This window comes from Sus scrofa, chromosome 4 (assembly GCF_054392235.1).
Source record: "Sus scrofa isolate SSC_HxYL_T2T_F1_AM1 chromosome 4, Sscrofa_HxYL_maternal_Yorkshire_Landrace_v2.0, whole genome shotgun sequence".
In the NCBI taxonomy this organism is placed as follows: domain Eukaryota; kingdom Metazoa; phylum Chordata; class Mammalia; order Artiodactyla; family Suidae; genus Sus; species Sus scrofa.
In genome coordinates this window covers 79,935,758-80,064,788 of record NC_139386.1, presented here as the reverse complement: position 1 = coordinate 80,064,788, position 129,031 = coordinate 79,935,758, and the positions used below count along the sequence as shown (strand labels likewise).

The window sequence follows — 129,031 nt, the reverse complement described above, 5'->3', positions numbered from 1 at the left end:
GCCCACCCATGCTATGGAGGATAATCTATTTTATTAAAAGCCTATCAACTTAAATGTTAACCTCATTAAAAAAAAAAAAAAACCTCACAAAAACATTGAGAATAATGTTTGACCAAGTAGCTGGACATGATGGCCCAGCCAAACTGATGTGTAAAATTAATTTTCACAACTCTTAACTAAGTTGAATCTAAAACTGCCAAAATACACATCATATTCGTGTCTATTAATCAAGGCAAGCTATAAAACAAGTTTTAGTAAATTTAAAAGGAATAATATCAAATACAGTACATTCTCACATCACAGTGAAGTTAAATTAAAAATCAATTTTTCAAAAGATATCTAGAGGAGACCTAAATATTTAGAAATTAAACAAAATAATTCTAAATAATCCATGGGTCCAAAAAAATCATGAGGGAAATTATAGAATAATTTTAATGGAATGAAAATGAAAACTCTATAAAAAATTTTGCTATGCAGCTAGTGCAGTGCTTTGAGGAAAAGTTATTGCCTTAAAGTGTTTATATTAGAAAAAAATGAAAGGTCTAAAATTAATGATTTAAACTTGCATTTCATAAACTAGATATAGAAGGAAATAATATCTTCTAGTAGAAGATTGTAGATCAATAAAACAGAAAACAGGAGTTCCTGTTTTGGTGCAGTGGAGATGAATCTGACTAGGAATCATGAGGTTGTGGGTTTGATCCCTGGCCTCTCTCAGTGGGTTAAGGATCCAGCGTTGCCATAAGCTGTGGTGTAGATCACAAACACAGCTCGGATCTGGCATTGCTGTGTCTGTGGCATAGGCCAGCAGCTACAGCTCCAATTCGACCCCTAGCTTGGGAACCTCCATATACTGCAGGTGGGGCCCTAAAAAGACAAAAAACAATAAATAAATAAATAAATAAAACAGAAAAAAAAACCACAGGAAAAAAAATCAGTGAAACCAAAAGCTGTTTTATTTTAAAAATCCAGTAAAATTGATAAACCTCAAGCTACTGATCAAGAGAAATAAAGAGTGGAAACAAATTACCAGTATTGGGAGTGAAAAACAGCATATCACTATGTTCTCTAAAGACTTAAAAAGATTTTACAGAAAGAATATGAACACCTTATGCTAATAGAGCTGGCAATTTAAGTAAAATGAACACATTCCTTTAGAAAAAATTATCAAAAATGACTCAAGAAAAAATACAAAACTTGAATAACCCTATATTTATTTATTTGTATTTGTAATTAAAGATCTTCTAAAGAAAACTCTAGGATCATATGGCTTCATTCATGAATTGATTCAAATACAATTGGAGGGGAAAAAGATATTTGCAATGAATATGGCTGATATTTGTCTGGCTCTGAGAGATGAGTGTCTTTTTTTATTCTTCCCAGGAGGCCTTCTTGCCTTCAACTTAGTATTCAGTTGCTGATTAAGCACTCCAGGCTCTTTATCTTTCCTCAAGGAATCCACTGCATTTAGCAGTTGTCATCCAATTCGCCTACTCATAGTCACTATTCAGAGTATTTTTCTGAAGGATGCCTGGCAGTATACACCCTACCATCCCATCCCAGTCCATCACAGGGGAAAGTTTTAACAATTGCAATGCTACCTTATGCAAGAGCTCATCTCTTTCTCTCTCTTGCCAGGTCTACCTCGTCACATGTAGGGGTGGTCCTGTGCCAGTAGACCACTACTCAGCTGCAGCAGATGGGGTTCCCTGGGAGATAGTCAGACACAGAGGTTGTGATGCATGGTGTTCTTTGTGGAGTGTTCTTGGGACCAGGGGAGCAGGATTGATCAGAGAGATAAGTTGGGCTGTAAGGCAGTCACACGAGTTTGCTCCGGAGCTGGGAGGGTCCTTCAGAAGTGTCCCAGGTTGAGGTAAGAGGGCTGGGGCTTGGTACACATACCCTGACCAGCTATTGCATAAGGCCTGCCCCTGTGGAAGGGTCTGTGATGGCCGGCAAGGGGAGGTTTTTCCACGGAGGCAGTTCTGAAGGAAGGCAGAGCCAGGTAACAGTGGAGGGCTCTCTAGTGCAAGTCCTAAAAAGAGCTGCTGGCGGTGCCTCACGGTGTCTGCTAGACACCATGCAGGACAGAGTCACTCTGTGGAAGGTGTGTTCTTCCAGCTGGGTAGTCAGATCATCCCACCAAGTCTTGTGGTAGTGAAGAGATTCCTGAAGACTGACCACGGCATTTGAGTGGTTCTGTTCATTCATTCCAAGTCTCTTGGGCTTCAGAGAGTCCATAATTTGGCACATATCTTGAAGACATCACTTTCACCAAGACTTCTTTTCTTGTGTTCCTTCACCTTTGGATGTATGTTTCCATCATGATCTTGATGTGCTAATTTTCTAACTCTTGCATGTGAATTCCTAGTTAGGGTACTCCAAATTCTAATTATCCCTATGGATAGAGTTGGTATTTTTCTCTGTGCTGTACCTGTCTGTCTAGATAGGAAACACACAGTGCACGCATTAGTAGTTTAGAGAGAATTCTCCCACAGCAGTGTGATTGCAGCTCTACGGGCCTTCAGTTAGAGTTGGGGAGATTCTTTCATGCCACCCTTACCCACAATGAGAACTGATTGGATGGAATTCTCAGGACTCTGTAGGGTTCCACCTGTAACTGTTTAGCTGAAGCAGGGGACAAGTCCCTGGGCCTTACACTTTAGAAGGATAGAGCCATGATGAACAAGGAGGAGTAGCACAGGTGCGCAAGAGCTGTGTGTTCTCTTGGAGCTGGCAACATAGGCTTCAGTGGGTTGGTTAGGCAGATGTCCATTCACAGTGGTTGCTGGTTACTCCATGGAGGTGGCTGGGAAAACAGAGGAAACTCAGTGGTTATAGAGAGAGTTCTTAAGAGCCCAGTGTTCATTTTACAAGAAGCATCTCAGCATCTCTCATTATAGAGCTTGGAAGTGTTGGGTCTCAGTGGCTTAACTGCAGGATTAGGTGCTTAGATTGGAATTTCCCAAAGGGATAATATGGATCAGTGAGGAGATAATTCCACAATTGCTCATCCAGCTGAAGAGGCAGTTGAACAGTGCTGGCACCAACTGGAACAATTTTCAACCTTTTGATAGTGGTAGCTTAATAATGTGGCCAGCAGGCAGAGCCAAATATCTGACCAGCCACCCTCTTCTTGTTCTGAAAGCAAATGCCTATGGGATGTTAGAGGCTGAGCAGAAGGCCAAATCCAAGAACTCTGACTTTAGAAAGTCTCTGTTCTTAGGAGTAGAAGGAAACTGTAAATGAAACTCTTGAGCCAGCCGGATTGTCTGCTCAGTGATGAATAGAATGCCCGTTTCTCCATGTGGCTCAACAGTTATTTGACTTGAATTTCTGTAGACCTCTTGAGAGGTCTAGGAAAGACCGTCAGGTCTAGGACTCATGGAATTTCATTAAAGAGTGATCAGTTGATGATATGACACGTAAGACGTAGAGACTCTATCCATTCCCCTTGCTCTGCACTGTGGTGGTAAAGAAGCATCAGGAAAATGATGCCTGGGTGTAGACCCCTGCACTCAGAAGAGGAGCCTAAAACAGATGAATGCGTTGTACCTATTTGTTAGTTCTTAGCATTGGACCTGATGAGTAGGTATTAACTTACACAAAGGGCTGAGTCAGGCAAAGCCAGAGCTGACTTCATGTGTCTTCTGTGGTTTAACTTTTTTCATTCAGGCAAAGTCCAGGAGAGTCTCAGAAGTAGCTGTCCTTCTTCTAAAATGGCTCAATATTATGGCATTTTAAACAAATTGAATTTAGTTGATTTGCAATGTCATATTTTCAAGTGCAGAGCATTGTGACTCGGTATTTTTATAGATTATACTCCATTAAAAGTTTTCAAGGGATAATGGCTAAAATACCCTGTGCTATAAAATATATCCTTGTTGCTTATCTGTCTTATATATAGTAGTTTGTATGTCTTAATCCCATACCCCTAATTTGCACCTCTCCCCTCTAGGTTGTTTTCTATGTCTGCAAGTCTGTTTCTGTTTTGCGTATACATAAATTTATTTTATTTTTTAGAGTTCCACTTTTATGGAATGATCAAAGATATGATACAGTATCTGTCTTTCTCTTTCCGACATCTTATCAGCGTAATATTCTCTAGGTCTTCTATGTTGCTGCAAGTGGTAGAATTTAGTTCTTTTTTATGGCTAAAGAACTAAATATATACACACACACACATACACACATATACACACACACACATATATATAGGTTTTAAATTTTGAATGCCCATCCCAAGATATTTCTGGGGCATCTGCCAAACTTTAGAAGTTAATGGAAATGTAATTGGGGCTATTCATTATCTCAAGTTGTTGGTTTGGCACAAGAAGCACCAAGATTGCGGGTGGGTGCCGCGATACAGCAGTCCCAAGACAAACACTGACTCTGTCACACATCTCTATGATGCATGAGGTGTTAGTGCTACTTGGACTGACCCTGAAAAAATGCCACCATTACCAAATGGTCATTACATCTATTAATTACAGGAAATTTATGATTTAATAGCAATTATAAAGGGTTTAAAAAGGCTTATTCTCCAACTTTTAAACCACTTAAAACTCCCCTGGGATTCCTCCCACGAAGGGGTGACACCACAGACACAGCAGTGCACACTCTTGAGAGTCACCTGTGCTCATGGACAGGATGGGGGTGAGAAGATGGGAGGAGCACCACACAGGACACTCAGAGTGCCGTCTTGTTGAGTAAATCCTGAATTTAGCCTCCCTGACTCTCGTATGGATATCAGCACTGAGGGGCCTAAGATGAGGATGGAGAAGGAAGAAAAATCGCATTCACCTGGTCAGAATTGTGCGACTCCCCCATTAGAGTTCCCATCCCTTGGAGGATGTGACCTGCCGGTTCCCAGGTGTGTGAGGTCATGTACCAGCCTGGGATGCTTTCTGTTGCAGGTAACAGAATAGCTATCTAGCAGTGGTTTAAATAATGAAGGCGATGATTTCACATAACTCGAAATGCAGAAGGAGCTGGTCCAAGGTGTCAGAAGACTTCATCTCCTGGTAGCAGCAGCGGCAGGCATCCATCTGCATGTGGGGAGAGCGTTGAATGGGCTGGGAAGAGCCAGCGTGTCTGTCCATTTCATTAGGAAAGCAAGAGCTTTCCCAGTGGAGCCCAGCATTTGTCTTCACCTCCCTCTCATTTGCCACAATGGCCTGATCCCACTAACTGCAGGAAAATACCTGCCCCTAAAACAAACAAACCAACAAATAACTCCAGACCAAAAACGGATCCATAGCTCTTTTTCGCCTCTGCTCCAGGGCGTAGAGTTTTTATTTGTTCAATAAAAAACAACTCCTTTGCAGAGCAAAAAAATTTAGTGAGAAGAGTGGCATTGGTTAACATTTTTGCAAGTACCTTTATCTGAAGGTCAGCATTAACAGAAGATAATCAGATTCTCATATCTGCTTCCACATTCAATCTGTTGTAATATGTTGTTTTGGGTGAAATCTCTGAAGAAAACTAGTCTCACAGAAATATGCACAGTTGCATTTTTTTTATTAGTGTTTTCAAATAATTGTGGATATTCTACTTTGATACTCTAGCCAAACTTGGCAAGTGGTAGTTTTTTAAATGTCAGTTGCCATGCGGAATTTGAAACTGTAACAATGGACTTTTTGTGCTTCATTGCATGAAAATCCAATGGTCTTTCTTGAACACTGAATGGATCTTTTACCCCGGAATGAATTTGTAACATTGGTCATTTGAAAAAATATTAGTTCATTGAGTTATGCAAACCTTCCGAATGTTGACACACTTCATTACCCAATACAAAAAAAAAAAAAATCACATTAGTTAATATCACCACTAATTTTATCAGAAAGTGCTGGGGAACCAATAAATTAAGGTGGTGGATAAAAGTTCCCCAAATTTAACTTTTCTCTTGAAAGCAAATTTTATCAGAAGCAATGAATGCTGTCAGTTGTTTTTCTAGAAGTGACAAGTTTGCATCATTCAGTTTTTGAGAAAATGTCTGCCAAATACCCAGTTGTGAATAACCATAGATTGTCTGTTTTTCCAGTAAAATGGTGTTGCCTGAAAAGAGACTTGGTCAGCTTGCAGCTTTAACAACTGCATAGGTGCTTTTTCCGTAGGACAGCAAGCATACATTGGGGTACAGCAGAAGTGCTTTGAGCTGGCAGCCTGTTTGAGAACATAGATTTTAAAATGCTATGTATTCAAGGGTTGAGATTTCATTAAAGTATTAGAGGCATTCATCAGTGAAAACTGCTTTTTTTTTTTTTTTTTTTTAAAGTGTGGATGTGAGTTGATGAAGAAAACAAGATCGACCAGTAGAGTTTGTGCCACTGCCTTGAGTCTGGTTAAGGCGCCAGCAGTTCCACCGTCCTTTGCTTTTGTCTCATAAACGCACATACCGGCGAGTGGAAAGGAGCAAACGCAGTGCTAATCTCATGGAGTTCCTGAGCAGGACTCTCAGCCCGCAGGGGTTCGTGCATCACCCTTTGCGAGGTGTTGGTGAGGACTAAGGAGAAGGGGTCAGAGCCTTGGGTATTTCCATCTTCAGAGCCCAGGCTGGGGAGGAGGAGCCAACCAGGAGAGTGAGGGGCTGCCAGTGAGTAGAAAGAGACCAGGAGGCGGGCGGGGGGGGGGGAGAGAGAGAGAAGGCCTGCTTCCAATTGCAGTGGGTTCAGAACAGGCGAGGGAAGAGGGAAGCTTGTAATAACCAGATCTTCTGTGTTCTCTGTTCCGATGCTTTAACGTCTGGGGTCTTGCTGATCCTGGAGGGTCTGCACCTTCTTCTTGCCTCTTGGGAAGTGTGAGTACTAAAATTATGTTATTATTTTTTTTTTTCCTTTTATGGCTGCACCTGAGGCATATGAAAGTTCCTGGATGAGAGGTTGAATTGGAGCTGCAGCTGCCAGCCTATACCACCGCCACAGCAACTTGGGATCCGAGCTGCATCTATGACCTACGTGGCAGCTTGAGGCAATGCTGGATCCTTAACCCACTGAGAGAGGCCAGGGGTCGAACCTGCATCCTCACGGACGCTCTTGGGTCCTTAACCCACCGAGCCACGATAGGAACTCTGTAAGCTGTCTTCAGTGGCAGTCTTTTCCTGATCTGTTGGCCTTACCATAGGTCCGATTTTCTATTAATGCACTACATTTTAAAACAATGGTGATAGTAAATATAAACAACTCTTTTGGGGCATTTGCTCTAAAGAGGAATAGAAAAATGGGAGGAACGTGGAGGGGAATACGGGATCAAGCCATCATGGTATGTTTGTACGCTGATGGTAGTGATCATACGAAAAGGGAAAAAGTAATGATGTGGGGAGATGGGATCCAGCGGGAAATGGAGGAGCTGGTTGGAGACAGGGGTGTGAACGGTTCACTTATTTTAACAGGAAGGAAAGCAGAGTGCAGATGCAGGTAGACGGTTAGATCTGGGGATTGAAAGACATGGGAATTCTCCTCTGTTTGTTTTCATTTTCTTGGTAAAATAAGAAGCAAAACCACCAGCTGGGAAAGGGCTGGGCCGGAGCATGGAGGAGATGTGGGGAGACAGGACGTGAGGAACAGTGACGTAGAAGGTCTGCAGGACGATACCAAGGGGCCACTGCAGGTCTGGGGTCATATGTTTTAGGTGGGATGAATTAGCCTGACGGTGTGGTTTCACAAGGAAGAGATGTAAACAGAGAGTTTAAAATAGATTTTTAAATTTTAAGGCAGTTTTAGACTTACAGTAAAATTGTACAACAGTAGAGCGAATTCCCACATAACTCATACCCAGTTTCACTTATTCCTAACAGCTTCCGTTAGCCCAGCACTTCTAATGAGCAGCAAGCATACATTAGTAACAAGAGTCCACGCTTCATTGAGATGTCCTGAGTTTTTACCTGACCTCCTCCTTCTGTTTCAGGAAACAATGCATGTCAACTCTTGCTCTTGGCAGTGTCTTGGGCTCCCCTTGTTGTTGTTGTTGTTGTTTTTCAATTTTTTTTGGCCACCCTGTGGCATATAGAGTTCCCGGGCCAGGGATCATATCTGAGCTGCGGTCGCAACCTAAGCCACAGCTGCCGAAACAACGGATCCTTAACCCACTGTGCTCGTCTGAGGATTGAACTTGCGTCCCAGCACTCCCAAGATGTGACCGATCCCGTTGCGCCACAGCAGGAACTCTGGGCTTCCCTTGTTTTTGAAGGACAGCATTGAGGAGGACTGGTTAAGTGTTTTCTAAAATGTCTTCCATTTGGGATTTGTCTGGTGTCTTTCTCATGATTAGGCTGGGATTTGGGGTTTCCGGAAGGAAGACCAAGGAAGTCAAGTGTCATTTTCCCCATCTCATCTCCAGCGTGCATCATATCAGCATGACTGGTCCATGTTGGTCTGGATCTTGATCATCAGGCTGAGGTTGTGCTTGTCAGATTTCTCTGCTATCAGGTCACTGTTTTTAACCCCCTTTCCACACTGCACTCATTAGAAAGAAGTTTCTATGTGCAGCTCTTACTTTACGGGCAGGGAATTATGTGGTTGTGTGTATACATAAATCATTTGAATTTTTCTGGCCAAGAGATATGTCTCTTCCCCTTTATTTATTTATTCTCTCACTTATTTATATCAGTATGCAGTCATGGCTATTTACTTTAGACTGCGGGTCATAATCCAATACTGTTTGATCATGTTGCTAAGACTGTTCTAGCTTTGGCCACTTTTGGAAACTCCTTCAACTGGTTACTGTTTCCCTTTGACACACTCCCATCCTTATGGGGTTTTTCGGTCTATTTTTGAGCACTTCTTGACTTTCTGACACTAAAAGATGCTCTAGCCTCATTTTGTCTATTTCCTGCTCCAGTCTGAGAACCAGCCATTTATCCAGTGCAATTTTTTAAAACTTCAAAAAAATCCTTTTAACTTTAAACGATCTGAAAAAAATAAATACACAGCTCAGCAAATTATTATACGGAGCACACCCTTCCAGGGCTGTGCTGGAGCTGCCTCACACAGTCTCCTAAGAGCTGTTTGTGCAACCTCTTCCCATCTCCACATACAGTGACATCATGTGGGTAGCTTGAAATTGGCCATGGTGGTCGTATTTCCATGATGGAAATCAGGAACTGCTACAAGTCAGGGCTTTCTTTTCCCCTTGGAGAGTCACTTGTTAAATACCAGCACACCACTGCTTGTAACCACCACCCAAGTAAAGAAGTACAACCACGAGCTAATAAATAAAACTTTGCCAGCCACCCCGTCACCCCTCTGTGTTTCCCATCACAGCCCTCTCTCCACAAGTAACCACTACCCTAACTTTATAGTAATCATTTCTGTGTGTGTGTGAATGCTTTTTATTACCTGTTTGTCCATCCTAGACACTATTGTTAATATCATACCTTATTTTTACAGGGATGTATTTTTAAGTTCTTTACTCTGTAGACTGCCTCTCCATCCCTTTCTTTACTTTCCAACTTATCTATTGAAGCATGTGGGCCATTTTATCTGTAGACCTTCCCCCATCTGGATTTTACTGATTACATGCTCACGGGTATCATTCAATATGTTTCTTTGTACTCCACTATTTATCATATCAAATAGACATTGCTAGAATGTTCCACCTAACATGTTCTCCTCAAGTGTCCGTGAAATATATCAGGAAGACCACATCCGTAAACAAACGTCAATACACGTCAAAGAATTGAAACCACAGTGTGTTCTCTGATCCCAATGGAATTAAACTAGAAAGGAATAACAGAAAGATAACAGGAAAATCTCCAAACACTTGGCAACTAAATTTCATACTTCAAAATAATCCATGTGTCAAATGGGAAACCTCAAAGAAAACTGAAAAACACAACAGCATCGAACTGATATGCATATAGCATATCAAAGTTTGTGGGACAGTGGTAAGAAGGAAATTTTGAAACCAAATGCTCACATTAGGAAAGAAGAAAAGCCTCAGACCAATAGTCTACACTCTCTACTCCAAAACTTAGAAAAGAAAGGCAAAATAAATCCAAAAGAAGGAAATAATAGAGATCAGAAAGCAGTGAAATTGTAAGCAGAAAAGCAATGCAGAAAAGCAGTGGAACAAAATATAGCTCTTTGAAAAGATCAGTGAAATTGACAAACCTCTAGTAAGACTGTCATGTAAAAGAGAGGGCCCAAATTACCAAAATTAAGGTTTAAACAGGGAGTATTACTGCGGACTCTGCAAACAAAACAAAACAAAAAAATGAGATACTACAAACAACTCCACGTATATAAATTTAGCAAATTAGATGAAATGGACCAATTCCTCCAAAAAATGCAAACTATCATAATTCACTCAATATGAAATGCATAACTTGAATCGCTCTAAAGTATTAAGGATATTGAATTCTAAGTTTTAAAACTCTGCCTAAAGAAATCTTGAGGCCTAAATGGTTTCACTGGGAATTTCCACATAGGTTTCAAGAAAAATTAGCATCCCCTCCAAATTAGCACCAGTTCTACAAAATCTATTCCAGAGAATAGACAAAGAGAGAACACTTCCCAATTCATGTTATGAAGCCTGTATTACTTTGATACAAAAACCAAAGTCATTACAAGAAAAACAAACCATAGGACAAATATTCCTCATGAGTGTTGTGGCAGATATCCTCAACAAAATATTAACAGGCAGAATTCAGCAACATACAAAAAAGTTGTACATCATGACCAAGTGATGTTTATTCAAGGGATGAAATATTTGAATATCTAACAATGTAATCCACCACATTAAGCTGAATAAGAAGTCACATTGGAGTTCCCGTTGTGGCTCAGTGGTTAACGAATCCGACTAGGAACCATGAGGTTGCGGGTTCGGTCCCTGCCCTTGCTCAGTGGGTTAACGATCCAGCGTTGCCGTGAGCTGTGGTGTAGGTCGCAGACGCGGCTCGGATACCGCATTGCTGTGGCTCTGGCGTAGGCTGGCTGCCACAGCTCCGATTAGACCCCTAGCCTGGGAGCCTCCATATGCCACGAGAGTGGCCCAAGAAAATGGCAAAAAGATAAAAAAAAAAAAAAAAAAGTCACATATCAATTGGTGCAGAATAAAGATTTAAAAAATTCAACACTCATTCATGATAAAACTCTTTACAAATTAGGAATAGAGGGGCATGTTTCAACTTAATAAAAGCATTTATGAAAACCTACAGTACTTAATAGTATACCTAATGGTGAAGGGCTGAATGTACTTTCCCTAAGATTGGAAATAAGGCAAGGAGCTCTGCTTTCACCACTCTCATTCAGCACAGAGCTAGTGTAATAAGGCAAGAAAAGAAAAGGACAAGTCAGAGGCGGGAAAGGAAGCAGTCACCTTGTTACCATTTGTCAATGACATGCTTACTGTCTATGCAGAAAATCCCTAATCATCTCTTTTAAAAAAGCAATCCTAGAATTAACAAGTGAGTTCAGCAAGGTCAAAGTACAGAAGATAAACAGTGTTTCTATATACTGGCAATGAACACAGGCACATCAACACTCAAAACACAATTTTACAATCTCTCAAAAAAAAAAAAAAGGAAATACTTGTACATAAAGTAAATTTAAAAAAATATGTATAGGACATATTTATTGAAAACTACAAAACATTGATGAAAGAAATCAAAGATGACTTAAAGAAAGGAAGGGATTTACTATGTTGATGGATTAGAAAACAACGTAGTAAAGATCTCAATTCTCTCCAATTAATGCTTAGGATTAACACAGTCCCTATCGACTTCCCAGCAAGATCTTTTTTGTAGATATAGTGTTCCAGAATTTGAATGAAAATGCAAAGAAACCAGAAGAGCTAAAACAATTTTGAAAAAGAAGTATGAAATGGAAGGAATTAGCCTACTCTCTTCCAGGATCGTTGAATAGCTATTGTACTTAAGACTAGGTGGTGTTGGTGAAGGGATAAACACACAGACCAGTGGAACAGAACAGAAAATGCAGAACTAGATCTATACAAATACGCCAAGTTGTTTTCTGACAAAGATTCAAAATCAGTTCAAAAGAGGAAAGATATTCTTTACAATAAATGATTGCTGGGGCAATTGAACTTTTATGAGCAAAAATCAAAACCAAGCAAATTTTTAAAAAAGCTCTCTTCCTAAGTTTTGCCATTTCTACAAAAATTAAAATGGATCAATGATTTACATGTCCTTGGTTTAAGATAAGACATATAAGAAAAGACATATAAGAAATCTTCAAAATCTAAGGTTATGCCAAAAATTCTTAGACTGGGACACCAAAAGCATGATCCGTAAAAAGAAAAAAAAAATGACAAATTAGACTTCGTAATTTTGCTTTACAAGAGGCTCTGCCAAGAAGGTGAAGGTATGAGCTATAGACAGTAGAAAACTTTTGCAAAGCACATAGCCGACAAAGGACTAGTATCTGGAATACATCAAGAACTCTCAAAATGCAACAGCTAAAAAGCCAAACAATCTAATTTAAACATGAGCAAAAGGCAAGAAGAAATATTTCATCTAAAAGGATATGCAGATAACAAACAATCACATGTGAAAACGTGCGTTAGGGAAACTCACTATCAATAGAAATCATCACTTTTCCTCCAGCAGCTGGCATCACAACATGCAACTTGGTTTATTTGTAGGTTTATTCATTGTCTGTCTCCTTGGAGTCACATGTAATCTCCATGTGGGTGTCCTTGGAGTCACATGTAATCTCCATGTGGGTGTGGCCAATGTTGCGTTCACTGCTTTTCGCTCTGCCCAGAATTGTGCCTGGCAGGTGCTAAGCCCTCAGTAAATATTTACAGAATGAATGAATACATGCTTTTGCAGGTTTAGATTCAGCTTCGGGTTTTATCCATGGGATGCCGCTCTTTTCAAATAATAGTTTTAATCACTTTTCTATTCTTTATATGGTATTTGACTTAGTCCAGTTTTCTGCTTTTTCTTGGGTCTTGGTAACTAATGCTTTGTTAGAAAACCATCCATTTCCTCGGATTTTCAAGAAAATTTCATTCGAATTCTTACAATTATTTTACTTTGTTCTTTATCTCTTTTTTCCTTTAGCAAGAATCACTAAGGGTTTATCTACTTTATTGATATTTTTGTTGCTGTTGCAAGGCAGTATTTTTGTGTTTATTTTTTCCCTAATTTTTACCTCAGTGAATTCACCTTTAACCTATTTTATCTATTTACTTTCTTCTGATGTATTTTATTGTCCGTTTCCCCCATTTCTTAAGCTGATATATTCATAGGATGAAGGCTAAATTGCTGTAGCCAGGGAATCCTACACATCTTTGTTATTTCTCTTTCACAGAACAGACCTGGGTAGCTAAGTGGTCTGTTTCCATAAAGTTATTCAAGAACACAAGCAAGAGAGAAAACTCTGCCATCCTTCAGAGCGGGGTCAGCATACTACAACATGAGAGACAGTTCCGCCTGTTGCCCGCTGTTGTAAATAAGCTTTAATTGCAACCCAACCATGCAGACTGGCTTACATTTGGCCAATGGCTGCTTTTGAGTTGCAGCAGTTACAGTGAGTAGTTATAAAGAGATCAGATGGCACATAAAACTGAAATTGTTTTCTCTGATCTTTTTCAGAAAGTTTGTCAACATCGATTCAAAGCCATGTCCTACATGCGTAATCCAGACTGGCTCACCACCCTGCCCTCATTCCATCTGGTGGAGAGGGGAAGGAGAAGGTCAGAGGTCAAGGCTCCTGGAGCTAGATGTGACACTTACTGCTGTCACTTGTATTTGATTGGTGAGACCTTGGTCCCACAGCCACATCTAGCTGCATGGAGTCTTGGGGATGCAGGACACCTGGGCACCAGCTAGATATGCCAGGCGCCCCCCTGCCCCTTTACTGTGGCAGGAGAGGATGGATTCTGGAAGCTAGCTACCATTTGAGTTTCCCCCATAGATACACATGAACTTCCTTTCTTTTCCTTTTTTCTTTCTCGGTCGTACCCATGGCACATGAAAGTTTCCGGTCAGGGGTTGAATCCGAGCTGCAGCTGTGGCAGTACTGGATCCTTAACCCATGGCGCCAGGCCAGGGATCCAACCCACACCACCTCGGAGACCACACCCAATTTTGAACCCACTGCAGCACGGTAGGAATTCCGGACTTCCTTCTGTCTTTCTCTTTCAATAATAGAGATTTTCAGGTGATAATTTTTTTTCCCAGCACAACTTAAACCTTGACTCAGGGGTTTTGATATGACACATTCTTCTTTTCAATATTTTTTTTTGGGGGGGGAGGTAGTTTGTAATTTCAGTCTGGATTTCTTTGTTAGTCCAAGGAATACTTAGGATGATGTTTCTTAGTTTTCAAGTAGTTATTATTATTATTATTTTTATTTTTATGGCTGCACTTGTGGCATACAGATGTTCCCAGACTAGGGTTGCGAAATGGCCTGCAGCTGCCGACCTACACCTCAGCCATAGCAACACCAGATCCTCCACCCACTGAGCAAGTCAGGATTGGTCCACATCCTCATGGATACTATGTCTGGTTCTTAACCTGCTGAGCCACAACAGGAGCTCTTCAGGTAGTTACATATTTTTAAAGTCATATTCTTATTATTTATTTCTAATTTTATTAATAGAATGTGGCCTTAATATTTATACTTTTAAAAATGTGTTTACATTTTGTTTATGATCACATGCCTAAAAGATTTTGTAATACCTGGACATATATATGAGTGTGTATGTATTCCTTTTACAAATGACAAAGTTTTATTTGACATATGCATCAAATTTGATAATATTATTTGATTTTATGTCCTTTCCTATTTTTCTTTTGTATTTCATTCTGAAAGAATTATTAATCTCTCTCATTCTAATAGAATTTTTGAAGTTCTTGCATTTGAAATAGTTTCCATTTACATATTTAGCTGCCGTAATTTTTGGTGCAACCGTTTATAGCTAATATATCTTCCTTTTAAAACTGTGCATTTAATATTTGTGCTCTTCTTTTTCTTTTTTGATTGTTTTAATCTTAAAGCTGTGGGTTCTGATATTAACAATGCCACTTGTGATGGTTTTTTTGCTTATATTTATTTAGTATCTATTTCTCATGTTGTTTTTTTTTCCCTAAGAGTTACTTCTCTATTCTGTAAAATGAAGATTCAAAAAAAATGCTCTGCCTTTTGGGAAGAGGAAAGAAGATAATGGCTGTGGGAGTGTTTGTAAACCATAAAGAATACATAGGAGTAGTATTCTTCCTGCTGCAGGGTCTAATAATCTACCTGCATTGCTGGGAGGGTCAGATCCCCTCTATCTGTCTATCTATCTATCCACATATCTATCTCTCTCTGTGTCTACCTACCTATCAGTATTTTTTATCTTTCTATCTTTCCATCCTGATTATCATTCTAACCAATTTAATGATTAACTAGTGGACTGCTCCAACATATATAGATAACTGTATCATGTACCTGCCAATTTTCATTACTAACACCAGGGAGAATATACCATTTACTCTTTTGGAACCCATAATCTGTTGAGCAAAAAATAGTTTCACTTACTTATTGGCTTTCCTGCTTATGTTGTCTTAGAACATATACAGAGTTTTAAGATAGCCAGCCACTGTGAAATGTCAAATTAAAAATACTCAGATAGGGGTTAAATGTAGGAAGCCAGGATTTTAAAATTGTTCTTAAATCACAATAAAGAAAAAAAAATATAAGTTGGAGTTGAAAAAATTTGAAAACTTTTGTCCTTTGAATGGCACATTTAAAACAACTAAAAGACAAGTTACAGACTAGAGAATATATGCAAATCATATATCTGATAAATAATTCATATCTAAAATATGTAAAGAACTCTCAAAATTCAACAATAAGAAAACAATCAATCTAATAGAAAATAAAATGCCTAATTAACAAATGGGTAAAAATCTGAACAGATATTTTATTAGAGATGACATACAGTTGGCAAATAAGCATATTAAAAATTTATCAACATCGCTGTCATTGGAAAAAGCGAATTAAAACAACAATGATATACCAGCTAAAATCCTCAAATCCTCCATTATCAAAATATCAGGAGCATGTGGGTTAACAGGTTACTTCTTGGTCATTAGTTGTGGAAATGAAAAATACGGTAGAGCCAGTTAGAAGACAGTGTATAAGTTTGTTATAAGGTTAACTATAGACTTATCATATGGTCTAATCACACAGAATCTTTGCTATATAGACAGATTACACAGAAAAAAAAAAAAAATCCTCCCTTCATTTTGTAGGCAAAAGGCCGTGAAGAGTAAACCAAGGGAGCACAACCATAAAAAATTAAACCTTTCCTAAGATTTAACAGATTCCATAGCTCTTTCAGATGCAGGTATTATAAACCAAAGCAAATAAAATTCACGTTCCAAGTTTATGACACTTCCAAGGGCAACTAAAACTCAGATAAAACTGTGCAGTCCTGTTGACTTGAAGAAGCAGATGCAGAGTTTGAAGGGAAACCTGCTGGAAAGAGAAGGGGGAGGAGCCCAGAAGAGAACCCTCAAGCAGAACCACATTCCAGGTCTACACCGTCCCCAGATTTCTAACCCCTGAAATACCCCTGTGTTGGGCAGACTCCAAGCAGCCCAATTTGAGCTAAAAGAATCTCTGTATGAGCTGCAGCCCACCATGGGGGACAAAGCTCAAATAAACAAACTCTGTACTCTTTTTTTTTTAATTCTGAAATTTTATTTTTATTTTTTACAGAATAAAATACATTTAATCACAATTACATTCACACAGATTACTATATCATGGATCTTAAGAAACAGATTAAGTGACTCCTCTGGAGAAGTAGAATGGAAAATATGCTGAGACAAATAAGAAATTTATTCTATACTTTTTCCCATTTTGTATGGCTTTCATCCTTACTATTTAGTATTATCTATTACATTTCAATTTTTCTTTAAAAATTAGCCTTATATTAAAATTTTTATATTATGGAAACAAAATTTGTAAAGAAAGCCTTATATACCATTAAATATTTTATATGTCATAATAAAAAGAATAACAACTGATAAGAATAACAAAAATAATATACCCTCTGAAAATAAGTAAAATATAAAATGCATAAATTGGTTAAAAAACAGTGTAACTATATAAATATGTCCTCACAATTTGTTACATCTTATTGATTCTTCAATATAGGCATTACACCATTCTAGGTGATGTGATAAACAAGACATTATAGACCTTACATTGTACCATGGAGAGAAATGGTTATTAATAATACAATTGTAGAACAGTATTATTTAACTGTACAGTTGCATTATTTAATTATAATTATCATAAATTCTTTGATGGAGAAGAAATCAGATGTAAGAAGATTTCAGCATTCCAAGAATGAAGTCAAATGACCCCCTTTATGGTGGATTATGCACTTATTTACTATGAGATATATTTCTTCTCCAGAGATTCCTTGTTTGTGTATCAATTGTATTTTTGGTTTGCAGTTATTCTGAAGTTTTGATATGAGTCTATATGTATATGAGATTGTTTTAACAACAACTCTTAATTGCAAGTTCATCTCCAGTGTCCTGCATTAATACCCCCTCTTCTCATGATTTCTGATTTTGGTGGTATAATTGTGCATGGATGATTTCATATCTTTACTGTATATATACCTTTACTGGTGAGCCTTGTCATTTGTGGAATTTTTTTTTTTTTTTTTTGTCTTTTGTCTTTTTGTTGTTGTTGTTTTGTTGTTGTTGTTGTTGCTATTTCTTGGGCCGCTCTCGCGGCATATGGAAGTTCCCAGGCTAGGGGTTGAATCGGAGCTGTAGCCACCGGCCTACGCCAGAGCCACAGCAATGCGGTATCCGAGCCGCGTCTGCAACCTACACCACAGCTCACGGCAACGCCGGATCGTTAACCCACTGAGCAAGGGCAGGGACCGAACCCGCAACCTCATGGTTCCTAGTCGGATTCGTTAACCACTGCGCCACGACTGGAACTCCCATTTGTGGAATTTTTGTTTCCTGTTGCTGTCTTCTCTTTTCTGCCTAGAGAAGTTCCTTTAGTATTTGTTGTAAGGCTGGTTTAGTGTTGCTGAATTCTCTCAACCTTTGCTTATCTGTGAAGGTTTTGATTTCTCCTTCAAATCTGAATGAGAGCTTTGCTGGGTAGAGTAATCTTGGTTGGAGGTTTTTTCCTTTCTCATGTTAAGTATATCATGCCACTCCCTTCTGGCCTGCAGAGTTTCTGCTGAGAAATCTGCTGATAACCTTATTGGGGTTCCCTTGTATGTTATTTGTTTCTTTTCCCTAGCTGCTTTCAAGATTTTCTCTTTGCCTTTAATTTTGGTTAGTTTGATTAATATATGTCTCGGTGTATTCTTCCTTGGGTTTATTTTATATGGTACTTGTTGTGCTTCCTGGATTTGAGTGAGTGGTTTCTTTCCCATGTGAGGGAAGTTTTTGGCTCTTATCTCTTGGAATATTTTTTCTGTCCCCTTCTCTCTTTCTTGTCCTTCTGGCGCCCCTATAATACGGATATTGGTGCATTTCACGTTGTCCCAGAGTTCCCTGAGACTCTCTTCAATTGTTTTCAATCTTTTTTCTATTTTCTGTTCTGCATCCGTAATTTCCATTAATCTGTCCTCCACCTCACTTATTTGTTCTTCTGCCTCCTGTATTCTGCTGTTAGCTGCTTCTAGTGAGTTTTTTTATTTCAATTATTGTATTTTGCATCTCTTCTTGTTTAAGTTTTATATCTTGTATCTCTTTGCTCAGTGTTTCCTGTAAGTTATCCATCTTTGCCTCCAGTTTATTTCCAATGTCTTGCATCATCCTCAGCATCAACAATCTAAAGTCTTTTTCCTGGAGGCTAAGAATCTCCTCATTGCTTAGCTGTTTTTCTGGGGTTTTTCCTTTCTCCCTCATCTGAGTTATAGTTCTCTGTCTTTTCAGTTTTATAGGTTTTTGGTGTGGTGACCTTTTTATAGATAATAGAGTTGTAGCCTCTTATACTTCTGGTGTCTGCCCCCCTTGTGGCTGAAGTCAGTATGGGGGCTTGCTGTAGGCTTCCTGATGGGAGGGGCTGATGCCTGCTCCCTGGTAGGTGGAGCCGATTCTAATCCCTCTGGTGGGTGGGGCTTAGTCTCTGGATAGGAAAAGAGGCAGCTGTGTGCCTGAGGGGACTTTAGGTAGCATGTTTACTGAGGGGTGGGGCTGTGATCCCACCTGGATTGTTGTTTGCCCTGGGGCTTCTTAGGCTGACTGACAGGTGGAGCCAGATTTTCCCAAAATGGCCACCTCCAGAGAAAGGCAGCAGCTGAATATTCCTGAGAGCTTTGCCTTCAATGTCCTTCCCTCGCAACAAGCCACATTCACCCCTGTTTTCTCAGGATGTCCTCCAAGAACTGCAGTCAGGTTTGACCCAGATTCCTATGGAGACCTCGCCCTGCCCTGGGACCCAGTGCACGTGAAAGTCCTTGTGCGCCTTTTAAGAATGGGGTCTCTGTTTCCCCCAGTCCTGTGGAGTTCCTGCGCACAAGCCCCACTGACCTTCAGTGCCAGATGCTCCAGGGGCTCTTTCTCCCAGTGCCAGATCCCCGCACATGAGGGTTTGATGTGGGGCTCAGAACTCTCACTCCTGTAGGTGAGTCTCTGTGAACCAGTTAGTTTTCAGTCTGTGGAGCTTCCCACCCTGGAGGTATGTGGTTGTTTATATCACGAAATCGCCCCATCTACCTCTTGATTATGGCTGCCTCTTTTTCTTCTGGAGTAGGGTGTCTTTTTTAAGGTTTCCAGTCCATTTGGGTGGAGATTGCTCAGTCTTTAGTTATGAATTTTGTTGTTTTAAGGAGAGAAGTTGAGCTCCAGTCCTTCTATTCCCCCATCTTAGTCCTGTCTTCCAAACTCTGTACTCTTTAGAGAAACATATCAAAATCACAAAATTACTGGACATACAAAGAAACAGGAGCATGTGAACCATAGAAAAGAGAAAAAGAAACTGATGGAGGCTCCCTGGCAAGGAACTGTGGCTAGAATCAGCAGAGAAGCAACCAAAAAGGATGGTCAAAGAAATAAAAGTAAATACGCCTGCTCAATGAACACACAGGAAATCTCAGCAGAGAATGAGAAATTATTAAAAAAAAAAAAAAAAAAAAAGAACCACGTGAAAATTCTAGAACTTAAAAATACACTATTGGAATGAAACAGTTCACCAGATGGTCATACAGAGTTATAAAAAAATGACAAGACAAATGCTAAACTATACTTGCAAACTACTGGAGTTGTCTGGGAGGAGTGGTGGGTGATGTATAGATGGCAGATGCTTTTGCAGAAAAAAAGGGTAGAGGAGGAGAGCAGGCAAGAGCTGGTGTGCTGGGGGGAGTGCTCTGTAGGAAAATCGCTGGTATTTTGTCCACACGTAAATGGATCGTTAAAACAGAATAGTAGTGATTAATGGGATGAAAACATACAAAGGAACATGGAAGTTAACCAGGGGAAGAAATGGAATTAACAGCACCTCTATTAAACTCATCAAAATAAGGTAAAAGAAAAGGCCAAATAGTCCTTAAAGTGAAAATATAGAGTTAGATGGAATAAAATCAAATATAACCATCTAAATATGAAAGAACTGAATCAACCTGTTGAATGACAAAGTTAGATTGGGTGAAAAATTAAAAGCCAGTGATAGGCTGTCAGCACGCGCACACACACACACACACACACACACACACACACACACACACAATTAAAGCAAGCAAAGAAAAGTTGAAAATATCACAAATGGACTGTGATGGGTTTGGTGGGTCACCGTGGTGAGGCCAGATGAAAAGGATGGAAGTGAGGGCCACAGACTGAAGGGACCTTCAGTGGAGATAAAAAGCATCATAAGAGAACCACGCCATGCAAATTCTATGGCAGAAAATGTGAAAATCTACAGAAAATGGGTGGTTTCCCGGCAATTCCAATGACCGAAACTCATCCAAGAATGACCAAAGTATATGAAGCGAGCAGTTGCCACAGTGAAGATGGGAAGGTCAGTAGAAACTGATGGAGAAACATCTGGAATTCCCCCAAACTACTATAAAACATTTAAAATATCAAAACACTAAGGCCACTCCACCTAACAGCAGGCTTGAGAAAGCAATGCCTATCACATCATTCAATATTTTCTTGGAGATTTCAGTAAACGTAATAAAACAAGAACATGAAATGACTGGCATGGACATTAGAAAAAACGGGACGGTATTTTTTGGTTGAAAACATGAATGTATGCTTTAGTAAATACAAGAGAATAGTGGGGAAAAAAAACCCAACCAATTAGAATAATTGTACAAATTTGGTCAAGTAGGTAAGAAATAAATGTTAAGATAAATCAGCTTTTTTTTTTTTTTTTTTTTTTTTGGTCTTTTTGCTATTTCTTGGGCCGCTCTTGCGGCATATGGAGGTTCCCAGGCTAGGGGTCTAATCGGAGCTGTGGCCGCCAGCCTACGCCAGAGCCACAGCAACTGGGGATCCGAGCTGCGTCTGCAACCTACACCACAGCTCACGGCAACGCCGGATCGTTAACCCACTGAGCAAGGGCAGGGACGGAACCCGCAACCTCATGGTTCCTAGTCGGATTCGCCAACCACTGCGCCACGACGGGAACTCCCAGCTTTTTTCTTATGTTCGAGCAATGAAAAATCTAGATGTGAAATGGGAAGACAAATTTTAAATAAAATAGGAAAAGAAACATTTGTTTTGGCCACACCCTCAGCATGCAGAAGTTACTGGGCCAGGTATCAAACCCGCACCACAGCTGCAACCCGAGCCACAGAGGTGACAACACTGGACTCTTAACCCACTATGCCACCAGTGAACTCTTTTCACAGGAAACATTTTAATAAGAAAGGTAGAGGGCCAATATTAACAAGAAAGACAGGGAATTCCCATCGTGGCTCAGCGGAAACAATGGTTCCGACTAGGAACCATGAGGTGGAGGGTTCGATCCCTGGCCTTGCTTAGTGGTTAAGGATCCGGCATTGCCGTGAGCTGTGGTGTAGGTCACAGACCCGGCTCGGATCTGTGGCTCTCACGTAAGCCTGCGGCTATAGCTTTGATCAGACCCCTAGCCTGGGAAACTCCTATAAAAACAAACACAAGTTTAAATCTAAAAATTAAAACAACAAACGTCTTAAAAAATCTGGCAAGTAAGGGCGACCCAGATACACTTGAACCCATTAATTCCATTCCTGAGAATCTCTCCCATGTAATAAAGCCTGGAAATCTAGAGCCACCCAAGAAAATTAAGTCATGTGTGACTGTATAAAGTTTAATACTTTAAAAATGGCATTTTTTGGAGTTTTTGCTATGGCACAAGGGGATCAGTAGCATTTCTGGAGCGCTGGGACGCAGGTTCGATCCCCGTTCCAGCCCTCTTTGATCCTTGGCCCGACACGGTGGGTTATGGATCCTGCGTTGCCACAGTGGCCCAGGTGCAGGTCGCAACTGTGGCTAGGATCTGATGGCTCACCAGGGAATTCCATATGCCAAGGGGCAGCCAAAAAAAAAAAAGGGTATCTTTTGATCTCTTGATCTCTGGTATCTTTTGATACCAAAGGCAAGAAAAAATGATATAGCTGGGAAAAAAATGATGCAAATGACAAGTGATTCATGTATCTATTAGACAAAATTTACATACTCACCAAGAAACAAATATCTCATGAAATAAGCAAAGGGTATATCCGTAGGCAAGTCACAGAAGAGAAAATCCAAATGGTCATTAAATAAATGAAAAGATGTTCCAACTTAGTAGTAAGTCAAAGAAATGCAAACTAAGGTAACAATTGAAATATCACTTTACTCCCATCAGATAGGCAAAACTAAACAAAAAATGTAATGCCTGTTACTTACAGGTTCCAGGGTTGGGGAGAGTGTTTCTACGTATTGCTATAGGAATGGGTAGTGTTCTAAAGAGCCTATGTAAGGCTCTTGGACAGCAATCTGGAAACATCCCTTAAAATGAAAATGCCAAATCCCCTTCAACCCAGGGAGAATCAGTCCCAGATATCATTTACCAGGAGGCATGCTCAGGGTACTTACTAAGGCATAGCTCACGGTGGTCAGGATCTCCAGTTCACCGGCATTCTTCTTCAATGTTTAAGCAAATTCATTTAAATATGTCTGCAATCCATGAATAATGTTAATGTATTAGACAATTAATACGTTTTGATGAGTTGTGTTAATAGTGTTTGTTTGCAATTTTTGCTTCAGCCTGTCCCCACCCCAGGGGGAGAGGGGACGGTCTATGGGAAAGGACTGGCTCCTTGGTGACAGCTTACTTCTCAGGGTGGGAAATGGAAGGACGGCTGCTGCTGCTTTTGCTCCCTCCTTCCTCCTGAGAGGCGATGCCCAAGAGAGAGTGGGCAATTCTTGAGTCTGAGATGCAGTCCCAGCTCTGCCGTTACTAATCGTGTGATTGGACAAACTACCTATCCTTTCTGAGCCTCGTGTTCCTCATCTGAGAAAAATGAGGATGATACCTACCTCACAGGGGTGGTGTGAGGATGAAATGGAGCATTTTCAATGAAAACTCCTTGCACAAGCCAGATGTACACAGTAGGCACTCAATAAATGTTAGTTTAGTTTCAAAAATAAGATAAAATAAAATTTTTACTTCAAACACTTATAAATTATACATTTAGCTGAGAACTTGCACCAATAGTAATATGATTCCTCTTAGGCCCCCTGAATTCCTGGGCTATTTCAAGATTCTAATAATGGAGAATGTGATGATATGATAGTAACATCCATCTGGAACAGTAAACACATACAAATAGCAACGTAGAGAAGAACAAAAACATAAGAGAATGCTTACCTTCCCCAACAGTTAGAAAAAAAACTAGACATATGAAAATTAGCGCTATTATTTGGGAGGGCGATCTGACAATGTTTATCAGAATTTAAGAGGTTTGGGGAATTCAAAATTCTGTTGTTCTCTTTGAATTAACCTCCTATTTGTGGGGGGAGGGATTTATTGTTTGTTTTTCGTGGCTCAATCCATGATCAATTTTGATGTCTTGTGAAAGTTTCAAAAATACACATTGGACACTCACGGGTTCCCAGTTTCCAGCCCTGCGGCGTGCTAGGCCCTGACTTCCTCTGGGTGCTCTGCGGCTGCCTTGCACTCAGCTGTCTCGGGGCTGCCCCCAAGTCCACATCCTGAGCCACACGGGGCCCTGTTACTTGTCCCTCTCAAGGTTACACTTGCACCACACAGGTTTGGAGTTTGGAAGCTGGAACCCCATCAAGATCCCTGGCTTGGGGTTCAGCGGGCACGAGGGATAGAGGGCATGGAGCAGGGGTGGGGAGTCCCCTCCAGTGCATCCCTGGTTGTCATCAACCACGGCGGCCCCGTTTCGCCCATTCAAACTGGGTCTGTATGCTCTGGAGGTGGCGCTGGTGACACAGCTGTCCACGTGTGAGACCCAGGCCCCCACACTGGAAGCAAGGAGGAGGTGTCCTTTCTTGACAGGATCCTGAGTATATCTGGGGACGTTCCTTTTTTTTTTTTGCCCCCCTCTCTTTTTAGGGCCATACCTGCGGCCTACGAAGGTTCCCAGGCTAGGGGTGGAATCGGAGATGCAGCCGCCAGCCTACACCACAGCCACAGCAATGCAGGATCTGAGTGTGTCTGTGACCTACACCACAGCTCACAGCAACGCTGGATCCTTAACCCACTGAGTGAGTCAAGGGACTGAACCTGCGCCCTCATGGATGCTAGTGGGATTTGTTTTCTGCCTTGATGCAGCAGGAACTCCTGGGGAACGTTCTGACCAGGAGCAGAGAACCCACTTTTCTTCCTGCAGGAGAACGGAGGCTCCATGGGAGTGGGAACTTGGTCTGGTTCAGTCCCGAGTTCCCAGCAGGTAGAGGAATGGCTGGTACAGAGCAGGAGCCCCATGAGTGTTTGTAGAATGAACAGACCCTGCTGGTCAGGGAGCCATCCTTGGGCAGAGGTGCTGAGTCATACTTACAGCAAACCCAGAGCCCCAAATCGGAATTGCTGTGTCTGGTTCCCACCCTGCAATTTATGTAATCTTGATGCCTGAAGGGTAGCCATTATCACCCCCGCCTCCAGACAGTGAGTATTTGGGGGCTCTTTAGGTGTCTTTAAAAAGTTGGGTTTCTCCAGTATTATTTCTGCTCTCAAGTCCCAATCAAACTGGACTTTCCAAGTCTCACTCTAGAGCACCTGTTTTTTGGTTTTTGGTTTTTTTTTCCTCACCTGCTGTATATGGAAGTTCCTGGGCCAGGGATTGAATCTGAGCTGCAGCCGTGGCAATGCCAGATCCTTTAACTCACTGCACCAGGCAGGAGATCCAACCAACACTTCCATAGCAACTCAAGCCACTGCAGTCAGATTCTTAACCCACTGCACCACAGCGGGAGCTTCTAGGGCACCTTGCTAAGTGGCTTCATGTAGGTGTCACCAAAGTCATTTTCCGCCTCTTGCCGTGAGTGCTTGTGTGTGATCAGCCCTTATGCGTATGCCCCAGCCCCTTTTCTGATTACCTGGTACCCACTGCAGACATCCACATTCTATGAGGATTTATCTCTTTCAAAAATTCACTAGCAAGTGAGCAATACTTTACATTGAACCGAGAGGTATTAGCCTTCATGTTCAGTAATTCCATATTTAGCTTCTATGTTCCTGAGATGTCCATGTTGACTCCATTTTTGCTTCTCTGGGTTATTTGTAACTTTTCAAAGAAAAATACATCCTTTACTTTCTAAATCCTCACATGTCAGACCTCATATTTTTCTTGAATATGTTTGACAGTTTGGTTGTAGCTATGGCTCCACTGACTGCAGTTACTCAGGGTTTCAGGTAGATCTAAGGTCAGTTCTGATTCTTATTCAAATTGTAGGTACCACAACTTATCTGTCTGTTTGTCTGTCTGTCTATCTATCTATCCACATCTATCTTCCTAATTCCCCACATTTTCTTAACCAAGATAGTGGCTTAACCAAATTCTCTAAGTATGTCTAGGATATTGTTCCATGTATTTTGCTGCTAGGTTGTTTGTATGAAAATATTTGTTGTATTTTCCTTGTCTTGGAAAAGACCTTTTGGTAGCCGGTCTGCAGTGTGGACAGACTTGTGACCTCAGGTCTGGGCTCCTTCTTCAGCTCGGGGCGTGCCTTCTCTGACCTCTCATTCTCTGCTTTCCTCTCTCCTGTGGGTGCTGGGGTCCTGGCTCCCCTGAAACTTGGTGATACAGGGCACAGGCCCTGGAGTCAGATAACCTGCTTCAAGTCCCCTTATTTCCTAGCGAGTCCAAATCTCTCTGAGCCTTAGTTTCTTCCTCTGGAAAGTGAGGATAGCAATAGAACTGACAATGGAGGCAAAGGCACTTGATTCTCAAGGTCTTCCCAGAATTTGAAATTTTAAGGTCAAGCACAGGGCTTTTAGGAAACTCCTTCTTGCAGGCTTGCACATTAAATCCTGCCTTACCTTCCAACAGCGCCGGCTCCAGTGGGAAAGCTTCAGACACCTAAAAGCAGAGGCAGACCAGGGCTGTGTCAGGAGGCCTGGTCTTAGTTGTGTGGCCCTGGACTAGACTCATCTGGAAGGGGTGGGAGGCAACCTCAAAGGTCTGCTTTGGTTTTGATTTTTTTTTTTTTTAAAGAACAAATTGATTTACACTGTCTGTGTAGAATAAGCAAACACACAGTTCCCCTTCAGTGGTTTTTTTTTTTTTTACTCACCCACCTAATTGCTAAGGAGAAAAGGCAAATTTAAATGAGATCTAAAAAGATTTCAAAATGGTAATTTCTTCCTTTTTTTTGGTCTTTTTAGGGCTGCACCTGTGGCATAAGGAGGTTCCCAGGCTAGGGGTCGAATTAGAACTGTGGCCTCTGGCCTACACCACATCCACAGCACTGCAGGATCCGAGCTGGGTCCTTAACCCACTGAGCGAGGCCAGGGATTGAAATTGCATCCTCACAGATGCTAGTTGGGTTTGTTTCCACTGATCCACGACCAGAACTCTGATTATTTCTTTTCTTTTCTTTTTTCTTTTTGGCTGAGCCCGTAGTATGTGGATGTTCCCAGGCCAGGGGTCAAACTCAGGCCACTGCAGCGACCATGGTCACTATGTTACAATGCCAGATCCTTAACTTGCTTATGCCACAAGGGAACTGACAATTTCTTTTTTTAAAAAATAATTGTTGAAGTATAGTTGATTTAAATATTGCATGAATTTCTTCTATATAGCACAGTGATTCAGTTATACATGTACACATTCTTATGCATATTCTTTTCCATTATGGTTTGTTACAGGATATTGACTATAACTTCCTGTACTATATGGTGGGACCTTGTTGTTCATCCATCCTATGTATAATAGTTTGCATCTGCTAATCCTAAATTCCCAGTCCTTCCCTCCCCTATCACCCCTCCTTGCCAACCACAAGTCTGTTCCTTATGTCTGTGAGCCTGTTTTTGTTTCGTAGATATGTTAATTTGTTTCATATTTTAGACTCTACATATAGTGATATCATATGGTAGTTGTCTTTCTCTTTCTGACTTACTTTACTTAATATGATAACCTCTAGGTCCATCCATGTTGCTGCAAATGACATTATTCCATTCTTTTTGATGGCTGAGTAATATTCCATTGTATATGTATATATACCACATCCTCTCTATCAAAATGATAATTTCTGTTATGAGAATTTATTATAGTATTTGCTGAAATAAAATCTTAAGACCACGGCCTTTTGATGCCTGTATCTAAATAGTCACTCAACTTCCAGAAAGTTTAAACAGAGCTTAAGACCCCATGGTTAGAGCTTTTGAAATGCAAAGGTACAAGAATTAGAATTCTCAAAGGTTCTCTAGTTTTGGTCCATTGCGGTGAGAGCATGTAGAGTGGTTTACTTCTGAGGAAAGAGTATCTACTATAGAATTTGCTCATTTTGATACAGGAGGGCAGAACAAAATGTGAGTTTTAAGTGTGATCGCACAATCTTTAGTGTATCAAATTTTTCTATAGACTAAAGAAAACCCAAGTGTTAAAGAATCATCATATATGTATTTTTCTAGGTTCACATTTTAAAAGGATATTTCTTTTGAATAATGTGCCCTAATTATTAAGATGGTTGATATTTGCAATAAAGACCAAATCTAATATATCTGGGAGGGAAAAAAGGTAGTTGAGAAAGGTACGAGCTGTCCTTGCTCTCCAGGCAACAAATACGTGTTGATTATCTGCCATGGATAGGGCGCTACATGGACAAGGCTTTCCCTCAAGGGCTTAGAAGAATTAAAAAATACGCACATCCCTGAGAAGACGTAATAAACGTGTGTAGGGAAAAAAAATAAGATACGTTTCAGTGGGTGCGGCAGAGAATGTACTGTGAATGGAGGAGCTAGTAGCATCAAGAAAGGGCTGCTGGATGGTGAGACTTTGGCAGAAGTAGAGAAAGCAGACGTTTCAGGGATGGAGAAGAGGACAAAGCGGCGGATAAACACAAGAAACAGTGAGCGATTTCACATGGACATGACAGGAAGGGGAAAAGATGCCAACGGGCAGACACTGTCAGGAACGGATGAGCATTTTCAGGGTCCTTCAAATCACTTACTGGTACTACCCTGAAATCTTCCAGCAAATGTACAATTTAGGAATAACCATGAGAATATCACATGAAAGAATTTAGGCCAGAGGATGCCGTAGTAAGTATATTTTACTCCTGCGAAAGATAATGTAACTTGGAAAACTGGGGACAAGCTGAACTTGTCTGCCTGAGGTCTGTAACCAAAATGATCTTTGAGATGCTTGTAAGGGTGTTACAGTGGCTGTTACAGCCACTGATCACCACTCATTCTGAGGTGGGAAAGCTGACATATCTTAAAATCTCAAATAGGGCATGGCTTAGGCTATTAACCTACTTACACAATGAACATTCCTAGGGCATGAAAATCTGGTTACAGGAGCCTTCTTAGAAATGTCATCAGGGGTGTGTGGATATGAATAGCAGACCGAATATGTGTTTTTAGAAACAGCAGTTTACCAACATCATACCAATAAGACTATGGACCACACAGACATTTTGAAAGGGGCCCCGAGAAGTTTAAGGTTCTCTAATCCAGATTGAAAAAATCAAAAGTTACACTTTCACAAAGGTTCTGCTACCATAAAACAGGAAACTTCCACAGCTTATGTGAGGAGCCAGTGCACTTCTGACTCTCATCTCCTCCAGAATCTCAAAACCTTGACGGAGGTATTACTAGAAATGGACCGTATTTTCAAAAAAAAAAAAAAAGATTGAATTTACAAATGTTTCCCCTTGTGCATTTTGAATCAATGTTGGTTGACCTGTCAAGGATGCCTCTAGCAAGTAAAGCAAGATTAGCCTGTTGACACTTTTTTAAAAAGGAAACTTGTTTATTAGGAGAAAACCGTTTTTACCTACAACAGTGGCCACCACAGTAACAGGAGGAAGGAGCATCTGGGAACTCTTTTCTTGGTACAATCTCCACCAGGCACTAGGTTCTTTTTCTGCTTCTTTTCTCAAGCAGTTAGGACCTGGGGATTTATCTCCTTTGCCCTAACAGTCTTTATCAGAAGGAAAGATGTTTCCATTTCCTTCAAGGGAAAACCAGCACCTTTGCAGAGCAGCAGTTGAAACTGGCTGTGTTAGTGTTTTCCGGAGAAACTGAAGCCATGGGTCACACATATAACAGAGCTAAGAGATTTAAGACTGTGGCTCACGTGATTGTGGAGCTCTACAAGTCTGAAATCTGCAGGGCAGGCCGGCTGGAGTCTGGAGGCTGTCAGGAGGCGGACTTCCCTTTGGGCAGTGGGAACTCAGTGTTTTCTCTTAAGGCCTCCCACGGATTGGGTGAGGCTCACCCACGTTCTGGAGGGCAGTCTGTTTTATGTAGTGTCAACGGATTATAAATGTTGGGGACATCCGAAAAATACCTCCACAGCAATGTCTAGACTGGCGTTTGACTAGCCTAGGCATCTACTCCGGGCAGCAAGGCCTAGCCACCCTGACACCTAAAATGCACCATCCCACTAGCCACGAGTCAAACATCCTCAGTGTGGAACGTTTTATTATTGACCTTGGTGTTGAAGAGCATGCAGGTGAAGTCAAGACCTTCTGCATTTTAGTTACTGTTTTAGGCTGAAACTGCCAGCATCTGACCGTTTTTGATCTATAAAAAAGGGTAATGGGGTATATCACTCAAGGCAGTATTTGCACTTCTTTTCCCACAACGGCCACAGTGCTGCCGTCTTCACTCTGATGCTTGGTCAGGAAACAACTTCTTTTTAGAAAGCTGACTTCTTTGGAAGGGTCCTAGGACTGAGCACGAAGCAAGGCCTTTTGCTTGAGAAATGCTCAGTTAAGGAAAAGTGGTAGCAAAACTCAAGCTGTCTCCAGCCAGACTGGACTCCTTCCTCCCCTTTGTGGTAAACCGTCAGGACTAAGTTTTCATTTAACAATAACATAGACGAAAGAGTCTCAGCCCTGCTGGGTCTACGGTGCAATAACCAAACTGCATTTCCAATTACCTTCGTACAAGGGAGACTACACCATACAGGAATTAATCCCTGACATTCCTTTTCAAAGTATTCTAACTATAAAAAGCAATAGCATTTTCCTTCTCTTTCCAGTCCTTGAAATATTTCATATGCATGAATTTAAATAAAAATTATGCATTGTTAATGCTAAGAATGAAAAAAGCAATGCTTTTAAATTTGCTGGAATTAAGTGTGTGAGAAGAGGGACGAGAAGAGAGACGTGCCCAGTCTGGAGTCATCGGCATTTTCTTCCCCTCTCTGAAGGGAGACAACCTTAAACAGGGAATCAGGGTCGCCAAAGGTAAAGAAGGGATTTTTCCTACTGTCCTGAAAGACGGGTTGTGAGATACAAAAGAACGGGTTTCTGCAGCTGCTTTCTGGACAGATTCTTTTTTTTTTTTTTTTGCTTTTTAGGGCCACACCTACGGCATATGGAAGTTCTCAGGCTAGGGGTCGAATCAGAGCTGGAGCCGCTGATCTACACCACAGCCACAGCAACATGGGATCCTCAACCCACTGAGGGAGGCCAGGGACTGAACCCACAACCTCATGGTTACTAGTTGGTTCTGCTGCACCATGACGGGAACTCCCTGGACAGATTCTTAATTGAATTATCAGAATGAATCTCTCTCTTTGGAAGTTGCATTCCTGACTGTTTAACTGATGAGTTTTAGATGAAATGATACGTGTTTATCATTTAGGTCCGGATGAATTGTCAAGGGAGGATTTGCAGCAAAATTTTAGACAGACAGCCCAAAGGGAACTTCTAAAAAAGATAATTTACAGGACTGACAGACAGTGCTAAAGGCAGGCTTAATGCCAATTTTAACTCACGTGAACAAGAAACATTATCAATTTACGCATTCGAATAGCCTGTTGGGATGCTTTTTTGAATTCTCCCCTGGATTAAAGTTTTGATGCATGATGTTTTGACTTTTTTATTTACAATTTCTATCCTTCCTTTAAAAGGTACAAGAGTTTTCAAACAAAACCAAAGAAACCAACCCTAGAACTTTACATTTCAACCACAAAGTATTGTCCTGGAGCCAGCTATTCGAACTTTGTATTTACCAGATGAGAAAATATGTAAAACTCAAAGGGAAGAAAAAAAAAAGTTATCCCAAATAGAAATGGATCATCTATTAAAATTTCAGGAAGAGCTGCATTATCTAAAGCCATTCTATAATTTTATTCATATATTTTGTGGAATTCACATATCTTTTTTTCTTACAGCAAACATAACACTGTAGGCCACAAGAAGCTGCAGTACTATTGTTTAATTAGCAGCAAATTAATATTTTATATCTGGGTAAGTGGACAATAAATAGCCTGCTTCTTTGGATGTGGATGTTTAAAAGGTCGTATCACTGCAGCTTCATAACGTGATTGCTATTTTACAGAGCTTATCCACACACAAAAATACCATCTTTGTCTATATTTTATACAAATACAACAGTAGTTTGTGAATACATTTTAAGTACATGATATACATGATAAGCCACTTAATTTCTCAATATCACAGAAGAGCGATTTTAAATGCACTAAAAATATACAAAGTTCAGCCTGGAATGCAGAGTTTTTCTATTTTGACTCAAAACTTTTATCATTAGAACATTCTTCGAGGACTAGTCCAAACACTTTTTTGTCAGCTAAAAATACCATCTCAGCAGTCCAGCTTATGGTCAGGCCTGATGCGATCCATTTCCGAATGGATTCCCAGTTTTTGTTAAACGCAAAGGGCTGTTAGTCACACACAGCATGATCTTCACTCCACACCCTATCACAGAGCCCGCGGGGTGTTCTGAAGTACAGTCACCTTGTGGACAGAAGCTGGGTTTGTTCTGGTGACATTTGCACATCCGAGATCTCCTTTTGCAAGTGCACGTGAATACGTCGTGGTGGGTGGTGTGAAAGTCTGTTAAGGACACGTGAAGTCACAGTATAAAAATATATTGTACACCTTTACCCCTAATGGAGTCCTTTTTTTCCTATGGATAAAAAAAAATATGACTGAACGAGACAGAGGAGTCTGTAGCACCATGGAGAGTTGTGTCCCAAGTTACATTAGCAGCATGACCCAACAGAATATTGAAGGAGGGTTTCTGAGAAGATACACATTCATTCTGGTTCATCGGTACCACTGAAGCTTATACAACGAAGGGTGTTACACATTAGCAATAGTTCTGTCATTTCTAAGCTAGATAACTCATCAAAAGACACTGCCTTCCATCCTCAGGGGGATGAAAACCTTGTAGAAGGATCAGGGGGTGACCTAAGCGTGCCTTTACCGCCATGGGTACTGTGATGTTGCTTTATATGATAGCACAGGAGCTCTGTGTGGGGTTTTAGCACAGAAGTACATAGCGCAACCTCTGCGGATCTATGGAATTGCAACAGATGCCCTATGTTGTGGCTGCAACGCTGATGCCATGTGAGAAAAATAAGACGAGGTCAACGTAGGCGCTCGTTTCTCAGAGATAACAGTCTGCCATTGCTAATGAAGAAGACTCAATATTGAAAAGATCTCCGTCACGTGGATCTCAGTAGGCTAGAAGCAACTTGGGTGAACTGGTTTTTTTTTTTTTAATTTACATACTGGGAAGACAGTGTGTTTTGAGACACGTAAACCTTGTAAAAAAATAAACCATTGTAAAACCTTATGAAAAGACACACACTGATCCTGTGCAATATAGCAAATTGATAAGAAAACACTGTAAAAATGTACCTGTTTAAAATACCATCTACCATTTTCAAACACAAAGCATTATATATCAAAGGCCTACATATATATCATCTAATGGCACTTGAAACAAATTATAATAAGTCTTAAAATAAAAGGCATAACCTATAAGAAAGTTTCTGTAAAGGTTTAGATTCGTTTTGAAAGTGCTATATCTTGTAATATGTGTAGTATAGAGGTTGACCAAGCTCTATTTTTTTAAAAAAATATTGGCCTATATATGTGTATTGCTTACTAGATGAATGATCCTGAAAATATGTACTCTTTTAACATTCATTATTAGCTTAATAAAGCAATTAGCTCTGGCTCATGTTTCAGTCAGTATATGGTTTTTAAAAACCGCTACTGTCCAAATTAACACAATATATCACTCTATTCCACAAGTGACTAAGAATAATAAAGCACAAGCAACAAAGAGGCAAAAACACATAGCGTGGAGGAAACCCTAAGTGAAATGGAGAAGCTGCACAGAGTGGTTGGTGCATGATCAGCCAGGACAACTGAAGCTTTAGAAAGCAGAACCTTGTGAAGAGGAGTTTAAAATGCAAATTGGTAACAGTGACCAATAACTGTAACGATGGTATCTGCCTTACGTCAAAGCAGAGTATTGCTTATGGTGCCAAGATCCTTCCACGTTCGTGCTTCCGTGTCCGGTGATCTAACTGGTACAACCATGTGGAAGGTCAAACTGAATGAGGTTCAATATCTTGTCTGAGGTCCGAATTCTAAACTGAAATATCTTTACTTAATGATAATCCCTTTTTTTTTTTTTTTTTTTTTTTTTAAACCAAGCAAAGGCACTACTAGAAATTTCAAGGATGATGATTCTGGCCACTGGAGAATGAAAACAGCATTGGCAATAATTATTTTTAACCACATCCAGTTGACATAAAAATAAGCATCAACTGTTTTTCTAGGAGGGGAAAAAAAAAAAAAAAAAAGCCGGTTTGGTGTTACAGCCTTGTCAGACCATTGTGCAATTAAGATAAATGAGTCTGCCTCATGTTTAACAGAGATTCTCTCAAAAAGGGTTTAGTGACCACTGCGGTCAATTTAAAAAATGTCTTAGCTGACTTTCCTCTTCCTTGGAAGTGTTATTTCGAGTCTGTGCGCAGCAACAGGCAAGGGGGTGTGTACATATGCAAGTGAAGAGTCCACGATTTCAGCACTGGTGCCCTGGAAGACGTGTTTTCGTGTATCTGAAATCCACACAGGGTGAGAATGAGGCTCAAAGTAGATATACCTGCATGGCGCCATTCCCCGTTTCCAAAATGCTTTAGTTAATAAATCCTGGTACTCCCTTTTAAATGTTTTATTAGCAGTGAAATACAGCCTACTAAGGCCAATGTCTCAGTTCATTAATTGGACTTCTCTTTAAGCAAATTTTAGACAAAATAAAGTAGGGCTTCCACACTCGTATTTGTGATTTCTATTTAAAAAATAGGTTTTTCTATTTATTTGTGCTCTGTCACCACTTTTCTTTTTCCTCTCCCCCCCCCATGGTGATTAAAGCAATACTGAACACTAATCATTCAACTAATGATTTAAGTAAGCAATCTGTTTCATAGAAACTAAAGGAAGCAGTAATAAAGCAGTGCTAGAAGCCTACTTTCAGAGCAAAGAGTCTCCTAATCAAAAGCTTAGGAGCAGTTTGAAAAAATTTTAAATGTATTTCCTTATTAACATATATAATTTTAATGCCTTTGGAACACATTTTTTTTAATAAAATGTAACTTTTAATAATAAAATTTAAATACATACGTACAAAAAACTACTGCTCCCAGGATTAAAAAAAAGATAGGAGCATGATAAAAGATCAGGAGCCAACGCTCCTTAAGAGAGCAACTCTGATTCTATGAAGTGCGATACGTGTGTGTATAATATATTCATATATATAGTGAAACCCCATTTACATTATTACAATTTACATTTCTCCACAAATTATACTACTTCCCCAATATTTTAAATAATGCATTATATTCAGTAATCTGCACTCATTTTTAGAAATTCTTGGTAAACATCAAATCTGCAGTGAAAACTGACCCTATAAAAGCTTCCATCTAGGGCTAATGAGTGCTCAGAAATAGTTTTCTCTCTCTCTCTTTTTTTTTAAGAGATATATATTCTTCTATAACCCCCCCCCTTACACCCACCCCAACAGACAGGGTCCCCAAATAAGGTGTTAACAAGTGCTTAGCAGATATGTTTCATGGTTGATACCACAACCGATTATTAGAAAAAACAAAAAGAATACTAATCTGACCTTTGAGAAGAGAGGCTTGTTGTCTAACAGGAGGAAAGCGCGCAATAACTGCTGCATTCGCTGAACACTGTGTTCTCAATTGTTGTTTTCACATTAACTAAGATGGTGCTTGTTCTGCTTTACTCCCCCCTCCCCCCACAAATTCAACATTTTTTTGCAAAGTTTCTTTGCAACGTTCCTCCTGTTTCCCAGAGACGTGTAAAAGTGGGGTTTTACTGTATATATTTTTAGTCGCTTGAAACTTTGTGGTCATTCCTCAAATAGTTTTCAAATGCATTTAACTTTAAAGTCTCCGTCTGAAACTAGCAAGGAAAGGGGATGGATTAACACTGAATAAGAGGAATAGTGTGGGAGCAGGACTGTTGTGTTTTCTGCTTTAAGCTCTGAGGGTGAGAAAACTGTATTGAATTCAGCAAGCGATATGCTTTCCCCCGACCCCTAAGCAGTCTTGTGTCCACTCTGGTGACAGGCGACGTGACCCCAGGACAAGTTCCAGGCAGGGCCGCAGGCCTCACACCCATCTCTGGGTTGGGGTCTCTCACCCTAGAGGTGGAGACAGCCCCCCCACCGCCACCCCCAGCCCCCAACCCCCAGGACAAACACACCTACACTCCCCAAGGGCTCTGGATCCTGGACCAACTGTGGGCTGACAATCCCAGGGGAACTGCTGGCTGCGCTGGACCCACCCTCTGGCCTTGAAAGACGGACAAGACGAAGAGCTCTAACTACAGACTGCCTGAAGACTCGGGGGCCGTGCATCATTGGTATTTTCAAGCGGAAAGAGAGCAAAGAGTCTAAAACGTGACAAAATATCCTGCATACTAATCTCAGACCAAGTACTGGGTAACATGGAATGCCGTGTCACCGTACTTAGTTTCTTTTTGCCAGAAATACTGACGCTTTGTGTTTAGGTTTTGTTCTCCTTATATGTGCATGAGAGACGGCAGATGTGTGAGCCGGACAATAGTAAGTCTTCAAAATATACTGACCCGAAATTAGGATGTAGCTAAGAAACATAGGTTATGTCCCCAGACCGGATTCTTAATGCATTTGAAGCATCTGATTATTAAAAATTGAAGAACTCTTAGGTTATTCACACACATTTTAGAAAATTCACATTCTACTGCCAAATTTTGTGATGAGCCGAAGGTCAAAAGGTAGAGCCATTGTTCTCGGACAAAAATGAAACTTTTGAGATCTACAAGGAAGCTGAACACCGACTCTGTAAGACTTTACTACTCTTGATGGCTTTCCTAGGAGAGAAATCATCTTCAGAGCTGACAATTGGCAGTGAATCAGGACAAAATACCCAGGTAAACATAACTGAACACGAACGGTTCCAAAGCTCATTTAAAAAGCTAGTTTCTCTTTTATACTGGCTTAATGGAAGTTGGTACTATACTGAAGCAGACATTTGTATACCGTCTTAAAGTAGGCACTAAAATGAAAACGGTCACCTAAGGCAGGGGTGGACATACATTTCTGTCGCAGATCCACGTCTTGGGATCCTACTGAAACGCTTGATGGAAACGTGGCAGGGTGGTGCTTGTGCTCAGACTACTGGTGAAAGCCGCCGACAGCGAGTGTAGAGAGCTGAGCCCTATGGGGTTGGCAGGATCCTGGAGGTCCTGCGCAGGCGCGGGGAGCTGAGACACGGAAGAATGCGCTTCCTCCTGGGCGTAGCTCATGCCCAGGCTCCCCACCGACAGCGGGTTATAGGGAGGGCCGTTTAGCGGGATGAAATTAAACAACTGGGAGAAGTCCAAGGCCGGGGTGTTCAGGGGGTCGCTGATAGAAATGGAGCTTTTGGACAGGGCGAGGTCCCCCGCGCCGTCATCCAGGGCCCCCAGCGGGGGCTCCAGCCCGAGCTTAGACGACGACGCTGGAGAGTCCTGCGAGGACGAGGGCGCGCCGCCCTGCAGCTCCATCAGATAGCTCTCGATCTCCCCCTTCAGCGGCTGTTCTTTCTCGGGAATAGAGATGGCGTATGAGGTAGAACCGAACGGGTATTTGAAGGACAGGTGGTGGGAGGGGTGGACAGCGTCCATGTCCAGCGGGCACGTCATGCCCAGCGGCAGAGTGGTGATCATCTGGTGCGCCGACCCCGAGCTCTGCATGGGCTGGAACGGAGTGTTGTAGAGGTTCAGCTGCAGCGTGTTGGGGAAGGGCTTGGACAGCAGTTCGCTGGAGGGCAGGGACATGACCGGGAGGAGCTCGTCTTTGATGGGCACGGAGACGTTGCAGGTGAAGGGGTCCAGGAAGTCCACGGGCTCCGTCTTGACCTTCAGGAGCTCCTGATTGTGACTCTTCTTCATGTGCCGCGTCAGGTGGTCCTTGCGCCCAAACCTCTGCGCGCAGTACTGGCACAGGAAGTCCTTGCGGCCCGTGTGCACCACCATGTGCCTGCGCACGTCCTTGCGGGTGTAGAAGCGCCGGTCGCAGTGCTCGCACTGGTGCTTCTTCTCCTTGACGCCGCTCGACGACTTGCCCGCGTGGGACTTCAGGTGCTCCAGCAGCACACCCGTGCTCTCGAACGTCTGCAGGCAGACCTTGCAGGTGAGGTCGCCGCTCGTGGCCGCGTGCAGGGCCAGGTGCCGCTTGAAGCCGAGCTTGGTGTTGTAGTTCTTGCCGCACTCTTCGCACTTGAACGTCTCTTTGTTGGGGTCGTGTGTGTGCAGGTGGTTCTTCAGGTGATCCTTCCGGTGAAACATCTTCTCGCAATAATTACACTTGTGGGTTTTCTCAGGAGAGTGGGTAGCCATGTGCCTTGAACACAGACAGATTCTGTAAGCCTCGGGACAAAAGTGGCCTGCGCTCACCGTTCACACGGAAGCTAAGCTGCTAGCTAACACAGAACTTCCCTCCTCTGCTACCAGGACAGTTAACACACCTCAACACTGCACAGCTGGAGCCATCTAAGTCGCCACTCTAGGTTTCGCTGGTTTTTAGCGATTACAGATGCAACTGAGCAAGACTGAATGTACTCACGTTAACGTCCACACCCTTTTCTTGCAACCTCTTTGTACAAATGAAAAGTCTACTCCCATTAAGCATTGCATTTAAGAAGACTCTAAAAACACTAGCCCATAAAAGCCTGTGACTTAGAATGCTCAGACTAGCCAACGTCTAATCTACTTAACATTTCTCTCTGCAAATCAGCGGAAAGATGTGCAGACAAAGAGGTAACGTTTACAGTGGCTTCAAACGGCCAACAAAATAGAAAATAGAATCTGAAAGACAAATAGAGTTTAATACCTTTGTAATTTGTACTTAGAAACAAAGGCTTTCGTGCAGTCTTGTTGTATGCACTTGTAGGGCCTCTCTCCTGTGTGAGAGTAGGAGTGAACCTTTAATTTCTCAACACTGTTAAAGGCCTTGTCACACAGTTGGCAAGGAAAGTTTTTTCTTGGTTTGGTTTCACCACGCTTACGTTTCCCTGAAGGGACTTTCTGGGTATCTCTTACTTCTGACAAATCACCAGGAATGACAGTGGCCATCGCAGCCTAAACCAGGCCTTCTTGTTGGACACTTGGGAACTGCCCAACTCCACTAAGTGATTTAGCTTTAGGTGGCTTCTCAAGTTTCATGTGGTCGTAAAAGAAAGCAAAAGGGGACTGGAAAAAAAAATAAGAAACAACTAGTTTGTAACTAGATTTAATGTTTTAAAGTTTTATTTGCTACGTGATGCTTTTGAATTAAAAAAAAAAAAAAAGAAACCATAAAATGGATTCAGCTGGTCTGATGTAATATCTGTAGGCGTCTTTATATTTGTCAAACACATTTTAATGCATTGCTCAGAATGGACAGTTCACAGGTCCCCTGAAATCCCACTGGATAAGCGTCGCACTTGGGGAAAGCAGTGGCGATTTCGGGAGCTCTCGGGAAGCATCAACATAGGACGGTCAACGTGGCATTATTAAAGCTTCGCGTTTTTACAAGGCACTAGAGAATATATATCTAAGAATGCAAAAATGTTTCTGCACATATCTTAACGTCTAAAAATCATTTTAACTTGTGCAAGCCGGCGCTAGTCACGCTCTCTGTTATAGGAAGATATAAGCAACTGAAAACTCTTTTAGGCACCTTGTGAGCCAGTTAGTCCAAGGAAGGAACACTCAATGCAGACACCAGAGGCCTGAAAGAGTTGAACGCGTCACCCGAGGTGAAGAGTGACTCTTGATATCAGTATCATCACATGCACAGGGATTTCTGGGTCCAGGGAAGAAGAGAATTGTCTTCATAAAAACAGGCACTCCTGAAATGGGTAAAACCTTTTGGTGCTCTGACAGGTGAGGATTGTGGCCTTTTGTCTCTTGGGGGAAAGAAATGATTTGGCTGAAGTAATTTTCCCCACCTTTTTTCAAATCACAGAAAGTGGTGCTTGCATTGGGCAGCCCAGTCCGAGCAGGGGGAGCAGTGTCCGACACACCTGTGACCCAAGGGGCAGTGAGCACACCAGTGGGTCTGGTGGCTTAGAGCACAGTACCTGTGCAGACATGCCTCAGTGCAGAGGTGTGTCAGAGTGCTGTGAGAGATGGAATGTATGGCCAAGAGTAAGTCTACTTAAACCAAAACTTCTAAATGGATTGAAACCTTTGCAAATTCGTGGATAAGTGATCATAAATGTCAGCAATTGTATTTCTCAGAGGAAGAAACCAATTTCCTGCAGATCCAATTGATATAAGAGTTAAATGATTCCTCACAATTCATGAATGCTAGTTTAGCAAGTTATTTTTAGGAGACAAAGAAATTTTAATACTGGTAACCTCTTTCAAAAAGATATGATTCTTAAATTGAAAACTGGAATGTGGCTAAGTGACTGTTATCAGCTACTGATGGACTGGATATTTCATCCTATTATATATTCAGAAAATGATGAAAACCAATTTCTTCATATGACTTGTGTTTCAGTGGACACTTGCCCTAAAGAGCAGATTTCAGTTTTACTTTTGCAGGGGCTCCAAATGTAACCTATTTTTTTTTTTTTTTTTTTTTTTTTTTTGTCTTTTTAGGGCTGCACTCTTGGCATATGAAGGTTCCCAGGCTAGGGGGTGAATCAGAGTTGTAGCTGCTGGCCTACACCACAGCCACAGTAATGCTGGATCTGAGCCATGTCTGTGACCTACACCACAGCTCACGGCAACGCCAAATCCTTAACCCACTGAGCAAGGCCAGGGATTGAACCTGCATCCTCTTGGATGCTAGTCAAATTTGTTTCTGCTGAGCCATGAGGAGAACTCCTAACTGACATTTTTGCAAAATTAAGTGAAAATTACAATCGATCCTATTATATTTTAATGTAGAAGCTGTCACTAAACAGGCAAAATATAGCAATTATCCACTCATCTGATTAAAGTGTAAAGTGTGTGGGTAAGTTAATTGGTGTCTGGTTCACATAGCCTTTCTTCTTCAGTAGTCAGACGCAGGCAAGGTGTTCAAATTCATGCTTCATGCTGTTCAAATTGCCTGAGTCTCCTTTGTGGTTTAAACATGACAATAACACAGTTAAGGCAACTGACGTCACAAACGCTAATACAGTATGTTTCCTCTGGTTCCAGATGTGCTGAGACTCAAGGACTAGCTCTTTTCCTGTTATGCTTTTGTTCAAGAGACAGCTTCTCTGCCTCTCTCAGAAATATTCTGCTGTAACCAGTAATGACACTGTAATTGGTATAAAGCATTCTGCCAAAGGAGGAAAAGAGGGTAATTCTGACGGTCTGATTTTCTAAGGTGATGCCTTTGTGCACCTATTTAAAACACTGTGGGAAAGAAGCGGATCAATTTTCCAGCTGTAAAATCAACACGGAATGCACAGTGGCTAAATCCCTGTCTACTGCAAACAACTGAAAATACTTCAAAGACTGGTCATATTTTGCCATTCCTGGGTTATGAGACCCAATCATAATGGGGCAGAGAATTCTAGCTGAGGACAATGCCAACTTCTAAGTTACTGAAAAAAAAAATGTACTGCAAGTGTACCACGAAACAACCCATGCTTGATCTTATTAAAATTGGTGATATTCAACAGGAAGGAATGGAAGAATTCTGTTATCTCTGGATGTACAGACTGAGCAATGAAGAAGTGCAGATTTCAAATATTACACTGTTCTGAGACCAGCTGAAATTTTTTCATGGCTAACAATATCTTTGTATCTTGATACATTACAAAACTCAATTTAAAACCACAGGATAAATATAAGGTTGTGAGTTCAACATTGAATAAAGATCTGAAGTCATGATATGCTTATCCATCAAATACTTTAAAGATACATGCAGAGAATGGTAGTGTTTTTTGTGCAGTGCATACCTGATGACAGATGGAAAAGCCTCACACCTTGATCTTAGCCAGTCCCATTGACTCTTCGTGGAAGAGAGCGGAATCCGGTCCTTCCCATTGTGGCCAATCTACGGAACAAAAAATAAGAATGGACTACACTCTAAATGGAACCAGTCCATAAATGATGGAAAATAAAGGGTCAAAGAATGGCAATTTCAGGATACATGCTTTCATTCCATACTCTGCTGAAGAGTCATGCATTAAGTTTCACCAATGGCGAATCTTTATTAGTTCTAAGCACATGTACATGATCAAACGAAGGCAGAAACAAAAAGTCAAACAGTATTACCTAGATAAATGGCATTTGGTGATGCTGAATGACACCCCACTTTTTTTCCCAAGTTCAAGGTAATTTTTTAAAATCTAACTTGCCCACCAAGAGAAATGGATACGAGGGTTACCGTTTGTAGACCAAACGGAGCAAATTCTCATGAAGCTAGGTAATATTCCGGGAGAGGCAGGCTCAGGTCTCTGCCGGGGAGAGCACACCTGTGGCCTTTGCCACGGAGCAGCAGGCTCCCGGGGAGTGGGCCTCCTGGGCTCACACTGCACGCGCTTGTGCAACACAGGTTTCTCTGAGCCACATTTGTGTTACCTGCGATACCTGCCAATTTATTTCCTCAGAATGCTGCAAGCGCTGCTGAAATGTGGCAATAACTCTTAGATTTCAAAAGCATGCAAGGGAAGTTAAATATAGGTTTGCTTCAGGAGAAGGGGTGTCAGGAAGAAAGCATCATTTGGTTTTAAGAGCTCGTGGTTGAAAAAGCTTAAAGCGTCTTAAAACACCTCTTAGGAGGAGGAGCCTCAGTAAACTAAGTGCACGTATAGAAAAATAATCTGTCAATACTTCTTGACTGTACAAGTAAATGTGAAAGGAGTAATAGTCCCAAAGCAGGAAAAGATGGAATGATCTATTATAGAGCATGCAGGGCACAGAGAGATTAGCCAGCCCTGAATATTTGAAAGATGATCATTTAAAAATCGTGATTATGAGAAGTTGAGAAGGAAAATATAAAACAGTTAAAAAAGAATAGCATTCACCAAAGACAAGTTAAGTGAAAACCATTTTACTTAATGTTCTAAACACAAATCTAATTATTCTCCCCTGAAATCGAATTTTCCCTTACTTTAAGAATTGGATGATGTGTAAATAAAATATTTAAGAGAGGGCATTCAAGCATCATTACAAAAGTACTAAGGGTATATTTGAAAGCAGCGTTTTTCTTGTAGTTTAAAAGACAAGAAAAATAAAAATTTAGACTAATAAAGGATGTTTAAAAAGTTCAAGCAAAAGCTCCATTTCTTGGTAAAGCACAGGACATGCATAAATGGAAGAACTGAATTCTGCACATCAAAACTGCAAAATAATGAAATTAGCTTTGTAAATACTTACTTGCCCAGGGCACACACTGAGTTTTTTGGTAGGGTAATTAGGAATATGAAAGCCTATTTTGTGTACTGTGCTATTTTGATAATATAAATACTTTACAGGTGGAGAGTGTTTTCAGTTCTATCACCTCCCTGGAATGTAATGGACCTGCGGAGTGGATGCTTTTATCACCAGATCCATTTTAGGTGAGAGGCCCAGAGAAGCCTTACAGCATATACATGGTCGAGAAGGGGCTGGTGCCTTAAGCTACTTCGCTCTTATTCTACTGCTTTCTAGGAGAAGAGCAGGCTGAACCGATTTGCAAGTGGATAAAGCCTGTCATTACACTTAAAAGGCAAGAGTAGGGGATAGTGCCTATTTTCTCTATCCCAGCTGCCCAAATGATCCTCAAATGGAAACACATTTAAGATGTAAAAAGCTTCTTTGCAATAAAGACAGTTTGTAAATTTTAAGTAATTTAAATAGCAGTTAAAATGATAACTAACATATCTGTCTGAGTGGGTAGCATTCTGGGTAGAAAAAAAAAATCTAAAACCAAAGCTGACTAGTGAACAATAAACTTATATTTTTTTCTCTTTCTCCCACCAATATAGATTCTACTGCATCTGAAATGCATCCATAACAATTTTATTGATGCTTACTGTTCAATGGCATCTATAATAAAAATCCTTTAGAGTCAAAATATTTCAGTACAGTTTAAAATTACATGTTATCTTGATTTGAAATGTTATAATAGTCTACAAATTATCCTGGTTACATATTTTACAGCCTGAAATAAAATAACAGACATCATTTTCATTTATTCTATCACAAAACATAATTCCAAAGTCATGGTTAATTGCCCTAAATTCAGCCTCATCATTTTGGTCAAATAATTTCTAAGGACTGCTAATTATTTCCTCAATCAAAGGAAACCAGAAGCTGTTTAAGAGTTCATTATTCTTTGGGTTGGTATCATAAACATAAGTTTATTCAGTTTCCATTCGTTGTCACCCAAACTAAAAATGTCACCTAACATTACCCGTGTATTCTCTTTGATACTGTGTTGAGAGAAACTTTAAAAAAGCATTGGAACTGCTTTTCTGAAAAGTCTGCCACAAAATGTGTACTCTGGTTTTTCTTTTTTAATAAAGATTGGTTACTCCGCTTTTCAGATGATTAAAGTTCTTCTTTGTCTTGATCTAGAGAATTGTGGAGCGAGGTAGAAAATGTACATACACCCATTTCAATCTGCCCTACGATGAAATGTCACCCTCAGAATACCCGCCCAGTTTTTGCTGGTACCAGAACAGACTTTTTTCCTAGGGCAACTTGGCATACACAAAAACAATAATTAAAGGGAATATTGTGTGCGTGCACACAGGTGCATTATCTCCCTGTGTTTTACATTCTAAAAGCGTGACTCACACAGAAAAATAACAAGCAAAATGAATCAGACATCAGAGGGTCTACTAAGACGAATTTCTACGAGGTTGACAGCAAAAGAACAGGCCTATTTGAAAATTGTTTCTCTACTTTAAATTCCACAGTTTTGAGAGTCATTTCTCTAAAAGCTGTGAATTTGTACAATACTTACCTGCATCAATAATTCTTTTACATAGGACAGACTGTACATATCAATATTGAAGTAAAAAATGATACAATATGGATACAATTTGGTCCAGCAAATGAAATAAGCCACTGGAAAGGTACTTTTGAAACTCTGAACTGTTATTTGTAAAGTTGTAAATTAAAACTATAGTAATGAGCATCCTCCCGCTAGGGAATCAATTAGCACAAGTGAAAAGTCAAACATATACTTTGCTAATGAAGGGCAAATCTCGTCATAATCAAAGCTTTATTCTCCTTTATGCTAATTATCAAACACCATTCATAAATAATTCAGAAAATGTCAACATTTGCCTAAAACAGGCAAACAGGTGGGTTGCAAAAGGAAACTTATCAGTAGTTACTACATTAATTTACACATGTATAAAAACACAATAAAGCTCTGAATAATGTGAAAGAAATTATTAACAAGATAACATAATGGAAGTCGATTGTGAAGTGAGGGTAACAGCCTACTTAGAACACTTTCTTTGATCCTGTATGATAATGTGGAAATTTTTACAGTGTTCCATTTTTGTAGGTCTATAAAATCACTTATTAATAAAAGAAAAAATACCTTGCAAGTATAAACATCTAAGGCAGAATCAAAAATAGACAATAGGCAACATTGGGGCAGGAGTTGTGTTAGTTTATTCACTGGTATTTCCCACAAAAGGAAGTACAATTTTTGTTGAATGAATGAAAATAATAAAAGCAGGACAAATGTTTTCCAGCAAGGAAACTATAGGCTCAATCACCATAATAGACATAGGACAGACTGTACATATCAATATTGAAGTAAAAAATGATACAATATGGATACAATTTGGTCCAGCAAATGAAATAAGCCACTGGAAAGGTACTTTTGAAACTCTGAACTGCTATTTGTAAAGTTGTAAATTAAAACTATAGTAATGAGCATCCTCTAACGGATCCTCCCGCTAGGGAATCAATTAGCACAAGTGTGTATCATATCAATTTGGTCCCCATCCCTAATAAAAACGTTGAAAGTGAAAACATGCCTGGCACCTGCATCCACGCCTGACATGGAGCAGGAAGGATGGCTGGGCGGTTAGAAGGTTAGAGGGGCTGCGGATGCCGCGAGAGGACAGGATGGAGCAGGCAGCGTAAAGAACAGGGTTGCGCCTGACCTGACCAAGTCGTCGGTAGGCACCCAAATAACCCATTTACACTAGGAACACCAAAACTTACAGAACTGATTTTCCTATAGCAGATGTCATAGTTAACTAGTATCAATCCACCAGAAGGATGCCTTCTTTGAATGACTGAATGCGATGTTTTCAACTTCTGAGCAATCCTTTAAATTGCAGTTCTAGGACAATCCTTTTGAAATTTACCAAACAATTTAGCCTTACTGCTATTTAGACAGGCTTATATTTAATATAAAAATCATAAAAGCCAATGAAGAAATGAAAGGAAATAGACCTATTTGTTTTTAAGAACCAGGAAGAAAAAGTCAACGAATTCCAAAGTGGAACCAACAGGTTCCAAGGTCAGCTCTTTTGCGTCCACAATGAAGGTGTTTCTTTTTGGGCCACCTTGAACTTGGAGTGGCTACTTATTTCATTGACTAGAGTTCCCATAGAGAATGCACAGATGATCTGAAGATGGAATATTCAAATACATTGTTTTGTTTTGTTTTTTTTAGGGCCTCACCCAAGGCATATGAAAATTCCCAGGCAAGGGGTCCAATCAGAGCTGTAGCTACTGGCCTACACCACAGCCACAGCAATGCCAGATCTGAGCTGCATCTGTGACCTACACCACAGCTACAGCAATCCAAGATCCAAGTCGCGTCCTTAACCCACTGAGTGAGGCCAGGGATTGAACCTGCATCCTCATGGATACTAGTTGTGTTCGTTACTGCTGAGCCACAATAGGAACTCCTCAGACACACTGTATCTTTCAATTCAGAAATATTTTCCTTGGTTAATTATTTTGTGGAGCAAAAATGTCATGTTAGGTTAACACATTTTTTTTTCTCTTTTAAAAGCTCTTTTTTAATGATTCATGACTTAGAAGTTATCTTTTCGTTTTAACTCTTATGTGGAAAATTTCCCTATGATTGTATATTCATATCAAAATGAAAAAAAAAAAACCCTAAAAACTATAGGTAGGTGGTATACTCGGGTATTTTCACTCTCTTCACGTGGGACATCAGTATTTACAAACAGGAAATGAGAGGAGAACTGTGCAAAAGGGAAGCAGTGATGTCTGCAGGAGGGAGCGAGAACAAAGAATTCCAGTGAAATCTGAATACAAAGCAAAATTGCTTAAGAAAAGTCTATTTTTAGAGGTTTTTCTTTTTTTTTTTTTAAATAGCAGTTCCAAAATGCTGGTGCTCAGGTGAGGATTATCAAGTAAATAATTCACAAGTTGGCTCAATCTGAAAACTGCCTAAATCCCAAACTGTGATGAGCTGTTTTTATGTTTTTACTACCCCTGACCCCTTAAATTCCTGATGCTACAAGACAAATGCTTAACACCCACTATAAAAATGTTCACATGGAAGGACCCCAAATGTTTGGAGGGCATGCCTCCATTCACTGCCAGTTAATGCTATTTATTTATTTATTTTTGCTTTTTAGGGCCACACCCAAGGCATATGGAGGTTCCCAGGCTAGGGGTCAAATCAGAGCTACAGCTACAGGCCTATGCCACAGCCACAGCAATGCCAGATCCCAGCTGTGTCTGTGACCTACACCACAGCTCAGGGCAACGCCAGATCCTTAACCCACTGAGCCAGGCCAGGGATCGAACTCATGTCCTCATGGATGCTAGTAGGATTCGTTTCTGCTAAGCCATGAGGGGAACTCCCTGATGGTTAATGCTATTAAAATGATAAATATAGCGTAATCCAAGCTTCAAGTCTGACCTCCCCAAGCAAGCAAACTGCATCTGTCAATTCAGATGAGAGGCAGCAACAGTACACAAAAGGGATGAAGAAAAGAAAGTTCCACTTCGTTACAAAAGCCCATGCGGAGAATTAGTTTTAAGCCATTTCAAAGTAAAGTGCACTTTAAAAGTAGGCTTGTGCCTAATGCTAGGGGTGTGTGTGTGTGTGCGCGCGCAAAATCTTCAGGCATACAAGCAACGGCCCCACACCTGCTCCCTGAGCTGTGCCTGTGGGGCTGTCCAGACAAAACCACTTCTCCGTCCCCACAGAGCTGAAGGCCAATAGGATCAGTTCTAGGTCAGGTGGTCAAGTCCGAGGTGGCTGCTCACCACCACCTGCAGGGGACCGGGCCCTCCCCCAGCTGTCACAACTAGAAGAGACTTGATAATTATATTCCTTGACCTATTACACTCGAGTGAGAGTGAACTCTTCTCAGAGGGAAGCTTTTCAGCCTTCTGCCTCCCTGAGTGTTTCACCCTTAATGCGGCCTGGGGAGCTCCTGCTGAAATCACCTGCCTCTCCCCCCGGGATGGGAAACTCAGCCACAAGGAGACCACTGTCACTCTCCCATCCTGGCAGCTGGTCAGTGCCCTGGCACGTGGCAGCCACTGGAGGAATATTTGTGGAACATACTATGGTCCTTTTAAGGAACCTCAGGAATCAAAACAAGCAGGTAAGCATGTTTTGGGGTTGCTGAAATTTCAGTGAGTTTAAAAGCAAGCTGAGAAGATATGCCCTGGAGAGCTAAAGGGTTAGTTCTGAGGAGGGGAAAACCTAGGGGAGCACGGCAGCCACCAGGAACCCATGCTGTCTCTGCCCGGGAGTGTCCAAAGCTAGGGAGATAGGGCACCTGCTGCTCAAGGCCTGAAGGTGCCCTGACAGGAAGGGAGAGGCCCCTGGGTGGCCCACAGGTGGCCTGGATGTTCAGAACACTGCTGCCACCCAATGTTCTGCTCTGTAGCCCAGGAAGCACTCATAACCAGTATTCATTATGATTTATGGTTTGGAAATGAATGCCGTTTTATGGAAAAGAAAAAGGAACAGCGTAAAATTTTAAAGCTTTCAAGAAGATGTTCTTATGTGATATTAAAACGGGGGGATGATGTCGAAAATGTCAGAGAAAATGTTTGACTGATTACAGATACAAGAGGAAGGAAAAAGGAGAGAATCTGCATAAATGGAGGAGGCCAAGTAGTGACCATTTTTTTCCTTCTCCTAACTGCCAAAATAAAGCTTCATTCAAAACAAGTGTAAGGACTACAATGAAACAGAACATGAAAAAAAATTATAACCCATTACACTAAAAAGCCACGGACATCTTCTTCGACATGTAAGAACATTTATAATATTTATAATATGGCAAGTTTATTCTGACTTGATTCTCACACTTAGTCTTCAAAGCATGCTGTGACCAGACAATTGCAGCAGATTAGTTTCTGGGCCCTTTATCTGATCATAGCTCTGTTCACGAGCACGTGAGACCCTGCCTGGCTCTCAGCCTCCAGCCCAGCCTCCTCCCCCAGGCGTGGCCCCACCTGCCACTGGTGGTTTAGGGCCCTGAGCCCATCTCTGGCACTGGGCACAGCCAGCTTTGTTCTCCCTGTCCAAGGGCTGAGGGTCCTGGCCCCTAAACCTCAGTCCTGTACTGAAGGTCCTGCTGACACTTACCTGGTGCCAAATCCACGTGTGCCTGGGTTTCCAAGTATGGCTACACCTCGATTCTGTGCCACTGGGCTGCACCTGCAGGCTGGGAGAGCTAGGTGCCCCAGGGTGTCCTCTTCCCCACAAGGCTAGCAAACTGCTTCCGTGCCACTGACTTCATTCTAGCACCTGCCCCATCCCAGCAAGCAGAGCTTACCCACCTGCCCCCTTGCCCGAGTCAACCAGGTCCCTCCTCGTAGACAGAAAGACATGTACTGATAACAGGGGACAGGCGGCCACGCTGGGCAAGACTGGAGAAGGAAGAGCTTAAGAGTTTATCTGATGGGCTATTTGAGGAACATGAACAAATAAGCTTTGACAGCAGCTCCACGTTTTATGCACAAAGTAAGGGAAAAATACTCCTTGCAAGGATTCCAATCCTTCCCCGTGCCCAGCACTATTCACGAAGTCCTACTGGACACAACACAGTTTGATGCATCTTAAAATGAGTAAGTGGCATGCTTATTATGTGGCAGGCTTTTCAAAGTTTTATCATCATGTATTATTTAGAAACTAGAAAAAACCGATCACTTTGAAAGCCATGCCATATAATGATAAAAGCCACCTACCTGGGGCCCTGCTCCAAACTCTAGCAAGGTAACCTTATTAATAGACCATCAGAGAATGAAGCATTCTGGGTGCCAAATACGGCCAATGCAGCACCAAGAGGCAACCTAAAAAGAAAAGAAGAGTTAGTTTGAAATTCCAAAAGTCAGCCCCAGTTTGGTTAACGCATATGAACCAAACTGTTTTTTATTCATTATCACGTATTCATATTCTTTACACTTTATTGGAAAAAATCTACCTCAAATTCTGCTAGGAACAATAGTGAGACAAACAAAATATTTGCAGCACATTGGAAAATGAAAAGGAAACAACCAACCAAAACCTAGATGTATCTATTCTCCCCCTGAATTGAAGGGAAATCATCTAGATTGTTTTTATTTTTATTTGGTAAAATATTGTTCCAAGATTACTGCCATTTCTGAAAATTGTTGCTTATTTTCTTCATTTATATTCTAAACACACCCACAGTTTTCCGTGGAACCCAGTTTTCAGAGGAACCTTTTGCGGCGTCTATCTTGTTCTGAAAATGGCCACGGGAGAAATCCTGCCGGTCGAGTGCCTCCCTCTGGCCGTGTGTTCACAGGGAGGGGTGTAGCCCTGGGCGCCCCAAAGCTGAGGCAGAGCACGGAAGTGGATGGTGGCCCAGGTGCTGAGCTGGTCTTCATGATAAGGCTATTCCTGGTTTTGAAAGTGACTTTGCAGGTGGCAAGTCCACACTCAACTGCACACAAAGGAAAACCTAAGTCCCAATGTGTGGCTTGTCCTCACCTTGGCTGTGCTGTGCAGGTGACGAAGCATTAGAGACACTGAAGGAGAGAAAGCGGGCGCCCAAGCTCTGGGCAGAACACCTGCTTCACTTCCCTGGTCCAGAGGAAGTGACACGGGACCATCACTCTATGAAGACAAAGAACGCACGCTGATGTAATAAATGCTCCCAGCGCCTATCACACAGGGAGCCAACCTGCATCGCTGTGGATGCTAATGCACTGGCCCTGTTTTCCAGGTGCTTGAGCTGCAGCTGCAGGAAAGACACCTCATGTCAAGGTAAGCAATGTGACGATGAAATAAAAGCTGCCGTAAGGTGGAATTACAGTGACAAACCAACAGTAAAAACAATACTCTATGGGATAAACTAGTAGGTTCAGAAAAGGAAAGGAGTACTATGGACTTCTGCCCGGAAAGGTGTAAGGAGAGAAGGGGGAAGCAGTGTGGGGGCAGGCCAGTTAGCTGGAAGGAGGTTCCCAGGTGATGCTCTGGCTGGAGTGAACCCTTACAGATGCTGTGAGGGTTCAGATGAGAAAAGCGAGGAGCCCGATGGCTGGGACCCGAACACTCCTGCACTAGTGATGAGAAGCAGCGTCCACAGCACTGAGAACAAGCACTGGGGTGGGGGCGAGGGGGCGGGGACATGAACCAGGCCAGAGGAGCTCCAAGCAGAGAGCTGAAAACCAGCAAAGACAAGCCCTAGAGAGAGGCCACCTGTGTGCCTGATAATATTAAGAAAGGAGAGGGCAGGAAGGTGGACAAGGATGGCTGAGCAGCGTGTGCGGGTTCAGGCAGAGCTAAACCGAGCTATCGGTTGGCTGGCGGTGGCGCCTACAGACCATCGACCCTCGTGAGAGGAAGCCAGGCCATCGGGAGGAGGAGGGGCACTGGCAGCTTCAAGAAGGAAGGAAAAGGTGGCAGAACCCACAGGAAGACGGAGCTGCTGAGAGTCCTGAACACCCACAGTCCCTGCGTAGAGGTCATCGCTTAGGAATGAAGACACCACACTTCAGCAAGAAGACGTGGGGTGGGGCAGGGTGGGGGCAAGGAGGCCGATGCCTCAGTGGGCACTGCCAGGTGAGCGGCAGGGAAAGGACCCCCAGTGAGGAGAGGAGACACTTCCTTTTGAAGAGCTCTGCACCAGAAGAAAAACGGTAGGGCTGTGGTGAAGGGGAAGTTGAGGTGCCCAGTGGGAGAAAGTTGGGGTGCTGAGGATAAAGAGGCAGGGGCAAAGGGAGCACTCTAGGAGACAAGGCGGGAGTTCCCGGGTGACTCCGTGGATTCGAGATCCCGTGTTGTCTCCACTGTGGTGCGGGTTTGATCCCTGGCCTGGGAACTTGCACATGCTATGGGCACAACCCTCCCCCTCCAAAAAAAGGGGACAAGGCCAAACCATGTCTGAAAAAAGGGAGAGGCTTTCTGTCTTAATTACAGACCTAAGAGGGATCCTGGCAGGTTTCTTGGTACAAGGAGCAAAGGATGCAAGGAGTTGGTCTAACCTTCTCAGGGTCAACAGAGCCAGGCAGAAGGGTGACAGTCTGGTAAGGACGCAGGAAGAGAAGGTGCTGGGCCTGGGGACAGCTGCCAGGGTTAGATGCTGAGAGGACAAGAGAGGGCTAGTCCGGGGCATCTTTCAGGGTTTTCCCCAAACAAGCAAAACTTGGTGTAAAAAATTAAATTTTTTAAATAAGACACAAGGATGTAATTCACAGCACGGGGACTGTAACCAACAGTGACTTTGTGATGACTTCATTTTATAATGACTTTTATAACGGATTATAATGACTTCAAATGGATCATAATCTATAAAAACAGGGAATCACTATGTTGTCCACCTGAAACTAATATAACATTGTAAATTAACTATATATACTTCAAAAATAATTTAAAAATTAATTTAAAAAATTAAATTTCTTAGTTATTGCTGTTGGGAGTGTATACTGTTGAAACTTTCCTGGAATGCGTTGTGGAAATAATATACAAAGCCTTTTAAGTGTACATGCATGCTGACCTGACCAGTTATTTCTAAAAACTGAGAGAGATTTAAGTTTAAGCACATTTAAAGCATATTTTAAGAAGATTGATAATGTCTCATAAAAGGGGTAAGGTATGATATGTCTATATAATAGAATAACTATGCAGCCATTAAAAACCATACATTTAGGATATATGCAGATGTAAGACGGATTCACTTTGCTGTACACCTGAAGCTAACACAACTTTGTAAGTCAATTATGCTTCAATACAATTTGAAAAAATAAAAAATAAAAACATAGGGAGTTCCCGCTCTGGTGCAGTCAATTAAAAGGTCTGGCATTGCTGCAGTTGTGGCACAGGTTGCAGCTGTGGCTCGGATTTGATCCCTGGCCCTGGAAATTCCATTTGCCACATGTGCGGGAAAAAAATATAAAAATAAATTAAAAAATAAAAACCACACATTTAGAATACTAAATCATATGATTAAATGCTGCTGTAATGCCAAAAATTTTAAAAGCAGGATACAGAATATACTATGATTCAGGTTTTGTAAAATACACACTTAGAACTATCGCCTATTCCCCCTACAATACCCTTAAATGTGCCTAGGTAAGTTCAAAAAATTAGCAGGATAGAGGCTTTATATTTGTCTGTGTTTTACAAATGTCTTACTTTTATAATCAGAAACAAATCTTTTAAAAAATGTTTTTTCAAATAATGATGCTGGAAAAAAAAGAACTTGAATCCATACTTCACTTGATATACAAACTTAATTCTAAATGGATCATGGACACAAATGTACTACCTAAAACTATAAAAATTCTAGAAGGAAACATAGATAAAAATCTTGTGACATTCAGTTAGTCAAAAATACGTTGGCTACAACACTAAAAGCACAACTCATAAAAGAACAAATCGATAAATTATATTTCATCAATCTTTAAAGCTGCCCTTTGAAAGACAATGTTAAGAGAATGACAAGATAAGCCACTAGAAAACTAGAAGAAAAACTTTGTGAAGCCTATATTTGATAAAGAACTTGAATTCTGGATATATAAAGAACTTCCAAAACTCAACAACAACAAAACAACCCAGTTAAAAAATGGGCAAAGCATCCGCATCAACATTTCACTAGTAAAGATATACAGATAACAAATAAGCACATTAAAAGATGCTCAGCTTCACTGATCATTAGGGAAATGCAAATTATTCCACAAGCAAATACAGCTGTCTACCCACCAGAAGGACTATAATTTAAAAAAAACCTGACTCAATTAAGTGCTGGTGAGGATGGGAGACAAACGGAACTCACACCACTGGCAAGAAGGTAAAAATGGTACAGTCACGTTTTAAGATTTTGGCAGTTTCTTAAAAAGTTACATATGTGCCTAGCAAGTGACACAGCCACTTCACATCTAAGTATTAACCCAAGAGACGTGAAGCCATGTCTATACAAAGATGTCGACAGGGATATTCACAGCAGTTTTAGTTGTAATAGTAAAAAATGAGGTACAACCTAAATGCCCGTCCGTGTGTGCATGGACAAACAAGCTGCAGTGGGTTCACCCCGGGGACCACTAAGCAGCAATGAGAAGGAACACACGACTGATAACGGTGACGTGGATGAGCCTCAGGACAACTATGCTGAATGCAAGAAGTCGGGCAGAAAAAGGAAGACATACCATCCGATTCCATTTATATACCATTCTAGGAAATACGGGCTAATCTGCAGTGACCGGAACTAGCTCAGTGGTTATCCGGGGACGGGCTGGGGTCAGCAGACATCACTCACAAAGGGCTAGGAGCGCACTTTCGGGAACAATGGCACGCTCCCTATGTTGGCTGTGGTGGTGGCTTCAAGGATGCAGCTGGAGGTCACACCCCGACAAACTACATTTGAAACACGTGCAGTTTATCAGCTATCAATTATGCTTCAATAAAGCTATTAAAAAGGCCATGTTTTCATCTTGGGAAAAGCCTAATGACTGAAGGTGAGAAAACAAATCTTCGTGTGAATTTACCGGAGTCTGCACAGAAACCCACTTTCTGTGAAATGATAAACTCAGGAACTAAATCCTTGATAAAGGCTCTGATTCAAAAGGACAAAAATCTCTCTTTCCCATTCAGAGGGGGGAAAAGAAGAGAGGAGAGGCATGCTGGCTTAAACCTAAGAGTCACATTCTAGCCTTACTAGAAAGGAAGATGTTCCAGGCAGTTTTCAGAGCCACATTCTCAGCTGTCGTCCTTGGAGGAAGCCAGCACTGTTCACCTGTTCCCACACACTCACACATGGCCTTGCATGACTTAAAGGCTCCAGGAATACACTCTAACTGGGACTGAGGCCTTCAAATTAGAGAGAGTTCTGGGGCAAGTTCCACTTATCACATACCAGAGGAAGTACCTAGTGAAGAGTTTCCATTCAGCCTGTGTACAGATCTTTCAACTATGTGAATGAGAGGTAGCCTTAAAAAGAAAGAAGGGTCATGCTGACTGGTAGGGCTGCCTTCGATTAATTAAAAAAATAAAGTAACAGTTGAACCAAGACAACAAGATTGAGGGTAAGTATGAGCCAAACCTCGGCAGGTTTGGGGGTGTATCGAGTCAGAAACTGTATGGTGGGTTTGGGTAACTTGAGGCAACTTGTTAGTTCTGGAGCCAAGAGTGAGACAGAACCGAGCCCTGAGGCTGGAAATGCTGGAGCAGCCGGGTATGACTCGTGTTACCAAGGCCTGAACATTTAAGATATCCTGATCAGCTACAAATTATCCTAAATGTAGGTGCCTGTACAATTCGCTCCCCCCACTCCCAACCCCAGCCATGTTTTTAGTTTTCAGCAAATCACAAACCTTTGTGTGCTTTTGTTGCTTTCTGAAATGGAATTTAGCAGTGATTTTCCTATCCTTTTTTGTTTTAGGTTAGCATTTTTTTTCAGAGGAAATTTGACCTTCCTTAATTATAAACTCACACCTTTGCAATGTTTGTTGACAGGTAATTAACAAAAGGGGGTTTAACCCCATCAGTGCGAGGCTTCAGGGTCCTTTCCTGAAGCCTCAGCCAGGACCTGGAGCCCCCGACCACCGCCCATTTGCAAGCCCCCACTTTGATGAGGGGTGTGTGGTACAGGGCACATGTGCCTCCATCATTGTGACCAGAGGGGCCTGACTGCCATCTCCGACTGCTCCTTTAGAACTTGGCCTTGGAGGGGACCTCAAAACTCAAATCCTTACAGGGAATCAGAGCTTAGAGGGTGGGGGACAGTGGCACAGAGGCATGGGACTTGCTTTTTCGTGAACCAGAAGCGGGTTTGAACCTGGGCAGACCCTTACCTACGTGTAACTCTAGACAGTCTGGTCTCCACAGCACCTCCTTCTGCACGATGGGAACTAAGGCCTCATGCCACTATGGGAAGTCACCGAGGTGACGTGTGTGTTGTGCGGGAGGTCTCAGGGGTTGGTTCTGAGGGCTCAAAGTGCCAAACTACTGGATTCAGTGGGTGACTCAGAAATAAGAATAAATGCTGCCCCCGAATGGCCAGATGTGCACCTAAAAATAAGGCTGTTTGTTTTTTCTTTTTTGGGGGCACAGGCTCCTACCTAGAATCACCAGAGGCAGAATCTCTGAAGGACAGACAAGGGCAGGACTTCCTGTGAAGACAGTGCCCTCACGAGGGATGTGAGTCACATTAAACCTGACTGTTGATGACACAGTCTACTTCGGATCTTCTTGTCTCCCCGAGGGAGGTGGGGCGTAGCTTCAATTTCATGGTGGCCAGGGTGACACAATCCCAAATCACAGGGAAAATGAAACCCGTCCCGTGGAGCCAGCAGTCACTTTGGGTGCTGAGTCAAGTGGTGATCTGGGGCACAGGTGACTGCTGAGCATCTGGAGACGGACTGACCCCTGCCTGGGGCTTAACTGTGGCCAAAGATTATAATGCACCTGGGAAAATAGTAAGATGATGAAAATCAGAGGGAACAAGCTTCATGTTTTTCCTAAAACTGAACTTTACCGAAGTGCCTCGCAAACCAGGTTTCCGCACTGTGTATTACACAACATGGGATGTCTCTGTTCACACAGCATCTCAAATTAATCCCCCACTGCCATCCTCCTGAAACCGAAGCAGGGGTTGGCATGGGTTTATGGAACTGAATGCCGTCTTGCAGCGCCAGGCTGATGGAGGGATTAGGGGTCAGGGGGAGACGGCGGTCCCATGTGTACTCAACGAGGCCTTAGGCCATAAGGGGGGGCCGCTGTCAGAGACAGTAACTTCTCCTTGTTTCCAAACAAGCAACGTGTGATTTTTGAGATCTCTAAGTGATCATACTTTATGGTTCTCATACTCTCACTTGCCCCTTGCAGATGAAATGTTTCTAAACACTAAATGTAATTTTAACGAAATAAATTTAGGTTAGGCCTACCTTGTGACACAGTTACCTCCAGCAACAAAGCAGGGTTTGTGGAATTTATCTACAGGCACCTGCCACAATCTTGGACTTGTTTTGTTTTTTTTAAACTGTACTGGCATTGATCTTGATCATAATGGAATGACGATACAGAGACATGATGGAATGATGTATATTTCTGCATGTATTAACCTGTGTAATAGTAACATGCTTTGTGGCCTTCCTGAAACTTAATATCTTTAACTGTAAATAGAACACACCCAATTATTGATTAAGTGGGAATATCAGAGCAGTAAGGCCACAAAAAATCCTGGCTGAAACAAAAGCAATTACAGCAGCACACTGCCTGGTGGGCCTTTTGCTTTATTTTTTGTCTTTTTAGGGCCATACCCACGGCTTATGGAGGTTCCCAGGCTAGGGGTCAAATTGGAGCCTTAGCCGCTGGCCTACCCCACAGCCACAGCAACACCAGATCCGAGCTGTACCTGTGACTGACACCACAGCTCACAGCAACACCAGATCCTTAACCCATTGAGCAAGGCCAGGGATCGAATCTGCATCCTCATGGATACTAGTCAGATTCGTTTCAGCTGAGCCATGATGGGAACTCCCCTTTTGCTTTTTAAACTGAAACCCAACTGGATGACATAAAACATAGGGGTCAATCTGTGCTGGGGGCGAAGGAAAGAGTGACTTCAGGGGAACAGAGGAGAGCAAAGACTTTTGGGTCCGTCTCCAAGACCTTCAGCTGGGTCTCAGCAGAGGCTGCAGAGTGAGCACCATCAGAGCCAAGATCTTGCCTTTCACTGTGCATATCTGGACCCCTACTACCTAGAACGCAAGAGGCACAGAACGTGCACACACATCTGCTGAGCAACTCAGGGAGGAAGAGACAGCGGTAAGGGGGATGCCTCCCGTCCTGTTGGCCAGACTGATCTGTGGAAGACAGTGGCCCAGCAGACCGGATCACCTCTGTGAATGATCAGGAATGGCTGGATGGTTCTATTCGACAGCTTGGACTCCCTTGGTGTCCAGCACTCATGAGCACCTTGTTCCCTCTCTCGGCTTGGCCCACCCTCAACAGACACCGGGATGCTGCAGTGCAGCCACTGTGCCATCTGCTGGTCATGCCTAGAAAGTTCGTCCTCTCAAGACAGGCCTGTGGTCCCCGCACCTGCACTGAGGGGCCTGGAAAGGGGTTCTGAACAAAATTCTGGCTAAAAAAAAAAAAAACTCTACTATCTAATTTAACTGTCACGGTCTCAGGGGGAACAAAGAGATTAATCGGGCACCCGTTCCACTGTCAGGGAGTATGCAGTCTTATTATCGGAGGAATCCCCAAAAAGATATGTATATTTTTTCTTTTTCTGGCTGCACCTGGGACATATGGAAGTTCTCGGGGCAGGGACTGAATCCCAGTCATGGCCATGACTTACACCACAGTTGCAACAATGCTGGATCCTTAACCCACTGCACCACAGTGCGAACTGCCCCCCAATACTTAAAATTATTGATCACACAGATAGAAGGCAAAAATGCCATGAAATCAGCATGGATGGAGAACAATGGGAATTCACAGAAAGAAGAGATTCTTCCTGGCTTTGCAGATGAGGGTCTGTGGAAGAGCTAACCCAACTGCGGGTGGATGGGGTAGGGCTGTCAGGGCAGGGGGGAGAGGCGGGCGTGCAGCCAGGAACCAGGGACGGGGAGCTGGGCTGGAGCCATGGGGAGAGAAGGGGGACAGGCTGCAGGAGGGCAAGGTGAGGAGCGGCCAGGGGGCTTCCAAAGGGCCTCTGTTCTAGGAGGCAGAGCAGCCTGCCAAAGGCAGGTGGTGGAAGCGACCTGGTCTGGGGACCAGCTGGGAAGCCCTGGGTGAACAACTTTTCTCAGCTCAGGCTTCCTCAGCTGAAAAGTGAGATCAGTAAACCCTACCGGCCTGTTAGGGGGCATAAGCGCTATATGGAGGGCACAGGCCGAAATGGTCAGCGCTCCTAAGAGCCCCATCCTGGGTGTTCAGGGCAGCGAGTCATGCCAAGACCTTGAATGACAGCTTACTTAAGGCTGAGGGGACCCAGCCAAGGCTCTGAAGGGCAGGGTGAGGACAGAGGGGAGGGCACTTACATAATGCAGGGTTTGGGGAAGGAACGAAGGGAGAGGCAGGAGTAGGAACTCTTCCACTTGCAGGACAGATGGACAGATGGACGGATGGAGGAGGAGGGGGGCCGGCAGAAGGCAAGAGGGGACATGCTCAGAAGGAATGACTAGAAGAGAATGCTTTGCCGAGACAGAGGTCAAGGTAAGGGCTCCCTCCCACTCCCTGCGATCTGGAGAGACACAGTGTTTAGTAATTTAGCGACAAAGTCTTTCAGGCTGGGAGGAACCAGGAGGGCGGCAAAGGCTAGGAAGCAGAGCACCCAAGGAACCAAGGCTCCAAGCACACAGCGCATCCTGTTTGCCCAGCAGCAGAGTTTACCAGGGGACAGGGGGTGACCCCTGATTGGTTTGCAAGGAGGTGCGGCACTGGCTTCATGGGCCAAGAGGGCAAGGACATTGCTGGGACCATGGCAGCAAAGGAAAGGGCTTTCGCCCCCCCCTCCCCTTTTTATGGCCACACCTGTGGCATACGGAGGTTCCCAGGTTAGGAGTCAAATCGGAGCTGTAGCCGCCGGCCTACACCACAGCCACGGCAACACGGGATCCACAGCTCACAGCGACATCGGATCCTTAACCCACTGAGTGGGGGGCCAGGGATCCAACCCGCGTCCTCATGGATACTAGTCGGGTTGTTACAGCTGAGTCACAACAGGAACTCCAGAAAGGGCATTTTTAAAACTTCCGATTCAGGTGTCATTAAAGTTGTATCTGAAGGTTATACTTTGTCCTTAGTTTCCCCTACGGGATTTGGCTTCAGCGTTAAGAACCTTTCTTCAGTCCCAAATCCTTGGCCATGAGACAGCCCTGCGCCTGATGTCAGTCTCAAGTGGACTGACTGCTCTGTGGCTGGGAGAAGGCGCTGCAAATGTGAGGACAGGCACATGAAGCTGCACGTGTGCCTGAGGAACCTGGGTGGTTTGGTGCTGGGGGTGGGAGTCACCGCGGGGCGGGTCAGGCCTGGGACTCAGCTGTCACTCAGGAGGACTCTGCGTGTGCTGCTGCTAAATCCCTGGTCATGGAGTGTCCCAGGCACCTGGAAGTCCAGGGAAAGGAGAAGCAAGGCGAGAGGCTTCTTCCAGGGCTGGGAGTGGTCAGGCTGGCACACAGGCTGCAGGTGCAGGGGCTGTTCTCAAGCAAGGGCAGGATGTGCCCAGGGCAGGTGACACCAGACAGGTGCAGATGCAAAGGAAGAAGGTGCGGGGGCACCACTGGCGAGAGAAGAAGGGGTTCGGCAGGAGCGAGGCAAGAAAGCGCCAGGGACACGGAGCTGGGGGCAGGAGCGAGGCCGCCCCCCCCCACCCCTCGAGCGTGCAGACTCCCAGAGACGAGCAGTTCAAGGGGCCAAGACCCATGGCAGGGCACGATGCAAATGGGACGTATTTTTAGGATTTACTGTAATTTCAGAGTATCTTGACTATGACATTCAAATATTTCTAATACTTTAGATTTCTAACTGACATCCCAACACATAGTTAATGCTTAAAGGTACTGAGAGGTGCCAATTTGAATCCTTATTTTTTTAAAAAGGAATTGTCGGGTAATGTGAATAATTACTCCCTTAACTGACATGTTTTGCAAATTCTGATTCATTCAGAATGTGGCAGATAAGGTTCACCCCCTTCACCTTAACATGGAGTATTAATATACCGTGATCTTTCTTTTGAACTGCAACATCAATGGTCTAAAACAAAGAGGGAAAACCAGAAAGGAGGAGAGCAGCTTCTGAACAGTCAAAGTGGTGTCACACATCCACGCACGTCACACACTTTATTATGGAGGAAGGTGCTATGTCTTCCCTCGGCACCAAACTCTTGGGCAAAACGATATCAAGTTGGGTTACCAAGGTTTGGGGGGCAGGGAAGCTTGGGAGCAGCAGGTGTCAAAAATTAATGGTGGCAGCGAGAAGTGGCTTCTAAGCAGGGCGAACGTATGAAAGATAAATAGAAGAGAAATCAGAAAGCATAGAGAGGATCATGACTGCTCTGGGGAAGCTAAGGAAAGGGGCACTCCTATGTACTACGGTGAGTTCCAGAAGTCAAACTGGCCATGCCATTGCCAAGTGAACAAAGGCCGACGTCATTTTCTCCACTCATTTCACACCTAAGACCTTGTCTGAAGAAAATAATCTGAGAGGCACAAAGATTTAGGCACAAGGCACTCCATCCCTGCACCATGTGAAGACTAGAGGTGAGCTCCCTGGCACACCGCGGGGAAGGGTAAGTAAACGTGCTGCTCATTCAAAGCAGCCCAGTTTCTGAGCACTAAGCAGGAGGAACATACAAGCGCAGGGAAATAATCTTTATACAGTGCTGGGTTTTCAAAAAGTAGGACACAAAAAGACAATCCTAATTCAGTTTACAAAAGCGTTTACACAGGTTTAAAGGGGAAAAAATACCAGAAGGAAACACTTTTTAGTAACATTTTCAAGGTTAGTGTTCACATTCTAACATTGCACCAGAAATAACATATCAAGGGTCTAGATTTACCACATCACTATTGGTATTACGGCATAGAGCACTTCAGTCAAAATTTACTTCTCCCACGTTCCATCACCCCAGTCTTTCTTTCTCGGAGACTTTGACATGTTTGGAGGTGAAAAGAAAAACTGAGGCTTACACAAGATGAGGGACCACAGAAGCAGGTCCAACAATCCAACAGGGATGCTATGAGCAAAATCCAGACCTGTGGGAAGCTTTATAGGACAAACCCCAAACCAAACCAAACCCAGTTCTTCAACAAGTAAACTTTGTGGGGAGGGGGCACGGGGAAGGGGTACCCTGTAGGTTAAAATGGACTTAAGAGGAGTGTTAACTGACCGCAGATACATGCCTTATTGGATTTGAATCATGCAAACTGTTGAAAAATGAAACAAGACACCTGAGAGACAACTGCAGAGATGTGAATGCTAAACATTTGATGATATTAAGGCATTATTGTTCCTTTGGGGGTATGACAGTTGTATTGTGATGATATCTTTAGAAAGAGTGTGAATGTTTTGAAAATACACAGCAAATATACACAAATGATATGGAACAATTGTGTATTACAATGGTTGGCAGGCGAAGGGACAGGCATGGGGAGGGGGACAGATGAGATGAGATGTCAGCGAGGTGATAACTGCTGAGACTGGGTAGCAGATGAGGCAGTCTATTGTTCTTTCCACTTTGGCGTATTTTTGAAATTTTCTACAATAATAAGTTTTATCCTGGGCATCTACCCAGAGAAAACCACGACTGGCAAAGACACATGTACTCCAATGTTCATTGCAGTACTATTTGCAATAGCTAAGACATGGAAACAACCTAAATGTCCTTGAACAGAGGAGTAGATCAAGAAGATGTGGTACATATACACAATGGAATATTACTCAGCCATTAAAATGAACGAAATACCAGCATTTTTAGCAACATGGATGGACCTAGAAACTATCATGCTAAGTGAAGTCAGCCATACAATGAGACACCAACATCAAATGCTTTCACTGACATGTGGAATTTGAAAAAAGGACAGACTGAACTTCTTTGCAGAACAGATGCTGACTCACAGACATTAAAAAACTTATGGTCTCTGGAGGAGATAGTTTGGGGGGTGGGGGATGTGCTTGGGTTATGGGATGGAAATCCTGTGAAATTGGATTGTTATGATCATTATGTAACTACAGATGTGATCAATTCATTTGAGTAATAAAAAAGAAAAAAAAAAAGAAAAGAATAATAAGTTTTAAAAAAAATCTCGAAGAGCAGCACTAAACTTAACCTCCACAGTAAACCTGTATGGGATGTATTTCAAACTGTGTGGGTGCTTAATAAAACCTGGTGAACGATGACAAAGTCAGAAAGTATTTAGATGTAGTTTATGACTCTCACAGCTTCTGTGAAGGACAGAGTTCACGAGATCGTTTCTGAAAGCCTGACCCTGCCAGAGTCACGGGCCAGTCAAACCATCTGCACACGCTACTGAAGCCAGGCAACTACTGCTCTGAGTTGAAGGGCATGTAAAAGTAACAGAAACAAATACTTTTGCTAGTCATGGCCTTTCAATTATATAAATTATTTTCTAGAAATAAATATTCTAGGAGAGGGCTTTTAACATTCAGGCTTTCAAACAGGCATTTAGCATACAAATGACCGGGAATTTTTAACTGCAATTAAAGGTGGAGAATACATCACTCCAGCTGGATGGAAGCACTGTGTGGGGCTGGGAGGTAGCTGAATACGAGGGCGTGGAGGCAACAGGCGCCCCACAGAAGAAGGGTGCTGAGTCAAGGGACCAGCCCAAGGGGAGGGTCTGCTGGGCAGGGGGATGGGGTAGGTGTATGTGTAGGGGGGTGCGTGTGCACCACGTGCTCAACAGGTGGAAACCCTGAACTGGCGAGGTTTAGGAAGGTCGGCCTCATGGAGGAAGGTAGCAGTCAGGCTTCCAAGTGCTCTGGTCTGGAGTATCTCCAGCCTCCACTGGCTGGAGAAAAAGAGCCAGTGGGGTGGACACATTTCCATAGCAATGAGTCAGGACAAGAGATGGTGGGCCTTGGGCAGGAGAACAGAGCTTCTGAACAGCTAAGGAAAGAGAATAGGGGGCAGATAAAGTTGGTGGTCAGGGAACAGGCTATGATGGGCATACCTGATAGGTTCAATTTTCTAGGTGAACTTGGGGCAAAGGTCCCTAATGTCCATTATAGATTCTAATTAGGATCTCTCTTAGCCTATCAGCTATTAATAGGTTAGTACTATTAGAAGATAATAGATATTCCTATTGTAGTCAATATTAGAGCAAAATATAAATAAAGGAAAATATGAATCACTGAATACATTAAGATTGGTCTATTAATAGACTGGGTCTTAGAGGTCTAGTTCTAGGAGAGAACTATTGTCATCATTAGGGAGAATTTCTCAGAATAGAATCAACAGGGTCATTAGAAAAGAGAGCCTTTCCAGCACCTACACCAACCAGGCGCTGTGCTGACAATCTTTTGGGGCCTTGTCTCATTTAGTACTTGGTTACTTAAGGTCTCCAAGGTCCTTTTCTCCCTCTCTGAATCCAGACGAGCTTGGTTCTATCTACAGAGTTATGATGAGGCTTAAAGGAGTCGCCAGGTATGAGTGCGGAGACAGAAGCTGAGTGAAGCAATGGATGCTGCTGTTCTGGGAAACAAGGAAACGTCCCAGCTGGCGCCTGGCTCCTCCTCCAGCCTCCTGGACCCGGTGATGAGGTGGCAGCAGTGCAGGGAGGCAAGTGGCCGGAGAGGCTGGCAAGGGTCTGGGGGCCTGGCTTCTGGTGGGGACAGAACTCCAGCTGGGCGGGGCAGCCCCAAGCAGCGCAGGGTGGGTGAGGACCTTGGCTGTTTCTGCCCAAGGCCTCCCGAGCGCCCCGGCATGGCGACGGGTGCTATGATGACATCTTGGACCTAATTCCATGAATGGAGACAGGGACAGCCAGCCCACGGTGAGTCCAAGCAGCCACATGGGGGGCGAGCAGCAGGGAGCAGAGGGCCGCGAGGCCGGGCTCCGGGTTCAAGTCCAGGCAACATGGACCGTGCCGGCAAGTTGCGGATTCTGAATCCTCCTCTTAGGCTCGGAGATGGTTGTGATGAAGGTGTACATTACACTTGGGGAGAATGGCTTGGACGTGAACGTACCGCAACACTAGGTCCTTTAATTAGGGTAATGGGACCAGGTCTGGCCTTCAGCGAGGACCTGGACGTTGAGGGTGGCCTTCAGTTTAAGGTCCTGTCAGGGGTCAAGCCATCACTTCCAGCCACAGATTCTCTCCGGGAAAACCCCAGGGGGGCGTCAGAACCCAGGTTCCCGCTGAGTGACCGCAGACACAGCAGGTGTGGGTGAGCACACCTCTGCGTGTCCAGATGACTCGAGGGTGGGGGTTCCCACTTTGTGTCTGAGGGCTCGTGCCTGTACCTCCCTGCCCTGGCTCCCTGTGCACGCACACATGTAAGTCAACTCCCTCCCGGATATCTCTGAGGTCCTGCGCCCCCAGTTGGGGGTGTAGACACCCCTCTCCTCTCCTGGTGCCAGCCTGCTCCTCTCTTGGCCCCAGGGTGTGTCTCCTTCCCATCCTTCGAGGTGAGTGTACCCCCCTTCTGGATATGTGCTCTCTGCCCCCCAGTCCATCTCCCCACCTTCCACCACCTAGAGGTATGTCACTGTGTCACCAGCCTCCTCACCCATGATTCAGTGTCCCCTAGCCCAGCCTGAAGGAGCACGTCTCTGCCTGCTCTTGGGTTTCCTGAGAGCTGCCAGTGTATCTGCTCCCTGCCTGGTGTGAGGTGGGTCAGCTCTCTTTCCCTTGCCCTTGCTCCCTCTCCAGAAGCACAGCCTCTGCCTGAGTTACAGAAGGGCATCCGGATGCACTGGAGCCGAGAACGGCCCCTTTGGCCTGTTCTTCCCCTCCTGTTGCCTGCTCAAAGATCACTTCTGTGCAAAGCCAATTCACCTACTGGTGTTAACTCTTCCTCCTCAAAATGTCCACTTTGTTTCGTGTCTCCATAATAGAAGTACTAAACTAAACAGAAGTACGAGACTAAACTGAACGCAAAAAAGATGGTTTCCTGACCAGGGCGTGAAAGAATGGTAGGGTCATTAAGAAAGTGACCGATGTCTGAGTTGCTAGTTTTAGGGATGCTGAGTTTGAGATGCCTCTCATCTATGCTGGTGGCTACGTCCAAGAGGCCCTTGAGAATGAAGGTCTGGAACTTGCTAGTGACGCTGGATTCAGTGAAAGATCTGAGTCATCCTCAGAGCCTGGACCACTGCTTCAAACCTGAGTTACAGTAACATTTTTGTAACTCTGGTCTCACACCCATGGGCTCAATTTATTCTGGATTCTGAATAGACTTAATTTTCCTCACCTTCTCCCCTGCTCAAAAACTGCACTGCCTTCCACAGCCCAGAGTGCCAATTCCTCAGGCTGGCGGGCAAGGCTGTCACATCAGGCCTCAGCATACCTTTCTGATCTTCCATTGCACTGCTCCCTATCAAACCCTCCTCTCCAGCAGGCATACTCCTGCCCCCTAAGCTCTGCTGAAGCTGTTCACGTCACCCTGGTGGCCTCCCTTCTTCCAGCCCACTCTCCAGTCGTGCCTTGTTCAAAGCCCACCTCCAGTACCAGCTCCCCTCCTACAATTTTTACCATCTCTACCATTCACTGGGCATTCGTTGGCTTTGTGACCTCTTTCATACCCATCATCCAAAAGGCATAAAAGACAGACAAGAAAAAAGGAGAAGGCAGACATAAGTGCCCTGAGAGGGGCAGAAGTTCTCCCACCACTTCTAGCTCCTGTCTGGAAAAAGAACAAAGAAACTTCAAAAAGAGGACACTTTGAGATGCAACTCAAAGCACAGGTAAGAGGTGGACAGGTACAAGAGAAAACCCTGCAGGGGGACCGGACAAAGTCAAGGGCACGGCCACTGTCAAATGTGGAGGGTGGGATGGCACCATAGGCTGTACTAATTTCTTCCCATTGTCCTGAGAGGTAAAATCATAAGTGACATTTCTACCTGGGAAGCTCCATGTCTGAAATTAACCAAACCGAACAATATTTTCAATTACTACAATATAGAATTACATAGAAGTCCATTATTTATTGAACTAAAACTATTCAAAAATTGAAAAGGAGATGCTCATCATTCTGAAATCAGAGGGCTTGCTATGTGCTTTAAAGCAAAAATTAGTAAAACCTCACCTATTTAAGATTATTAATAAACAAAGTTTAAGTTTATATCTTTAAAAATCTCCTTTAACTTAGTATATTTATAAAATCTGCCCCCCATCTATAGCATTTAAGAATAAGTAGACTTGCAGCACTTTTTCACTTGAGTTAGTATCAATTTTATGGCTGAAAATTTTTTTTATGACAAATTGATTTTTAAAATAAATATTTTAACTTCAATACAGATATAATTTAGGTTTACATTAGCAAATTAATGTATAATTATTAGCTTCTATGGCCTGTTCAGCCTAAAGATTTACTTATAAAAAGTAACAGAATTCCAGCTTCTGAAATCATTACTGCTCCCTGCATATACATTATGCCTACATGTCCCATCAAGATGGCTGTAAAAATTAAATGAGATAATATAGGTCTAAACAAAAACTGCTATCCAACCCAAGTATTTTACGGCTGACACGCAGTATTAATACTCAAGATATTTGGGGTGATATAATTTAAAAGTCATGTTGGCTAATGATTCAGGGAATAATTTAACCAATCAAGTTTAGTTTCTTTTTCTTTTAAACAGAAACAGTCTCTTTTGTGCTCGTTTTTGGTTTTGCTTTTACTAGGAAGAACTTTTAACTAAAACTTGGCTAAAATTTTAAAAAATCTTACAATATTTCTCATCTTTAAAGAATCAAAACCTCTGCTTTTGTATTCAATTAATCTCAAGCTATATTTAAAATACAAGTCCAAGTCCACCTTCTTTTAGTGAAGTGACAGATGAAACGGATCAAAGTATTTATCTTTAAAAATTCCCGATTTTCATTTTTGGCAGCTGAATACCATCCTGCTGAACTATGTAACCTTTAAAAATCTAGATTTAGCACAGCATTAAACACGGAGCAGAGGGTAGACTAAAATATCTTAAAAATTTATTGTAACGTGTGTGCTCATTTTCCAGAATAGTTTTGGACATTATCGCTTCATTAAAAAAAAAAAAAAAAAAAAAAAAAAAAGGCACATAAAATTAGTGCATACACAGTACAGAGGCACTGCCATACACAGGGTGGCAGCACTGAGAACAAAATACATGCAAACAGCAGAACACGTGGAATGGCCAGTACAGGCATACAAGTGTGCTGAAATCTGATTATGAAAACACTTCTTAGACACACGGGTATTATGGTTTTAATTAAGAAATTCCTTTTAATTCTGGCAGAGGTATCATGAATTTTAGAAAAGCTCTTATGAGTCAGCCTCTGAATGTAATCAATTGCACTTCTCTCAAAACTGCCTTCTCTTCCTCTTCCTGCACTGGCTGATAAAAGGTGAACGGGACAGGATGAAATTCAAGCACCTCCTTAGACCCAATGTTTAAGTAGAGCCACTGTACCTCTAGTACAGATTTTGGTTTTGTTTTGGTTTCCCATTTATTTAAGCTAAACCAAAACCAGTTCATCTACTTCTCCCTCTCCACCTCTTGCCTCTGACAACCACTAATCTATAAGCTTGGGTTTTAAAAAAAATTAACCTAGTTAATTAATTAGATTCCACATATAAGAGAGATCATATGGTATACATCTTTTCTGACTTCTTTCACTCAGCATAATACCCTCGAGGTCTACTCATCTTGTCGCAAATGGTGAGATTTCACTCTCTTTTATGGTTGAAACAATATTCACACACACACACCACATCCTTATCCACTCATCCACTGATGGACACTTAGTTTGTTTCCATACTTTGCCTACTGTAAACAACACTGCAATGAACACGGGTGCATATATCTTTTCAAGGTAGTGTTTTTGTTTTCTTTGGCTAAACACTCAGAAATAGAATTGCTGATCATATAGTATTTCTATTTTTTCATTTTTTGAGGACCCTCCATATGGTTTTCTGCAGCAGCTGCACCAGTTAACACCAATAGTGTATAAGGGTTCCCTTTTCTCCACATCCTCACCAACACTTGTTATTTCTAGTCTTTTTGATAATAGCCATTCTAGCAGCTACAAGGTAATACCTCATCGTGGTTTTGATCTGCATTTCCCTGACGATTAATGATATAGATTAATGATAAAACTGTATATATACAATTTTCATGAAACTGGCCATCTGTATGTCTTCTTGGGAAAAATGTCTCCATCCTCTGCCCATTTTTAACTTTTTTTTTTTTTTTGGTACTAAGTTGTAGGACTTCTTTATATATTTTGAATATTAGCCCCTTATCAGATATATGGTATGAAAATATTTTCTCCCATTCAGTAGGTTGTCTCTTAATTCTGTTGATGGTTTCTTTTGCTGTGCAGAAGATTTTAGTTGGATGTAATGCCACTTGTTGATTTTTGCTTTTGTAGCTTTTGCTTTAGGTGTCAGATTAAAAAAAAAAAAAAATCATTGCCAAGACCTGTGTCAAGGAGCTTACTGCCTATAGTTTCTTCTGGGAGTTTTATGATTCCACGTTTTATGTTCAAGTCTTTAATCCACTTTGAGTTAATTTTTGTGTATGGTGTTAAGACAGGGGTCCAGTTTTCCCAACACCATTTACTGAAGAAACTATCCTTTCCCCACTGTATATTCTTGCTTCCTTTGTCATAGATTAATTAACCATATATATGTGGGTTTATTTCTGGGCTATTTTGTTCCATTGATCTGTGTGTCTGTTTTTATGCCAGTATCACATTGTTTTATTATTATAGCTTTGTACAGTTTGAAATCAGGAAGCATGAGACCTCTAGCTTTTTTTCTTCTTTCCAATATTGCTTTGAGTATGCCAGGTCTTTTATGATTTCATATAAACTTTAAGATCATTCTATTTCTCTGAGAAATGCCTTTGGAATTTTGATAGGGATTGCAATGAATCTATAGCTTGCTTTAGAAAACAATTTTAGCAATATTAATTCTCCTACTCCATGAGCATGGGATATCTTTCCATTTAATTGTATCTTCTTCAATTTCTTTCATAAATGTCTTATCATTTTCAGCATACAGGTCTTTCACCTCCTTAGTTAAATTTATTCCTAGGTATTTTTTTGATGTATTTGTAAGTGGGACTGTTTTCTTAATTTCACTTTCTAATAGTTCATTATTAGTGTATAGAACTGCAATAGCTTTTTGTATACTGATTTTGCATTGTGCAACTTTACTGAGTTCATTTGTTATTTTTAATAGGTTTATCAGGGGAGTCTTTAGGGATTTATATATAAAGTATAACATCATCTGCAAATACTGACAATTTTATGTCTTACTTTCCAATTTAGATGCCTTTTATTTCTTTTTATTGCCTAACTGGCCCAGCCAGGACTTCCAACACTATGTTAAATAAAAAATGGTGAGAGTGGGCATCCTTGTTTTTTCCCTATCTCAGAGGAAAAGCTTTTTACCACTGAGTGTGATGTTAGCTCTGAGCTTGTCATATATGGCCTTCACTAGGTTCAGGTACACTTTCTCTTTATGCAATCTGTTGAAAGTTTTTTAAATTATAAATGGATACTGCATTTTGTTAAATGCCTTTTCTGCATCTATTGAGAGGATGATAGAATTTTTATCCTTCATTTTGTTAACATAATGTATCATGCTGACTGATTTGCCAATGTTGAACCATCCTTGCATCCCTGGAATAAATCCCACTTGATCATGGTGTATGGTCCTTTTAAAGTATTACTGAATTTGGTTTGCTAATATTTTTGTTGAGGATTTTGACATCTACGTTCATCAAAAATATTGGCTTATAATTTTCTTTACTTGTAGCATCCTTGTCTGGTTTTGATATCAGGTTAATGTTGGCCTTGTAAAATGGGTTTGGAAGAGTTCCCGCCTTTTCTATTTTTTGGAAGTGTCTGAGAAGGACTGGAATTGCAGGCATACCTTGGAGATACTGTGGGATAGGTTCCAGACCACTGTAATATAGCAGATATTGCAAAAAGCAAGTCACATGAGTTTTTTTTTTTTGTTTTCCCAGTGTATATAAAGTTACCTTTATACTATACTATAGTCTATTAAGTGTGCAATAGAATTATGTCTTAAAAAGCAATGTAATTAAAAATACTTTATTGCTAAACAATGCTAATCATCACCTGAGCCTTTGGTGAGTTGTAATCTTTTTGCAATAGTAACATCAAAGATCACTGATGACAGATCATGGTAACAAATATAATAATAACAAAAAAGTTTGAAATATTATGAGAATTACCAAAATGCAACACAGCAGTGAACACATGTTGTTGGAAAAAGGCACTAATACACTTGCTTGATAGAGTTGCTACAAACCTTTAATTTGTTTTTAAAAAAAACCCTCAATATCTGTATGCTGCAATGAAATTAGGCATGTTTATAATTCTTCTTTTAATATTCAGTAGAATTCACCAGTGAAGCTGTCTGGTTGAGCCTGGGCTTTTGATTGTTGGGAGGTTGTGATTATTGATTGATTCAATCTCCTTACCAGTAATCTATCTGTTCAAATTTTCTATTTTATCATGATTCAGTCTTGGTAAAGTATATGTTTCTAGAAATTTGTTCATGTCCAGGTTGTCCGATTTGTTGGTGTATATTTGCTCACTGTGGTCTCCTATAATCCTTTGTATTTCTGTGGCATTCGTTGCAGACTGCTTTCATTTCTTATTTTATTTACTCTGGTCCTCTCTTCTTTTTTTGGAGGGTAGAGTCTAGCGAAAGGTTGTCAATTTCATTTATCTTTTCAAAGAACCAGCTATTATTACTTTCATTGATCTTTTCTATTTTTTGTCTCGCTTCCACTTTTTTCTAATCGTTGATATTTCCTTCCTTCCACTAATTCTGAGCTTCCTTTGCTCTTTTTCTATTTCCCTGAGTTCTTTTTCTAGTTCTTAAAATAACCCTAAAAGTTAGGCTGTTTATTTGAACAAGAAGCTATAACATCTGTAAATACTTATGTACCCAACAAAGGAGCACCTAAAAACATAAAGCAAATATTGACAGACGTAAAGGAGGAAATAGACTTCAGTAAAATAATAGAAGGGAACTTTAATACCTTACTTACATCAATGAATAGATAATCCAGACAGAAAATCAATAAGGAAACATGGGTCTTAAATGACAAGTTAGACTAGATAGTCTAAAAGATATTTGTAGAACATTCCATCCAAAAGCAACAGAATACCCATTCTTCTCAAGTGCACATGGAATATTTTCCAAGATAGATCATATGTTAGGCCACAAAACAAGTCCCAGTAAATTTAAGAGAACTGAAATAATATCAAGCATCTTTTCTGACCACAATGGTATGAAACTAGAAGATAATTATACGAAGAAAACTGGAAAATTCACAAATATGTGGAGATTAAACAAGAATGTTACTGAGCAACCAACTGGTCAAAGAAAAAAAATCAAAAGAGAAATTAAAAAAAACAACAACAATAATCTTGAGACAAATGAAAATGGAAATGTAGCATACCAAAATTGATAGGACGCAGCAAAAGCAGTTCTAAGAGGTAAGCTCATAGTGATAAATGCCTAACTCTAGAAAGAAGAAAAGTTTCTAGTATATATCAAAAAATAAAAATAAAAAAATAACCTGAGCTACAACTGAGAGTGCTTCAAGATAAGAACTTCTTTTAAGAATAACATGGTCCTGGGGACAGGGATGCTCTTATTAAATAAAATCAGTTAAAGTTTTGCAATAACTATCTTAATTAGGTTATGATGTCCAAAAAGAAAACATTTTAAGGAAAACATGTATACAATTAAAAAAAAAAACCTAAGAAAAATCCCTAGAGTATTAAGTGCTTAATGATTAAAACTTTCAAATACAATGGATATTCAACTGATATAAAAAACAATACTAACCCATTCATCACCATTCTTCTTTGAAAAATAACCACAAAAATTGAATATATTCTGATTTTTGGAGTAATTTTATCCAAATATTTGAAAAAACACATTGTCATTAACTGTCAAAGAGTAGATGTTTAGGACCTTCTATAAACTGCTGGACTTTTATATGTGTTCACTTCTGTTTACAAATTTCTAGGCATACAAAAATATTTCAGGTACAAAAACAACTTTCAATTAAAATTTCCTATATTTCAGTATTACATCAAGTTATCTAGTTAAATCCTTAAAACCTTCATTCTATGTCTAAGTAAAACGATTACTTGACAGTTTATTTTCATTTTGATTTGGGTAAATAATTATGGTAACATATTTTACCTGTATATTTTTAAGATGTGATGTACACCAAATTATTACCAGGAATTACACATTTTTCTTATAAGAAATCTAAAGCAAACTACATTAAGAGCTAAACCTTATATGTGTGCATTATACAAGGCACAGTTAAATTAGTTATATGTTTGCATAACAGAAGCTGTGAGGATGTTCAAATTTTATGAAGCAGAAAAAGAAAAGCATAAAGTATCACTAACTGCGGTAAGAGGTGTGCCTTATAGTCATAGGTACTTTTTTTCTTTGAAACAGTTTAAACTAGTCCAAATAAAAACTACTAAGGCTGCTTTTACCACTCTATTTTATATATATCTAACTCTACTTTAGTGCTAAAACACTGTGCATTTGAATAGTAATTTTCAAGTAAAATTCTATTAATATTAGAAGAGAAACATAATTGAAAATGAAACTTTACCCAATTAAATTACTCCAGACAATAACAAATTAGAAAAACATAGGAAAATTATTTTCACAGTTTTATTTAGCAACTAGTTTTAGAAGTACAGGGAAAGCAAATTCATGTTTGAGATGTGACTTATAATCAGATGATGACCATATTAATATTTATTTTTAAGGTTAGAATAGATCTAATCCAAATATGCAAAGTGACAACTCTCCTGTGAACTGCAAATTTAGAACAAATTCAGTTTTAAAGGAGCTAATTTCCCTTCTTTGCAATGGAACAGTTAAAGAAATTATATTGAGGAAATGCACAAAGTAGTTTAAAAAAGGTAATGTACTCTTAAATAAAAGTATTCTCATTTCATTGCCTAAAGCTGATAAAAATAAAACATAACTCTTTCAGAAGATGATGCAAAATAGTGATGCAGGCTGTATGTAATTTCAGCATTAAGACAAGATAAGAAAATAAAATCAAGTTATTGAAAAAACCTAGTAGGCTAAGATTCCACTGGTGGTATGCACATCTTAACTACCTCAAGCTTCCATGTTCAGTTTCTTAAAATTCTCCTGCTCAAGAATAATTCAATCGCCATTTTACCAAAATATTTTCAAGTGAACAAAATTGATTAAAACATTTTTCTAATTTTTTTCCTATTAGCCAAAGAGACTAAATTTCTCATTCTCTAAGTGATTTCTAGTTTAACAGTCTCCAAAAAATAATCTCAAAATAAAGGCTTTGGTGTCTAACTAGTGATTAAAAAGAGCTAATTTTTTAAAAAGTCAGCTGGCAGTGCATTAGCTGTAGTATTTAATCTGAGAATTAACATTCCCATATTCAGAAACTAAAAGATACGATTTCATAAACAATCAATAAACACATGTGCAGTTCCAGTACTGGTTTGAGACAATAATTCAAATATTCAAGATCTGAAAGCCTAAAATGACCCTCTCACTCTCAAAAAAAAGGTAAAAGCTCAAGACTCTGCCAGGGCAGATCACGGCAATCTGTAGAGACCCTTACAAAGATGAGTCCTCTACCCTCAAAATATTTCCTAATATTAAAGGAAAATTACACTCTGAACATAATGCTGTAATAGGTCTGATTATGTTGCAGAAAATCAATTGCTAATTAATAAATGGCAAAGAAATTCCCTTTAATCATCAGCCTACACCTAAAAACATTCCAGAAATTAAATACTTTGTGAATGTTCTTATCTGTACCTTGTGAAAAGCTTTTTAAGGCTTGTTAAGCCTGCAAGAAATGATTTAAGTTACTCTAAAAAAAAAAAGTCCACAAGGTACACTGTTCTTAGACTAAGGTTTTAAAATTTATTTCATTAACTTCACGGAAAGTTTTAAACTTTCTGATGAAGAATGAAGAAAATAATTTTCAACAATTTCAAAGATTTTTCAGAAGACTTCATTTAGGTACACATTTTAAATAATCTTTAATCTTTTAAAAAAACTAACAAAAATCATTTTTCCTTATTTAAAAATAAAGAATTCCAAATAATCACTATAAATTATTCTTAGAATTTAATTTAGTTTTAAAACAAGTCTAAAGATATGGAGGAAAAACTTTGGGGGAATTTTTAAAAGGTTATTATAAAACCAGCAATTTGTATTAAAATATTCTCTTATAGATTCTCCCAACCATCCTTCTCATTTTGGGGGGAGGAATTTATCATTATTTATTTTGCAGTTAGTTATTCTTTATTCGTGTAAGTCAAATTTTAAATTTACCATGATTCTTATTCAATATGATATTCTCTACCTAGTTCTTTCCCAGCAATTCTGGACATTTTAGCCCATACTTTTGTTCTTGCTATACCCTTGCATTGTTTAAAACTCTCTCTTTTTAAAATGCATCAAAAAAGAACATTTTTGCTTTATAACGCATTCATATTTCTAGATTTTCTGTTTTCAGATCAGGAAAAGTTTCCACTTTAAAAAAAATGCAAAGAAACATTTCAAGCAAATTGTTTCCCCTATTACCCTAGGACATAACTGCTTAAATTCATTCATTCTGCAGAGGCATACCCATTTCTTAGGTCATCCTCTCAAATTCTCCACACACAGTGGTTTGTTTTCATGTCATGGAGTGCATTAACTCTGTTTACAAGACACCCAGGGACTTTTAAATACTAACGATTTTAATGCAGTATCATACCACTTCACTTTTTAAAAATGAGATATTATTTCTCATTTTTAAAAATGGGACCTTGTTTTCTGATAAGCACTAAAAGAAAGAAAGAAAAAAGAAAAAAAAAGCAAAAACCTTAACACCTTGAAAACAACAAGCACCAGTACACACTCAAAATCAGAAAACAAAAATGCCAAAGCACCTGGTAGCTCCTCAGCACCCTATCCTGCCACCACCACCCTGGAGGGGAAGGCGGGGCAGGTGAACGGCCGAGGAGAATGCAGACCACTGCACAGCAGGCCAAGCCATTTAAAAGTAAAAACCAAATTACAATCATTTCTACTTCCACACATGTATATTTCTCACACCTTCGAATGTTAATAACTACACACCAATACTTTCATAAAATATTGTGATCTAACAAGTTGCATTTAATGCCTCAAATTAAATTTAAAAATTAAGTTTGCTAATGAGATGTAAAAGTTGCCCTGTTATAAATGAAAAGTAGTAACACAGCAGATGTCAAGTTCAGGCTTCCCCCCTCCCCCCCAAAAAAAATTGGGGTACTGAAACACACACACACACAGAGAACTGAAAATTAGTTACCTCCAAAGTGGTCTTACTGCAAAATGGCAAACAATTCCCTTGCATGAATTCTACAATCATAGTTAACTTCGCAGGTCATCAATCTAATGTACCCTGCCCTCACTTTTAACTTATTGGTAAATACTTTTCCAAGCCTACCTAAACACTTGCTAATTGGTTAAATATGCTGCCTACATTAATTCCTGTTAAAATTAAAGAAATTAAAGGTCTATTTTTGTTATTTTGCAGTGTCTCATATGTTTTCAAAGTATTTGATATTTCAGATAAGGTGTTTATCAGGTTCTTAAAACATTTAAAAAATGGCTCAAGGGACAATTTTTAGCCCTTTTACCTTTAACATATTCACTATCTTGGATTCTGTTGAACAGATTCAGTTGTTCTTTCCTTCTTCTGAAATTCTTCCCTTACTCAAATAACTTAACTAATGAACCTAAGATGTTATCAATATAAAGAGGAAAATTTATATTTATTTTCTATACATTTGCAAACACATCAGAAAGAACAAGTATTCCAGACAGTGTAAGTGAAATTATTCAGTAATACATCTTCTTTTTAACCTGGGTGTCTGTGTGTGTGTGTGTGTGTGTGTGTGTGTGAGAGAGAGAGAGAGAGAGAGAGAGAGAGAGAGAGAGAGAGAGAGAGAGAGAGAGAGAGACAGGTAATTCTTCATATACATTATTCTTCCAAAGAACAAGATCCTAAGTAAAAAATATTAAAACATTCCTAGAAGGAACCAATATTTGGATTACACAGCTCAAAAGGCAAATGATTATCAAAACAAAACTTCAAAGATAGCTATAGATACAGTTCCAGTCTTCAGGTTTTTCAAATCTCAGAGACAGGAGCTTTCCATTTCATTCAGCAAAAAACAATTTAATCCTTAGAAAGGAAAATTTCCAGAATACCAAACCAAAATGTATACAGTGACAACTAGGATTATGTTAAAAACAAAGGAAAAAACGAACACCTTTGTATGATATTAAAACACAAAGAGTATCCTTAAAATTTTGAAACTATATTAATAAAAACATATTTGCTAATTTATTGAGCTGTAAGATGTCTGTTTATTAAAATATTTACATTATAATAAATACACAGATACTGAATTTTATCAGAATTAGCCCACATTTATATCTCATCTTCCACAGCAGCTAAACTCCTTATAGAGTTTCAAAGAGCAAAATGAGGCATATACATTTCAAGTAAGAATCTCAATCTATGAGGTTTCTCTACTTTTAACTGAAATAAAGATCTTGAGTATATAATAACATTAGCTTGTTTATGTAAACTGGTATAATTTAATAGTAGCCTCAGAAAAAGGATGTTACAATAGGTAGTATTTCTAAGGCATTAAAAAAGCTCAAAACAATCAATTCACATTAGTAATTATGCATGTCCTATCTGAACAAGACTAAAGAATTACAGATTTTACACTTGTGTACTCTGAGGGCATCTTCTGATTCACACAAGCAGCTGGCTGTGTAAAACCCAAACATGAAGAAAGTTTTATACTACCTTTGTGAGATGGGGGAAAAAAAATCACAGTACCAGCACTTTTATTTAGAGGAACAATAAACTAATCATAACTTGAAGTGTCCAAACAACCTGAATAACTCAATGATCTAAGACTCTTCCTTTACTTTGACAGAAACTGAATGTATTAATATCAGTAACTGGTTTGTCTAAGTGGCAACGAGTCACGATTGAAAAGTTTCACTTATTTCAAACACATAGCCTAATTCTGACTACTGACAGTCAGTGCCACTGTGCTGAGCCAAAGTACCATGGAAATGTCAGATACATTTCAAAGGTTTTATACGTCTTCATGGCATTCTGAAACCTCTGGGAAGGTTATTTTGGGGAGGGAAGGAAGTTTCTCTTCTCCATTGACAGTTCAATCACTTTCCAATCAGTTCTGATTTAACAGTGGTTCATGGGATTAATTTTTTAATGAGTTCTTAGAAAGTTGCAATTGCTTCCAAAATCAGAAACCACAAGGTGACCTACTCAAACATTACACTGAGGTAATGCTGTTATGGAGGTATTGAGAGAAAGGTGCAGATAAGAGCTCAGATGTGAGCACAGGTTAACACACACTACACTTCAAAATAATAATCTGTTTGTACAGCAAGGCAAGGAAAAAAAAAAACCTTCTATATGAGAAGTCTAAAAATCCAGCCCTAATTTGAATCCATTTCTATACACCATAAAAACAAAGGAAAATAGGCATTTATTCCAGAAACTTCATATACCTGTGGAAAATGGAACACAAGTCAATTCCATTCAAGATTAACCTTAATCTCAAAAGAGTATAGCAAACAATTTACACATTTTAAATTTTGAAAATATTGTGACAATCTAAGCCATGAGAGTTAGTGGTAGTTTATGATCAGTAAACATTTCCTGTTAAATAACACAAATAAATTCAGCTTAAAAGATGCAAACCAACAGGTTACAGGATTGTAAAATCTTCTAATTTCAAAAGTGCAGAGTTACAGCACATGTATAGGATGGGATTTTAAAATGGGTATACGGGAGTTCCCGTCGTGGCGCAGTGGTTAACGAATCCGACTAGGAACCATGAGGTTGCGGGTTCGGTCCCTGCCCTTGCTCAGTGGGTTAACGATCCGGCGTTGCCGTGAGCTGTGGTGTAGGTTGCAGACGCGGCTCGGATCCTGCGTTGCTGTGGCTCTGGTGTAGGCCGGTGGCCACGGCTCCGATTCGACCCCTAGCCTGGGAACCTCCATATGCCGCAGGAGCGGCCCAAGAAATAGCAAAAAGACAAAAAAAAAAAAAAAAAAAAAAAAAAAAAAAAAAAAAAAAAAAAAAAAAAATAAAATGGGTATACGTAAACTTTTCCATGGGGCTGGTGCATGTGCTTTTTTCCCCTTAAAGAAATGCCTACTGCTTGCAGTGTAAAAGAATCTCCACCACTCTGCCTGCAGTTTTCAAGCAGAAGTCCTCAATGTACCTTAAGCCAAATTGAATATTAGGTATTTTACAGCTTTTACAAAATGGCTGTAAAATCACATTATGGGCATACACAGCTCTTTGATCTCACTGCACAGAATTCATAACTGTTCAATAATGCTATACCATTACACCACACACCTTAAACTATTTCCATTTTTCCACAATTCCTTCCAAAATCAGCTTCCAAAGCACAGCAATGTAACATGAAAAGTTCCTGGGAGGGCTTGTTACACAAAAGAACAGCTTGGATACAAACTGATCTACACAATATCCATCTTCTGCGGAGCTGACTTATCCCTCCCCTTCCCTCCATCACTGCTAAAGGTGGGTGCACTTGAGTCATGGAAAGAAGAGGCTCTTCCATCACCACACCCTCCCAGCACCTCTGCTTTTGGTCCTCACGCAGGGATTCTGTGTAGGTGATGAAAATCCTAAGAAAAGAGAAGCTGTCCCTTTAAAATGCCCTGCTCTGTCCCACATCCCACGTGGAACCAACATCAGCAGCACTTTCCCACTAACTTCAATGTGATGCAAGAGGCACCATCCTTTTCCATACATAAAACCAGAAAACCTCAGCTTAACATTCTTTCCTGAGGATGAACAGGTGAAGCAAACGTGTCAGGAAGGGAGAAACCCAGCAACTCCCCACCCCACCCCAAAAGGTGCTCCAGTCTTGCACACCAGCCTCTCTGAGCAACATCACCTCTCTACCCCTCCTCTGTAGAGCCCAGTTTAAAGAAAGGAGGGAGCCACTAACAAAACCTGAAGCAGAAATGCGACGAAAATGCAATCTAGAGCCGGAAAGGTTTATTCTTCCAATCACACATATTAACTCTATTAAGAAAATGGCATCACTTTTTTTTTTCCACCAGGGGAAAAAAAAAAAAAAACCCGCAACGATCATTAAAAGAGTTATAAAATAGCAAATATAGTGTTTATCTTATCTCAGATCAGTCCACATTACCAATAAGTTTAGCAGTTTCTGCACTACCATCTCCCCCCCTCCCTCCCCCTCCTTCTCGAGCATCGGATTTTCACGTTTTCTCATTGTCGGTTGAGTTATAAAAGGCTTTTGCCCTTCGAAAGTTTTAAAAAATAAATAAATATTAACTCCTTGGTCCCTGCAAAGTCAAAATGGACTTCAGGGGAAAGGCGGTTCATACTTTTACCTTGAGCGAGAAAAGGGGGAGCATCCCGGATTTTTTGGGATTTTTTTGCGATTTTTAAAAAATTTTTATTTGGTTATATGCCTGAGTTCTCCCTCCATTTTGGTTGTTTATGATACTGACAACAAGCTGTCCCAGCTCTGTGCAGATCTCCTGCTTTCATTTAGCACCCCCCTCCCCCCCCCGCAGCCACACATCCCGGGCTCACACCTCCCCGCAGACCCCGCACCCCGACCCCGACTCGCCCACCTGAGGAAAGGGCAAAAACAAATTCATTTCTCCCCCAAAGAAAAAACCTCTTTTGAAAAAGGGGCAAAGTTCCCCCAAGTCACTCAAAGTGCCCCCCAAATATTGCCGACTGCGGGTTTCCGCCAGGCCCTTTGGGAAGCGACCTTCCCCCGGGATGTTTTGGTGGAAAATGCGGAGAGTTTACTCTCAAAACTGAATTTATATTAATTTTTCCCTTATTTTTCGGGTCTCTAATGTCTTCCGCTCTCGCTGCTGCCGCTGCCGCTGTCACAATATTCACAGCACCAGAGAGGAGGAGGAGGAGGAGGAGGAAAACTTTTCAAACTTTCCAGACCCTGAATAAAGGGTTTTTTTTTTTTCCCACCGACCTCACCTTCGGGTCTCCAGCCGCATCGCCCCCTGCCCTGTCAGAAGCGACTTCGGGAGTCCTCGCACCCCCGCTGAATGATTTTATTTTATTTTTTATTATTATTTTTCTCTCTGGGGTCCTGAGCAGGGGCTGAGAGTAGCACAAACTTTTCCTCCTCCTGCCGCCGCCGCTGCTCCTCTGCCCCCTCGGCTAGTCCCATAATTTAAATAACCCTGATATTTCTCCCGCTAAACGCCTCTCCGCCGCCCCGGACCCCGGGAGAACTCACCGCGGGGCTTTAACATCCTCCCTCCGGCCCGTCCGCCGCCTTTACACCGCCCGCGGAATTTCTAATAATTTTTTTCTCATATTTCGGGCTGGACGCGGCGGGCCTGGAAATTGTTTCCTTACGCCTCTTTCCAGCAGCCATTGTAGTGTATGCGCTGCCCCTGCAGCCCAACTTGCAGCTGCCGCCGCCGCCGCCGCCGCCGCTGCCGCCGCCGCCGCCGACGTCGCGCCCACCGCCGCCTCCCCCGGCCTGTTCGGCCACCGCCCCCGCCTCCCGCCGGCCCGCCCCCTGCCCCCGCCCGCCGCTGTGCCCGTCCCCCGGGCGCGCTCCGCCCTGGGGCCGGCCACTGGGCGCCCTCGCCGCCGGGATCCGGCCTAGCGATTGGTCCGCCGCGCCGCCCGTCAATCCAAAGCGCTAAGGGGCGGACAGCGGCGAGGGGGGAGCTGCGGGGCGGGGGCGGGGGCGGGGCCGCGCGCGCCGCCCCGCCCACTCCTCCCGCCTCGGCCCTCCTCCCGCCGGCCGGGGGCGGGGCGAGACCCGCCCGCCCCCGCCTCTCAGGACCCCGCTCGGCTGTCAGTCAGGCGGCGGCGCGCACCGATTGGGCGGGCCGCCGCCGGGGAGCGGGGGCAGCATGTTGGGATGCGCGCTACTTAAGGTCCGGCTGCGTGAGCCATTGACGTGTTTGGAGCTGGAGACGGCCTGGGCGCTGGCGAAGCCTCCGCGCGAGCGCGAGGTGAGTGGTCCCCCGCCCTTCCCTCCGCGGCGGCTGCGGGAAGAGAGGGGCTTTCCTGGGCCGCCGCGGGGCTCGAATCCACTTGTTCGGCCTGAAGCCGCTTCCCCCCGGCCTGGCCTCGGCTCGGGCCCCTTCCTCTCGCACCTCCTCCTCGGACTCGGGTCTCTTCGGGACCGGGGCGAGGAAGGCGCCCCCTGCCCGGGCACCCCCTCCCCTCCCTCCAACCTCCTCCCCAGCGTTTGGAGGGTAAGTGGCTACCCTGGCCCCCAGTTTCCTCCCTTTTCTTTGCCCCCTGCCCTTCTCGGCACCGTCGAAGGTCGAAATAAGGTGTGTTCACCTGCGCCCGCGGTCGGCCGTTGGGCGGACAGGCAGCGCCGCGGGAGGCAGCGAGGCCTGGGGCATGCTTTGCTCCGGGGTCTCCCCTCGCCTTCCCCGCCCCCTCCGCAGAGCCACCCCGACTTCCTGACCCTGCCTTTCTGCACCCAGCAGTGGCTTAAAGGGTTGAGGGCCTTGCAGGACGTCTTTCGGCTTCCCGACGGTTACCCCCGCGTTGGGGGTAGCCGCAGGCCCTGCCTGGGCTCCGACCTGCACTGGGCACGGACGTGTCGGCACGTTCCCTTCCTCCCTCCCTTGCAAAGCTGCTCAGAGAGTGGGGACGTGAACCACTTAGATGGGAAATCAAGAAATACTTTTTTAAGCCGTTGGCCCTTTGGAAAAGATTTTAGAGCTGTTCCTGAAATGTGCTGGGCCTTTGCGGCCCCTCCCTCAAATCTTTGTTTTTTTGACTGTCTTCTGCAAGTAGAGCTCCCTAACGTTTGTATGGTGCCTTCAGAAGATGAGGAGATAAAGCCTCTAACGGAATACTCCAGCTTCCCTTCAGACCCGCTCTTCATTGTAAACCGACATTTCCTCTTCATGTGTAGTTAATACATGAGGATTCATGCGAAGACGGTGACATGTGAAAACCCAAACTTAGAGTGACTTGTATTTAGAATCCGGAAGGGAAAGGAAATGAAATGGTGAATAAACTCCCAGAGCAAACCTCCTTTGGTATATGTGATGTTACCTAGGTGTTATTTTTAAAGAATTCCTGACCCGTGGTGCTGGTAAAATTCAAAGTAAGATGCTTTCCTGTAAGGCACCCAACTTGAGTTTTGTCTGCGCCCGATCGTTGTTGAGGTTATATCCAAGGACGACTATGAACAGCTAAGCATAGTTCAGTGTTCTCACAGCATAGGGCAGATATGAAAAAGAAGGCTGTGAATTTATCTCGTGCCATCATCTCTCAGGAAGAAGTCAAGCCTGCAAACAAACACATTGTGTTCAGGAGAGGGAAAAGCTTCTAGCTATGGTTGAACAGGATCTTGAATTAATTCACTTTTTGCTAAGCTGTTTTTGTTAACCTAGGTATACTCAGGTATTGGTCAGTGAAAATCACAAAGGGATTACTTAGTGGCCCTAAAAGCAAAGGGCTCTGGAATGACTAGACGTTTTTGCATCCTGCTTTTTAAAGGTTGTCTTCTTTAACCTGGATATCCTGATCTTTGCCTTAATAGAGAAACTGAACTAAGTGACTTTTTTCAGAATACTTCCACTTTTCAGGAGCTCGTGGGGTTTGTTTTTTCTGAATGTATTTTATTTCTTTTAACATGGCTGATGTTTTTGGATGGTCCCATCCTGGGCAGGAAATGTAGAAACCATTTTGTATGGAAGTCATTACCTCTTTCTGGTTATCCTGATGCAGTTTTTTATTCAGTGTTTTTTTTTTTGTTTTTTTTGTTTTTGTCTTTTTTTAGTGGGTCACACTGCACTATTTGTTGGCTTCTCCTTGGGTCTTTAGGTAAAAGACAAACTAGAACAGGATTCAGGGGGAAGCTCTTTAAATTAGTGCAGAACATTTACAGATATTTCTGGATGGCTGATTGATAATATACCAATATATCGAAGCAAACAAAATAATCACTTTTAAATAATTAACAGCTAGTTGACTTTCTAATTTCTTTTAATTCCTTCTCAGACATGTTTTTGAAAATAATAGACATAGCAATTTCAGTTAACCACGTTATAGACAGTAGTCGTCAGTCAGCATTCACGATGTGGCTCAGAGGGTTAAGCACCTGACATTGTCTTGGATCCTTGGATCCCTGGCCTCGCTCAGTGGGTTAAGGATCTAGAGTTGCTGTGATTGTGGTGTAGGCCTGCAGCTGCAGCTCCAGTTCGACCCCTAGGCTGGGAACTTCCATGTGCTGCAGGTGCATCCCTAAAAAGAAAAGAAAAAGGAGCAGTTGTCCTGGGATGTAGTTGACATTATCTGTCGTATGAGTGTGTGACTTGACTTGGAATCACTAATTGGCTCTTAGAGAACTCTGATCATCCTTAATCGATAAAGGCTTCTGCAGAGCTGTGTTGGTATAAGGGTTTGGAAGATTAATGAACCACAGTACTAGTACCAGCTTACTTCAACGCAGGGACATCTTAGTTAAGTGGAGGATGCCACTGGAAGTTAAGTTTCAGATTTCTTTTTGTAACTTTTCAAAATGTCAACTAAGCCATAACTTTGCTTTTTCAGTATATTGGCCATCCTAGGTCTGGCCATGGAGTAGATCTTCAGGTGCTTCAGTGAACAGATGTCTTTGCTAAAATTAGGTTGTTCGAAATTATCCCATCCCAGTCTTGTCCGCTAATCAATGTGTAAACAGGAAGCAATCGCTACGGTGCATAGGCTGTGTTCTTAGGTTCTGTTAATACATTTAATTGCTTAACCTTTAGAAATAGGGATAAACTAAAACTGAATTTGAGTTGAACTGTCTTTCTTCCTGGACGTTGTAATCAAATTTCTGTAGATGCATTTAAATCATTTAAACGTGGCCTTTGTGCTGAGACACGTGACAATGCAAAGGAGGATCACATCCAAGTGTTTATTCTAAAAAATACACAGGATATGGCGTTCCTTACCATATAAGCATTATGCCAGAATTAACTTCGCAAGTACTTGTGGAGCTAATGAGATTTCCTGTGTGAATCACTGGGTAACTCTCCCCCCCTACACACACCTGCCTGCAGGAAGAAGGATGCCGGTGGTGGCTCGGAGCATGAGGGATCCTGACGTGAATCCGTGCTTGTCGGTAAGCTGGTGGCTTTCGTTTGTTATGAGTGTTAAGCTGGAAAAACAGGCTGCTTCTGATTTTGTGGCCATTGGCTTTCTGCAGTTCTTGAATAAAGTTATTTCTGTACAAAAAATAATCCTGACCAGCATATCCTTATTTCGCTAGAGCATTTTTAAATATTCATAATTTGGCTAACAAAGATTCATCTCTTTATGTTTTCCTTATTTGTACAGCATAAAGGCTTTTAGTTGTCACTGTAATACTCAACAGGCATGTATAAGATAGTCCAAACATGCAGTGGTAGAAAGTAGGTATTTTTAAAGTGTCACTGAACTTTATGTTTTGATGTCAGTGATTTGTCCTTGAGGCGACCAGTAAGAGAGTAAGAGGCTGATAACTGAATTAGCCTATTTGAAGCCTAAAGATTTTCACAAAGGTATCATATAAACAATGTTTTAGTGCAATAATAAGCTTTTATTGGCATTTATTTGATATCATTAGCAGTTCTTACTTGTGTCACCCTTGAACAAACCAGTCATCAGACTGTGCTGTGAAAGTTACATTCCCTGATCCTGGGTATAGTTTCCAAAAACACATTCAAAAATATTTGGCATGGAAAATTAGCTTTGTTCTATATATGAAGCCTGTCTCAACAACTTTATTAAGTCTCTTTAGGTAGATCAGATTACCTACCCCTTTATCTAAACTTTCCTTCAGTTGACCTCTCAGAAGCATACCTCTCACTTTGAAGTTTGTTATCCAATCTACTTCCAGTTCAGACACCTTGAATTTAATTCCGAAAAGGCAGCTGCCCTCCTTTGAACTCATAGCCCTGTGTTGCTCACTTTGGTTTTGAAGTGATATTAATGATGGCAATTTAAATGGCTTACGTAATAGGTGTATTTACTTGTGTAGCGGAGTGAATGATAGCCATACATTGAGGTGAATGTTGTTAATTTAAGCTTCCTTGATGTAGACTAGTTCTTAGTGACCTAATAGGATGTCACAGCCACCTTCACACCAAACCTTCCAAGTCCCAGTGTGAACTTGGAGGAGCAGGAGATGGTCTGGCTTCTCACCTGAGCACATCGCCTGTGCCTCAGCTTCTTTGTCAAAGGGTTACGGGGTTAAGCGATCTCAGTCAGTGCTTTGACACAAGCAGTTGGAAAGATAAGTCCACTTTTGTTCACTATATGTTCATTAAAAAGAACAAAAAGGCATGAGTTCATATTACCTGCTCTGGGGGAAGCAGCTTCAGGGGTTTGTGTGTTTGTTTTGTAGATGGCGGTTCCCCCTCTTACATGATGCCTGTCTTACGTATTTAAGGAATCTGACGCTTCTGCCAGATGTTTGGATGAAAATAACTATGACAAGGAAAGGTGTTCCACTCACTTCTTGAAGTACAAGAACTGCCGGAAGTTCTGGGTGAGCCCACCTGGTTGCCTTTATGTTAGACGTCATCTCTGAGGCTTGACCGTGAAGCCTGACATCACCAGCCCCTCCCTCAGTAGGGCTGTAGGAACCAGCTCTCTGACTTGATCCTCCCTGCGCCCTGAAGGATACGGGCTGCTCCTCAGCTGCCTCGTCCTGCTCCAGGCGTAAGAAGCAGCTCTGACAGGGTGCGTCTTCCTGCAGGTAGAAGTGTCTGCAACCCTAAAACAGTAGCCTAGTTCCAAGTTTAGTTTCCTGGAGAGGGTGTCCCGCCCCGTCCCAGCACAAGTCAGGCTTCCGTTTTTGCCTCCTCCTCACCCATGCCACCCGTGGCCCCATTTTCCCAGGACAGTGTCGTGTAATTCCTGTTCCTCTGAGCACTGGATCCAGCTGCTTCCTTTCCCGCCAGGTGAACGCTGGCTTCGGTTGGCACTTATTCCATAGCCCCTCTCCACGGCTGGTGCTCCTGTGCTTGAGGTCCCATGCAGATCCTCGCTTCAGCTGCAGTTAACATACTCCTGTGAGAAGGGTCGCCTCTGTCTAGTTGAAAATAGTCTGAAAACATTACCTGGGTCCTAGAACCTTTTTTTTTTTTTTTCCCCTCAAGCTTGGTTTTTGTATTTCCTTTTGAAGAAGGTAGTAGATTACTGGCACATTGGAAGCGCTTGGTACCTGACTGATCTGGGTTTCTTCTTTCTCTTTCCAACACACAGAATTCTGTCATGCTCCAGAGAAGGCAGAACGGAGTGAAGCCACCTATGCCCACGGCCGCAGAAAGAGACGAGATCTTGGGAGCACTGGGAAAGATGCCCTATTGAGCGTTTGCATTAAAATGGTTTATTTAACACAGCAGCAGAGGAATATGTTTAATAAGTGATTACCATAGCGTCCTAGGACCTCCCAGGCCTTTTCCCAGATGGACCTCAGATTCCACAGGGGAAGCCCTGGGTCCTCTGTGTGCTCTCAGCACAGGGCTCAGGGCCAGCAGCTTCTGGCCCTGCTATGTCATGAGTTTCCAAGACGTCCTGAAGGTAAAGGAGCGTGAGGAAAGGCTGCATGAGGGCCGGGCTTTTTTGCTAGGTCTCGAAGGAGAAGGAAGGAGTGACAGGGAAGGACTTAAAGGGGGTGGAAGGAAGGCCATGTTTCCAAGGAAGGGAAATGACGTGGGCGATGGTGTGACAATGGAGGGAAGGCCGGACCCCCTTGGAGAGAAGTCTGTATACTTTTACCCCCGAGGGTGAGGAGGGGAAGAAACTGGAAGACAGTCGAGGGTGGATACGCGTGATGGGCCTCAGCTCGCAGGCGCTGCTAAGACCTCTGCTTCTCTCGCTTCACCTGGCTTTAAGAGGGAGGCAGAGGTGCAGCCAGCTTGTCTCAAATGGCATGCCAGAGACCTGGCTTTCTTTATTTTATATCCTCAAGGAAAGGCCTAGTCAGAGCAGTCCACAGATACCGGACAACCTTCTGAAGGCAGAGCAATGAACCACAGTAACGGAAAGAAAAGGTGATGCCCTTAGCAGTAGGTTTTCCTCCTGCAGGTGAGCTGGACAGGTAGGGCTTGGGATTCTGTAAGTGATGAAGCGTTTCATGATAAAAAAGGGAGAATATGTAGTCTGGTGACCACAGTTCTCCTACCACCATTTAAAACCTTGTTTGTTTCATCTACAGAGTGGTTTTATAAAAGGTTCATTATTTGATCAAATAGAATGTGTATAGAAAGTCACAAAAGCAAATAGCTTTTGTCTCTTCTTCCTCTGGTCCTGGAGCAAGAGTATTATTTTAATAGCCACTGACAGTAAACTGTCCATCTCATTGGTCTTAATCCAAAATGCAGATCAGGTGCTTTTAAACCAGAAGTCCTTGCTTTTCAAATGTGATTCTATTTGAATAAAAGTAGTTTCAGAATTTTTTGATTTGTATTGATTGCTCTAAAAGTGGTGGATTAAAATAGGACCTGAGTGGAGTTGCTGTCGTGGCTCAGTGGTTTAACGAATCCGGCTAGGAACCATGAGGTTGTGGGTTCCATCCCTGGCCTCGCTCGGTGGGTTAAGGATCCAGCGTTGCCGTGATCTGTGGTGTAGGTCGCAGACGTGACTCGGATCCTGAGTTGCTGTGGTGTAGGCCGGCGGCTACAGCTTGGATTTGACCCCTAGCCTGGGAACCTCCATATGCCGCAGGAGTAGCCCAAGAAGAGACAAAAAATTAAAAATTAAAAAAATAAAATAGGATCTGACAAGAACTTAATACATACTGTGTAAGAAGCATTTCAGTACTACGAAGCTTGTTTAAGGGTTGGAATTTTAACGTCACCTTTTTAAATGTACCAGCTAGCATCGGCATTCATCTGGTAGCTATTTGTCCTGGCCTAGCTCTTGTTCTTTAAGATAGCTTTACTGAGATGCAGTTTATACACCACGTACATCTTCTGTCTAACGTGTACAGTGCAGTGACTTTTAGTACATTGACAGAGTTGCGAAGCCACCCCCAAAGTTGGTTTTAGAGGATTTCATCCTAGAAAGAAACCCTGTACCTCTTAGCTCACTGCCATTTCCTCGAGGCATCATCCCCCACCCCCACCCCCCATTTTCCCAACACTGAGGCATCTGCTCTACTACTTTCAGTCTCTAGAATTGCCTGTTCTGGACATTGACATAAGTGGCAGGAGACAACATGGGTGGCTGGCTTCTTCCACTTAGCCTCCTGTTTTCAAGGTTTGTTCCTGCTCTGCATGTATCAATACTTACTTCATTGGTTGTTAATGCTGAATAAGCTTCCTTTGTATGGATAGGCTACATTTAATTTACACATTCATCACTTGATGGGTATTTGGGTTGTTTCCACTTCTTGATTGTCTTATGAGATGAATGAGATGAATTACTTACTCCTTGAACCTTTGTATACAAGTTTTTGTGTTGATATTAATTTCTTTTTGAATATGTACCTAGTGGTTGAATTGCTGGATCATATGGTAACTGTTTAGCCTTTTGAGGAACCGACAAACTGCCACAAACTGTTTTCCAAATTGGGTGCACCATTTTATAAGGTATGAGAGTTCCAATTTCTCCACCTCCTCATTAACAGTTATTATCTGCCTTTGTTTACAGGCATCCTGGTGGGCTTGAGTTGGTATCTCATTGTGGGGTTTTTTTTGGGGTTTGTTTTTTTTTTTTGGTCTTTTTGCCTTTTCTAGGGCTGCTCCCATGGCATATGGAGGTTCCCAGACTAGGGATTTAGTTGGAGCTGTAGCCGCCGGCCTATGTCAGAGCCATAGCCTCGCTGGATCCGATCCAAATCTGCCACCTACTCCACAGCTCATGGCAACGCCAGATCCTTAACCCACTGAGCAAGGCTAGGGATCGAACCCGCAACCTCATGGTCCCTAGTTGGATTCGTTAACCGCTGAGCCATGACGGAATCTCCTCACTGTGGTTTTGATTTGCATTTCCCTGATGGCTGGTGATGCTCAGCATCTTTTCATGTGCATACTGGCCACACGAATTTCTCCTTTGGAGAAATGGTCCTTCAGAGCCGTTGCTCATTTTTAAGTGGGGTTGTATATCTCTTTTTTTTTTGCTATTTCTTGGGCCGCTCCCTCGGCATATGGAGGTTCCCAGACTAGGGGTCCAATCGGAGCTGTAGCCACTGGCCTACGCCAGAGCCACAGCAACGTGGGATCCGAGCCGTGTCTGCAACCTACACCACAGCTCACGGCAACGCCGGATCATTAACCCACTGAGCAAGGGCAGGGACCGAACCCGCAACCTCATGGTTCCCAGCCGGATTCATTAACCACTGCGCCACGACGGGAACTCCGGGGTTGTATATCCTTATTGAGTTGTCAGAATCCTTTACAGGATCCTTGTATCTAGAATGCAAGTCCCCTGTAAGACACATGGTTTGTAAATTTCGTCTTCTGTATTGTGAGTTGTAGTTTTACTTCATGGTGTCCTTTGAAGTGCAGGCTTTCAATTTTGATGAAGTCCAGTATATTTTTTGTTGTTGTAGCTTTTGGTCACGTATCTAAGAAAAGCCCAAAAATTTACACTTAGGTTTCTTCTAGGACTTTATGGTTTTAGCTTCCACATTTAGGTCTTTGATCCATCTTGAGTTAATTTTTCTATGCGGCGTGAAGTGGTCCGGCCCCATTCTTTGCACACGTGCCATCCAGTTGTTTATGCATCTTTTTTTGAAAAGGCTGATTTCTCCTGCTGAATTGTCTTAGCACCTTTGTCGGACACCAGTTGATTGTATTTGTGAGAGTCGATTTCTGGACTTGAAGTTCTAGTCCATTGATCTGTATATTTCTCCTTATGCGGGCACCTTGCTGACTTGATTATTATAGTTTTGTAGTGATGGTGTAGCTTTGATGATTGTTACTGTAGTTGTGTAACAAATTGGGGGTTTGGGATCAGCAAAGTCTTAACTTACATAATCACAGTATGGCTCCACCCAGGCAAAGCTGTTGAGTTCTAAATGTGTCTTCGGTAATTTCTTAACTTCTTATACCTCATACACAGCCTGCCAACGTCAGAATACTCTTCTTGTAACCCACTTGTTCGGGATCGTGTCTCGCTGCTTGGGGCAGGGTCTTCCTCATCACCACTGTTAAACATTCCTCCTCTGGATTTCTCTTTCCAGGATTCTGCTTCAGAGAGGCGAAGCTGATAAACTAACTGTGGATGTGAGCAGGTGCCTTGAGAAATTTGGGAGTCAGGCAGGCCCCTGAAAGCAACTAAAAACTAACAAACTGTGGAAGGCCTTTGACAGCGTTTCCGTGCATCTCACAGGAAGTGAAAGCCCTTCTCTGAGAATCACTGTATCTCTGAAAGCTCCTGGGAAATACACGCAGCACCCTTCATGGTCATGTCCATGAGCCTGGGAAGCCTCTGGTGTGTTATAGATGGTCAACAGCTGCCTCCATGTCTCGGGGGGGGGGGGGCTTTTAAAATTGAAAATCATGCAGTTTCAAACAGTGCGAGAGAGAATGCATCATAAATCTGCCCCAAAGCAGCCAGTGTCACGTGTTCAAGGCTTGCCTGCACGTACGAGCATATCTGTGTTCCCTTGTCTGTGTTGCACGAAGGGAACAGCACCGTGCGTCAGCGAAGGTCATCGGCTTCTCACTTAGTGCCACAATTTGGAAGAATTCTCTGCGAGAAGTTACCAATTTACTCCAGCTCTTTCATTGTGCAGATACACCGTCATCTTTGAACCAATCTCTCCCCTCGGTGGGTTCACTATTACAAACGAGGTCACAGCTGCGCTCTTTGCTTGTTCTGTTTTTATCTGTATGATACATTTCTAAGAGTGGAGTTTCTAGGCTAAAGGTTTCAGTGTCTTGAATCTTGTAGGAATTGGCACATCACCCTCCGGCAGGAAGCACAGCGTTCCTACTCCCGGAAGCAAAGCCTGTGAGTGATGTGTTCCTCAGTCCACTGGGCACTTTGAAACCTTCATCCTTTTTTTTTTTTTTTTTTTTTTTTCCCATTTTTATAGTTGAGAAATAGAATGGATGTATTTAACTTTGCCCATTTTTCCCAGTCATTGGTGTGAATCATTTGTGGGCTTCTTGGTAGGATAAGGAGATTGCCGCTTTGTCATAAGTATTCAGTAGAGTTTTTCCCATTTTTCTTTGAACTTGGTTTTCTCATTCCTGTGCAGTGTTTTACATTTTAAGGGAATGAAATGGATCAGTCTTTTTGTTTGTGGTTTCTGGTGTCCAGTAAATATTAAGTGAATCCAGGTACAAGGACCGCTGTTAGAGTTTGATTCTGCTCAGAGAGCGACGAGCCTGGGGGTGGTGGGAGGGCAGAGCAAACTCCCAGAGGGTGAGTAGCCTCGACAGACATGGGAAGGGGTGTGGAGGTGCAATTCTGGGGCCCATTCTTCTTACTGACTGAAGCCAGCGGAAGCAGAAGAGAGTGTTGGGCTCTGAACAGGTGCAGCAGGCTTACATTACGATTGGCCTCAAATGCCGTTCCGGGGACTTGAGCTTTATTCTGAACAAGAAAGAGGAAGACTGTGAGGGGTTGGAGGTGGAGTGGGCCCAGTTTGTGTTGAGAGGGATGACTCTGGAGGCGCTGAGACAGGGCGGTTATTACGAGGATCCTGGATCACTGCGACCGGCTAAACTGCGTCCCTCGGAAGTTCTTGCCTCAACCTGGTTCCCCCTCTGGGCTGCAGCCTGGAGGATCTTCCTAAAGTGCACATCCAGCAAGGCCCCGCTTAGTCCCCAAGCCCAGCCATAACCTAGGGATAAACATCCACATTCCTTCCTCTGGACTGGCCACGTTTGTGAAGGGTGCAGGCTTGAGAACGTTGGGGAGGTGGGTCTTTGAATACACAGATATAGGCTCTGTCCTCCAGGACCTTCGACCTTGGTGAGAGAGACAGACGTGAGCACATCTGTCTCTCCATCCAGTTGCAGGGCCTTCCTGCAGAGTCGCCACTGCCCTGGGTATCCTGCCCTGTGGCCAGCATCTTGGGCATCTCACGGCTCCAGTGCCCTGCATCTCTGCCACCTGTCCCCCCAAGGCCCATCTCACTCCACCCAGCTCCCTCCCATCTCCGCAGTGGCCCTCACTCTGTGACTTCATGTAATTGGATGTATGGTTAGGCACATAAAATTACTGAGGCATGCTTTTAATTTTTCACCTTTCAATTTATTTTGCAGAAGAAGAGAAATGTTGCTTAAGTGTGAAATGCTTTATTCTGAAAAGGAGACTGAAAGAGGTGGACTGGTTTGCTTTTCAGTTGTAAACATAGAATGGCCTTCCAGACAGGTGGTCGGCATCAGGATGCAGGTGTCAGCATCAGGAGCGGACTCTGTCATCGGTCATGTCTGCTCGAAGCCCAGGACCTCAGGGTGGCCACTGCAAGGGCCCGGGGCTGGCAGGTGACTTCTTTTGGGGATCCTGGCTCCGCCTCTGCCCCAGCAGAGCTGTTGCACAAGCAAGTGTCTCCTGAACCCCGCTTGCTTCTAGGAGAGCCTTTAGCCTGCCTTAGGAACCTGCTGGCCTGCAAAAGCACCTCAGCCACACAGCTTTCCTGCGTCTGTGCGCTCAGCCTCACCCTTCATTTTGTCACTCTGTTCAGAGGGCACAGATAGGCAGTTTGGTACCAAGGCAGATTCCCCCGCTCCCTGAGCGTCCTCCCAGAGAAAGAAGAAAGTCAGGGTCCTTCGCTGGCTCTGGGCTTCACAGGGGCAGGGCACTGATGGGGAGAGGGGGCAATGAGGGAAAAGATCGTCCCTAATGAAAGCAGAGGTTCCAAACCCCACGTAATACCCGCAAGTGAAGTACAACGTGATGAGGAAATAGTACTGCATTTGGAGTCAGGATAGGCAGGTTTGAGGTTGGGCTCTGCCACTGATGGTCTGTGCATTCCTGGGCAGGTTCCTTACTCATTTAGAGCCTTTCGTACTATGAATATGTCATTTTAAAAATACCCTTAAAAAAAAATTAAAATGCTCTAACTCTCCTACAGGTTGACGTGAAACCCAAAGCAGTTTCACGTGTGTCATGCGAGTAGGTAATGTGTGAAATGCATTGATAAAAATAGTGGTCTTCTGTGTAGTCAGGAAAGCCTGGCTAATTCTCGGTCCATCCTGAAAACTGCATGAAGTACTGCAGTCGTCTTACTTGACGACCCCCACCCCGCTGCAATCCCTCTTAAAAAATACCTCCGTTTCTGCTTGAAGAGGTTGCAAAAAGCCAAACTGATTATCAGTCTTCTTTCCCTCCCCCACTTTTACAGTCGATTATGTAATTTGCCCCAGAATGTTTCCTCCTTATTTTCTTCTGACGCTGTGCCTATATCGTAGTTGCTTCATGTAGACCAGAAATCTCTACTAAGAAGAGCAAGTACAAGAAAATTCATTTTGCAGACAGGGGGCAGGTTATAAGAACAGGAAATATTTACCAGTCACCCAGAATTATTAGCATGGATGTTCAGGGCACAATGCAGAAGTAACACCTATGTGGACTGGATCTTGCCTCTGCCCAGGAGCAGGGGCCTTGTCCTTCCTCCTCACTTGCAAAGTTGTCCTCGGCATCCTTCAGAGATGGCCTGGCCTTGTCTTACCCGGACATCTCTGGTGCCACCCTGTTCCTGTTCCCAAAGCATCTCTTCCCCCTCCCTGCCAGGGCCTTCCCGATCAGTGCGGCTCAGGTCCACCCCGTCCATACTTGGGTGCTGGTGCCCGTCATTTTGTCCCTGGTTGTAGACGGTGGTTGTCCACATCACATCCCACACTAAATAGCAAAAGCTGAGACCGTTGTGACATTTGTATTTGTATGGCCCCTTGCAGCTTACAAGGCATCCTCAGAAACACGTGTGTTAGGTGGGCATGTGTAGCCAAAGTCCAGCCCCAGGGAGCCACTCCCGGCTCTAGGATGCAGGATGAGACATGCAGCCTGGAAGCCGAAGTTGACCTCTGGACCCTGGACCCTGGCAGGTCCCCTGCGGTGGACTCCCCTGCATTTCCTATGCAGCTCCTGACTGCCGTCTTCCAGTTACTGTTCATTTCACCATTTAGTACTTACTAGGTCTGTACACAAATAACAGGCTTCTGGAGGGGACGTAAGAGGGACAAGAATTTGGAGTTCCCATCGTGGCACAGCGGAAACGAATCTGACTAGGAACCATGAGGTTGTGGATTCGGTCCCTGGTCTAGGTGGGTTAAGGATCCAATGTTGCTGTGAGCTGTGGTATAGGTCGAAGATGCAGCTTGGATCTGGGGTTGCTGTGTGGCTGTGGTGTAGGCTGGCAACTACAGCTCTGATTAGACCCCTAGCCTGGGAACCTCCGTATGCTGCGGGTGCAGCCCTGAAAAGCAAGAAAAAAAAAAAGGAACAAGAATTTATACTCTAGGAGGAAATCGATGAATTAACATTTGTGAATGATTCTTTTTAAATTGTTTTATTATAGTGGATTGACAATGTGCCATTTTCTGCTGTACAACAAAATGGCCCAGTCATACAGGTAGATGGATTCTTTTTCTCACATTATCTTCCATCATGGTCTATTCCAGGAGACCGGATAGAGGTCCCTGTGCTGTACCTACCAGGCATGTTCATTGCCTCTGAGAAGTCTTTTAAAATGTGCCCTCTTGGGGGCCTGTCCACCTGCCCTGAGGTCCTGTTAGAGATGACCGTGCTCTTTGTCATGAAGAACAGGGCAGGGGCCTGGCTCATCTGCAGAGTAGGTTTCTTCCCTGGATGAAAAGGTGAAGCTAAAGCCCCTCCTGACACACACACACACACACACCCCTACCTTGAAGATCCGGGGACTTGTGGATGGGATGGGGGTGTTTTCAATTTATGGCTCAAGGACTTGGCAGCTAGAATCATCGTCTCACCGCTCGCCTCTCCCTTTAAATGGAGATGTCATCCTGTAGAACGGCATTCCAGAGCCTTGACAGTCTTCTGTTTGTAATTCCCGCTTTTGAAGAATGTCTTTCACAACCTCCATAGACTATATTTCTCTACGTCTTGGGAAAACAAGACCAAACAACAACAAGAACAGCAGCAAGACCCAGCCTAGTTAATTCTGCTGAGTCCCATTTCCCCTCAGGGCACAGCTCCAGCCCTTCACAGCCTCGTGGGCTGGTATCCTGCATAAGAGGGTTTATGTTTGGGTCAGTTACCTGTATCTCTTTAGAAACCCCTTGATTTGTCATTATGGTATGGGAGTGGGGAGAAGATGAGGAAGGCAGAGGAAATAAGGGATGGGGGGGGGTGTGGTTTGTGGTTAGAAGCAAGCGTTCTGCTTTGTACTGGCTCACTTTGTAACCCCTCTTCTTTCTTGCCATTCTAAGCTATCCTGAGCTGTGCTCTTTGGATAAATTACTTAGTCTCAAGTTCTGCAATTGCAGAATGCCAACATTTTACAGTTCATGTGGGTATTGATTCAGATGATGTCTGTAAACAACTTGGCGCAGGAACTAGACCATAGGAAGTCCTAGTAAATATTTGCTATTTTTATTCTGTACCCCTGCCTTTTGAGAAGGAAAGGTAAAATATACTCATGGGATCTCCATTCAAGGAGATTAAATTTTGAAAATCAGAGATCTTATGCTTTGTTTTTTCTTTACTAGAATAATAGATCAATACCATTTGCTTCCCTGTTGAGCTCCTTGTAGTCTCAAAATAGCATCTCAGTCTTGAGTAAGAATTCTTTAGTGCTGAGTGATTGCAAAACTAATTATAGTAATTTTACTATCTGGGTATCTCTAAGGGTGAGGGCCAGCTGCATAAGAGTGTATGATTTGGCACCAGTAGTCTCCAAGAAGACAGTAGCATGTTTACAAAGGTAGACAATTACCTTAATTTGATAGAGACCTTTCTCCTGAAATGTGCCTGGCTCTGAAGTTTTTGATATTTCTCTAAATAATAAAACACATGATGAGATGGATTTACTTAGAAGGGTGAACAAGCAGGCAAGAATGCTTTATAATTGAGACATGGGGCTCTTTGAAAAATATGGGTCAGACTGGACCAAAGGAATAGAAGCGTTGGGTTAGATAAAAATGCTAGGCTACAGGGAGTGTGGGGAGAGGTAGAAGAAAGACATGGACGAAGTTTAAAATGTTGCCAAAGTTTTGTACATAGAGATGGGAAAGATAAGCAGAGAAGAGGTTTAGCAGTCTGCAGAGTGTTTTATGACCTGAGCATTAGAGAAGCACCTGTCTTTCAAATTTATTCATTTGTATAGCAAAGACTTATTGAATACTTACTATGTGCTACACGGTCCCTGAAACGTAAGATTCATTACTGAATAAAGTAGGGGAAGACCTGTTGCCCTCAAGGGACTTACATGATTGCCGAGAGACAGAGAATGAATGAGCAACAAACACAATAAATGAACTAGACAGTACATTAGAAAGGTCAAACTGTTGTGAACAAAAAGACCACTAAGGCAAGAGAAGAGGGATGAGGAGTCATGAGCATCAGAGACGGGATGTGGATGTGTTGAGTATGCAAAGGTCAGGGTCCATGAAGCTCATTCCTCCTGTTTTAGGATGTGGAGGTTAAAGAGGTCGTACAGGTGTCCCCGGGAGAGCAGGAGAGCAAGAGTAGGTATCGAAAGAACCTGGAAATCACATTTATTGAGGTAATGAAAATGCACAGTGTAAAAGTAGTGCTGAAACTTCCCAGGGTCCCACAGCCAAGGACAACAGAGAGGGTAGGGCAATGAGTGTGTGCCTTGGGCTCTAAAACCACATGTCAAGGAGTCAGCGCTGAGGTCGTACATAAACTAAAAGGCTATGCATGGAGTTTCTGGATTCAAAACCACTTTCGATTTTGGACCTATCTATAGAGTGCTAAACACCTTGGAAGAAATCCCTCTTCCCCAGGGCATTCTAAGCTCCTAAATAAGGGATTTGGTTAATTGCTTGCAGAGGTCAGTCCAGGCATCTCCATGGCTGCCTCGATTTCTCACTTTCTTCCAGGACGGGACACTGTGTTCTCATGCTCAAGCAGTGGTCAGTGGCTAGTGAAAAGCCATCAGGATGCTAATTTGAGGTTGGAGTACTGCAATCTCAGGTAGAGGGAAGAAATGCTTCTTTCCCTCTGAGGAAAACACACTGTCCCCTGTCCTGGCTGGGGTTGGGGGGGGGGTGTTGTGTTAAACATGGTAATTATTGGACCTTCACCTCTGACAAGAGGCGAGCAAACCTGATGAATCCGTGTCTCCACAGTGGAGGCTGGTCTAAGCCAGAGGGAGAATGTGGCCACCTCTGACCAAGTTCTGAGCATTTCCAGAGCACAGCCCTGCTCCCCAGCTCCCACCCCTGGACCAAGAACTGGCTCAGGAGACATGGGGCGGGCAGTGCTGTGTCAAATTCTCAGCTCTCCCCAGGGCCACCCCCGGGGGCGATGACCTGAGCGTCTGCATGTGGACAGGACATGACCAAGAACCACCCCTGACGGTGGTTTAACGGGGCTTCATGTTTCAAGTTGGGACCAGAAACCTCAGTAAATAGGAAGATATCACTTCCCGGAATCTGATGGGGACACATGAACCAAAAGTGAGCAAACACCTCTGCACTGCAGGTCCGCCTAGGGGTCCCACCCACGCACGAGGCGGCTCAAGTCAGAATGTTTCACAACATTGCACCCAAATGAAAGGAACAGAGACCCTGCGGGGGTGGGGGGGTGGGGGGGCAATGGCACCTGTGTGGAACCCAGGAGGGGAGGAGGCCTGCGTGTCCACTGCCCCTCAGCGGAAAATAGGCCCCCGACTCTTTGCAGATTGCCCCCCGCGTCTGGGAGATTCTTTTGCAGCAGCTTTTCTGGACATCGGGAAGCGGAATACAGGAGCTGTGAAGGCCACGTGTAAGGCAGACAGAACAGAGCTGGGCGCATAAAGGCCCGTTTACTTTTCATCTGCAGCGTACTTACTTGCAGAGACTGTTGGGAGTTCGCGGCCTTCGCCACGGACTTCGGCTCCAGGCTGCAGTTGTTCCATCCTGTACACACGAGGAAATGTCCCCGGCGTTGCGCTTTTCCCCTTTCCATTTTCCTTGCTTTTTGGTGCAAAATATTAAGAAAGAGTATACTTGGTGGTTTATAAACAAATTCACTTCGGCGCCCAGGTATTATTGCTCAAGCAGCCAACTTAAGTACTTATTTTTAAAAGTGTATTTTTGACTTTAAACACCCAAGTCTATTGTGGTTTATCATGTCAATATACTCTTTGGCCTGTGCACAGCTCTGAGAACGCCTGGTAACGCTGCTAAGGAGCCTGGGAAAGACCGTGCGGGCAGAAGCACGGCCTCCCTGTTTCCAGCGGAGATGGGTGTGCATCTGAAAACCTCCCAGCAAGTTCGGAGACGGCCTGTCCCTTCTTTCTGAGAGCCAAACTCAGGCCCGGATGGTGGGGGAAATGTGCCAGCCAAAGAAGCTGTTTTTCAGTTAGCACAAACAAAACCCAAGGACCAGCGTTTGTGTGGGGGAGTGAGCTCACATTTTGAAAACAGAACAACTTAAATTTGTACAGTGACTTCAGTTTTACTTGGATCCAAGTTTTTCCTCCTCTGATCTCCTCGGAAGACAGAATGGCAGCGGCTAAGGCTCCTGTTTTCATGGATAAGGAAACAGATGAAAAAATATTCAGCCATGGTCCAGGGCTGTAATATTCTATCCAAGACAGTAGATGGAGGAGCATTTAACATACAGTATGTTTGGTTTTGTTTCAACTCAAAACCCAGGGCACCTCTCTCTCTTTTTTCTTTTTTGGCTGCCCCACACCATATGGAGGTCTCAGGCCAGGGACCTGAGGGACCAGCTCTGAGCCGCAGCTGCGACCCAAGCCATAGCTGCGGCAATGCCGGATCCTTAATCCACTGTGCCAGGCGGGGGAACAAACCTGTGTCCCAGCGCTCCCAAGTCACCACCGATCCCATTGCGCCACAGCGGGAACTTCAGTAGCCCCTCCTGAGAATAAATTGACTTCGGGAAATACTTAAAATACTCAAAGTTTTATATTATAAATATTGGCAGGAATTGTCATTGTTTGTGTTAGCATTCCCGACTATTAAAGTAGCAGAAGAAAGATTTTTAACACATCCGTTCAGGAGGGAAAAAAAATGTTTCTCCAGCTACATGTTACTGGATGCCGTGCCCTCCCGGCTCGCCCAGAACATTCTTTCAAAGGTTCTTGTGCTGTTCAGAGAAGATGGGTATTTGTAAGGAGCTCCAGTCAAAGATGGAAACATTAATTCTGCCAAGAACATTTTTCAGAGGTATTCCACTGTTAATAATTACAAGTTGTCTCCCAAATAATGCCACATTACTACCGCGACGGCTGCCACTGCTCTTCCATTAATCATAGCAATATTTGTAAATCTTCCCTACACACCAGACACTGGGCCATGTACTTTTGTGGATACATTGCATTTTTTTTTCTCATGACAACCTTCATCCGTATATTAAAGAAGAAAAACTTGTGACTTGAGAGGTTAGATAATTTGCTCAGAGACACATAATGAGCACAGGCTGGTGCCAGGGTGGTAACTTAGGCAATTTCAGAACCCAGAACCTAACTGGTGTGTGGCATGGCCTTCCTAGCAGTGTGATAATAGTAACAGTGATAATCACAATCATAAGCATAGATGTCGGAAATGTACTGATTGTTTAGTTCATGCTTGTTTTCGAACTTGATCTCAATGAGATTTGAAAGGGTGAAGTGATGTCCCTGAGCTTCTGTGGCCGCTACGTTAAAGAACAGAGATGCAGGTTCAGGTCTGATTGCCAGAAAATATGGAGATTGCATCCCCTAGCGCTTCACTTTCCCTCCCTGTGGACGCCCTCAAATTAGCCCGTAGAGTCTCTTGAACGCCCACCTCCGGCCTTTGTCCTTCTGAGTCCACATTTCTAGGCTAGGAATTCTCAAGCTTTTGAATCTGTGAGGGATCACTTTCATTCCTGTGGAATATGGTGAATTACAAAAGAGTCTGAGAGACCTGGAGAAGCGTAGAATCACATTAGGAAAACAATCTCCCAGGATTCCCTGTTGTGGCTCAGAGGAAACAAATCTGACTATCATCCATGAGGACACGGGTTCGATCCTTGGCCTCACTCAGTGGGTGAAGGATCCGGCGTTGACACGAGTTGTGGTATGGGTCACAGACACGACTCGGATCCTGCGTGGCTGTGGCTGTGGTGAAGGCCAGCAGCTGTAGCTCTGATAGGACCCCTAGCCTGGGACCCTCCAGATGCCGCAGGCGTGGCCCTAAAAAGACAAACAAACAAAAACCTTCCAGATGATTAGGGAGGTTTTTTTTAAATTGACAGATTCAAGAAATGACACTCTTGTCTGTCCCGAAGATGCCTCTACTGGATGCAAAATGTGATACCTGTTTCCATGAGAAAGTGTTGCCAGGGACTGGTGACGGCTGGCGCCATCTCTGTGGCCAAGGCTTTGGAGCGTGGTCCCTGCACAGAGCAGCTGAAGTGGAAGAGCACGGCTCTCCTCCAGCCTTGCCAGAGACTAGACATGAACCCAGGAGGCGCTGTAGAAGGCTCGGTGCAAGGTCAACCTAAGGCCTCATGCTTGTCTGTTTTGTTCCATCGCTTGATGAAATGGAAACTGCCATCGCCAGGTCCGGGAACGAAGGCCGTCTTTATTATTGCCAGTAGCCGTAATGCCGGGAGCGAACTTCTATCATGGAGTTCCCGGTAACTCTATCTTTACTTTTTTGGGCAAACCCATGCAAGAGACACGTTGGTGGGTGTTCCTATAGGTAGACTGGCTTTTTTTTCTTTAACATGTTAGTTTGAGTTCAGAACACAGACTGGCTTTTCACGCGTTCCGCAGTCCTGCAGAATCATTGACGGAGATCTGCAGCCCTGGAGCGATGTGCGACTCCATTCGCCTGTAGCCGTTGGATGGTCACCAGAGGGACCCACATCAGGGAGGCAGAAGGTGTGCGTCTTGGACCCCATCCCCGGGGTGACCCCAATACTGCAAATGGCCTCCTTGTATGTGACCTCCCAGACCTGACCGTCCCAGGGGTAGGGTGTGGGAATCAACGTCAGAGGTGGAGCCTGGCCACAGCTTCAGTAGATGCTCCCAAGACCAGCCCCGCGCAGTGAGAAGTGTTCATAGACGAGCACCCGTGGCAGCGAGATACCCAGTCGAGCGTTTTGGAAGTGAGCCACCACCCGTGTGACCTTTGACAGGTCACCAGCCAGCCTGGTCTTTCCTTTCTTCATGTCCTAACTCAGCATTCGGGTTGTGGTCCTCAGTGCTTCCCTTCTCGCTCTGAAATGCTCTGGTCTCTAGTCTAGACCTGTGTCCGGTGCTTGGAGAACCATTGATGTGGTAACCTAAAAACTGACTCTTCTGCTTCCCAAGCTACTGAAAGTACAAAGGAAGAAAAGCTTACTCATGGCTAGAGTTTGGTCTCTGAGATATTTAATTACAGCATTTGGAGATGTGTCTGTCACAGAGCTGGTGAGAGTCATGGTCAAATCTCATTATTAAGTCGTTAATCATCTTGTACAATTGTCAGCCTCTCATTGCCTAATTCTGTTCCATCAATGTGTGTAAGGGGACTTATTCTTTCATCCCCTGCATCTAAGTTCTAAAATAAACCTGTGGTGGTCATCGTTCTTTTATTCCACTGCATTTCAAAACTCTTCTAGGCAATTGTCTCTCCTTTTCCTGGCTACAGAATCACAGATTGCAGTCTTTCAGGACTAAAAGTGATTTTAAAATTTATCAAATCCTGGAGTTCTCATTGTGGCCCGGTGGAAACGAATCTGACTAGCATCCATGAGAACATGCGTTCGATCCCTGGTCTCGCTCAGTGGGTTAAAAATCCGGCGTTGCCGTGAGCTGTGGTATAGGTTGCAGAGGCAGCTCAGATCCTGCGTGTGCTGTGGCTGTGGCATAACCAGCGGCTGCAGCTCCAATTCAACCCCTAGCCTGGAAACCTCCATATGCTGTGGGTGCGGCCCTAAAAAGACAAAAAAAAAGAAAAAAAGAAAAAAAAAAAAGAAAGAAAAAAAAAAAACAATTTACTGAATCCTGCCTTGGTTTTATTTAATTGAAAATTGAGGACAGGAGAGATGATACAGTTTTCCAAAAGCCTCCAGTTGGTTAATGTCAGAGTAATGCTTGGAACAAGGGGCCCAACCCTTGACCTGCAGATTTTGGAGGGACCCAGGAGGCCCTGGCTCACCCGAGAGTGAAGCCCAATCTGATCTGAGATTTGGATGCAGTGTCTGGACTCAGAAAGGCCCGGGTATGCACCTTATTGTGAGGGGGGAGGACAGAAGTGGAGCTGGGGCTCTTGGTCTCCTTTTCAATATGATAGTTGGTGAGCTCTAGGGATGAGTGAGAGTAGAAGGGATTTTACTGGGATTGAATAAAATTTGAATGTCTTCAAATGCTAAGATATTCAGCCAGACACCTCATGATGCATTTTGCCCAAATCTCTCCTTCTGTGAGTTTTTTTTTTTTTTTTTTTTTTTTTTTGCAAATGTATACAACTTTGTGGAAGGTACGAAACACAGAAGAGAAGAACACAGCATAGTCAGAAGAGACGGGGAGGGCAAAAGTGGGCACGGGGACCCCCGTCTTCTGCCAGAGGTGACAGAGGCTTGGACCAGAGGGTGGTAGCCACAGGGAGGGTGACAGCAAGCACAGGGGAGGAGACCTGGAGTCATGGGAACACCTGTGGAATGGGGAGGTGCATTTTGGGTGATTTTACTTTCTTTTTACATATTTCCTTTTTTTTTTTTTTTTTTTTTTTTGGTCTTGATACATGTTATTTCATTAAGAAATGGATAAAGTAAAAGAATAATACTTTACTGGATCTTAGCCTGGAACAACTTTCTGGCTACCATTTTTTAAAAATGACTACCTTTTGAAACCAATTTCAAACGAACAAGTTACAAGAATGGTCCAAAGGACTTTGATATCCTATTCACATAAATCCACCAATTGTTGATGTTTGTGATGTTGGCACCCTCGCTCTCCTTGCATGTGGAAATTACATATTCTTTCTGAATCACTTGAGAGTACATTGCCCTTTACCCCTAAATAGTTTGTGTATATTTCCTAAGAACAAGGACACCCACTTCGACAACCATGTACATCTGTCAAAATCAGAGATCTTTACATTGATACCTTATTATTATTTCATCTATAGATCTTATCCAAATTCTACCAGTTGTCCCAGTAATGGCCTATATAACAGCTTTTTTCCTGGTTCAAGATCCAATCCAGGAGCATGTAGTTTCACATCCCTTTCCCTTCCTTTCGTCTGGACCAGTTTCTCCTTTCGCGTTTATGACTAACGTTTTCAAAGAGGACAGGCCACTTTTTGGCACAGTGTTCCCCAGTTTGGGGTTATCTGTGATTTCCCCACCATTGGATTCTGATGGTGCTTTTTTGGGAAGGAGTCCAACCTAAGGGCCGTTCTGACCTTCTCAGTGTGCCCATAGGAGGAGACCCACCATGAGGTTTGTTAATGCCACTGACAAGGTTAATTACTGGTGATATTAACATTAGGCTAAGGCTACATATTTGAAATAGTAGGTGTTTTTGTTGACTTCAGCTCCATATAGTGTCATTATTAAAAGAAATCTTTGGAAATAAAAGATAAATAAAAAATTTAAATTTAAATAAAAATTAGCACAGGCTCACATTTAATTTAGGGGTACCTACAGACACAAGACCTGTGAACATAACTACAATACTGGGCCAGGTTCCATCACAACAAAAAAAAGTAAATTAGGGGAAAATTCCAGGTATAGGTAATCAGGGAGGTGAGCAAGACAATCTTGTTCTTTTCAGCTTCTGCCTAATGTATAGTTTCTATGGAATCATTTGGATACATATTTTTTTCACATCTGTTGACAAAATCTAAGCACCTAATGTAAATTATAGCATTTGGGAAACATTTTGTCTATCTGTGAAATTCTCCTTGAATGACTTGCTTGGCCTCAATTAAAAATGAATGGATTCAGAATGGTGGTCCTATATCATTTTAATCTCAGATAGATCACTGCAATGTTATTTCTATTAGTGGCTATAAAGGAAAATGATCTGTTTGCTTCGCTTAACAATGAAAATTCATAACAACTGTGGGTTTGGGAATGCAATATACTTTCTTCATATGAATCCATTTAGAAGTATTCAGGATCTAAAAATTAACCTGAAAGATGTTGATGGCACAATGCTTGACTTTTCAGCAAGAAAGCAATTGGATTTCTGTGGCATCTTTGTTTTCGAAGTACTCTTGTCAGAATATGATTTGCTTCTTACTGGTGGTGATGGTAAGCACAGCAAATGGTGTTTTGTTGTAATGAAAGTTTTAACCATGATCACCATGGGTTTAGAAAGGACAGCTAAAATTCTTGCTGCAGGGTGCACCCTGCAATTCTTCACTTTGGTTGTAGAGTGGTTCTTTTTTTTTGAGGGGGGGGTCTTTCTGCCTTTTCTAGGGCCCAACCCGCGGCATATGGAGGTTCCCAGGCTAGGGGTCTAATCGGAGCTGCAGCTATCGGCCTATGCCACAGCACAGCAACGCCAGATCTGAGCCGTGTCTGCAACCCACACCACAGCTCATGGCAACGCCAGATCCTTAACCCACTGAGCGAGGCCAGGGATCGAACCCACAACCTCATGGTTCCTAGTCGGATTTGTTAACCACTGCGCCATGACGGGAACTCCTAGAGTGGTTCTTTTTTGCAGTAAATCAGATTTACTAGTTATTCCACATTTTCAAGGACAGCAAGAAGGTGGAGTGAAGGAAGGATGATGGAAATGGGATTTTAGGAGCATCAATATTCAGGTCTTAGATGGTGCGGTAAACGGAGTCTGGCTGATATAACTCCTATTTCCTTATCTGTGAACCCAATTCTTTGGAACATGTGAACAGTCCAGCATCATGAAGCTGCAACGCTGCCCAAGGGTGAAAATGGCAGTGGCTCTATGCTGCCATCTGGTGGTGGACTGCTGCATCGCTTCCCCCTGTGAGTCAGACTCACTGGCCCTTGGCTGGCCACCAAATAACGTGCAAAATCAGGAAGCTTGGCCTGTTGGTCCAATAGGAACTTCATTCTTCTGGCGTTATTTTCTCCTCTGTGGACTATGTCTCTCCTCCCCTCAGATAGCTTGGGGAGCATCCGTCCAGGGAGGGGAGCAAGAACAGCTAACATTCCCTGAGGTGTACACAGTGTTTGTAGTCCTGGCTGCCACAAAGCGCTGAGTGAGGTTGGCTTATCAACTGATTTGACTTAGTGATCCAACTGTGCAGTGCCTTATGCATTCTAGATTTTAAAAGCACTTTGTGCATTCTGGATTTTAAAAGTTTTTTTTTTAAAATTATGTATTACATCAAATTTACCACTGTATGAATGGAAATTAAGATTTCACGTAGTTTTTATATGTCATAATATTTCTTCAAATAAATTCATCCTATATAAAAAAAAAAACCCTTGGACAGAGTTCCTGTTGTGGCTCAGTGTGTTAAGAACCCGACTAGTATCCGTGAGGAGGAGGGTTTGATCCCTGGCCTCACTCGGTGGGTTAAAGGATCTGGCCTTGCTGTGAGCTGTGGTGTAGGCTGGCGGCTGCTGTGCTGATTCAACCCCCTTCCTGGGAATGTCCATATGCTGCAGGTGTGGTCCTGAAAAGAAAAACAAGCAAAAGCGAACAAAACAAAAAATAAAAAGAAAACTTGGACAAACACATGGGGTAGAGATAATGCATAATGATGATTCCATTTTACAGATGAGGAAGCATATTTAATGATGTTTTCATCATCAGGCTGTCTTAATGGAGCCTGAACTCTTAGTTACTACATTGCTTTCAGGCGTGCATGTGAAACTGACGAACATCTTACCTGTCTCATGGACATTTTGTTTGGGCTTTTCTCTAATTGTGGAATGAAAGATTTACCTCTTAGGAAAAGACGTCATGCATTTGTGAGCCGGTTGCAAAAATATTTGGGGGGAATATAGGGAGCCCTTAACTAATGCCCCTTAAATTTGCCTAGAATGAAGGCAGCCGCGTTTCTGGGGTGGTTGAGCTGATCTGGAGAAAATGGGAGTGACTTAATCATTGTGAAAGTCAAATGAGATAATGCACATGGATTGGATTTGGATATTCTGCATGAAAATTAATTACTGTTCTGTCATAATATCCGACAGAGTCCTAGTTAATGTTCACATGTGACCAAAGCAATGTATTCAGTAAAGAGGTAAATATTCACTTTGGGATTCATTTGTGATGTGTTTGGAGTTCCTGCTGTGCCGCAGTGGGTTAATGATCGGGCTTGTCTCTGTGGCTGTGTGGGTTCAATCCCCTACCCGGTGGAGTGTGTTGAGGATCCTGCATTGCCATAGCAGATCAGATTCAGTCCCTGGCCTGGGAACTTCCATATGCTGTGGGCGTGGCAGAAAAAGAAAAAAATAAAAAGGATGATCATTTGTGAAGTATTTGAGTTGAATACAGCTTTAATTTGGAGAATAAAAACTGATTTTGAAGCCAGACTATGTTTTAGACTACCTAATAAATATTATATATTTTGTATTATTTTCACAATGTCTTTAACCAAAAATAAAAGTCCACCAACCAACCATTCATCCAGGCGTCTAAGTACAGATTCTTATCTGTAAGCTCGTGAAGATGGTACTGCACTAGTCACTGTATTTCTAAGAAATTCTTTCAGGTCTGGTTTTTAAACAGACAAAATATTTAACATTAAAATATAGACTTTGCTATCTTATACTGCATTGAAAGTATTTAACATTTTATAATTGAAATATGGACTTTGAGCTTGTGGCAAGTGGTAGGTATTCCATAAACCCTCCATCTGTAGCCCCGTCTTCACCCTGAGCGCTGGTGTTCCTGAAACCCTATTTGCATCCACGTTCTCGGGCCCTGCATTTTTGATCTGTGAGGATCCCACTGGGATCATGAGCTGTAAACGACCTGTATCTGGAACCCCTCCCAAGATGAACTGACATGAGATGCTGGGGAGGGCATGGGAAAGATTTTCTTGGAGGAGCCCGTTTCTTTCAGGCTTTAGAAGAAGAAAAAGGAGGGGGTTGTGGTTAAGTCAGTAGAGACAGTACCGCTGATTTCTCCTTAGGATGCTGTTCCCCCAGGCCCAGGATTACGAGGAAGGAAGCTGTGACACACGTACTGAGCATGGGTGATGGGGCCCACGTCCGTGTGGAGCGCCGACTTGATGGGACCTTGTCATCACCCCGACGAACAATGGTGGGAACATGTTGGAGCATATGGAACGAAGCCAAAGCTCCAAGTCAGAGACTGCAGTTTGGCTGCCCCCAGAGCCGTTCCCCTCACCTGCTCCCCTTTCCAGACCTCCTTGCAGGAAGAGTTGCTAGGAGATCCAGGTGGAGGCCAATGGGTGGCACTTCAAGGAAGGGTTTTAGAGAAACGAGTTGGCTGGACCGCTTCCGCAGCCTTTCCCACCTTCCTCCCTTATCCTTCTGGCTTCATCCTGCCTAGCTCTGGACTCCTGCTGCTAGATTTCTTTTTGGATGGGTATATAAGTGCCTGTTTTTAAAAACCTCTGTGTAGTAGGAGTTTCTTTCTCTCTGCCACTGAATGCATTCCTATCTGAGAGAGGCTCTGAGAAGCAGGGTAGAGACTCTGGCTGATCAACATGGAGCTGGTGGCTCCCTGGACCAGCCTGCTGAGGGAAGTAGGAGCCAGGGAAGTGGGAGGCATGTCACCACAGCTGGTAGGACAGCTGGCAGAGGCTGAGTGTACGTGAACTTGGGTAGGGATGGGCTGGGGCTGGAGAGCCTACATTTCCACGGGTGGGTGGGAGGCTGACCCAGGAAAAACTAGACTTTGAGTTTCTTTGCTGTGTTTCCTTTGTACCCACGAGCTGGCGTAGCCTGAGGAATCCTGGTTTGCAAATATCCTGGTGTTCATATTCATGGATTTCAATGCATTGATTTGCAGCTTGATTTTTTTTTTTTTTTTAAACAAGCATCTCCTGTGTGCTTAACAGTTCCCTGGCTCAAAAGCTTGGCAAACCTTTCTGTAAAGGGGAAGGTCATAACTATTATTAGGCTCTGCAAGCCATTCAGCCTCTTTCCCAACTACTCCATGCTACCATTGTTGCATGAAAGCAACCATTGACCATGTATAAAGAGTGAACATGACTATGTTGCAATAAAACTTTATTTATAAAAACAGGCAGTGGGCTGGATTTGTGTTGAGAGCTCTAGCTAGCCAACCCTTTGCTCTAGATCGGAGGGCGGCACCCTGTTAATTTGTACAATAAAATTCATTTGTCTCCGTAAAGTTTTTCAAGATTTTCCCCACAGAAGTTGGATGATGTTGGGCAGATCCTCAGGGCCAGTTCCTTTCTAAGACACAAGATCCCCCAGAGCAGTGTTCTCACAAGTGTGATCTGCAGACTTTCAGCTCTATTGGCCATCTCAACAAAAAGTATTAGGGATAAAGAAATCTGGAGAGCACTGAATTTAAAAAGTTAAACGAATTTATTCCACAGGGTCCATCTAGCCAGTCACCCAATATAGAAATCTGTGGGTAATTTATTATATATTATTTATTTTTCTCCTGCATTGAGTCTGTCTCCAAGTCTTATTAATTAATTTTACTTCCTAAATATTTCCGTTTTTGTTTCTCTCTCTCCACCCCTACTTTCCCCAAATATCCTATTTTACGTTCTGGCTGCCTTTCCTCACCAGTCTCTCCAAGCCCCAGACCCCACCTGCCAGAATCCTTTGTAAAAATGGAAATCTAACCATATCATACCTGCTTAAAACACATCCACTCCTCACTGGCTGGAATGGCATTTTCTAAGTGGTTTTCACTGGAATGACAGACGTCCTGCAAGACAAATTCAACATGAAATCTTGGCTAAACCCATTTAAACCGAGTTCTTTACCATTCAGCACCCTTAACATACCCATAAACACTTTGGCCCTTTCAGAGGGATTACCAGTTAGCCTTTCCCAAACCCAACTAAACGCACAGCACCTTTCTTCCAAGGGAGCCCTGCAAAGCAAAGCAATTGGCATTAAAACATAAACATTTTAAGAAACATTTCCTATAGATGTTGCCAAGAATTCAAACGAATGGCGATTCGCTCAATCCGACATCCACCTTCTAAGAATTAGTTTCTTTTTTGATGCTGCCTACAACGATTTTTCTGGGCTAGATTATCTACTTTTCCCTTACGACATAGTCTGGGCAAAATAGATTTGAGATTGGTCTTGGAATTTCACACACTTACTAGTCCTATGACTTCTGGGTAAGCTTCTTCTGTTTCTCCGAGTCTCTTGTTCCTCATCATTAAACTCTCTATAAAACCTACCTCGTAGAATGTTTTGATTAAATGATACAGCATCTGTAAGGTACTGGCATATAGAAACTGCTCAGTAAATTCTCTTTCTGCTTCTGTTTGAACTTTCAGGTGATCTTAGCAGCTTCCTCTCTCAAGAGTAACTGAGACTCTTGTTACAAGGAAACGATCCTGAGACAATGCCTTATGCAGCAGACAGGGTATTATCCATACTACAGTCACAAGACCTAAAGAGCGACTTCCAGGTGACCCTCTCTTCCCTAGTCCACAAAATTGCACCTGCTCTACATCGTGGACTGCGAGGCCAGACCAGGGGTGCCTTCTTGAAGAGCGTCCAATGATGCATTTAATTGCACATTGTTGGCAATTGTGTTAAATGAGGCGAATACCTCTGGCCCTTGCCTTATGTCAGAAATTCTTTCTCCCCTGAATTTATTAACAAAACAAGAGACATTTTTTGTTTGTTTGTTAACAAATGACAGTCTGGACTTTGTGGCTGTGACACCCACTGATTTCAATTTTTTAAATTTTAGGTAAGGACATTTAGGAAGAAACGCTGCAAATTTTAAAGAAAATATGAACAACATGCGATGTGTTGAAAAATGGGCACGGGATATTTACTGAGGAGATGCAAATTTTCCTAAGTAGTAACATGTTCAAAATAATCTAGAAAAATATTTGATAAAATATGCAGTGGACAGCAAGAAATTAGGTAAGACAATTCTAGGAACAATTTAAAATTAAGAAATCTCCGATGCTATCTATCACTTCTCTGTTATACTCCATTTTCTCAGTAGATGGCACCCTTCCCCTGCCTTCAAAGCCTTGATTTATGCTCCGGTGTAACGGGGCTGACAGTCCACTACAATTGGTTAGTAAATCCTCTTCCGGTCTTAGCGAAATACATACATACAGCCCTGTGGCCCCTACAATACCTTGCAAGTAGAATGCATTGCCTGGAGAAGCCAATATTTTATTTTATTTATTTATTTATTTGCTTTTTAGCGCTGCACCTGCGTGCAGGATATGGAGGTTCCCAAGCTAGGGGTCTAATCGGAGTTACAGCTGCCGGCCTACACCACAGCCACAGCAACGCAGGATCCGAGCTGCGTCTGCCACCTATACCACAGCTCACGGCAAAGCCAGATCCTTAACCCACTGAGCAAGGCCAGGGATCGAACCCACAACTTCAGGGTTCCTAGTCAGATTCATTTCCTCTGAGTCACAACGGGAACTCCGCGAAGCCAATATTTTAACTAAAGAAATTTTCCTGTGTTTTCCTTGAAAGGATTTTCAGAATTCAGTCCTTTCATTCATCTTTTGGTGATTCATAACTGTAGCCCCAAAGGTTGCCCTCTTTCCAATATTCTAACTTCACCCTAGATCTCTTAGTCTGAACAGGTGACTCGGCTGCTATTTTATCAAGAAGCTCAATCCAGTCATTAATTTCATTCATGTACTGATTCAATTTATAGCCGTTCATTCTATACCTGCTATATGCCAGATACTGCTAAGCTCAATGCATGCAAAGATGCACTATTTTTGATCTTTGCCTTTAGCTCAAAACTTATTTGGAGAGACAGAGAGAAACATAATTATATTACGTACAGTTACACTTTTTACAGTAGTAGAGATATACACTTGATGTTATGGAGCCCAGAGAAAGTGGACCAGCCTGTGGGAGAGCTCTCTGGAATTATTAATTATTGGAATTATTGTAATTAACCATAATTGGCATTATTAATTATAATTAACATATTAAATATAATTAAAATAATTAAATAGAAATAACATACTAATTATAAATATGAAGTATATGTTAATTAAATTAATTATTGATATCAATTGATTATAATAATTAACAATTAAGAGACATGTAATTAATACAATGATTAAGCCAAGTCTTAAGGGGGTAAAGAAGAACTGATTCAGCAACTTTCAGGACAGAGATACAGTCCAGGTGGGTCGTGTACTTTGAGGAAAAGGATGGAGGTGAGGTATGTTACAAGCGTGGGTACTTTTCTAAGCAGCCACCAGTGGTTCTCAATCCTGGCTGCATATTAGATTCCTTGGGGACTTTCTAAAACCCACTTCCAGACTTCATTCCCAGATGGGCTTCTTTAAGTAGCCGGGAACTGCTAAAGTGCTGGTGTTTACAAAAATGAAGTCCCTAGGAGTTCCCTGGTGGCTCAGCAGGTTAAGGATCTGGTGTTGTCACTGCAGTGGCTGCTGTGGCACTGGTTTGATCTCTGGCCAGGGAACTTCCCTGGGCCAAAAAAATTAACAAGTAAATAATTCTATAAGTGACCCCTAGGGTCAGGAAACAATTTTTGTTGCTGAGAGAGTGATGACAACGACTCTGGAAGGTAGATGGGGATCTTCACCTTTTACATGTGGGCAGCTTGTTAGCTTGTAGCTCCCGGGTCCCCTCGAAGTGGAGGTAACAGTTTCCTAACGACTGTGCTAAAAGTAGTCAGAAAGTCACGTTTGAGAAACACTAGAATACATCGGGGAAACCTGGAGAGTCCAGCTAAAGTGGGGGGACTTGCCCTGCAGTCAGTGTGGTACCATGAAAGAGGTTTGATTTTGTTCTCTTTGTCTTGTGTTTTTGTTTTTTGCAAGGGACTGAGCTGGTTTTGGAATTGCTTTTGAGAGCAGCCACCACGGAGGACCTGAGGGAAGAATGGAATGGTAGGAGACAGGGAGATAGCTGAGAAATTTCTCTTAACACTCCAGCTGGGAGGAAAAGAGGCTGACCAAGGGTTGGGATGTGGGATGTTGGGGGGGGGGGGCGGTCTGGGATGTCAAATTGCTAGGATTAATGGGGCTAAAGAGAAGGACAGGGCTTGATTAAGATCTTTAGGGACCTGAGGTGTTAAAAAAGAATCTACTGCTGGAGTTCCCATTGTGGCTCAGTAGTAACGAACCTGATTAGAATTCATGAAGATGTGGGTTTGATCCATGGAATTGCTCAATGGGTTAAGGATCCGAGTTGCTGTGGCTGTGGTGTAGGATGGCAGCTGCAGCTCCAATTGGACCCCTAGCCTGGGAACTTCCATATGCCATGGGTGCAGCCTCAAAATAAATAAACAAACAAATAAATAAGTAAATAGCTACAATGGAGCATATAGTGAGAAAATTCAGCAAAATTCTGTTCTGAAATTTTTATCCTGTAGTGAGTGTTTGTGTGTGTACAATTTCAAATATTCAACTCTTTCCAAATGTTTTTTTCTGATGTTGGTAACTTGAACACATGCTGATCTGACTCCCAGAAAATTCAATACTAAGAGGGAGTATAAAGGGTGACTTCCAGGGCAGCTGGGTGGTTGGGGGTCCTTCCCTGCCCACTGACACAAAAGTGGAGTATCCTGGGCTTTTTTGCGGGAAGGGATTTGCACAGCTGTGCCTCAAGCTTTCAGAAAGCCAAGTTTATGGGCAAGGGCTGGACCTCAGAGGCTGATATGGCATAGCTGTGGTTGCTAAAAAAGGAGGAGGGATGATTGTATTTGTTTTGTCAACTAGACTTGACTGTCTACTCATAGAAGATGACAGGCATGAAAACTGCTCTGACACAAGGAAGAAACCCTTGGACTCTGTGTAGCTGGGAGGCGGTGAGGAGAGACTGGCCAAGAAGGAAGACAGGTATCCGTCTGGTGTGGAAGAAAGGGTGTCGAGGAGGCCAGGCGACAATTCTCTCTCACTCGTTTTTTGTTTTTTGGTTTTTTTTTTTTTACTTCTTTCAGTATAGAAATTTAGGCTACTCCCAAAGTTCTGTTCTCTATTTTTTCTCTTTCTTTCTTTCTTTCTTTCTTTCTTTTTTTTTTAACTTCTATCAACTCAACCAACACCTCCCCTCAGAAGCGCTCAAGTTTGTGTGTATGATTTATAATTTCCCACTGATAGGTATCCGTAAGCGGATCTGGTACATGTAAAAGTTTTGGCCTCTATGATAAGCGACTCTTTTTATTTATTTACTGTTTCAATGAATACCACTGCTCTGAATTCCCTGCTGCTCATTCCAAGTTAGAAAGTTTAAGTCAGGACTTCTTATAGTTGATGTTGGGGCCTGAAGGAGAAGGAGGTGTCAGTGATGAATTGCAAATTAATGGCTTGGTTGCCTTTGTGTGAGTGTGTTACACAGTGTGGGGAGAGTTTGGGAAGAGGGGTACAGTCAATACAGGCAGAGAATACAGTGAATTCAGAGTTGGACATGCAGGGACTGAAGTTTCTAGGAGATGTGTGACTCTTTAAGAAGACAACTGAATATGTGGATTTGAAGTTAAATGAAAGATACATATTTTAGACTCATTGCCAATGAATCATGCTTACAGCAATGAGGCCACTGGGGAGAATGTGAGATGAGAAAGGGGTTAAAAATTGACATTGGGATTTGTCTTTCTCACTGGGGAGAATGTGAGATGAGAAAGGGGTTAAAAATTGACATTGGGATTTGTCTTTCTCTTTCTAACTTAGTTCACTTAGTATGAGAGTCTCTGGTTCCATCTATGTTGCTACAAATGGCATTATTCTTTATTTTTTATGGCTAAGTAGTATTCCATTGTGTATGTGTACCACATCTTCCTAGTCCATTCAACTGTTGATGGACATTTAGGTTGTTTCCATGATATCACTTATATCTGGAATCTGATAATGGCACAAATGAACCTTTCCACAGAAAAGAAACCCATGGACTTGGAGAACAGACTTGTGGTTGCCATGGAGGAGGGAGAGGGGGTGGGATGGTTTGGGAGTCTGGGGTTAATAGATGCCAAGTATTGCATTTGGAGCGGGTAAGCAATGAGATCCTGCTGTGTAGTACTGGGAACTATATCTAGTCACTTATGATGGAACATGATGGAGGATAATGTGAGAAAAAGAATGTATATGTGTGTGACTGGGTCACTTTGCTCTGAAAGAGCAGAAATTGACAGAACCAACTATAATGGGAAAAAATAAAAATCATCTTAAAAAAAGATAGAACATTGGAAATAGCGGCAGTTTACAGAGTGTGATGGAATGAATGTTTGTGTCTCTCCCTGCCCCCATCCTCAGCTCATATGTTGAAATTATACCCCACAATGTGATGATGTTTGGAGGCGGGTCTTGGGGGTGATGAGGTCATGAGGGTGGACCCCTTATGAATGGGATTAGTGCCCTTATAAGAAGAGACATAGAGAGCCTCCTCACCTCACCCTCTCTTCCCTCTCTCTCTCTCTCTCTCTCTCTCTCTCTCGGAAAAAAAAAAAGACAACCCACAGCAACAAGGTGGCTTCCTGTAAGCCAGGAAGTTGACCATCACCAGACACCTGATCTGCTGACCTACTGGCCCCTTGACCTTGGACTTAGCTCCCAGAACTATGAGAAATAAGCGTTTGTTTTTAAGCCACTGAGTCTATGGTGTTTTCATTTTTGCAGCCTGAGCTAAGAAACAGGGTGCAGAAATGGATGGGCATGGAGAACGGGGAGGGGCTGTCAGAAAGATGAGACCTGGGTTGGGCAGGGATGATGTGTTGGAGGAATACCAAGAAGAAAGGCATCAGCAGTCGAGGGAGGATTCGGTGCTTATCTGGTGTAGATTCAGTGCTTATTGTAGTGTGGAAAACAAACTACATTCTCAAAAAAGTCTTTTAGACTCTATTAAACTTCCTGATTATGTTTCTACATAAGCCATCAATCCACTATGTGCATGCGTGAGTGCGTGTGCGCGCGTGCACGCGCATGTGCACGCAGGGAGCACCACTTTCCTACATCCCTCAGATTTCTGTACCCATTGACTACAGTCCTGTCCTACTGCATTATGGATGCTTGTAAAGTGTGATTCTGGGCCATGTGGTATATACAAAGTATTGCCCAATTCACCTCCACTTTTTCTTCTCTCTAGAGTCTTGCCCTCGCTGATGGCAGCACCAGTCTTAGCTCACCTTGCTCCTTTGGGGAGCGATGGGCAACTTCCTGAATCTGCCTGGGGCTTATTTTGTTTACTTGAATTTGCCTTCTTTGGGCCAAAAGGCTCTTTCCTAATTGTTTCACAATTAATGTCACATGCACATTATTTGGGTTATGCTGGGTCCTGAGTGCCCCCTGAGCCATTTCTCACTGTACATGAGTCTGTGCATGACTGGGGAACATTTGAAGATGGGGTTTGGTGGTGTTGGGCTAGAATGTTGGTATTTGTCTTTCTCTTTCTGAATTTCTTCACTTAGTATAAGAGTCCCTAGTTCCATCTATGTTGCTGAGGGTGAGCAAAGGCTGAGGCGTTCTTTAGGGTTCCTGGGTGTGCTGTATGTGGTATATGGAAAAAAATAAAACTAAGCAAATGATGGACTCAATGTAACTATAAAATATTAGGTTTACAACACTGACTATTCTCTAGGTGAGCAAGCTTGTCCCAGGCCTTTAAGTAGGATTCTGCATTCTCTGGTGTGGCAGCTTAGACACTCTCAGAGGTATGCTCTTTATCTGAAATCATGATTAGACAATGTTGTGATTATCAGTTATTGCTCAACAGTGCTGAGAAACAATTCCCCCAAAGCTCAGGGCTCATAAAGGTAACCCAGGGAAAAGCCTTTGCTTCAGCCAGTGAGTCAGCTCACCGCAATGCTTCACCAGGCATCTAATTAGATCACTTCCACTGATCACAGCATTTCTTCTGTCCCAGTCAAGATACACGGCCAAGTCCTAGGTTGGTGGAACATCAAAGTGTGCTACTCTAGGACTTCCTGTTGTGGCTCAGTGGTAATGAACCTGACTAGTATCCATGAGGACGCGGGTTGGATCGCTGGCCTTGCTCAGTGGGTTAAGAATCCAGTATTGCTGTGAGCTATGGTATTGGTTGAAGGCTCAGCTCAGATCCCTCACTGCTGTGGCTGTGGTGTAGGCTGGCAACTACAGCTCTGATTCAACCCCTAGCCTGGGAACTTCCATATACCAAGGGTGCAGCCCTAAAAAGATACATACATACATACATACATACATACATACATAAATAGGAAAGGGTACCCTGCCTCAAGGGGAGAGTGGAGGGGAGCAAATAGTAAATTCATCCTTCTGAACTGAATCCTGTTATAGGAATTCAGTGCTCAGATAGAATATTTTTAACAAGTAAAATTCAGAAAAGTCGTCTTTTCACCAAAAACCTTGTTCCAACTCTAATGAAGACCCCTCAGAAATCATGAATCATTACCTTAAAAAAAGTGAATACAGTTTTCCTTGCATTTAACATATTCTTAATAAAATGAGTAAATGGACCAGGGGAAAAAACCCAGACAATTGCAAACATAATCTAATTTGTCAAAATCCTACTCACAGAGAACATCTATAAGAATACAACCAAATCACTTCGTCAACGTGCGTATTTTATGATATACTTATCTTGTGTTTCTTTGTAAGCATCTAGACTGGTCAGGATGTACCACCAACCCTGCCAGGATGGAGGGGACCCACGTAGTCAGCTTGCCACCCCAGGCCTGCTTAGTCTCCTTGAGGGACCTGTCCTGTTGGAGGGCTCAGCATCAGTCTCTTGCTTGTTTATTTGGTTTTTTTGGTCATGCTCGTGGTATGTGGAAGTTCCCCAGCCAGGGACTGAACCTGTGCCACAGGGATTGAACTGCTGCAGGGACACTTCCAGATACTTAACCCACTGAGCCACATGGAAACACCTCAGCATCAGTCCCTAGCAGCAGCTAGATCAGCTACAGAGGACAGCTGGGACATGTTGGGACACACATGCCTTCCTTCTCTGCCACCATGGCTATTCCATCCACGGCCATCGTATGAAGATTGCAAACTAGGGACAGAGGCCGGCTGACATCTTGTAGCCAAGTCATTCTGTCTACTCAGTGCAACGCCTCTTCTAAAGGGAATGGTCCCTGAGGGCATTAAATGTGATAAGAAGAACCTCAGATGCCTTCCCCAGACCTTCTTATCTCTGATTTTCCAGATTTGTTCCTTTGAGGCCCTGATCACCCATAGAGCCATTTCCACTGCACGAGGCTATGTGTATCCTGGCTTTGAACTCCTCTCTGTCACAAAGGAGGTGGCTGGGTACACTGCCTGCATCCTGTCTACTGGGACAGTTTCCGTCCCTCTTGGCCTCCACCACCACCCCCCTCCCAGGGGTGGGGGCTGGAGGGAGGCACCACTCTGTTGACTTGCACCAATGCTGAACCTCCTTATGTGAACCGTCTTGGGGTTTTCCTCTGCTGCCTGGTCACAGGGGACATCCCGCAGGTGTGTGGAGCTCATGAAGCAATGGAAGGTGACAGGGAGCCCAGGGCCTGTGTGCACCTTACTTGTGCTTTCTGGGCCTGCCAGCTCCAACCTGGGTAAACCTCTTTCCATCCTTGGGTAGACTGAAGCTGGATTTGCCCTGTCCTATGTCTTGGTGGATGGGCAGTCCTCATTTCAGATGAGGAGTTCTTGCTGCACAGTTTCTTGATGTTCCACAGCCACCAGGGCCCAGCTGGAAGTCAAAAGCTCATTTCCTATTACGGACAGTGTGGTCTTGTGCCAAAAACCCGCAAGCATGGCTGCGTATCTCCTGTTGGACTCCTTGCAGCAAGGCACCTGCTGAGTAATATGGCACACACACTGGGGCTGCCTGAAGCACAGCTTATACAGATCTGCTGCAGAGCCCCTTCTTATTCTGGGCCATCAAATCTCCTAACCTTCCCTGCCACTCGGGAACCAGGTTGGTTGCTAAAACCCCAGAAGGCAGCACGGGAAGCTTTGTAGAGAAGAGGAAAGAGCAAAGCCAAGATGTGGGCAGGTTAAGTCTTGCCTGAGTGGCTCCATGGGGGTGGCGGGGGAACCCTGGACCTTAAACTGTATCACTGAGTCCATTCTCTGTATTGTATCCCAAGTCAAATGAATACAAGCCCCGAAGGTGGGGATTGGGTCAAGCAGGAGTGGGTGTTGGGACAAGGTAGCAAGTGTCAGCTGCCAGGAATTCCTTATAGCGACTGGGAGTGGGTTAACGGGCGGTAAAGGAGGTCTGGATGGGGTGCCACCAGCATCTATGACAAACTCATTCCAGTTTGAAAGCTGCGGGAAAGAAAATGAAAAGAAATCACCCTGAGTCACATTATCTATGGAAGCGAACACCAAAGATATGTTGGGTGCATTCCCTAAAGTTTTTCTCAAATGATTTTAAATTGTTTCAGATTTTATTTTACAAAGTATGATTATACACAAGTTGTTTTCCTGTTTTTTTTTTTTTTTTTTCTTTTTGCTCCCGCGGCATATGGAGGTTCCCAGGCTAGGGGTCCAATAGGAGCTATAGCCACCGGCCTACGCCAGAGCCACAGCAACGCCAGATCCTTAACCCACTGAGCAAGGCCAGGGATCGAACCCGCAACCTCATGGTTCCTAGTTGGATTCATTAACCACTGAGCCACAACGGGGACTCCTGTTTTCCTGTTTTTTAAAGCCCTGTATCAGTGTCAGAAGCATGTCTCGATCATCATAGGAATTTTTAGAAATAATTTGTAATGCAACACAAATACATAATGCTTCTCATCACAATGAAACATTTAGGATTAAGGTGCAATCTCGGATTTCATGTGCTGTTTTAAAACATAAAGATCTGGATAGGGCTTTCGTGGACATGCAGGTTGATGACTGTCACTGGTCAGATCTGAGCAGATAGCAGAAGTGCTGGGTTGGCAGGCCCAGACCTGCAGGACATGGAGGGTTTGTGCATAAGAGCTTACATTTTCAGATGGTGCATCTGGCAAGACAGGAAAGGGGCCATATTCATGGACAATATGATACCAGAACCCCAAGTGCGAAGTCTACACAGGAAGGCAGGTAACGCAAACAGGAGTATTAGGTGAAGAGAAAGGCTGCATGCCCAAGGCGGTGTTGCCAGAGCACATCCTCACATAATACCCGATTGCTTTAGCTGGAATCCAGAAGAGTGTGTGTGTGTGTGTGTGTGTGTGTGTGCACACGCATGTAAAGTCTCCTAAGTTTTAAAGAGGTGCCCATTTTCTTTAGGGTTTAGCTCAAGTACAGCAGTAAGAGGTGGCTTCCGTGCATGATGTTTGCACTAGGCTTGGTGCTGCTGGGAGCAGCCAGAGGCAGAAGACTCCCATCACACTCAGAGACCATGTGTGCTGCAGTTGACACATTAAGAAATAAAACACTAAAATAACAACCTCTGGGAGTTCCTGTCGTGGCTCAGTGTTTAAAGAATCTGACTAGGAACCAAGAGGTTGTGGGTTCGATCCCTCACCTTGCTCAGTGGGTTAAGGATCCGGTGTTGCCGTGAGCTGTGGTGTAGGTCGCAGACAGGGTTTGGATCCCGTGTTGCTGTGGCTGTGGCGTAGGCTGGCAGCTACAGCTGCGATTAGACCCCTAGCCTGGGAACCTCCATATGCCGCAGGAGTGGCCCTAGAAAAGGTAAAAAGACAAAAAAAAAAAAAAATACAATAACAGCCTCTAGTTCCCTAAGCTCTCCATCTCATGCCTCATTTCAGGCCTTTCTCACTGCAGTTTTCACCCTCACCCCAGTTTCAAACAAGTCTCTGGGCTTGGCTGGACTACTTGCCTTGGGAGGTTCCATGATAAACATCTCTGTTAAAAAAGCAGCCTCTCTGGCAAATTCCAAGCTCTATTTATTCTTTCTAGAAAAAAATTATGTAGATGTTAAAATAAATATGGAAGAATCAACTTCTAATAAAGGTAAGATGGGGGTAGAAGAAAGACCTGGGTTTGGTGTCATTTGTAATACAGAAGATGACATAACTGCAGAGACAAAGAGATGGATAATTATGAAAATATTATAAATAGCCATATGATAATAGAAGACTTGAATGAAATGGTCACATTCCTATAAAATGCTACAATTTCAAAATTGAGGAGTTTCCACTGTGACTCAGTGGGTTTAGAACCCAACATAGTGGAGTTCCCTCAGTGTCTCAGCAGTTAACAAACCCGACCAGGACCCATGAGGATGCAGCCCTGACCTCAATCAGTGGGTTAAGGATCTGGCGTTGCCATGAACTGTGGTATAGTTTGCAGATGCGGCTTGGCTCTTGTGTTGCTCTGGCTGTGGTGTAGGCCAGCAGCTGTAGCTCTTCGACCCCAAGCCTAGGAACCTCCATATGCCATGGGTACAACCCTTAAAAAAAAAAAGGGGGAACCTGACATAGTATCTGTGAGGATGCAGGTTCGATCCCTGGCCTTCCTTAGTGGGTTAAGGATCTGGCATTGCCCCAAGCTTTGGTGTAGGTCATAGATGCAGCTCGGATCTGTGACCTGTAGCTCTGATTCGACCCCCAGATGGGGAACTTCTATATGCCACAGGTTCGGCCATAAAAAGAAAAAAAGAAATGAAAAAAGGATCATAAGCAAAGCAAGAGGAAATAGAGAACTTGAATCAACCAATAAGAACTAAATATATGAAAATGATGATCATTCTCACTCTCAAAACTTGAATGCCCTTGCATTCTTATGAATTGAATTTTCTCATGATTTTCTTCTAGTCAATTCAAATATTTTATTTATTTGAAGTTTATTCTTTTGTAGTATAAGGTATCTAGTTTGTTTTCTTATTGTTCCAGTGCCATTAATTAAAAATCCCATCTTTCCACCACTCTGCTTAGCCCTTTCTTATTCTGGGCCACTGAAAGCTCTCAGCCTTCCACCCACTCTATAAATGAGTTGGTTAACTAATACGGAAATAAAATCCAGTTAGATGAACTTTTTTTCAAATGAACTTTTAATACTTGCTCTAAAAATTGTATGCAGGAATTAAGGTCTAAGGTCTATGAGAATCTCAAAAGATTGCATTGATGACTTTCCCACCAGATGTTAAGAAAAATAGAGGCTTATCAATTTTGTTGACCTCGTTTGCTGCCTTCCCTGGTTTTGAGCATTTTATATGATTCCATTTTATCTCCTGGGTTAATATTATATTGATTTTTTCCTACCATTTCCACTTTTCTGTTTTATTGATTTCTATTCTAATTTTTACCATTTTCTTACTTCTGTTTGCTTTAGGCTTAAATTGTTTATGGGTTCCTAAGGTGGATGCTTAAGTTGTTGACTTGAGGTCTTTCTTCTTTTCTAATTGATATGTTCAATGACATAAATTTTCTCTCCGTACTCTTGATACATTGTATTTTCATTTTCCTTTAGTTCAAAATATGTTTAATTTTCTCTTGAGACTTCTTATGGAGCTCACAGTTGATTTTGAAGTATGTTGTTTAATTTTCAAATATTTGGGGGCTTTCCAGATACTTTTTTTGGTACTAATTTCAAGTTTAACTCCATTTTGGTCAGAGTGCATACATTGTGTGATTTCCATTTTTGTGACTTTGTCATGATATCTTTTATGGGCTGGTATGTGGCCTTTCTTGGTGGGTGTTACAAATGAGCTTGAGAAGAATGTATATTCTGCTGTTGCTGGATGCCATATTTTACAGATGTCAATTAGATCCACAGATACTGCTGGTCCAGATCATCTGCACCCTTACTGATTTTCTACTTTACACATTATCAATGGAGGGATATTGAAGCCTCTAACTATAATGGTAAATTTCTTCTATTTCTTTTTTCAGTTCTATTGGGTTTGGCCTTATATATTTCCACTCTCTGCTGTTAGGTACATACACACTTAAAATTGTTATGTCTTCAAAGAGAATTGACTCTATTAAGTAATGCTTCTCTTTATCCCCAATAAACTTCCTTGTTCTAAAGTCTTCTTTGTCTGAAATTAACATAACTACTGTAGCTTTCTTTTGATTCATGTTAGTATTTGTTTTTTTTTTTCCTGTCCCCCCTCTTTTTCTGCCTTCTCTGGTTTTAATTCAACATATTATATAATTTTATGTTGTCTTCTCTCTTAGCATGTCAATTATATTTGTTAACAATTTGGTAAGGGTTGCTCTTGGGTTTACAATGTATGGTTTTAACTAATCTAAGTTCATGCTGAAATAACACCATACAGTTTCACATGGGCTGCAGGTACCTTATAACAGTGTTACCAATTCCTTTGTTCCTTTCTTTGTGACATTACAGTTATTCATTTTATTTACCTACATGCTATAATCATACAACACATTATTGCTATTATTCTTTTAAACATGCAGTTATCTTTTAGGTCAATTAGTAATGGTAAAATTAAAAGGTCTTATTTCACCTTCCTTTATTCCTAACATTCTTCCTTTCTTTATGTAGATCCAAAGTTCAGACCCATAGAGCATTTTTCTTCTCTCTGAAGAACTTCTTTTAATAGTTCTTGCTTATAGGATAATTTTGCTAGTTATAATGTTCTAGATTGGTAGGCTTTTCCTTCAATTCTTTACATATTTCCACTTTCTTCTTTCTTACATAGTTTCTGATGAAAGCATCCTGAAATTCTTATCCTTGTTCCTTTACATGTAAGGTGTTTTTATTATCTGGATTCTTTAAGTATTTTTTTTGGGGTGGTCTTTGATCTTTTTGCAGTTAGAATATGGTGTGTGTGTGTGTGTGTATTTGGCATTTATCCTACTTTTGGTTCTCTTAGCTTTCTGAATGGTTTGATATTTGTCATTAATTTTGAAAAGTTCTTAGCCATTATTACTTCAGATATTTCTTCTCCTTTTTACTCCCTTTCTTTACCTTCTGGAACTCCAGGTATGCATATCATGCACATTTGAAATTGCCCCACAGTTCTTGGGTGTTCCATTCTTTTTTTCCCCCTCTTTGCATTTCAATTTGGGAAATTTTTATTGATCTATCTTTAATCTCAATGATCCTCTCTTTTGCTGTGTCTAATATACTAATGAGCCTTTCCAAAACCTTCTTCATTTCTCTTATAGTGCTTTTGAGTTCTAATTTAATTTTTTTTTCTTAGAGTTTCCATCTCTCTGTGTACTTTACTTTGATGTGTGTTTTCCAACACCACTGAGTTGGAAAAACTGCCACACTGGAGTTCCCACTGTGGATAAGTGGTAACAAACCCAACTAGTACCTATCCATGGCCTCACTCAGTGGACTAGGGATCCAGTGTTTCCATGAGTGTGGTGTAGGCTGCAGATGCAGCTTGGATCTCATGTTGTTGTGGCTGTGGTGTAGGCCATCAGCTACAGCTCTGACTTGACCCCTAGCCAGGGAATGTCCATATACCACAGGTGCAGTCCTAAAAAGACAAAACAAAAGAAAAAAAAACTGCCATGCTCACAACACTTCTCACACTAGATGTGTGTTTTTTTTTCCTCCAGCAATTTTCCAGTTCTCAGTGGACACTGATCAAATGTCTTGTAAATGAACTCACTTTTGACACTCTTTACTTAGAGATAGCATCTCATTCCATGGGTCAAGGGCTCAGTCCCATAAGGCTGCTCAGTCAGATGCCAATTGTAAGTCCAAGTTGTCACCTGTGTTTCTGACCAAGCAGTTTTATTATTATTATTTTTGGCCACCCCTGTGGCACATGGAAGTTCCTAAGTCAGGGATCTTAACCAACTTCAGCTTTAAATTGGAGGTTTTCATGACTCCTTTCAGTTTGACTAACTTGCTAGAATGGCTCACAGAACTCAGAGAAACACATGTATTAGTGTATTATAAAGGATACAGATGGATGGCCAGAAGAAGAGGTACACAGGGTAGAATTGGGAGGGCACTGAGCACTGTGGCTTCTGTCTCCATGAACTGGGCACCCATCTCACAGGCACAGGGCTGCATTCACCAACATGGAAGCTTCCTGAACACTGTCCTTTGAGGGTTTGTTTGTTTTTGTTTGCTTGTTTGTTTGGTTTTTGGCTGTAGCCACAGCATATAGAAATTCCTGGGCCAGGAATGGACCTGTGCCACAGCTGCAGCCTGTGCCACAGCTGCAGCAACACCAGATCCTTAACCTGTGGCACCACAAGTGAACTTCCTCCTTTGGTTTTTACATCGGCATGATGAATACATCACTGGCCATTGGTGATTCATTCAACCTCTAGTCATTCTTCCCTCCCCAAAGGTTGGGGGGTGGGGCTGAAATCTCTATCAGGTTGGTTCCCCTGGCAACCAACTCTCACCCTTAAGGGTTTTCCAATAATCTCATTTACATAAGATCAGGTGTGGGTGAAAGGGACCTTTCAGTGAATATTAGAGCACCCGTTTCATTTTTATCACTCTTATCACTTAGGAGTTTTTTTTTGTTTTTTGTTTTCTTGCTTTTTTAGGGCTGTACCAGTGGCATATGGTAGTTCCCAGGCTAGAGGTCAAATCTGGAGCTACAGCTGCCAGCCTACACCACAGCCACAGCAATGAAGGGTTAAAGCCCAGTCTGTGACCTATACCACAGTTCACGGCAACACAGGATCTTTAACGCACTAAGCAAGGCCAGGGATCCAACCTGAGTCCTCATGGATACTAGTCAGTTTCGTTACCGCTGAGCCACAACTGGAACTCCAAGCACATTTTTTAGAACATAAAGGTTCCTTAACCACCCATGTTCTCAACTTGGTGACTTCAGCCAAAATTTTAAGATGTCCAGAAAATGTTCTACTTAACAGCCTATAACCTATATTTGCATACCTAGTACATAGTTCTCTGCAAAGTGAATCAAACATACTGGACATTCAGTGTATATTTTTGAAAGGAGGAGCTAGAGAAGTTAAGAAGGAGAAAGTCAGGAGGAAAGAGAACAAGCACCCTTGGGAAGGAGAGGTGATGGGACTGAAGGGGGCTTGAGAGGGCAGGAGGTCTGAAAGGCCACTGGGGACGAGACAAGGCCAAGGGGTGACAGGTCTGCCTGGCAGATGGAAGGCCAGATGGTTTCTGTGCTTGCCTTGAGAACTGCGATGGTGAAACTGGGATGAGGCAAAGTGGAGAAGCCATGGGCCTTGAGGGGGTGGCTGATGATGCTGAGCTGAGCTGGCTGTCTGGGCATCTGTGTGGACTGAAGTTTGTACTCCCCTAAATTTGTGCCTTGAAGCCCTGATCCAGTGTGATGATATGGGAAATGCAGCCTTGGGGAGGTGATTGGGGTTAATTACGTCATTAGGATGAAGCCCTTGTGATAGGGTTAGTGCCCTTCTAGAAAGGGACAGAGCAAGCTCTTTCTCTCTATGGCCCCACTTGGAGGAAAGGCCCTGTGAGGACACAGTGACAAGCCTCACCTGAAACCAAACCACCAGGCACCTTGATCTTGCACCCCGCCCCGGAACTCTGAGACAATAAGCATTAGTTGTTTAAGCCTCCTGGTCTGTGGGGTTTTGTCATAGCAGCCCATGCTGACTCATACAGCATCAGGATGTAAACACCAAGCCAAAAAAAAAAGAAGAAGAAAAAAGAGAAACAGAGCATGGTCACACATTTTCCCAGTCAAAACCCTTCCAGTACCAGGAATTCTTCCTTGTTCCTGAGCAGTGTGATGACTGCAGGATGTGAGACGATGCCAACTGGAGAGCGAGGTGCCCACTCCTGGGACAGCCCTGGTCCCTCAGCCTTCCAAGTCGTAAGGGCCGCTTAGATGTCAGGCTCCTGATCATGGCTTTGTCAGGATTACATTTCAGATGGAAGCTGCTGGGAACTCACGCCACGGACTCTCGCTTCCCAGTGGCATGAAATCACCTTGTTATTTGTTACCCTCTAGAACCCTCTAATTGACATGTGGGCTTGTCTCCTCTGCCCTGCAAGTCAATCTGAATTGGTTTAGACAACTGTCTGGGTGCTGTAAACCCACAGTGAAACATCAGGCTTTTGCAGCAATCCAGCCAAAATGCACTCCAATTGGAAATAATTGCTGTTAATGCTGTTTCCATGTGCTGGGTGCCCATTAGGCCCCCGACCTTTGTTCCATGAAATCCCCTGAAAGTTGCTTCTTTATTCTTCAACTGAACAGACAGGCGCCCAGAACATACGTTTTTGGAATTTGTAATGCAGGAGCCACATTGTGCCTCTGTCTTAATGAACCTTGTTAACCAAGGATTTGGAGCATGAGGTGGCTGGTGTAAGAGGGCCTTTGATCTGAGTGCCCATCTGTAGTCGAGTGGGATGTCGCTCTTGTGAAATGAAATCCCTTTTCTTCTTTGGCATGTGCCAAACACCTTTATTGTTCTTGTTTAGGGAAACAGTGTGTGGAAAGTGCTTGGCTTCCGGCCGGGCACAATGAACATGAACTATCATTTTTATGATCATGAAATGAGTTTTTCTTTTCTTTTTCTTTTTTTTTTTAAAGGCTTCTCAACGGAGAGGAAATACGGGGGGCAGAGTTGTCAGAACCATGTAGGTGGATTCCAAGTAGTCAGTCCACAGTGGGTGCGGGTGCCATGTTCCCCAGGAGGCTGCCTCTCTAAGAGCATCTTTATCCCCAAGATATTCAAACTCATGTTTCTTCTGACTCTCACAGGGCCTTCCTGGGTACTTCTCATCCCCTCTTCCCACAACAAAAGATGGTAAGAGACAAAGGCTGCTGTCTCCCTTGCAAGGCAGGTGCCCCCACCAGCCCCGGAAGGAGCTCCAGGGATATGGTAATTAACATATTTCTCTTCATCTTTCTTGATAGTTAATCTCCAAAGCATGACAGCAGTGGGCCAGCTGATTAAACTGTAAGAATACAAAAGATCTGAAAGGAAGGTGGCCCTGATAAATACAGATGGATAACTTTGCTCATTCTGTGAAAAAAACAAAACAAACAAACAAACAAACAAAAAAACACCTCACCAGAATCCCGACTTGAAATACTAAATTAAACACTTGAAATGAGCCATCTGAATATGATTTCAGGATTAACAGGGTCCACCTGACTCAGGAGAATGACATTTCCTCAGGGTAAGACACAGCCCTTCTTGGATCTCGTGGAACAAAATGTGATCCTGGCACCCCCGCTGTAGCTCAGCAGGTTAAGAACTGACATAGCATTTGTGAAGATGCATGTTCAATCCCTGGACTCGCTCAGTGGGTTAAGGATCCAGCATTGCCGTGAGCTGTGGTGTAGGTCGCAGATGCATGTTGCCATAGCTGTGGTGTAGGCTGGAAGCCGCAGCTCCTATTTGGCCCCTAGCCTGGGAACTTCCACGTGCTGCAGGTTTGGCCCTAAAAAGACAAAAGGAAAAAATAAATGTGATCCTATGTAGAGTCTGGTCTAGGATTACTGCCCACTCAGGCCATCCAGGGAATGTGACACAGAGGCCCGGGAAACCTCAGCAGGGTTGGCACTTAACCTGTGGGTCCCCAGGGCTGCAGAAGTAAGTGTTTGGGTGGCTACTGTGCAGAGAAGGACCTGGGAGGCTGAACTTTCTTTTTTTTTTTGCCTTTTTTTTTGCCTTTTCTAGGGCCACTCCCGCGGCATATAGAGGTTCCCAGGCTAGGGGTCTAATCAGAGCTGTAGCCACCAGCCTACACCACAGCCACAACAATGCGGGATCCAAGCCAAGTCTGTGACCTACACCACAACTCATGGCAATGCCGGATCCTTAACCCACGGAGCAAGGCCAGGGATTGAACCCACAACCTCATGGTTCCTAGTTGGATTCGTTAACCACTGAGCCATGATGGGAACTCCGAGGCTGAACTTTCTACACGAGGTGATGCAGTTTGGATAAGGCCAAGGCCGAGAGCAAGGTGATGGGGAATCCAGAGCCCTGTGTCCTCCAGAGTGGGCACTG

At 42.7% G+C, this 129,031-nt stretch overlaps 2 protein-coding genes across 20 annotated transcripts; one reads left to right on the top strand and one right to left on the bottom strand.

The window, feature by feature from the left end:
* Positions 1–31,417: 31,417 nt before the first annotated feature.
* PLAG1 (PLAG1 zinc finger) lies at positions 31,418–81,591 on the bottom strand. 19 transcript variants are annotated; one of them, XM_085022355.1, is made up of 6 exons: positions 81,341–81,591; positions 50,000–50,104; positions 41,806–41,903; positions 38,929–39,112; positions 38,754–38,823; positions 31,418–38,264 (listed from the first exon to the last, which is right to left on the bottom strand). In XM_085022355.1, exons 4-6 carry the CDS (start codon positions 38,993–38,995, stop codon positions 37,007–37,009), a joined length of 1,395 nt encoding a protein of 464 aa, XP_084878481.1. In that variant the 5' UTR covers positions 38,996–39,112; positions 41,806–41,903; positions 50,000–50,104; positions 81,341–81,591; the 3' UTR covers positions 31,418–37,006. The 19 variants fall into 19 exon arrangements, with proteins under 19 accessions (XP_084878481.1, XP_084878486.1, XP_084878475.1 ...); XM_085022360.1 differs by having other exon boundaries at positions 38,963–39,112; XM_085022352.1 differs by having other exon boundaries at positions 31,664–34,434; positions 36,977–38,264; positions 38,754–39,112.
* A 427-nt stretch (positions 81,592–82,018) lies between these two features.
* Positions 82,019–87,463, top strand: CHCHD7 (coiled-coil-helix-coiled-coil-helix domain containing 7). Its single transcript, XM_021089353.2, has 4 exons — positions 82,019–82,073; positions 85,137–85,198; positions 86,507–86,605; positions 87,325–87,463. Exons 2-4 carry the CDS (start codon positions 85,145–85,147, stop codon positions 87,427–87,429), a joined length of 258 nt encoding a protein of 85 aa, XP_020945012.1. The 5' UTR covers positions 82,019–82,073; positions 85,137–85,144; the 3' UTR covers positions 87,430–87,463.
* The last annotated feature ends 41,568 nt before the right edge of the window (positions 87,464–129,031 follow it).

Bases quoted from the DNA above. Each gene is read 5' to 3' on its own strand.
- PLAG1 (XM_085022349.1), bottom strand. From the start codon at position 38,995: ATGGCCACTGTCATTCCTGGTGATTTGTCAGAAGTAAGAGATACCCAG. The intron at 38,265-38,753 runs GTATTAAACTCT...TCTGTGTTCAAG, and splicing joins TCTAAGTACAAATTACAAAG to GCACATGGCTACCCACTCTC.
- CHCHD7 (XM_021089353.2), top strand. From the start codon at position 85,145: ATGCCGGTGGTGGCTCGGAGCATGAGGGATCCTGACGTGAATCCGTGC. The intron at 85,199-86,506 runs GTAAGCTGGTGG...TACGTATTTAAG, and splicing joins ACGTGAATCCGTGCTTGTCG to GAATCTGACGCTTCTGCCAG. The intron at 86,606-87,324 runs GTGAGCCCACCT...TCCAACACACAG, and splicing joins AGAACTGCCGGAAGTTCTGG to AATTCTGTCATGCTCCAGAG.